The sequence below is a fragment of the Ranitomeya imitator genome, chromosome 1 (genome assembly GCF_032444005.1).
Source record: "Ranitomeya imitator isolate aRanImi1 chromosome 1, aRanImi1.pri, whole genome shotgun sequence".
In the NCBI taxonomy this organism is placed as follows: Eukaryota; Metazoa; Chordata; class Amphibia; order Anura; family Dendrobatidae; genus Ranitomeya; species Ranitomeya imitator.
This window is the reverse complement of record NC_091282.1, coordinates 192,838,283-192,982,461: the sequence shown is the minus strand read 5'-3', so window position 1 is coordinate 192,982,461 and position 144,179 is coordinate 192,838,283. Positions and strand designations below refer to the sequence as shown.

The window sequence follows — 144,179 nt, the reverse complement described above, 5'->3', positions numbered from 1 at the left end:
GGAGACCCTTTGGCAGATTTCTGGACACATTGAGGCAATGCTGGAGACCCTGGGGCAGACTTCTGGACACACTGGGGCAATGCTGGACACTGGGGCAGATTGCTGGACACACTGGGGGTAATATGCTGGACACACTGGGGCAATGCTGGACACGGGGGGTAATATGCTGGACACACTGGGGCAGATTGCTGGACAACATGGGGGTAATATGCTGGACACACTGGGGGCAGGACTTGAGGCATGGGCAGAATGTAGATACGGGGCATGATTGGAGACACGGGGCAGGATTGGATCATGGGGCAGGACGGATACGATGGAGGCTGGTGGGGCAGGATGGGGAGATCATATGGAGTAGAATGGATACTCATGAGGGCAGGATGCGAGAACATATGGCTGGAGCCAGGAATGAGATAAACGGGGCCAGGGTGGGGAATAGTGTTACCATAGGCATAATAGGGGATAATTAAGGGATATTATTACTGCAGTGATGTATTTATTTTATTTTTTGAGTATACTGTTTTAAATGGGGGGGCGGTCCTGTTACTGTGCAGAGTGACACTATATCACCTTTTTATCTTCATGTGGTGTAATGTAGAAGTTGTGAAAAATTAAGTAATGTGTTCTACAAGCGGAGCTCTAGATAACTGTGTTATTTCCTGCAGAAACGAGTCCTGGCTGGAAGGAATGATGGCGGTCTGTGCTGGATGAAAGATGAAGGACTTCACCTAGAGACGTCACTGGTGAGTCAGTGTTACCTATACACTGACACTATACACTGTATACTATATAGAGGTCCTGTGTATAATGTCACCAGTGATCTCTGTATTACCTCTATACATAATGCATATCAGATATTTACATTCTGAATCATAACTAATAAAATTACAGTTTTAAAGTAGCCACCAAAATTATTTTTTGGGTTGGGGGTCACCGCAACATGAGGAACTGTATTGCGGGGTCACGGCATTAGAAAGGTTGAGAACCACTGCATTAGACAGTTGTTTTGAGGAGCCCATGATGCCACTCTTCAGAGGAGATTCAAACAGGAGAACAACTTGCAAGTGGCCACTTTACGTAGCTTTTCTCATAAGTGCATACACCTGGCTATGAAGTTCAAAGCTCAATGAGGTTAGAAAACCAAAAAAAGTGCTTTAGTAAGTCAGTAAAAAGTAGGTAGGAGTATTTAAAACAAGAAAATAATAAGGGTGCCCATACTTATGCACCTGTCAAATTTTGTTTGAATGCAGATTGCACATTTTCTGTTAGTACAATAAACCTCATTTCAAGGCAGAAACATTACTGTGTCCAACAGTTATTAGATATATGAAACTGAAATAGCTGTTGCACAAAAAAAACAATTTTTATAAAACATTAAGCTTAATATTAATAGGGGTGCCCAAACTTTAACTTTAACTGTACATGTACTGCTCTGCAGGACCTGTGCTCCCGCAAACAGCATTACAGGTACGGCGCAACGATCACGATGCCTCATGCTGAGCAGCAATGCTCACGATTGGTGCTACCACTGCTCGCGGGCATTTAACCCATCTGATGCCGCTGTCAGTAGTGACAGTGACAAAAAGAAGCATCCCGCATGAATGGGTTGCGATCGCGTTGTCCTCATGGTCTCCATGGAGACCCCCGACTGCAAGATTATGGCGGGGTCCTTCGTGGTCATGCAAGGAAGGTGGCTTGTGAGCACCTGCCTCCTTCCTTGCCTGTCAGATGCTGATGTGATACTCTGCAGTGATCTGACACCATAGAGTGATGTCCCAGGATGGAACAATGTAATAAAGTAAAAAAAAAAATTAAAAAGTGTAAATTATTTTTTTTTTAAATCCCCAAAGAAAAAAAATCAAATAATTTTCAAATATATACATTTATGTAAAAATAAATAAATAAAAGTACACATATTTGCTATCGCCGCGTTCGTAACAACCTGCTTCATAAAATTATCCCACTAGTTAACCATTTCAGTGAACAACTTAGAAAAAAATAAAAAATTAGGCAAAATACAATGCTTTATCATCATACCGCCGAACAAAAAGTGCAATAAAGCGCGATAAAAAAACCAATGTAAGCAAAAATGGTCAGCTGAAAAAGTCATTTTGCCTATATTGAGGCAGATGGAGGCACTGTGGAGGCCATAGGACCTACGATCCAGGGGTATCAGTCTTTTTAGGATTGCATAAAAGTACCGTCGGTCACAGTTTTGTGCACTTCTAAAAAGAAGGACACCACTGAACAGAGGCCAGACGGAGTCCAAAGTAACTCTGCTACCTCATTATAGTGAATGGATCCATCGGGGGTTTGATCTGTCACATCACTCAGAGATTTAGATGGAAACCCCGATGTAAGTGCTCAATGTAGAGCACCAGATAAATGTGATCATAAATGTTATGTAAAATGTTCCCAATAAAATCTTCAGCTCAATCCACAAAAAACCAAGTCCCCACTCAGGTCCATCGTCTGTTAACGGAAATATAGGGTCTTCCACGTTACTGGTAGCACAAAGGCTCTGGAAAAGCGAAATGGCTCCTCGCTCCCCCAAAAGAAATTTAGCAAATTTTACGCTCCCAAATCCAAATGACCCCCTCCCCCCCCCCCCCGCCTTCTGAGCACCAATGTGCATAAATCACATCTAGCGCCCACATGTTTGGCATTTTTTTACTGATGAGAGCCCACCTAATTCACAGGTGCGTGTCTCCAGAAGAAGCATGGGCTAGGCATAACATACTGATCACTTGAGGGCGGATTCTGCTTTTCTAGCACTTAAGGGCTCTGTATATGGAGTCCACAAACTATTCTAGGAAAATTTTCGCTACAGGAGGCAAATAGCGCTCCATCCTTCCCGAGTCTCGCCGTGTGGCTAAGCAGTACTGCACAGCCACTTATGGTGTATTTCTACATTCAGCAGAAATTGTAAGATAAATTTTGGTGCCATTTTTACAGTATGAAAATGTAAAATCTGGGGCTAACACAATTTTGGTGGTAAAAATGTAAATTATTTTTTCTTCACTGCCCAATGGTATAAAATTCTGTGACACACCTGTGGTGCAAATATAATCACTGCACCCCTATATGAATTCATTGAGAGGTTTAGTTTGTAACATGCGGTCACTTATGGGGGGGTCTGCTGTTCTGTCACCTCAGGGGCTCTGCCAATATAACATGGTACCCTCAAAAAAGTTCAGCAAAATCTGCCCTATAATGTAGTGCTACTTCCATTCTGAGCTTTGCATTGTGCCTCAAAAGTAGTTTTCCACCACATATGGTGTATCGGTGAACTCAGGAGAAACTGCAAAACAATTTTTGGGGTCCATTTTCTCCTCTTACTCTTGTTAAAATACAAAATTTGTAGCTAAAAAAGATTTTTGTGGGAAAAAATGTGATGTTTTTATTTTCACGGCTCTATGTTCTAAACTTCTGGGAAGCACCTGGGGGTTTAAAGGTGTTTAATACACATGTAGATAAGTTCCCAAAGAGGTCTTAGTTTCCAAAATGGTGTCACTTGTGGGGGGGGGGGGGTTTCCACTGTTTAGGCACATCAGGGGCTCTCCAAACGCGACGTGGTGTCCGCTAATTATTCCAGCAAATTTTACATTCAAAAAATCAAATGGCGCTCCTTCCCTTCCAAGCCCTACTGTGTGCCCAAACAGTTGTTTTCCTTCACTTATTTGGTGTCTGCGCACTCAGGATAAATTGCGCAACAATTTGTATGGAGCAATTTCTCCTTTTACTCTTATGAAAATGCTAAACGGCTTTACGTTATGAACTTCTGTGAAGCACCTGTCGGTTCAAGGTGCTCAATACTCATTTAGATAAATTCCCTACGAGGTCTAATTTCCAAAATGATGTCACAGGTTCGGGGTTTCCAATGTTTAGGCACATCAGGGGCTCTCCAAACATGACATGGTGTCTGCTAATTATGGCAGCAAATTTTACATTCAAAAAGTGAAAAGGCACTACTTCCCTTCCGAGCCCTACCGTGCACCCAAACAGTAGATTTCCCCCACATATGGGGTATCGGCATGCTCAGGATAAATTGCACAACAAATTGTATCGTACAATTTCATCTGTTACCCTTGCAAAAGTAAAAAAAAATTAGGTCCAAAGGAAAAGTTTTGTAAAAGAAAAGTAAATGTTTATCTTTTCCTTCCACATTCCAAAAATTCCTGTGAAGCACCTGAAGGATTAATAAAGTTCTTGAATGTGGTTTTCAGTACCTTGAGGGGAGTAGTTTTTAGAATGGTGTCACTTTGGGGTATTTTGTGTCATATAGGCCCCTCAAAGTCACTTCAAATCTGTGGTGATCCCTAAAAAAATGATTTAGCAAATTTTGTTATGAAAATGAGAAATGGCTGGTTAAAACCCTTATAACATCCTAACAAAAAAATTATGCTTCAAAAATTGTGCTGATGTAAAGTAGACATGTGGGAAACGTTATTTATTAACTATGACCCTCTGATTTAAGGGCAAAAAACGTAAAAAGTTTTAAAATTGCCACATTTTCGACAAATTTCCATTTTTTTCACAAATAAACGCAAATCATATCAAATAAATTTTACCACTATCATGGAGTACAATATGTCATATTAAAACAGTCTCAGAATCACCGGGATCCATTGAAGAATTCGAGAGATATTACTGCATAAAGTGACAGTGGTCAGAATTGTAAAAATTGGCCTGGTTAGGGAGCTGAAAACAGGCTTTGGGGCAAAGGGGTTAAAAGCACCAACTATCATCTCATCATATCATTATGGAAAAACCTGAATACAGATTTTACCCATGAATTAAGACAGAATCTAGGAGGAGAAAAAAAATCTGATTTCTCTGATAAGATAGATTATAAAGTTTCTTATTTTCATGTGTAATACTTAACATATTTTTTGGACTATAAGAGGCACTTTTTCCCCAAAAAATTTGGGTGGAAAATGGGGGGTGCATCTTATACTGTGAATGCAGGCTTACCAGGGGGTTGCGGCAGAGGTGTGGCGATCCTGCAGCAGTGGACGGTGCAGAGTGCACCTGAACAGGTTCCCTTCTTCATGATGCTGGTGGCAGAAATGTGGCGGTGCCGCGGCCCGATCTCCATAGTGAGCAGAGTGCATCACCGGTTTCCCTGTGGCCATCTTCCTGAAGCCATGGGCCACTGGAGTCTTCAAGAAAATGGCTGCTGTAGGCCGCGCGTGTGCAAATTGAGATATCGGCGTCACTCGGCTTCAGCAAAATAGCCACCGAGATCTCAATCTGCACATCGCGGCATCCGGCGGCCATTTTCCTGAAGCCTCCGGCAGCCCACGGCTTCAGGATGATGGCCCCAGGGAAACCGGTTATGCACTAGGCTCTGAGCCATGGACACCGGGCCGCAGCGTCACATTTCTGCCGCCGGATTCTGAAGAAGGGACCCTGCTCCATGATCAGCAGCATCGCACCGCCAGACTGCAGCAATGCCCCACTTCTGCTGCCGCTGGCATCCTGAGAATGGCACCCTGCTCCAGCTCTGCCCCACCGCCAATACCAGACCCACAGAATCGCACCCCGGGACTGCATCACTGCCCCACTTCTGCCGCCGCCGGTTTCCTGAGGTAGGGACCCTGTCTTCTGGGACCCTGCTGTACCACCGCTGGCTCTCAGGTAAGATACCTTAAATTCAGACAATAAGACGGACCCCCATTTTATAAAAATCTTTTTTCTGCTATTTTTCACCCCAAAATTTGGGGTGTGTCTTATGGTCCGAAAAATACGTTATGAATTAAAACGACAGTTACTATTTAACTAGATTTGGACAGCCCATTGCCACCAACATCCAGGTGGGTATACTGTACTTACAGTAATAGGAAGCACTATCTGTGCTTCCTCTTTCAGGCCCAGTCATGTAATCTGAGGGTGCAGTGAGGGAGCACAAGCTGCTGGGTCCTAGTAGACCTCGTCACCTTTGTTATGTAGCCAGGAGCTTGAATAGTTCCTGTAAATGGGTCTAATATACCAAACCAAGTTAAAGGAGAAATCAGGTAAAAAAAAAAAAGAATTTATATTTTGAAATGCCCTTTAAAAGGTCTTTTATAATCTTATGGGAGGTACAATATGTGAAATAAAGGAAAAATAAATTCATAAATAAGTAAAAACAGGAAAAAAATAAATTAAAAAAGCTGCTTCCAACCCAAATCACAATTAGTAGATCTGACCCGTTGGAAAGAAAATGTTGCCGATACAATAAAAATATTAGTTATAGAAATGTATTTAATTTAATATGTATTTTAGAGGTTTTGTGGTTTATAAAAAAAAATTTGGAAAACAGATACATATTTTCATTATTTTTTCACTGATATTGCCAAAAAATAAAGAGTATGAAAACATTCCGTCCCACTGATTAGGAAAAAAGCAAAAATGATTTGACTATCAAAAGAGAGGCCCCGATCATGGTTGAAGAGACTTGTGTCAGTGCAGCACTGACAGTCATAAAATATTGCAATGCTTTATGCCGGCAATCAGAGCCATGAAAGTCCTATAGAGGGATTATGTAAAAAAGAAAAAAAAGTTCAAAAGAAAATGTAAATATATGGTAGAGCGGCTCATGCGGCTGCACACGGAGGTAGACACAGGTACACTGCGGCTTTAAGAACGTCCTTTGGTTTATTGTAGGCAGCAGAAACCAAGGTGTAGTAAAGAAAATACAGCCCACTGGGCAAAACAGGAAACAAAACAAAATGGTGGCAGAACAAACGCACTTCTTCCATGAGCGGGGATCCTCCCGCTCACGGCTGACAGAACACACACGGTTCAGGCTCACTAGTCCATGTAGCACTCCTTCTCCAGGTGCACAAACTGAACACTGAAAGGCTTTTTCCTTCAGCCATTTAAGCCCAGACCATGTGACTCCATCACCACGTGAGTGATCATGACTGTGACCTCACCAAGGTCCTGTCAGCACACAGTGGTGATAGCTCTGTAGGTGGAGATATGGGTGGACACTCTCCCACCCGCTCTATGAATGTCCCTCTAAAAACCAGCCCATAACATACGTTAACTTAACCCTCACAACACTTACTGTGCTGGCGGAAATAACACTCTGGATTTATATCACTGATGCCATTAGGTGTAGTGAAACATATCTCCCTTCAATTACATTAGCAGTAACTCTGTCAAATATTCCCCCCCCCCTTTGCCCAAAGCTGGGGGATTTGGCACCTTCACTGGCTAAGCAGGGGAGTCTGGACAGGGCATCTGCATTCCCATGCAGCTTCCCTGGCCTATGCTCAACATGAAAATTAAAATCCTGCAATTCTAAAACCATCTTGTCACTCAAGCATTCTTCCCCTTCCTTTCCCTCATCCATCTCAGGGGGATATGATCTGATACTATCCTGAAATTAAGGCCTAGCAGGTAGTACCTCAGGCTGTCAATCGTCCATTTGATGGCCAAACACTCTTTTTCAACGATGGCATAGTTCTTCTCACAGGAGGAGAGTTTCCTAATAAGGTTCAGAACCCGGGTGTTTGTCGCAATCTATTACCTGGGACAACACAGTTCCTAATCCACCTTTGGAGTCATCCGTCTGGAGAACAAACTCCTTAGTGAAATCTGATGCGACCGAGACTGACTGGCTGTCTGCACAGGATGAGCTTCAACTCCTGGAATGTCATCTCAGTGAAGTTTGGGATAAACTGGCGGTAATATCCCACAATGCCCAGGAATGCTCTGACATGCTTTTTGGAGACTGGCTGTGGCCACTTTTGGATTGCCTCCACTTTGTCTATTTGCGGCTTTATTTCTCCCATTCTGACAATGTAGCCCAAGTATTTTGCCCCTTCTTTGGGATTATGATAAACTCTGCCTTCCTTAGAGCATCTAGTACCGCCTGGACCTTCTGCAGGTGATTTCCCCACTCCGGGCTGAAAATCACGATGTCTTCCAAATAAGTGGCGGCGTACTTCTTGTGAGAAGCCAGGATCCGGTCCATAGCCCTCTGTAGACCGAACGGCATTCTGGTATAATAGAAGCATCCATCAGGTGTAGAGAAAGCCGTCTTCTCCTTGGCACTTGGGGACATGGGAATCTGCCAGTACCCCTTCGTTAGGTCTATCTGGCCGACCTTATCCTCTCAATGAGCTCATCAATCCGGGGCATTGGATACGCGTCAAACTTAAACACCTCATTCAGCTTCCTGTAATCGTTACAGAAGCACCACTTTCCATCGGGCTTCGGCACAAGGATAATAGGGCTGGACCAACCACTCCTTGAATCCTCGATAACGCCCAGGCTCAACATTCTGCTCACCTACTTGGCGATCACCTCGCGGTGGGTCTCAGGAATCCGATACAGCTTCTGATTCACCATCATATGTGGTTCAGTCAGGATTTTATGCTCCACAACTTGTGTACAACCTGGTAGCTCCGTAAACAGGTCCTGGTTCTGCTGAAGCAGCTCACGGAACTGTTGTTTCTGGGCCGGTGACAGTGTCTCTGTCACTGTAACATCCTCGACCCTGGCTTCAGGACTGGCCCCTAGGCATGGTGCTTCTACCAGATCCCTGTCTCGCCACGGTTTCAGCAGGTTAATGTGTCCCAAGTCCCATTACGGTAAATATTTTTAAATCAGCAGAATTTGATATAAAATACAAATATTTCTTTATTCCTTGAGCTTCTGCAATGTCAAGTGTTTGTAACATATGCCTGCTGCAACCAATTACTGGCAGAATAGTGAGGTGTTAAACTCAGTTCAGTTGGGTAAAAACACTTAACGGAAATCAATGGAAAGGCAATCTTAAAGTAAAACAAGTCAAGAATTGAAAAATGTTTCATATATACATGTCTGTAAGTGTTAATTTTGCACACCACCACCAACACGTTATGCATCTCCGTCACTATGCAGGTCCTGACCAGCCGTAATCAGTGATGGGTCTCTGGTCACTTTATGTAAAATTTTGAAGGTGCCATCAAATTTGCCACTTGCATTTTTACACATCATGCTTAATAAATGTCCCTTAATAACTGCCTCTGTACAAATCCCTAGTTAGACCGCACATGGAGTACTGTGTCCAGTTTTGGGCACCGGTGCTCAGGAAGGATATAATGGAACTAGAGAGAGTACAAAGGAGGGCAACAAAATTAATAAAGGGGATGGGAGAACTACAATACCCAGATAGATTAGCGAAATTAGGATTATTTAGTCTAGAAAAAAGACGACTGAGGGGCGATCTAATAACCATGTATAAGTATATAAGGGGACAATACAAATATCTCGCTGAGGATCTGTTTATACCAAGGAAGGTGACGGGCACAAGGGGGCATTCTTTGCGTCTGGAGGAGAGAAGGTTTTTCCACCAACATAGAAGAGGATTCTTTACTGTTAGGGCAGTGAGAATCTGGAATTCCTTGCCTGAGGAGGTGGTGATGGCGAACTCAGTCGAGGGGTTCAAGAGAGGCCTGGATGTCTTCCTGGAGCAGAACAATATTGTATCATACAATTATTAGGTTCTGTAGAAGGACGTAGATCTGGGTATTTATTATAATGGAATATAGGCTGAACTGGATGGACAAATGTCTTTTTTCGGCCTTACTAACTATGTTACTATGTTACTAACTATGTTAAATGCACATCTGCACTTATTCTTCCTTCTTCACTGTTCAAGAAAATAAACCCCTTTTTATCTATCATAGCTTAAAAAACCCTCTGATTATCAATGCTCAAACTTCCTATTTTTCAAAATAATGCAATACTTTTTTGTTCGTATTTTCAGCACTTCATCATTCTGAGGGGGTGGGAGATTGACTGGATGGTTTTCTTTTCACTTGCAGGAAAATCAATACTTTATAAATACATGTTTTTCTGCAAATACAGATGCAAATCTTTTGTTGTATGTCTGAAGTTAGTTTTGCATGTCTAGTGACTTGGATTTTTGCCCATTTTACCAGGCAAAACTGCTCCAACTTCTTCATGTCAGATGGGCTGGTGTACAGTAGTGTTCAAGTCATACTGTCACATAACGTGAAGGAAAGGCTAAGTGCAAAACAAAGGGATAAGGGAAAAGGAACTAAACACTAGAAAAGGAGGGACAGATCTAACATCACTCTGTCTGCCCTATCGTCCAAATATAGGTTGCGCACCTATCGTCGAGCAGGAAACCTAATCCCTGCATCACCCTGGTGATAAGCCCTCCACTGGGAAGGACAGGATGATGATCACTAGTCAATCCCCACTACCTCTAAAGACAACTGAGATAGACAAATGAAACAAGAGGAACACTTAGCTTGAGTAGTCTCAGAGAGCAACACCAATGTCCTCGAAACTCCAAAGAGGACAATAGCCGACTGCTACAACTCCAAGCCTCAAAGGATAATGCAAATGGGAATCTCACCTGCAACACCCAACACCAAGTTGGGAGTTATAAACACCCAGATCCAGGTGTGCTATTAGAGCCGTGGGAGGTGGCCACTGGGTCCTAGCAGCAGAAGGACCAGGCAGAAGTTTGCAAAGAAGGAATATAAACCTGTTCACCCGTGATGCATAAGCTGAGTTTCGGGAGCACAGACCCGCTGTGTCCAGGCGTGTAGAATCCAAAAGAAAAAAAATGTCCAACTTCACCGAATCCGTGAAAAAAAGTTTTCTTTATTCACAAACTTAAACATGGAGGATACAAACTTCAGCACAAACCATATGGGTAAGAATCTCAATGCGTTTCTGGAGACTAAGCTCCCTTAAGTTTGTATCCTCCATGTTTAAGTTTGTGAATAAAGAAAATATTTTTTCATGGATTCGGTGAAGCTGGACATTTTTTTCTTTTAGAAGTTTGCAAAGCAAACTGCTGAGACCTTCTGCAGACACATGAAGTGCAACGGTCTGCAGCCTCTGACACATCCGTGACACATACCACTGATGGTTAAATAGTTTATTAATAGGCCATTCTAAAGGTACCATCACACTAAGCGACGCTACAGCAATCCCGACAACGATCCGGATCGCTGCAGCGTTGCTGTTTGGTCGCTGGAGAGCTGTCACACAGACAGCTCTCCAGCGACCAACGATGCCGGTAACCAGGGTAAACATCGGGTTACTAAGCGCAGGGCAGCGCTTAGTAACCCGATGTTTACCCTGGTTACCATTGTTAAAATAAAAAAAACAACCACTACATACTTACCTACCGCTGTCTGTCCCCGGCGCTGTGCTTCTCTGCCCTGTGTAAGCACAGCGGCCGGAAAGCACAGCGGTGACGTCACCGCTCACAGCCAGACCAGAGAAGCACAGCGCCGAGGACAGACAGCGGTAGGTAAGTATGTAGTGGTTTTTTTTTTTTACTTTAACGATAGTAACCAGGGTAAACATCGGGTTACTAAGCGCGGCCCTGCGCTTAGTAACCCGATGTTTACCCTGGTTACCAGCGAAGACATCGCTGAATCGGCGTCACACACGCCGATTCAGCGATGTCAGCGGGAGAGCCAGCGACGAAACAAAGTGCTGGACTTTCTGCCCCGACCAACGACATCACAGCAGGGGCCTGATCGCTGCTGCCTGTCACACTGGACAATATCGCTAGCCAGGATGCTGCAACGTCACGGATCGCTAGCGATATCGTCCAGTGTGATGGTACCTTTAAACAAATGAAGGGATTGAAGGACTACATGTAGAATTGTTCATCAATATTAGATCAGTGAGGTTCTAACACCTAGCACCTGCACCGATCAGCTGTTATCAGCTTCAGCGCTGGACAGAGGTAAGCATTGAAAAAAGCCGAAACAGCATGACTCCGTTCACTGTGTAGTACATGTTATCAAGTACTGTAGGGGGCACAGCCACTACACAGTGAATGGAGCTGTGCTGTTCCAGCTGTGTTCATTGTTTAGGCTAGGTTCACATTGCGCTAGGTGAGTCCGTCTAACGGACACGTTTTTAAGTACTGAAAATGCAATATAACGCACATACTAACGCGCCCATAGACTTGCATTGTCTGACGCATCGTGACGCATGCCAAAATTGGCATGCGTTTGTCACATAACATTTTTTTCTGACAGACCTTGGAACACGGCTTGCAGCGTTTTCGGGTCCGGCCAAGCTAACGCACTACTAACAGAAGCGTTCATTCTGCCATAGAAGGCTATGGCAAACGCAGCCAGACGCAAATCATGAAAAATTTCCATATAGAACCACACGTTTATTAGTGTTTGAGGGTGGTCCATGTGGTCATGTGACAGGAAATCTGATTTCGGCCATTAAAGGAGGACTATCCCACCCACACATTTCTCTTTAGGCCTACTGCACGTGACAGAGTCTTGCAAGAGATCACAGGAAATGTAAGTACATTTCTATATATTATATATCTCTGTATACATCATGGGAGTCTGTAATGTCCGTCGGATGTGTGTGTACTAAAAATGTATTGCTTTGTTGCACGCAGATGTCGGATACTGATGTCAGCAGCAGCAGCAGCAACGTGTCTGCGGTGATTTCATCGCAATCGGTAGGCTTGCACTTTAACCCCTTCATGACCATTGGATTTTTCATTTTTCCATGTTCGTTTTTCACTCCCCTCCTTCCCAGAGCCATAACTTTTTTATTTTTCCGTCAATTTGGCCACGTGAGGGCTTATTTTTTGCGGGACGAGTTGTACTTTTGAACGACATCATTGGTTTTAGCATGTCTTGTACTAGAAAATGGGAAAAAAATTCCAAGTGCGGTGAAATTGCAAAAAAAGTGCAATCCCACACTTTTGTTTGGCTTTTTTGCTAGGTTCACTACATGCTAAAACTGACTTGATATTATGATTCTCCAGGTCAGTACGAGTTCGTAGACACCTAACATGACTAGGTTATTTTTTATCTAAGTGGTGAAAAAAAATTCCAAACTTTGCTAAAAAAAAAAAAAAAAAATTGCGCCATTTTCCGATACTCGTAGCGTCTCCATTTTTCGTGATCTGGGGTCGGTTGAGGGCTTATTTTTTGTGTGCCGAGATGACGTTTTTAATGATAGCATTTCGGTGCAGATACGTTCTTTTGATCGCCCGTTATTGCATTTTAATGCAATGTCGCGGCGACCAAAAAAACGTAATTCTGGTGTTTCAAATTTTTTTCCCGCTACGCTGTTTAGCAATCAGGTTAATGCTTTTTTTTAATTGATAGATCGGGCGATTCTGAGCGCGGCGATACCAAATATGTGTAGATTTGATATTTTTTTTATTGATTTATTTTGATTGGGGCGAAAGGGGGATGATTTAAACTTTTATATTTTTTTTATTTTTTTAACATTTTTTTCAACTTTTTTTTTTAACTTTTGCCATGCTTCAATAGCCTCCATGGGAGGCTAGAAGCAGGCACAACGCGATCGCCTCTGCTACATAGCAGCGAGTGCGACCCGTGGAAGCGCTCGGTATTAGTGCGAAACAGCCGTCGTCGTCTTGCCTTTCGCACTCCCTCTCTCACTCCCTCCCTTGAACCACGAAGATGTTTTGCTATATGCTCCAATAAAGGACGCTTGAATTGCCACTGATTGGTGAGTGCTATTGCGTTTTTTCTACTTTTTTATCTATCTATCAATGTATCTAACTATCAATGTTTCTATCAATCTATGTATCTATCTATTTATCTATGTATCTATCTATCTCTGTATCTATGAATATGGCCATCAAGTGAAATTGAACCTTTCAACATAACGTTTTGTGTTTACATAGTCCAAGTCAGCGTCCAAAAAAATAGGATTGTCGTTGACGAAGAGCCATTGACTATTCACAACGAGACACTGATCAACCTTGTGGAAGCCAACCCCTCCATATGGGACCAAAGCGACAGCTCCCACCATGACATCGTGAAGAACCGCAAGTTGTGGGATCAAATTATCTGTCACTTCTGTCACTTGTCATGGAGAAGTTGACAACCTCAAAGAAAAAAATTGGTAAATATTGGTGACGTTACATTGCAAAATGAGAAGGATGCAAATAGTCAAACACCTTTTTTTTTTTTTTTTTTAAAAAGCTAAAAATTGTGAAAAAATATCTACAAAAAAAATTAAATTTTTCTATCCTATCTACCTATCCACTTGTTGTCTACTATCTATCTCTCAACTCTCAACTATCTATACACTATTTCTAAACTATTTATCTATCATCTATCTAATAACTACTATCTAACAACTATCTATCTACTATCTATATATTAACTATCTTAGCAAACTATCTATCAACAATTTTTCTACTATCAGTATATCTACAAACTATCTATCTACTATTTATATAACTTATTGTTTCTTTTTTTTTTTTTTTATTTAAAGCCGATGCTGTCCATACCCGTTGGAAGTCCATACGCGAGCGCTTTGTCTGTGACTACCGCAACAGTCAAAATGCACCAAGCGGATCAGGTGGCAAACGGGTGACCCCTATGTGCATTACGAGCAATTGCTCTTTCTGCAAAAAACATTGTCTCAGCGCTCGTAAGTACAAATAGGTCTGTGTGCGAGACAAAATTGTTGAAAGGAAAAAAATTAATACATTTTTTTTTTTGGGTTACAGCACGATATGCAGTACCGCTGCGCCTAGACCGGGTGAGGAACTGGAGCCATCTCCAGTGGAACCAACCCAACCTGAAGATGTGTCTGGCATCAGCGAGCCACGACCTGTGGAGAGAAGCACTGTTGCTGCTGGTGTGAGTGCCCGGTTGCAATCACAGCGTGGACGCAAGCGAGCATCACAAAAAGATGAAGCTGATGCCATTATCGTCGATGGACTCCAACGGGTAGAGGACATGTGTCGCAGTGAACTCAAAGACCTGAGGCGGGAAATTACAGACCTGCAATCCCGCGAGTCTGTATACTCTGCTAATGAGTGGAAGCTACTTTTTTTGTCCTATGTGCCTGTAGCACAAAATATCCCGGCACATAGAAACCTTCTGTTTAGGCAAAGACTGAGCGACCTTCTTGAGGAATTTGTTGGCCCCCAGGAACCCGCTCCATCGGGAACAAGAAGAATGGACATGCCGGCCTACAACCCTCAATATAGAGGCCGGGGTGAAACGAGCATGGAACCTCATAGACAATGTAGCAGTCCATCATACAGTTGGGCAGACAATACGCCCGCGCAGTACCAAAGTCTATAGTACTGTTCACTGTCCCCAGCCAGGTGCAATTACTGCGTTTCAGGTTTTGTTGGTTACATTTTTTTTTTAACACCCAATTTCTTTTTTTTTTTGTTTTTTTTTCATCGCTATGGGATATCATATGTTAAACCTGTCTACCAACAGTTTGTTTGAAAAATTTCCTAAACATTTAGTAAACTGTTTAAAATTTAAGATTCTTGTATGACTTTAACTTTTAACACAACATAATAACATGAAGGTAACTTTTTACACGACATAAGGTTGTGGGAAATAAAACAAACAATAAAAGCCCCACATATTACTGCAAAATATCATGAAACAACTTCAGACTTTAAATTATTTTCACACGTGTCTGTCTTGCCATGGAACATAGCCTTCATGCGTGAAGTAACGTGCAAATTGATCATGAATCCTCATTATTTGAGCTGTAGACCGAACAGCAGTCGCTTCAATGCTAATGAGGTTCGACTCACAATCATCGGGGTCAACCACCTGGGGTTCATGTCTGGCCACAAAATTATGCAGACTGATGCACGCCTTCACAACACGGTCCACATTTTCAGGTTGCAGTTGCATGCAGGTTAGTAAAATCCGCCATTTTAATGTGAAAATCCCAAAGGCACACTCCACATAACGTCTTGCCCGGCTCAAGCGACAATTAAAAATGTGCCTGGTGAAGTTTAGACTACGGCTTGAGTACGGCTTGAGGAGATTTTGTCCGAGTTGGAATGCCTCATCACCAACTAAAACAAAGGGCAAACTTGGGTCTTCGGTCCCCGGTAGAGGTCGTGATGAGGGTATGTTAAAATTTTGGCTGTACAAACATTGGCCCATGTTGGAGTCTCTGAAGACTCTGGAATCATTAGTCCGGCCATAAGCACCAATATCCACAGCAACAAAACGGTACCTTGCATCCGCAATAGCCATCAAAACAATAGAAAAGTATTTTTTATAGTTGTAGTATAGCGACCCACTGTGCGCTGGTTTCTGAATCCTAATGTGCTTGCCGTCCACGGCACCAATACAATTGGGGAAATTAGCCACATCCTCGAACTGTTGGGAAATCACTAGCCACATTTCTGATGTCGGTGTTGGTAGCACAAGTGGTTGCAAGTTGTTCCAAATGGCATCACAAGTTTCCCGAACCAGTTGGCAAATTGTTGACTTCCCAAGTCTAAATTGATAATGCAGTGACGCAAAAGATTCTCCGGTAGCCAGATATCTGTCGGCATTCAAAAAGAAAAAAAAAATTTGTTTAGGATTTTTAAGGTCAACTAAAAGGCTAGTTACAATAGAATATACAATTGCTAAATGAACATTATGCCCCATGATACCGAGATCTACTCTTTGTCAATAGAATGATAAAAAAATGTATAATTACCTCACAGTCACTACTAAACGATGCTCCGCACAGATGCTTTCATGGAAAGTGCTGCGATGATGATGTATCTCATCCTTCACATGTGAGAGCAGAACATCAAAGGTCTCAATGGACATCCGTAGATAGCGTTGGTATTTGAAGGGATGATCCCGAAGCTGAACATACAGGGTGTGAAAGGCACCATATGTATTCAGCAAGAAATTCACTTCGTGGATCCAATATCTCCTTTGCGAACTACGCTTTCTCTGCCGAAGTCGAAACTGCATCAAGCGAAATCTAACTAGCTCAGACACAAACATCTTGCTAGCAGAAGTTCACTCAATGCTTTCAAAATGGAGAATGTGTATGCACCCACACCTGACGCTGACAAAAGGAAAAAAAAAAAAGAACAACTTTATTGACAGTGACAAACGCAGACAAACGGATACTTCGCTAACGGACATCCAAATGAGAAAAACGCGATCACATGCGTTAACGCAAGCGTTACCGTGACGACGATTTTTACACAAATTTGGCTCCTTTTCTGTACATGCGTTTAACGGATCCATTTAACGCCATGTATTTGACGCAATGTGAACCTAGCCTTACAGAGCTGAAAAAACAGCTGATGAGTCTGGGTACCAAGTGTCAGTCACTCAATAATCTGATAGTGATGACCTATCCTAGGATCAAAATGCATTTCAGGGCACACATAAAACTATATTCTGGGACTCAATCTGATTGTTCAGATAACACATTCTAAAGAAATGGTGACACACAAGAAAATTCCTGAAGTTGAGAGTGAAAGATCTGGTGTCGTGCTGTGACAGTCTTTGGTAAGGAAGGAGGTCTCAAACTGTGCCTGGAACTGGGATCGTAATCATCACTGTAGCAGGGGTACTGTTGAAGGTAGAGAGGCCCGAGTCTCCGACCTTACTATGCTCCTGTTAAATCCTGATCTGTCCCCTCCCCAACCCCCATGAGGCATGGGACAGAAATATAATGTAAACAAGACACAAAGACAAAACAGGGGTAACAGAAAACCTCTATCATATAAAAGCGCTAATCAACAATAGTAAGGAGGATAGGGATAGGGAGGAATAAATTAAATGGGAACAGGGAACAGAAGATAAACACACACGTACTACAGCAAACCACAGAACACTTCTACAACAACTCTACTCCAACCATCTAGCTTTAGCACACAACACAGGAAGATGAATCTTTCACCAGCAGGGACAAGAAGGTCTGACTAGTTTATATAGATAGATGTAATAATCAGATCAGAAGCAGGTGAAATGGAGCTGCATGTTTTCACCAGCATAGAAAGAGTTGTTAACCTCTTCGGCACCAGAAGAAACTAATTCCATTTAATATGGGACACAAATCACACCATCTTTAAATAAGACCTGCGATTCATTACCGGACGTGACCATCTATATCCAGATCTTCTAGGGGGACGTGACACTTTCGTGACATCTGGATTGTGGAGGATATTAGTCTAAGATCACCTGCAAAACAAAGACACCAGTAGGGTAGTAGACAGAAATGAAGGCGAAGATGTGCAGTACTGTGAAAAGCTTTGTGAGTCAGACTGATAACTTGAAATTGTAATTTTAAAGAAAACGCGCAACCAGTGCAACGACTGGAACAGTACAGCCAGGGATTTAATGTGGCAAGTTAACAACATGACTGACTAGTTATCATCAAGCACTTAGAGTAGAAGAAATCTGCTGACATATATTTAATTTTCTAGACGTTCGTCACTCCCAGATTGCTACTTCATTGAGGGCAATTTTGAGTGTTTCATTGTAATGTTTAGGAGCCAGTTCAGGACAGGGCAGGAAGAAATGAGTGAAGATGATAACTGTAGTGTCTACAAGATGCTGTGTGTTGATGGCATGTAGACTTCTTTATAGTGGTAAGTAGGAGTATCCTGAGAAGGCTGAATAGACTAAAACTTAATAAGAGCAGTGTAAACTCATTGATTTGTTCATTATGGAAAATGTAACCTGCCATGTCAGTAGAGTCTTGGCAATATCAACCCTAGTTAATCTGCTATGTTTATCACTGCTCCAAACGTTCAGCTCATGTTCATCTGGTTGCTTGGCAGTTAGTGTTTTGTTTTTCTGCTTTGCTCACCACGCTTGCACTAGGTGTACCCAGCCCGAGCTGGAGCCTAGGACTATTTCTGGACTGCTAAAAATATTGTACAGCTTCCCTCTTCAATAGTATCTGGACCAGCCTTATAGCAACCTTAAAACTTCTGCATTTTACATATCATCCACAAAGTCCTTTATCACACATCTTTGGAAAGGCACAAAAACGCTAGATATATATTTATTTTTACATATATATATATATATATATATATATATATATATATATACATATACAAGTGCTTCTCACTAAATTAGAATATCATCAAATACTCATCAAATAATCATACTCATCAAATAATCATCAAATATAAATAAAATTATTATTATTATTACTTAATTTATTTCAGTTCTTCAATACAAAGAGTGAAACTCATATTATATAGAGTTATTACAAAGAGAGTGATCCATTTCAAATGTTTATTTCTGCTAATGATGATGGTTATGGCTTACAGTCAATGAAAACCCAAAAGTCATTATCTAAGTAAATTAGAATATTTTATAACACCAGCTTGAAAAATTATTTTAAAATCGGAAATGTTGTCCTACTGAAATGTATGTTCAGTAAATGCACTCAATACTTGGTCGGGGCTCCTTTTACATCAATTACTGAATCAATGCTGCGTGGCATCGAGGCGATGAGCCTGTGGCGCTGCTGAGGTGTTATGGAAGCCCAGGTTCCTTTTATAGCAGCCTTCAGCTCGTCTGCATTGTTGGGTTTGGTGTCTCATCTTCCTCTTGACAATGCCCCACAATTCTCTGTGGTGTCAAGGTCAGGCGAGATTGGTGGCCAATCAAGCACAGTGATATTGTTGTTTTTTAACCAGGTATTGATACTTTTGGCAGTGTGGACAGGTGCCAAGTCCTGCTGGAGAATGAAATATCCATCTCCAAAAAGCTTGTCGGCAGAGGGAAACATGAAGTGCTCTAAAATTACCTTGTAGATGGCTGTGCTGACTTTGAGTTTGATAAAACACAGTGGATCTACACCAGCAGATGACATGGCTCCCCAAACCATCACTGATTGTTGAAACCTCACACGAGACCTCAAGCAGCTTGTAGTGACTCTGTATAATAAATGAGTTTCACTTTTTGTATTGAAAAACAAATAAATGTACTTTTTGATGATATTCTAATTTTGTGAGAAGCACTTGTATGTATCAAGGCTGGTTTTGTTACGTCTTTTTTTGTAATCTATTACATTAATCATGATCCACCCTATTATTTAAGAATTAAGTCACAAGCATAGGTAACACAAGCAAAGTAGCTTATTTTGCAATGCAGTACTGGATGACTTAACAAGAAAGGTGGAGCCAGGAGCCATATATAATAAACTAGTTAAATTAAGTGTGTGCTATTAAATATCATCCTTCAATAAGACATAATTATAGTATAGTTACATTCCACAGTTACGTGTGAAAATTTGTGCATAGCTCGCAGAGAATCGAAAATACTACCTATTGTAGAGTAATGAGTGTTAGATCACTTGGCGCGTCACTGCAGAACCTGCACCACTTACTTATTTGGGAAGCCCAGCCTTTCCTACCATAGTGTTCATGGAGATGAGGAGTAGTTGAGGAGGGGGCTATGCATGTGTGTGAATCGTTTTATAACTGGAGGTTTTTGTGGATTCTGATCTCCTACAAATATTTATCAAGTTTTGGATCTGGGCCCCCACTACTGAAAGGATATTGCTCAGATTTAAGGACACCAAAAGCAGTGCTAGGGAGTACAACGTTATGCTCACCATTCTAAAAATGTATAATAATAAACCTATAAAAGTTTATTACTTATAGGTATATTATTATACATTTACAAAAAAACAAAAACAACGATTTTATGGTTACTATCCAAAACCTAGTAAACTAACACCAATAATATCACATAACCAAATAATACCGCCATGCTATGACCACATATTACTAGCATATACAGCAGTGACTGAATAATCCCTCCATTCTGCTACTTAAAAAAACACTACCCAAATTTTTTTTGTATTAAAATATTTGCGTGCATGTACAATAGTGTGAGTGTAGCAATATAGTCCCCTAACACCGCTGTCTCTGGTGTCCAGCTCCGTTCTCTACAGCCGGCCTCACACTCAGCGTTGAAAAATACGGTCCGTATATTACGGCCGTAATACGCTGAAAAGTCCCCAAAATAGTGATCCGTAGCTCCTCCGTAGGCAGGGTGTTTCAGCGTTTTTTGCGCATGGCATCCTCCGTATGTAATCCGTATGGCATCCGTACTGCGTGTTTTTCTCGCAGGCTTGCAAAACCAACATACGGCTATACAAGGGATCCATGTGTAAAAAAAAAAAAAACATATATACTGTCTATATATATATAGATATGTCAGTAGACACATATATGTATATATATTCTTACTTCATACAGCGCTAGATAGCTTTAAAGCCGGTAATTCAATTGCCGGCTTTTGCTATCTCCTTCCTAAAACCCGACATCATATGAGACATGGTTTACATACAGTAAACCATCTCATATCACCTTTTTTTGCATATTCCACACTACTAATGTTAGTAATGTGTATATGCAAAATTTGGCCGTTCTAGCTATTAAATTAAAGGGTTAAATGGCGGAAAAAATTGGCGTGGGCTCCCGCGCAATTTTCTCTGCCAGAGTAGTAAAGCCAGTGACTGAGGGCAGATATTAATAGCCTGGAGAGGGTCCACGGTTATTGGCCCCCCCTGGCTAAAAACATCTGCCCCCAGCCACCCCAGAAAAGGCACATCTGGAAGATGCGCCTATTCTGGCACTTGGCCACTCTCTTCCCATTCCCGTGTAGCGGTGGGATATGGGGTAATGAAGGGTTAATGCCACCTTGCTATTGTAAGGTGACATTAAGCCAAATTAATAATGGAGAGGCGTCAATTATGACACCTATCCATTATTAATCCAATAGTAGTAAAGGGTTAAAAAATACACAAACACATTATTAAAAATTATTTTAATGAAATCAAAACAAAGGTTGTTGCAATAATTTATTCTACGCTCAATCCAATCACTCCCAGGCTCGAGTTCATAAGAGACGCCTTCTGCTGGTTGTCCTCATATGAACTCGAGCCTGGGAGCTTTCGAGGAAAGTTCCCACGATCTAGGAACAACCAGAGGGCGCCTCACCGCAAATGAAGGTAAATATAGGTCATTGACCTACTTTACCTTCATTCCCCGGGGTTTTGCAGCAAGGAGCAGCGCTGCATTAGCAGAGCTCCTTGCTGCAAAATATTTTAACCCCTTCAGATGGATTTACATCGTTGGACGTTACAGATCTTCGGAAGGTATGGATATTGTTGTTTTTTGGTTTTTTTTGTTACAGATCGAGGGTCTTCAGTGATTGGATTGAGCGTAGAATAAATTATTACAACAACCTTTGTTTTTATTTCATTAAAATAATAAATAATAATGGATAGGTGTCATAATTGACGCCTCTCCATTATTAATTTGGCTTAATGTCACCTTACAATAGCAAGGTGGCATTAACCCTTCATTACCCCATATCCCACCGCTACACGGGAATGGGAAGAGAGTGGCCAAGTGCCAGAATAGGCGCATCTTCCAGATGTGCCTTTTCTGGGGTGGCTGGGGGCAGATGTTTTTAGCCAGGGGGGGAAGCAATAACCATGGACCCTCTCCAGGCTATTAATATCTGCCCTCAGTCACTGGCTTTACTACTCTGGCGGAGAAAATTGCGCGGGAGCCCACGCCAATTGTTTCCGCCATTTAACCCTTTAATTTAATAGCTAGAATGGCCAAATTTTGCATATACACACTACTAACATTAGTAGTGTGGAATATGCAAAAAAAAGGTGATATGAGATGGTTTACTGTATGTAAACAATGTCTCATATCATGTCGGGTTTTAGGAAGGAGATAGCAAAAGCCGGCAATTGAATTACCGGCTTTAAAGCTATCTAGCGCTGTATGAAGTAATAATATATATATACATATATGTGTCTCACTGACATATATATATATATATATACCTATACTATGTGTAGACATTTATTCTACCTATTCTAATGTAAGCTGTCAGTGTGATTTTACTGTACACCGCACTGAATTGCCGGCTTTTCTCTCTAACACCGCTGCGTATTTCTCGCAAGTCACACTGCTAGTCCGTGTGTAATCCGCATTTTTGGGGCTTCCATAGACTTTCATTGGCGTTTTTTTTGCGCAATACGGTGACAAACGCAGCATGCTGCGATTTTCTACGGCCGTAGAAAGCCGTATAATACTGATCAGTAAAATACGGCAGATAGGAGCAGGGGCATAGAGAATAATTGTGCCGTTTGTTTTGCGAGTTTTACGGACGTATTTTCTGCGCTCTTACGTCCATAAAACTCGCTAGTGTGAGGCCGGCCTACTGCTGACTGACATCAACAATCTTGAGACTATCTGAGGTCACGTTGCGCTTTGTGTGAACTCTCTTTTACAATGAAAGTCTATGGAGAGTTAGAACGAGGCTCCATAGACTTTCACTGTAAATTTGACTTCCGACTTCTGCATAGTGCATAGAAAGAGCCGGCTAGCCAGGATTACAGTGATGTCAGTGAGCAGCTGAGAACGGCACTGGATACCGGAGACAGCGGCAGATACGTGATTATATTACTACACTCACACTACATGCACACACACTTAATATATAAAACATTTTATGGGAGTGCTTCTTTAATAAACGCCATACAAAGACCAATATTACCACTAGGGAGCATATAGAGGCTACCAGACGTGCGTGCTCTGCATACCTTTCAAATGACTACAACACAAGTAAAACTCATCTCTGCAGAATGTAGCACACAAACATATTTGGCTCATCACTTTTCCAGCACCTCTACACAAACACCATAGTACTTCCATGGTGCTCTACACAGTAATCGTTCAACTTTTTGTATGTTTGAATAAGATTTAACATCTTTCTGACATCGGGCGTAATAATACGCCGATGTCGGACTCCCTCCCTTTGATTTTGGCTCCGGCGGTGAGCCCACATCTTTCCTGGCACATGTCAGCTGTTTCGAACAGCTGACATGTGCCCGGAACAACCGTGGGTGACATTGCGATCCACCCGTGGCTATGACCCGTTAAAAGTCGCTGTCAAATGCTGACAGTGGCATTTAACATGCACTTCCGGCAATCGCGCCGGAAATCTGCCCATCAGTGACCCCTGGTAAAGGGTCACCAATGGGTCGGCCGACAACCAAAGGTCTCCTGCAGACCTCTATGGTTGTCACTGCCGGATTGCTATGAGCGCAGCCTGGTGGTCAGCGCTCATAGCAAGTGAGTAATTCTGCTACATACAGGCGATCTGATCATCGCCTGTATGTAGCAGAGCCGATCGGGTTATGGCAGCTTCTAGTCTCCCATGGAGACTATTGTAGCATGCCAAAAGGGGAAAAAATGTTTTTAAAAACATTAAAAAAATAAAATATCTATAAAAGTTCAAATCATCCCCCATTCACCCCATCTAAAATAAAACAATAAAAAAAATCAAACCTACACATATTTGGTATCGCCGGGTTCAGAATCGGCCGATCTATCAATAAAAAAAGGATTAACCTGATCGCTAAACGGTGTAGCGAGAAAAAAAGTCAAAACGCCAGAATTACGTTTTTTTGGTCGCCGCAACATTGCATTAAAATGCAATAACGGGAGATCAAATGATCGTATCTGCACCAAAATGGTATCATTAAAAACGTCAACTCTGTGTACAAAAAATAAGCCCTCACCTGACCCCAGATCACGAAAAATGGAGACCCTACGGGTATTGGAAAATGGAGAAATTTATTTATTTTTTAACAAACTTTGTTTTTTTTTCACTCCTTAAATAAAAAAGAACCTAAACATGTTTGTCGTCTATGAACTCGTAATGACCTGGAGAATCATAATGGCAGGTCAGTTTTAGCATTTAGTGAACATGGTAAAAAAAAGCAAAACAAAAAAACAAGATTGCACTTTTTTTGCAATTTCACCTCACTTGGAATTTTTTTCCATTTTGTATTACACGACATAGTAAAACCAATGGTGTTGTTCAAAAGTACAACTCGCCCCGAAAAAAACAAGCCCTCACATGGCCATTTTGACAAAAAAATAAAGTTATGACTCTGGAAAGGAGGGGAGCAAAAAATGAAAATACAAAACCAAAAATACCTCTGGCCGTTAAGGCTGTGTGCACACGTTGCTGATTTTTCGTGGTTTTTTCACTATAAAAATGCTATAAAACCGCAAAAAAACAGCATACATAATGCATCCCATCATTTAGAATGCATTCCGCAATTTTTGTGCACATGATGCGTTTTTCCACGAAAAAAAAACGCAATGCGGTAAAAAAACGCAGCATGTTCATTAATTTTGCGGATTTTTAGCGGATGTCCCACTATATAATGCATTGGGAAATGTCCGGAAAGATCTGCACCAAAAAGTGCGGTAAAAATGCGCAAAAAAAACAACGCGCAAAAGACGCATGCAGATTTCTTGCAGAAAATTTCCGGTTTTTCTCAGGAAATTTCTGCAAGAAATCCTGAACGTGTGCACATAGCCTAAGGGTTAAAGAGCGTTTGCCATCCCTGAAATGCAAATTAAATAAAAAAAAAAAAAAACAAACAGTCATATGGAAGACTTGGTTCCTATAAAAATCATATTAGCAGTATACATTTAATTGTTGCAGTTAGTTTGAAAATACTTTATATTTCATATGCAAATTAAGTGGCTTTGATGCACCCCTTGGCATGGCCATAAGCCTGGAGCACCAAAACGCCCCCCTCAATTTGCATACTGGACAGTTCTCTGACTCTAAGGGTATGGGTATGTTTCCACGTGCAGGAAACGCTGCGTGTTTGACGCTGCATAGAGACGCAGCGTCAAACACACAGCATCCAGATGTTACAGCATAGTGGAGGGGATTTAATGAAATCCTGTCTCCACTATGCGTGGTAACACGCATGCGACGGCCCTGCGACTCCGGACATGCGGCGCGTCTTTTAAGATCGCAGCATGTCCGTATACCTTGCGGTGACGCTGCGTCGCTGCAAGGTAAAACACAGGGCCCTATGGTGGGGTGCGATGATCCCGGATGTGTGCTATGAACACATCCGGCATCATCGCGTCCCAGATAGGGGGCGGAGCTTAGCGCAGAGCGGGTTTGCCGCTCCGACGAAACCGCCGGCCATCCTGATCGTGGACACATAGGGCATCCACGATCAGGATGGCCGGCGGTTTCGTCGGAGCGGCAAACCCGCCTGTGCTAAGCTCCGCCCCCTTTCTGGGACGCGATGATGCCGGATGTGTTCATAGCACACATCCGGGATCATCGCACCCCACCATAGGGCCCTGTGTTATACCTTGCGGTGACGCAGCGTAGCCGCAAGGTATACGGACATGCTGTGATCTTAAAAGACGCGCCGCATGTCCGCAGTCGCAGGGCCGCCACGTGCGTGTTGCCACGCATAGTGGAGACGGGATTTCATTAAATCCCCTCCACTATGCTGTAACATCTGGACGCTGCGTGTTTGACGCTGCGTCTCTATGCAGCGTCAAACACGCAGCGTTTCCTGCACGTGGAAACATACCCTAAGGGTATGTGTCCACGTTCAGGATTGCATCAGGATTTGGTCAGGATTTTATGCAGGTAAAATCCTGACCAAATCTGCACCTGAGGTCACTGGCAGGTCACCTGCGCTGTCCTTGCGTTTTTTTCTGCAATATAAGGACATGCTGCATTCTTAAAAGACGTGCCGCATGTGCATTTTCGTGGGTATGCCGCATGCATCTTTTACTGCATAGTGGAGACAGGATTTCATTAAATCCCCTCCACTATGCTGTAACATCTGGACGCTGCGTTTTTGACGCTGCGGCTCAACGCTGAGTCAAAAACGCAGCGTTTCCTGAATGTGGAAACATACCCTGAGGCTATGTGCACATGTATTTTTGAGCGCTGCGGATTTTTCTGCAGTGGATTTCATAAATCCGCAGGTAAAAGGCACTGCATTTTACCTGTGGATTTACCGCGGTTTTTATATGGAATTTGTGCAGATTCCACCTGCGGTTTTACACATTCGGATTTCTATTATGGAGCAGGTGTAAACCGCTGAGGAATCCGCACAAAGAATTGACATGCTGCAGAATGTAAACCGCAGCGAATCCGCGCGTTTTTTCCCGCAGCATGCATGTTATCAGGCCAAAATCACCAGGGTTTGTGAACTTTTGATCAGGGTCATTTGGATGTTTTGGTTGTCATTATGATTTAAAAAGAGAAAACACAGTAGTTTGACAATAAATGGCTTCACCCAACCAATAACCATGAGTGGAGAAAAAGTTTTGGTGTTATCATTCATATTTAGTGATGAGAGAGTGTACTCATTGCTCAGGTTTTCCCAAGCATGCTTGGGTGACCTCCAAGTATTTATGACTGCTCGGAGACTTAGTTTTCATCCCGGCAGCTGAATGATTTACAGCTACTAGCCAGGCTAAGTACATGTGGGGGTTGCCTGGTTGCTAGGGAATCCCCACATATAATCAAGCAGGCTAGAATTTAAAATATTCAGCTGCCGTGATGAAAACTATATCTCCGAGCAGTCATAAATACCCGGAGGTCACCCGAGCGTGCTCGGAAAACCCGAGCAACGAGTACACTTGCTCATCACTATTCATATTCTCTGAAAAAAGGCCAAGAAAGCAAAAATTATGCCAGGGTATGTAAACTTTTGAGCACAACTTTATATAGACGTCAGTGACACACACATATACAGTATATGTATATATATTTTATAGATATATAGAAGAAAAGCCAGCAATTCAGCAGCCACTTACTGTAAAATCACAGGAGGAGCTGACAGGATAGAATAGATGGATGACATACAGTAAATATGCATAGAATAGACAGATATGTAGATGTCAGTGACAAATACAATTAGTACAGTGTGTGTGCAACTTACTGTACATGTATTTAATTATAAGATTATTTTTCTGAAAAAAATGGTGTGAGTTCCCGCATAATTTTCTTAACTAGGAGAGGGAAAGCCAACGGCTTGGGGCAGATGTTTATAGCCTGGGACGGATGGAGAAAATACCCATGGAGCTTCCCGGGCTATTAATATTAGCTCACAGCTGTATATAGTGGGGCAAAAAAGTATTTAGTCAGTCAGCAATAGTGCAAGTTCCACCACTTAAAAATATGAGAGGCGTCTGTAATTTACATCATAGGTAGACCTCAACTATGGGAGACAAACTGAGAAAAAAAAATCCAGAAAAACACATTGTCTGTTTTTTTTATCATTTTTTTGCATATTATGGTGGAAAATAAGTATTTGGTCAGAAACAAACAATCAAGATTTCTGGCTCTCACAGACCTGTAACTTCTTCATTAAGAGTCTCCTCTTTCCTCCACTCATTACCTGTAGTAATGGCACCTGTTTAAACTTGTTATCAGTATAAAAAGACACCTGTGCACACCCTCAAACAGTCTGACTCCAAACTCCACTATGGTGAAGACCAAAGAGCTGTCAAAGGACGCCAGAAACAAAATTGTAGCCCTGCACCAGGCTGGGAAGACTGAATCTGCAATAGCCAACCAGCTTGGAGTGAAGAAATCAACAGTGGGAGCAATAATTAGAAAATGGAAGACATACAAGACCACTGATAATCTCCCTCGATCTGGGGCTCCACGCAAAATCCCACCCCGTGGGGTCAGAATGATCACAAGAACGGTGAGCAAAAATCCCAGAACCACGCGGGGGGACCTAGTGAATGAACTGCAGAGAGCTGAGACCAATGTAACAAGGCCTACCATAAGTAACACACTACGCCACCATGGACTCAGATCCTGCAGTGCCAGACGTGTCCCACTGCTTAAGCCAGTACATGTCCGGGCCCGTCTGAAGTTTGCTAGAGAGCATTTGGATGATCCAGAGGAGTTTTGGGAGAATGTCCTATGGTCTGATGAAACCAAACTGGAACTGTTTGGTAGAAACACAACTTGTCGTGTTTGGAGGAAAAAGAATACTGAGTTGCATCCATCAAACACGATACCTACTGTAAACCATGGTGGTGGAAACATCATGCTTTGGGGCTGTTTCTCTGCAAAGGGGCCAGGACGACTGATCCGGGTACATGAAAGAATGAATGGGGCCATGTATCGTGAGATTTTGAGTGCATACCTCCTTCCATCAGCAAGGGCATTGAAGATGAAACGTGGCTGGGTCTTTCAACATGACAATGATCCAAAGCACACCGCCAGGGCAACGAAGGAGTGGCTTCGTAAGAAGCATTTCAAGGTCCTGGAGTGGCCTAGCCAGTCTCCAGATCTCAACCCTATAGAAAACCTTTGGAGGGAGTTGAAAGTCCGTGTTGCCAAGCGAAAAGCCAAAAACATCACTGCTCTAGAGGAGATCTGCATGGAGGAATAGGCCAACATACCAACAACAGTGTGTGGCAACCTTGTGAAGACTTACAGAAAACGTTTGATCTCTGTCATTGCCAACAAAGGATATATTACAAAGTATTGAGATGAAATTTTGTTTCTGACCAAATACTTATTTTCCACCATAATATGCAAATAAAATGTTAAAAAAACAGACAATGTGATTTTCTGGATTTTTTTTTCTCAGTTTGTCTCCCATAGTTGAGGTCTACCTATGATGTAAATTACAGACGCCTCTCATCTTTTTAAGTGGTGGAACTTGCACTATTGCTGACTGACTAAATACTTTTTTGCCCCACTGTACTTAGCCCTTACTGGCAATTAAAATGGGGGACCCCCCAAAAAATGACATAGGGTCCCCCTATAATAACCAGCAAAGGCTATGCAGACAGCTGTAGGCTGATATTAATAGCCCGGGAAGGGGCCATGGATACTGCCCCCCCAGGGCTAAAAACATAAGATTTTAGCTGCCCCAGAAAAGACAGCTGACATCAGAGAGGTGAAGTGAGTTCACTGGGTGTGAACTCCCAGGACCTGCCTGACAGGACCGTGAGAAGGAGAACTTTCTCAAACTGGCAGTGCCGTCAGACAGGGAATGGGAGAGTTCACAGGAAGACACTGCGCAGACACTGCTCAGTATATCTGCTGGATGACAGGTTGTATGGTCACATCATGCAACCATGCAGCCTGCCATCTAGATGTAGCAGAGCTAGACCCGTTGTTGGACAAATGGATTATGATCATCTCTGCGGAAAGGTGAGGAATATTGTTGTTTATTATTTTAACTCTTTTGCAAGAGACAATGGTGTCTGTGGAATGGGCGATGTCGTAAACGGTGGTGTGAAAACGCCTACATTTTGTGACTTTTCAAAGAGTTTATGCCAGAATTCTGGCGTGAAAGCTTTGCTGAATTGGACCGGTAGATTTTTCTTGGCTAGGTCAACTATATATCAGGACCCCCATATGTACTTTGTAATCATGGTGGAGGAGCAATGTAACATTTGGGTTGGCGGAGCCCGAATTTAAAGCTCATCTCATTCTATACAGTTGTACATTTGAGCAATGAACTTTGTGTATGCTGATGGATTATTACTTTATATTTATGAATCAACAGAAATCTTTTAAGCAAGAAGTAGTGCATCAAGTACACAATTATGCGGAGAGCAGACATTGTAGCTATGACAACGGTAAAATAAAAATGTCCTCAAAGAAAAGGTTGGAAAAATTGACAATGAAAAAAGGTTTATGTATGAAAGCAGAACTGCAGGCACCGAAGCAGAACAGCACCTAGTTGTCGGCTTTACTTTTTTTATATCCTCTTCATTCAATGAATAGTAAACCCCCACATTTTTACAGTAGAACTACATTTTATTTTATTTCATCCAATTAGGGCTTGGTATGAACTGGATAGAACTTAAGGGCTACCCATATTACATGAGGACATGAAGATCTGCACATTGGAGTATGCCAACTATGAATATTCCTAAACCTTTATTTCTGTATTTATTATCACACAATGAAAGAAACCCACAGCATTTACTTCTAATGTATCCTATAACTACAGTATTTAAAGGGAACCTCAAGCCTGATAACACTATTAACCTGAAAATATAGGGTTAATCTGCAGGATAATAGTGTTATGGAGGTGCCCAGCCTCTGTACTGAAAGTGCAGAACCCAGGAAAAAATTAACTTAATTTCTCCCAGGAGCTGCTGGCTGTCAGTCATGCAGGTGTGCCTGAAGTAATTACAGTAACCGATTACAGCACTGAGAGCAGCAGCAGTAATCACCCCCTGACATTGGTACACCAGTACAGAGCTGGATGTCAGTCATGCAGGTGTGCACAGAACAATTACTCACCGCTCAGTCACAGCACTGAGAGCAGCAGCAGAAATCACCCCCTGACATTGGTAGCACCAGTACAGAGCTGGCTGTCAGTCATGCAGGTGTGCACAGAACAAGTAGTCACCGCTCAGTCAGTACTGAGTGCAGCAGCAGTAATCATCCCCTGGCATTGGTAGCACCAGTACAGAGCTGGCAGTCAGTCAGTCATGCAGGTGTGCACAGAACAACTGCAGTCACCGCTCGGTCACAGCACTGAGAGCAGCAGCAGTAATCACCCCCTTGACATTGGTAGCACCAGTACAGAGCTGGCAGTCAGTCATGCAGGTGTGCACCGAACAACTGCAGTCACCGCTCGGTCACAGCACTAAGAGCAGCAGCAGTAATCACCCCATGACATTGGTAGCACCAGTACAGAGCTGGCTGTCAGTCATGCAGGTGTGAACAGAACAACTGCAGTCACCGCTCATTCACAGCACTGAGAGCAGCAGCAGTAATCACCCCCTGACATTGTTAGCACCAGTACAGAGCTGGCTGTCAGTCATGCAGGTGTGCACAGAACAAGTAGTCACCGCTCAGTCAGCACTGAGAGCAGCAGCAGTAATCATCCCCTGACATTGGTAGCACCAGTACAGAGCTGGCAGTCAGTCATGCAGGTGTGCACAGAACTGCAGTCACCGCTCAGTCACAGCACTGAGAGCAGCAGCAGTAATCACCCCCTGACATTGGTAGCAACATTGCGGAGCTGGCTGTCAGTCATGCAGGTGTGCACAGAACAAGTAGTCACCGCTCAGTCAGCACTGAGAGCAGCAGCAGTAATCATCCCCTGACATTGGTAGCACCAGTACAGAGCTGGCAGTCAGTCATGCAGGTGTGCACAGAACAACTGCAGTCACCGCTCAGTCACAGCACTGAGAGCAGCAGCAGTAGTAATCACCCCCTGACATTGGTACACCAGTACAGAGCTGGATGTCAGTCATGCAGGTGTGCACAGAACAAATAGTCACCGCTCAGTCAGTACTGAGTGCAGCAGCAGTAATCATCCCCTGGCATTGGTAGCACCAGTACAGAGCTGGCAGTCAGTCATGCAGGTGTGCACAGAACAACTGCAGTCACCGCTCGGTCACAGCACTGAGAGCAGCAGCAGTAATCACCCCATGACATTGGTGGCACCAGTACAGAGCTGGCAGTCAGTCATGCAGGTGTGCACAGAACTGCAGTCAACGCTCAGTCACAGCACTGAGAGCAGCAGCAGTAATCACCCCCTGACATTGGTAGAACCAGTACAGAGCTGGCTGTCAGTCATGCAGGTGTGCACAGAACAACTGCAGTCACCGCTCGGTCACAGCACTGAGAGCAGCAGCAGTAATCACCCCATGACATTGGTACACCAGTACAGAGCTGGATGTCAGTCATGCAGGTGTGCACAGAACAAGTAGTCACCGCTCAGTCAGCACTGAGTGCAGCAGCAGTAATCACCCCCTGACATTGGTAGCACCAGTACAGAGCTGGCTGTCAGTCATGCAGGTGTGCACAGAACAACTGCAGTCACCGCTCGGTCACAGCACTGAGAGCAGCAGCAGTAATCACCCCATGACATTGGTAGCACCAGTACAGAGCTGGCTGACAGTCATGCAGGTGTGCACAGAACAAGTAGTCACCGCTCAGTCAGCACTGAGTGCAGCAGCAGTAATCATCCCCTGACATTGGTAGCACCAGTACTGAGCTGGCTGACTGTCATACAGGCATGCCTGGAGCAATTACAGTCACCAATCATAGCACTGAGAGAAGTGAATATTTACATTTTTTAAATAATTTTAATTTAGACCTCAATTTTTTTATTTTCGCAAGGGTAACAGGAGAAAATGGACCCAAAATTGTTGAGCAATTTCTCCTGAGTACGCAGATATCCCATATGTGGGGGAAATCCACTGTTTGGGCGCACACTGGGGCTCAAAAGTGAAAGAGTGATGTTTTGGATTGCAGACTTTGATGGAATGGACTGCGGGCGTCATGTTGCATTTGCAGAGCCCCTGATTTGCCTAAACAGTGGAAATAGACTCACACTAGGAATTTATTTAGATTTGTGGTGAGCACCGTGAACCTGCAGGTGCCTCACAGAAAATTATAAAGTTGAGTCATGAAAATTAAAAAAAAAAAAATCAAATTTTTTTACAAAAATTATCTTTTAGCACAATTTTTTTTTATTTTTACAAGGGTAACAGGAGAAAATGGACCCCAAAATGTGTTGATCAATTTCTCATACGCTGATATCTCGTGTGCGAGAAAACCACTGTTTCGGCGCATATCAAGGCTCAGAAGTGAAGGAGTGAATTGGAATGTAGATTTTGATGGAATGGTCTACGGGGTCATGTTGCGTTTAGAGAGTACCTGATGTGCCAAAAGTCAAAACCCCCCCAAAGTGACCGTATATTGGAATTGAACTAGCGTGTCCTGGTATGTGAATTTTACAATGTGGTGGCATATGTAAATTGTGTAGAGCACATCAAGTTGGCATTCATGAGTTGTGCAAGTCAGAAATGAGAAGAAATTGTGCAACTCAGACAGAGTGGGATGCTGGTATCAAACTTACTTACATAAAGGTGATAACCTTGATCCAGCAGTGGGTGCACCAGATCCAACACAATTTTCCCGCTCACTCTCAGGATAGGGGAGCAGTCAGAGGGCTCAATCTGGGTGTCTTTCCTTAATAAACTCTAAGGGTACGTTCCCACGTTCAGGAATTGCTGCAGTTTTGATGCTGCGCATTTATGCAGCGCCAAAACCGCAGAGGCCAGATGTTACAGCATACTGGATGGGATTTCTAGAAATCACATGTCCTCTATGCGCATATGTGCTCTTGTGGATCACCCGTGGAAACTAACATGTGGCGAGCCTTTCAGGACCACAGCATGGCAATTTCTCTTGCGGAGACACTAGTCTCCACAACAGAAATGTAATCAATAGAATGTATTGAACGTGGTAAGGCTACGTTCACATTTGCGGTGCGTCGGGCGCAACCGCAGCAACGCATACGCCATGTGCCCCTATATTTAACATGGGGGGCGAATGGACATGCGTTTTGTTGCGTTTTGTGACACATGTGTTTTTTGGGCGCAAGCGTCAGGGCGCAGAGGATGCTGCTTGCTGCATTTTTTTGCGCTATAGAAATGAACGCATGCGTCACAAAACGCAGCGTTTTGCTGCATTTTGCATGCGATTTTGCGTGCGTTGCCGACGCAGCACACAACGCAAATGTGAACGTAGCCTAAATCCACACGGTTCAGTGAACACAAGCACATTTACCTGTGTTCAATAGAAGGCAGTGAAAATACGCTGCTTCCAAAGCGCTGCTAATTGCGGATTGTGGGAACGTAGCCTAAGCCTGTAGGTGCACCCTTACACACTTTGTAAAGCTTAATTCTGTACCCGTATCCTCATGAGGATTGTATAGGTCATGTGACGCTCAGCTCCCTCTTCCAGTGATATACTTGGTCACCTCGCGTTCATCATGTCTGTAAATTCCATCTCCATAAGGCCTCTTTCACACGTCCATGTCTCCAGTACATGTGGTGACAGTTTTCACACTTACCGGAGACACGTACACGCGTAGACCCATTCCAATGAATGGGTCTGTGCACATGTCAGTGGGTTTCCATGGACCGTGTATCCGTGGGCAAAACACGCTGACATTTCCATTTTTTACCGTCAGCATGGATAGCAAAACGCCCTGCACACGGAGACCACACATTGATGTCCTCTGTGTGACATGCAGGGCTGCCACTAGAAATTTCGGGGCCCCATACTGGCAAAATTTTCGGGGCCCCCTTGAGACTCCGCCCAGGCTCCACCCCAGCCCCGCCTCCACGCGCCACCCCTTGAACTGTCCACAGTCCCACCGCTCTCTCTTGGAAAATCTCCACTTCTCACCTATCACACATTGACAGTTCCCATCACCAGATCACATACATAGCCGGCAGCTTTTGTTTTGGCCAAAAGATTTTTTAAGCCGCCACCATAACACGGTAGACACGTTTGGCCGGGCCCTACTGTACTGTAACCTATTAAATATTTGTTAAAATATGCAATACAATTTAGGTATATTTTTATTTATTTTTCAATTTTTAAAATGACCAATAATATCACATACAAAGAACAAATACCACAGCACTATGACCAGATGACATATTACCACCACAGTGATCTAATAATATCACATACGATACGATACAATACACTTTATTGATCCCGTGGGAAATTATGGTATCACAGCAGCACAACTTAAATCATAAAAATCATAAAGGAATTACATAGTTGACATGACAGTGGAGTTGACAGAAGAACATTACACATTATACATTAGAATAGGACATACACAACGAGTGAACTGAAATGTAGAGAAATAAGTAGACATTCACCTTGGTGGTTTAACCCTAATGTTATTGTTGTACATTCCCATGGCAGTTGGCACAAACGATTTCCTATATTTTTCCTTCTTAGACCTCAGAAGTATTAGCCGGTTACTGAAGGTGCTCTTCTGTCTCATGAATAGCTCATATAATGGATGTGCATTATTGTTCATAATTGCCATACACTTTCTCAGAGTTCTTTTCTCCACTACCTCCCCAAAAGAGTTCAGCTTGCAGCCCACAGCAGAGCTTGCCTTTTTGATAAGCTTATTCAGCTTATTAGCATCAGAGGCCCGCACACTATTACCCCAGCATGTGATTGCAAAAAAGATGGCACTTGCCACTACAGACTGGTAGAACATTTCTAACATTTTGCTACACACATTAAAAGACCTCAGTTTCCTTAGGAAATACAGTCTGCTCATCCCCTTCTTGTAGACAGTCTCTGAGTGGCATCTCCAGTCCAGTTTGCTATCCAAATGGACCCCCAAATATTTGTAACTCTCCACCTGCTCTACCTCCTGACCAGCAATAGTGATCGGTAAGCATTCCATCTACAATACAAAGAACAAATCCACATACAAAGAACAAATACCGCTACACCATGACCAGACCGCATATTACCACCACAGTGATCGAATAATATCACATACAAGGAACAAATACCGCAACACCATGTCCAGACCACATATTACCACCACATAGTGACTGAATACTACAATTCTGATCAGTAATTAAAAAAAATCACCATACTATTACCATAAGTGCCATTATACACAGGAGATCTGTACTTAGTATGCAGTGTCTGTGTATAGATAATACAGTGATCACTAGTGAAATTATACACAGGAGCTCTGTATACAGTATACAGTGTATAGTGTCAGTGTATAGGTAACACTGACTCACCAGTGACGTCTCTAGGTGAAGTCCTTCATCTTTCATCATCCAGCACAGACCGCCATCATTTCATCCAGCCAGGACTTCTCTCTGCAGGAAATAACACAGTTATCTCGAGCTCCACTTGTAGAATACATTACTTAATTTTTCCCAACTTCTACATTACACCACATGAAGAAAAAAGGCGACATAGTGTCACTCTACACAGTAACAGGACCGCCCCCCCATTTAAAACCGTGTTCTCAAAAAATAAAATAAATACATCACTGCAGTAACAATATCCCTAAATTAGCCCCTAGGGTAATAATATTCCCCATCCTGGCCACCGTGTGTCTCATTCCTGGCGTCAGCCATATGTTCTCCCATCCTGCCCTCATGAGTATCCATTCTGCGCCATATGATCTCCCCATCCTGCCCCATATGATCGCCCCATGTGATCTCTCCATCCTGCCCCATCTGTCTCCATCATATTCATCCTGCCCCATGATCCTGCACGATCTGTCTCCAATTCTGCCCCTAGTGTCTCCAATCATGCCCCATGTCTCCATTCTGCCCCTATGTCTCCAACCATGCCCCCATGTCTGCAATCCTGCCACTTGTCTCCAATCATGCCCCCTGTGTCTCCATTCTGCCCCATCTGTTTCCAATCCTCCCCCATCTTTCATCCTGCCCCGTGTCTCCAATCATGCCCCGTATCTCCATTCTGCCCCGTGTCTCGCATTCTGCCCCAATGTCCAGCATTCTGCCCCAATGTCCAGCATTCTGCCCCCGGGTCTCACAGTCTGCCCCTGTGTCCAGCATACTGCCCCTGTCACTGTGTCCAGCATACTGCCCCTGTCACTGTGTCCAGCATTCTGCCCCTGTCACTGTGTCCAGCATTCTGCCCCTGTCACTGTGTCCAGCATTCTGTCCCTGTCACTGTGTCCAGCATTCTGCCCCTGTCACTGTGTCCAGCATTCTGCCCCTGTCACTGTGTCCAGCATTCTGCCCCAGTGTGTCCAGCATTCTGCCCGTGTGTCCAGCATTCTGCCCCAGTGTGTCCAGCATTCTGCCCCAGTGGGTCCAGCATTCTGCCCCAGTGGGTCCAGCATTCTGCCCCTGTGTGTCCAGCATTCTGCCCCTGTGTGTCCAGCATTCTGCCCCAGTGTGTCCAGCATTCTGCCCGTGTGTCCAGCATTCTGCCCCTGTGTGTCCAGCATTCTGCCCCAGTGTGTCCAGCATTCTGCCCGTGTGTCCAGCATTCTGCCCCTATGTGTCCTGCATTCTGCCCCCCGGGCCCCCTGGATCGCCGCTCTCAAAGAAAAAAAAAAAACACACGAGTTCTTACCTGGCCATGCTCCTGCGCCGGGCGAAGCTCCCTCCAGGCTCCACGCAGACGCACTCGCCAGGCCCGGCGGCTGAGAATGACGCCTCAGACTGGCTGGCGGCTGTTAACTATTGACGTGCGGGCGCGGGCCCGCACGTCAATAGTGTGCCGCAGCGCCTGCAGGGGGGGCCCGGTGAGCAGATAAGACGGGGCCCGATGCGGGCCCCCTCTGCTCACCGGGGCCCATACGCCAGTCACGGCTGTAATGCCCTGATGGCGGCCCTGGTGACATGCATCGGCTCTCAGCAGCTCATTCACCAGTAGTTCTCAGCCTGGACGGTCGCATCTCGGCACTGTCCAGGTTCAAAACTAATTATCCCCCAGACATGGATTACGGCGTGGGACACAACGACGGACAGGTATGGTATATTGTTGTTTTTTTAATTTATTTTTATGACAGGAGACTGAGGGCTTCAGTGGAATAACGAGTTGCAGTATGGTTTAATTGAGAATAAAAGGAGTCTGTGTCATGTTTTCAATTAATATCGTAGTTCCTTACCGATAATGGTATTTCTCTGATCCCATGACGGCACCACAGAGAGAGAGGGATCCGCCCTCAGGGACAGAAAATCTACAGGTGACAAAGGCGGTACCTCTCTCCCACATCAGTTGGTTTACAGAGCCTTAACAGAACTTCAGCTGTAACTTTAAATGGTTATCCAAACAAAAAATTTAAATTTTAGGCTTATTAGAGGCACCGCGTGACTAAATATTAATGACTAAACTTAGTGTGTACACCCACACGTGAAGGGAGGGAATATACGGGTGCTGTCATGGGATCAGAGAAATACCATAATCGGTAAGTAACTACGATATTCTCTTACCCCCATGACGGCACCACGGAGATAATTTCATAGAATGTATATTAGGGGGGACCATTGCCTCCAAGACCCTTCTGCCAAAGGTGAGGTCTGAAGAAGAAGTTAGGTCTAGTTGGAAAAGTTTAAAAAATGTAGAGGGAGAAGACCAAGTGGCTGCTCTACATACCTGTTCAATTGATGCTCCTGCTCTCTCTGGCCAGGAGGTCGACACCGATCTGGTCGAATGAGCTCTGACCCTCTCTGGAATGGCTTCATTGCACGAAGAATATGACAGGATGATGGCATCCCTTACCCATCTCGCCAGCGTGGCCTTCGATGCTTTATGTCCTTTGGACACTGAAAGCACACAGAGACCTATCCTTCCTACACTCCCTTGTGGCTGCTAGATATTGGGTTAAGCATCTTTTAACATATAGTGTGTGTAGGAGTCTAGAAGTTGCTTGTTTTCTACTTAATAAGAGAGTAGAAACTAAGTTTGAAGAGAATCCTCTCTTGGTTAAAAGTTCCCTTTCAAATTCCAGGCCGTCATATGCAAGTTTTTCCCTTGCGGATGGTTTACCGGCTCCTGACACAGAAGGTTCGGGATATCTGGGAGAACACAAGGGTCTGTTATAGACATTATCCGCAGCCACAGAAACCTAGCTCTTTTGAGCCAAAAGGGAGCTATCATGATTACCCTTGCTCTGTCCTTACAAAGGGAATTAGTGCTATTGGGGGAAAGGCATAGGCTAGCTGAAAGTTCCAAGGAATTAAAAAGACGTCTAGGGTTACTGGACTCCCCCGTGGGTCGATCGAACAGAAGACATGTGTCTTCCGGTTTAGACTGTTTGCAAACAAGTCTATCTCCGGGAGACCCCAAAGCTCAACTATGTGGTTGAATACCGCCTGGTTTAATTCCCACTCCCCTTGCTTCAGCTGTGTTCGGCTTAAAAAATCTGCGGCTTGATTTTCTCTCCCTTTGATATGAAGGGCTGACAGTGAGGACAGATTGGTCTCTGCTAACAAGAGGATAGATTTTGCTACCTCCATCAGCGCTCGAGATCTCGTTCCCCCCTGGTGATTCAAGTATGCTACCACCACCCTGTTGTCCGAGAGCACCCTCACGAGGTGGGAACGGAGGAAGACTAGGAAGTGGTTGAGCGCACATTTCACTGCCAGTTCTTTCATGTTTGAGGAAACTAGTTTTTCCTCCTCCGACCAGGGACCTTGAGCAATTTGATTGTCTAAGTGAGCCCCCCCATCCCCAAGGACTCGCGTCGGTGGTCAGTGTTATAGATATCGGCCATACCCACGGAACACCCCTGGTTAGGTTGTCTGGATCCACCCACCAAGCTAGGGAACGTATTGTTTGTGAGATTTCTAAGCGCTTTTCTAAATCCCCCTTTAAACGAGATTCTGCTTTTAGTATCTCCCACTGGAGATCTCTGGTGTGACTCAGAGCCCATTGGACCGCTGGAATACAGGCTGTCATTGATCCCAGTACGGACATTGCCTTGCGCAAAGTGACGACTGGGGATCCCTTCAATTGTGTTACCAGTTGAATCATGTTAGAAACTTTTCCCCCCGGAAGACGGCATTCTTGCTTTATTGAGTCTATTATTATCCCAAGGTACTGGGTACTGTTGTACTTGGGTTGGGATAATTCTGGACTTTGCTAGGTTCAACATCCAACCTAGATTTGTCAGGGATGTCATCACTTTGTCCGACTGTTGACTGCAATGGAGGGATGATTCGCCAACTACCAGGAGGTCGTCCAGATATGGGACTATTAGTATATTTTGCTCTCTTATGTGAGCCATGACCTCTGCCATTTTCCACTTGGGTATTAACTCCTTTAAAGGGGTTGTCCACTACTTTCAATTAACCCCCCAATGTATCCCCCCCGGGGCCCCTAATAAATTGTGCAAATACCTTATGTTGCCATTTTCACCTGTGAGCGGCGCTATTCCGGCGGCTGAGTCTGGGTCACGTGACCCCCAGGATGCAGCCGCCGCTCATTTCTGCCGACGTCACGTCAATTTCCAGACTCTGGAAACTCTGGAGACTGGACTCTGGACTCTCGAGACTCTGGAAATTGACGTGACGTCAGTAGCAGGCGTGACCAGCCCCCACAGACAGCGGTCACTCATCAAGAGTGACTGGGCTGTGGGCGGGGCTGGGGGTTGCCAGCAGGGCTGTGCTGGGGGCGGGCGGGGCTAGGCAGGGATGATCGTTGTGCGGACGCCGGGGGTCTGCGTGCCGGCGCCGGTATGTGCGTGCCGGCGGTCTGAGTGCCGGCGCCGGTATGTCTGTGACGGCGCCGGGGGTCTGCTGGGGGGGTTGTCATTGGGTGTGTGTGTGCGTAGGCATCGTCCGATGGGACTACAAGTCCCATCGGGCTCTGCCTGCTACACTGACAGTGAGTGACACATTAGCCAATGATGGGACATTAGTAGTCCCATCATCCGGCTAATGTGTTGAATGTAAAAAAAAAACAAAAAAAAACACATACACAGTACATACATACATACAACACACACCATGTGACATGCAACGACATGAGACATGCACCATGCGACGACATGCACCATGCGACGACATGCGACATCCAATAAACAAACAATATACTCCCTGATCCGCAGAAATCCAATTAAAACGAGTGTCCCACGACGATCTCCCGTGGAGAGCAGGAGCATCAGCTGATGCGACCGCTCTCCAGGGGCTCCAGGAACACAATGATGGAAGGTATCCTTCCACAATGTATTCCTCACAATGTATTCCTACGCCCCTGTGAGAAAATAGTCCCTAGTCTCACTTTTGGCATTGCTGGGTGAGACATTTTCCCACGCTGCAAATGCCATAAAGTGAGACTAGTGAACTAGAGTAACCTCAGTGATGCACTGCAGGAGCCATTGTCTCCTGTCAGTATGTCACTGAGGTTCCTATAGAGCAGTGACATCACCCGATGTCACTGTTCTATAGGGGTGATCGTCGTGGGAAACTCGTTATTAATTGGACTACGGTGGACAGGTAGTGTATGGTTTATTATTTTACGTTTTTTTGCAGGCGCTGAAGTATGGTAAGTATGGTTAAATGAAGAATATTAAAATACTTTTTTTCCGAATGTGCGTGTTTTATTAACCCTTTCTTACTATTGGATTAATAATGGATAGGCGTCTGTTGTGAATTCTGTGGCAGAGCTCCCTCCTGTGGTCACAAGTGGTACTTTGGCTGGTTCTCTCTGTGAGCTTCCGTTGGTGGAGGAAAGTGGTACTGCGGCTTCTGAGTTTCCTTCCTCAGGTGATGTGGTGAAGTCGTTGGGTGCTGCTCTATTTAACTCCACCTAGTGCTTTGATCCTGGCCTCCAGTCAATGTTCTAGTATTGGACCTGTTTCCTCCTGGATCATTCCTGTGGCCTGCTGCTCTGCATAGCTAAGTTCCTCTTTGCTATTTGTTTGCTGTTTTTTTCTGTCCAGCTTGTCAATTTGTTTTTACTGCTTGCTGGAAGCTCTGGGACGCAGAGGGTGTACCTCCGTGCCGTTAGTTCGGTATGGAGGGTCTTTTTGCCCCCTTTGCGTGGTGTTTGTAGGGTTTTGTGTTGACCGCAAAGTTACCTTTCCTATCCTCGCTCTGTTCAGAACGTTGGGCCTCACTTTGCTAAATCTATTTCATCTCTACGTTTGTCTTTTCATCTTAACTCACAGTCATTATATGTGGGGGCTGCCTTTTCCTTTGGGGTATTTCTCTGAGGCAAGGTAGGCTTATTTTCTATCTTCAGGCTAGCTAGTTTCTCAGGCCGTGCCGAGTTGCATAGGGAGCGTTAGGCGCAATCCACGGCTGCCTTTAGTGTGGTTTGAGAGGATTAGGGATTGCGGTCAACAGAGTTCCCACGTCTCAGAGCTCGTTCTTGTTTTTTGGGTTATTGCCAGGTCACTGTATGTGCGCTGACCTCTATGTCCATTGTGGTACTGAATTACCTTTCACAACAGTACTGGAGGCCTAAAGTACTATGATTCCCAATAGAGGGAAAAAAGAAGTTCTGAGACCATTTTTTTTTCTTTGCACTGTGTTTTGCCTTTTTTTTTCCCCTAGACATTTGGGTGGTTCAGGACACAGGTGTAGCAATGGACATTAAAGGTCTGTCTTCATGTGTGGATCAGCTCACGGCAAGAGTACAAAGTATTCAAGACTTTGTGGTTCAGAATTCTATGTTAGAACCCCACTCCGAGCCATGTCACCCCACCCTGTGCTGCCATGTCACCACACCCTGAGACGCTATGAGACCACACCCTGAGCCGCCCTGTCACCACACCCTAAGCTGTCATGTGACTACACCCTGTGCCATGTCACCACACCCTAAGCTGTCATGTGACTACACCCTGTGCCATGTCACCACACCCCGAGCCGCCATGTCACCACACCCCGAGCCGCCATGTCACCACACCCCGAGCCGCATGTCACCACACCCTGAGCCGCATGTCACCACACTGAGCTGCCATGAGACCACACCCTGAGCCGCCATGTCACCACACCGAACCGCCATATCACCATACCGAGTCGTCATGTCACCACACCCTAAGCTGTCATGTGACTACACCCTGTGCCATGTCACCACACCGAGCCGCCATGTCACCACACCCTGAGCCGCCATGAGACCACACCCTGAGCCATGTCACCACACCGAGCCGCCATGAGACCACACCCTGAGCCGCCCTGTCACCACACCCTAAGCTGTCATGTGACTACACCCTGTGCCATGTCACCACACCCTAAGCTGTCATGTGACTACACCGTGCCATGTCACCACACCCCGAGCCGCCATGTCACCACACCCCGAGCCGCCATGTCACCACACCCCGAGCCGCCATGTCACCACACCGAGCCGCATGTCACCACACTGAGCTGCCATGAGACCACACCCTGAGCCGCCATGTCACCACACCGAACCGCCATATCACCATACCGAGTCGTCATGTCACCACACCCTAAGCTGTCATGTGACTACACCCTGTGCCATGTCACCACACCCTGAGCCGCCATGAGACCACACCCTGAGCCATGTCACCACACTGAGCCGCCATGAGACCACACTGAGCTGCCATGAGACCACACCCTGTGCCACCATGTCACCACACCCTGAACCGCCATGAGACCACACCCTGAGCCATGTCACCACACCGAGCCGCCATGAAACCACACCCTGAGCCGCCATGTCACCACACCCTGAGCCGCCATGTCACCACACCCTGAGCCGCCATGTCACCACACCCCGAACCGCCATGTCACCACACTGAGCTGCCATGAGACCACACTGAGCTGCCATGAGGCCACACCCTGTGCCACCATGTCACCACACCCTGAGCCGCCATGAGACCACACCCTGAGCCGCCATGTCACCACACCCCGAACCGCCATGTCACCACACTGAGCCGCCATGAGACCACACTGAGCTGCCATGAGACCACACTCTGTGCCACCATGTCACCACACCCTGAGCCGCCATGAGACCACACCCTGAGCCGCCATGTCACCACACTCAGTGCGGGGCTCTCTGGTGGGCTCAGGACAGCAGCAATAGTGCGGGAGTGACAGCCCCTATAGGGCGGGCACTGTGAGCCCCTCATTACCCCTCCCCGGCCATTAGCTCTGATATAGCCCCAGGCGGCCGGAGCTGCTCTCCACAGCTGAAGCCTCCCTTCCATGGCTGATGTGCCATCTCCTATGCACTCAGCCCAGCACTAGCAGCCTGTGATTCCGCCTGCGGCCGGTCACGTAGGCGGCGGCCACCACTTCATGACTAGAAGTTTCTCACATTCCAGCACTATTGTGTCACTCACTCTCCGTTACGTCACGCACAATGGGCCACGCCCACTCGTGCCTCCGTTCCCCCCACACCATTGTCCTCTCCCTCCACGCAGAGGCTCGACGACGTTGTTAGCTCAACCTAACGCCAGAACGTCACGGTGCGAAGGATGAGCCCGTGTGTGCATGTTACGCCCCGCCCCTTACTTGTGATTGGCTGAGCTTTGTCCTGTTGATGACTAACGAGCTCTAGCAGGTTAGGTGGAGTTCCTATCAGACGGAGGAGAGCCCCGCCTGCCCCGTCACACCGGCAGCTCGGCTGCGGCGGCTTCAACAAGGCGCATAACGTCCCGGGAGGAGAGCAGGGACAGACCGCTGTAACCATGGCCGTGGTAAACACTCCCTGTCCTCAGACCATGTGGTGAAAAGCGGCGCCATGGCTGCGCTGCCCACTTCCGTCCGTTTACATAGTGACTATTTACGGCGTGAATGTGTGTGTCACCGCGAGTGTGTGCGGGCTGCCTGGTGCGACACTCGTGGACGTGACCTTCCGCATTGTGAGCGGCTTCCTGGTCCGGGGCTCCCGTGTCCTGTGCCCGTGTGGTGCTGTCAGGGCAATGTCCGGCGCCGCCATTACCCCTGTAGGCGTGTGGGTGTAATATTGTATATTGTGTGTGTGTGTGTGTGATGTATGTGGGTGCAATATTGTATATAGTGTGTGTGTGTGTGTGTGTGTGTGATGTATGTGGGTGTAATATTGTATATAGTGTGTGTGTGATGTGTGTGTGTGTGTGATGTATGTGGGTGTAATATTGTATATAGTGTGTGTGTGATGTATGTGGGTGTAATATTGTATATTGTGTGTGTGTGTGTGTGATGTATGTGGGTGCAATATTGTATATAGTGTGTGTGTGTGTGTGTGTGTGTGTGATGTATGTGGGTGTAATATTGTATATAGTGTGTGTGTGATGTATGTGGGTGTAATATTGTATATAGTGTGTGTGTGATGTATGTGGGTGTAATATTGTATATAGTGTGTGTGTGTGTGATGTATGTGGGTGTAATATTGTATATAGTGTGTGTAATATTGTATATAGTGTGTGTGTAATATTGTATATAGTGTGTGTGTGATGTATGTGGGTGTAATATTGTATATAGTGTGTGTGTAATATTGTATATAGTGTGTGTGTAATATTGTATATAGTGTGTGTGTGATGTATGTGGGTGTAATATTGTATATAGTGTGTGTGTGATGTATGTGGGTGTAATATTGTATATAGTGTGTGTGTGTGTGTGATGTATGTGGGTGTAATATTGTATATAGTGTGTGTGTGTGTGTGATGTATGTGGGTGTAATATTGTATATAGTGTGTGTGTAATATTGTATATAGTGTGTGTGTAATATTGTATATAGTGTGTGTGTGATGTATGTGGGTGTAATATTGTATATAGTGTGTGTGTGATGTATGTGGGTGTAATATTGTATATTGTGTGTGTGTGATGTATGTGGGTGTAATATTGTATATAGTGTGTGTGTGTGTGTGATGTATGTGGGTGTAATATTGTATATAGTGTGTGTATATAATATTGTGTGTATAATGTATGCGGGTAATATTGTATATTCTGTGTAGTTTGTGTGTATAATGTGTGTGTGTGCATATATATATATATATATATATATAATGTGGTGGGAGTATATATAATATTATATATGTGTAGTAATGTATCCATTGCTATGACATCACACCTCTACATCTGACATCACGTTTCTACTTCTCAACACCCCAAATAGTCGCAGCAGTGATATTATTGGCTGTTGAGTCCTGTCCTGGTGATGGGAGACCTTGAAAAGGCGGCATAGGCACTTTAAAATGTGAATCTGGTATACTTGTATTATTAAATAATTTTAAGTAATCTGCTGGGGTTCCCTTAGTTAAGTAACATGTAGACTATTGCACTTAATAGCGCTGTTTTAACGCTGCCCTTTAAGGCCTCCTTCAGTCATCTGTTTTTCACGTACATGTTCGATCTGTACTCCACGAACAATTACCCATTATAATTTATGGAGCTGTTCTTGTGTCTTTAGTTTATTTTCTTGGACTGTGTGTACTTATAAATATCAGAGACTTGTCATGTGAGAAAGTTACTGATGGTAAAACTAGAAGAAGAGCTTAGCCATACATTTTTCCTTTACATACAAGAAAAAACCGAGCGATAAATGTGGCCTTAGGGTGGGTTCACGTAATGTGTGCTTGTCGAGGAATCTGCACTGACATTCCAGAACATGTGCAGTATACCAAGCAGCACCATCTGAGGAACTGAGAATTAGGAAATGGTTGACGACTGCTCGGTAACGTTGGTGACATGTTTGTTGTTCTAGCCTTTTTCACCTATTGTCCATTCACACAAAGGTAGGAAGATTCCTGTAGTTAGATCTGCAGGTCCAGTGTGTTCTCAGAATAGTCCGTGTGTTTTCCACCCATGCAATCTCATAAAAGACAGTTCTAGAGAATCTGTGGCAGGTTAGCATGAAATACTGAATACAGGAGTTGGAGAATCCAGCCTTTTGGTTAAGGGGACTGTCCTCCCGAAGGTCTGTCCAGCAGCTCTCTACTGTGGGTGACAGGTGTTCTGAGCTGAAATCCCGTGACATTTCTATACCCAACCCTTATTGGTTGCCCTTGGCAGCCCCATATAATTTGTTGAGTTTATGCCTTGGACCATTGGAACTGATGCCTCCGTGCATATAATGGCACATGATCCTAGTCTTATAATACAACATTTCCTCCAATATAAATACTTATATACCCATCGCCTAGATCCAATCCAAATCTGTGGTGGGTACAATATTAATGGCTAATACCTCCAATTAGAAATGTCTAGTTTTTCTCATTCGCTCTGTCTCTTTCCTCATGTGCAGGCATTGCTGGACCTTAGGTATCCATGGTTACGACCACTGATATAGTGACAGTTAACTAGTTGCTAGTGGTCGTAACCATGGATACCTAAGGTCCGGCAATGCCGCGCATGAGGAAAGAGACATGACCAATTAGAAAAACTATATTACATTTCTAATTGGAGGTATTTGGGAATATTACTATTGCTCCTATTACATATTGGCGTAGGGTCTTGGACACGAGAATACCCCTGTAAACAGGAATATCTTTTTGGTGGGTTTCGCATGATATTGCTCCGTTTTGTCATTATTGAGGGTTGATCTTTGACATTGGTATATTGAGAAGATTACACTCACAAAGCTCACCAGTAAAACATATTCCTGAAAATTAGTCATTGGGGTACATTGATGTTGTCTTTCATCATGGTATTTGTAGTGCTTTCACGTGGACTGTGAGTGTTTAGTACTATGAGGAGTCTGATGGTTGGCTGTTATATAACTACCTGCAATGAATGTTAGTGGCATTCCACTAAGCACACTAATTCATAATTTTTTTTTTTTCTTTTCAGCTTTATGCGTCTGTGCGTCCCTATTTATGCTTCTCCTGAGCCAACAGGCAGGATCTTGTAAATTTTTGTGTGCCTTTTTCTGGAAAATACTGGCTGTCATTGAGACAGATTTTGGTTTCTTCTAACACAAACAAGTCTTTTACATCAGAGCGACCATGGATCTCAAGACGGCAGTATTTAATGCGGCTCGTGATGGCAAGCTGCGTCTTCTTTCCAAGTTACTGGAAAGCAAGGCCAAAGACGAAGTCGTTTTGTTGATGTCTGAGAAAACCAATGGAGCTACACCACTTTTAATGGCAGCGCGATACGGCCACCTGGATATGGTGGATTACCTGCTGGATCAGTGCAGTGCCTCAGTGGAAATCGGGGGATCTGTCAATTTTGATGGAGAAACGATAGAAGGGGCACCACCTCTCTGGGCAGCCTCTGCAGCGGGTCACCTGAAAGTTGTCCAGTCACTTCTGGATCACGGCGCCTCTGTGAACAACACAACCCTTACAAATTCTACTCCTTTAAGGGCAGCCTGCTTTGACGGGCATCTGGAGATTGTGAAGTATTTGGTAGAGCACAAAGCTGACTTGGAAGTCGCCAACCGGCACGGTCACACTTGTCTGATGATCTCCTGCTACAAAGGTCATAAAGAGATAGCTCAATTCCTACTCGAAAAAGGAGCGGATGTTAATAGGAAGAGTGTGAAAGGTAATTATTTCACGACCCAGCCGTGTATGTCATCTGTGCATTGCATAGGGGGATGTGTCTTATACAAGTTCTTACACTTTGTTAGGTGAATGAATTGTTTCTGATTTATTCACAGCCATATAGAATTTCTTTGCTCTCTTACCAGGTTGCTATAATGTGCATGTCTCCTGCTGTTACATTTATGGCATCAGTTTCTTTTTTTTCTCATATGCTGCATATGTTGATATTTATAATACTTTTTCTGTATTTGGAAAAGACACAACCTTACACTCTCTCATGGCTTATAACTGGTGAATTCATGAACAAGAAAATCACTTGGTACATATTAGAAGAAAAACTTAGCCTAATATATGTACATATAAGCTTTTTTGTATTTTGCCCTTGTATTCACACCTTGATCCCAGACTCCTCCATAAGGCCTTCCCTGGTGTATTACCCTGTAGGCACAATCATCCATTGTTCAGTTCCCTTAATTACTGGGTTGGCAGAAGTGGCACTGTGCTGAATCTAGAAGCTGTGCCGCTTATGTGCCCAGAATGTTATTTTTCTTCTTGACATTTCCATGAAATAAAAAAAATTCAATATTCTTTTATAACGCAAAAGAATCACATCAGATTTATAACGGTCCTGTAAAGCCCACTAATGACTTGTAGACAAAGGTGTAATTCCGGTATGTGGCTTCATCGGTCAGTGTGGCAGAACAGGTCGCATAGCTGTGGTGTTACTATCGGCTTCTCCTCCTCCTGACAGATGGGAACTTGCAGACTCTTGTAGAACTAAAAGCTTGGCGGCAATAGAGACTAAATATGGCCTTAGTCAGTGGGCCTAGAAGCCAGCATGTCATGTTCATGGGGAGGGGTTTCTATTGTGGGTCAGTAGGTAAAATAACTGACTTCAGTTAGTTTGACTGGCTCTTAAGATCCAAATGATCCTTATAATACTTTTGCTATAATGGATCACAATAAAATGCACATGCTGTGATGTTAGTTACTGGCTTCTGAGGATCTTGGATTGATGAACGTCTTTCATTGCTTCTTTTAAAGTAGTTCTTAGTTCTCGTGCCACTTTTTGTAGGCTGTGATAAGACACTTTTACTATCTCTCTCCTCAAACAACATTTTACAATTTTTTTTTTTTGGTCTTGAGCTTGAGAACTCCTCTAAGGCTATATGCACACGTTGCGGATTTTATGCGGATCCGCAGCATTTTTTGCGGTGCAGAAACGATGCAGATCCGCAATTGATTTACAGTACAATGTAAATCAATGAGGGGAAAAAAAAGCTGTGCACACGTTGCGGAAACGCTGCGGATTAAAAGAAGGAGCATGTCGCTTCTTTTTTGAGAATCTGCAGCGTTTTTGTACCCATTCCATTATAGAAATCCGCAGGGGTAAAAAACGCAGCAAATGCGCAAAAAAACCACAGCAAAAACGCGACAAATCCGCACCTGCGTTTTCTTCCAGGAGAGGCAGAATCCGCACCAGAAATTCCTAAGGCTAATCAGCAACGTGTGCACATAGCCTTAAGAGTTCAATTGATCTGATCACTGAATATGAAAAGGGTGGTTCAGGTAAAAAAAAGCTATGGCTTTTTATCCAAAAACCAGCGCCACGCTCATCCACAGGTTGTGTGTGGTATTGCAGCTTTAACCTAGAGTGTTTACTTCAATGGAGAACAGTTGCAATACCAGATACAACCTATACACAGACGTGGAGTTGTTTTTCTGAAGCAGATGTATTTTTTCCAATCTGATACACATAATTTTTAGGGGGTTGTATTACTCATTTTGTGGAATTTTCACACTTCTTATCCATTATCTTTATTATTTCTGTGAAGATTCCCATGTCAAACATGTTAATATAGCCAGTCAGTAGAGGAACATTTGTGTAAATGTAGGCAGATCAACTCTTCCCACAGTTTCCCCAGCTGCGGCCACAGTAACCTCTTAACCAGAGAGAGAGAATTGCGTGGTTCCATTTAAAGGAAACTTTTATAAAGTCCAGTTCTATAGAAAAAACAAATTTAGTTTTTGGTCACTAATAGGGTTTTCCCACTAAATTTAACGTTCATTTTAATCAATGGACCTTTGGAATAATACTTTCCACAACTGGATGTTTTAAATAAATGCTCCTGTCCTGAAATAATCTATAAAATGTGCTCTACTGTGTAATGGCTGTGTCTGATCGTGCAGGGACATGGTCTGATCAAACCACATCTGGGCAGGGAGGAAGTAAGAGTATACAGACACAACATCATTGGAACGTGCAGCAGGCCCTTTCTGTGAGAGAAAGCTTTTCACTACTTTTTTTTTTTTAATACATTTTCCTCCAAAGAGTTATTTGCGATCCCGTGCTGACCTGTCTGTATGCTCACTTATGCCTCCTTCCCTGCCCAGGAGATGTGGTATAATCAGACCATGTCCCTGTATGGTCAGACACAGCCATTACACAGTACGGGCACATTTATAAGGCTGCCGTCACACTAGCAGTATTTGGTCAGTATTTTACATCAGTATTTCTCAGCCAAAACCAGGAGTGGGAGATAAATGCAGAAGTGGTGCATATGTTTCTATTATACTTTTCCTCTAATTGTTCCACTCCTGGTTTTGGCTTACAAATACTGATGTAAAATACTGACCAAATACTGCTAATGTGACGGCAGCCTAAGATTATATCGCCACAGGAACATTATTATATTTTTTTGGTATTTATTTTAAACATCCTATAATGGCAATATTATTCCAAGATATATTGATTAAAATTAACTTTGTTTATGGGAAAAACTCCTCAAATATTATGTAATAAGAAATAAATGTGTATGTATGTATAAAAAAATGTAAGAAAAGGGGTAAATCGGAGATTTTAAACCATAATAAATTTCAATGAATTAAACACCAAAAGGCCGTTTCTGCTCATGGGCATCAGAACATGAGCATAATGCCTGGCAATGTAAAGACGACATTACTGTGCACACGTTCCGTCTTGTATCACTTCGGAAACCCTGAAGTGGTTAATAGAAGTTGCGGCTAAAGAGCAGCCGGAGCTCTGTACTTAAAGTATAGTGGAAAAGACTCCGGCTGCAGCACCGCGAGAATAATGGCAAAACCACTCGCTGGCGAAGCAGTTTTTGCCTGTAAAGCTTGGGGGTGCGTCGGCGTCTAAAATGTCGTGCAATTAACCAGATGGTGTGAAGGGAAACTTCATCTTGTAAGGTCAAAACTGCACCTTGTGCGCATAATGGTGATGTCAAAATAAGGTATTGGTCTGCATTGTATGAACGGGATCTTAGTGACATGTCTGCACAATGTACTTGTAGGCTTCCTTCATACTTTTTATATTTTATTTGTGCACCATGTAGCCAAGACATCTCACATTTAACGTGACCAATGAATAAATGATCCCCACTATGGTACTAGTGTAAAAACAGTATTTTATTTAGCAAAAATTCCATAAAAGATGTTGTTAAACACCAATTACTACATGTAAAGAAGGATACAGAATCCAGAAACAAGGGACTATACTGCCATAGGTAATTTCAAAACCAATCAGGCTGATTAATAGCAAGCATGAAAAATCATATACCACCACTGAACAAGCCAGAACATATATTCAAATACATATTCGTCTATCGTTTCAAAGCAATATAAATGGTGGAACAATAAATATAGTTACTCTAGGTGGATGGGTTGGCATATGTACCCCCAATGCTCTGACCACCAATACATTTTAACGAATATGGCATAAATTCAGTGAGTAGCGTGTGGCAAAAAGATAATTACCTTGCAGTCAACCATGTGAAAGTACCTCGGCGTCCCTCTGCCCCGACGCGCGTTTCGCAATGCTTCTTCGGGAGGCGTGACATATGTGCACACATTGCGGATTTTGCTGCGGATCTGCAGCTGCGGATCTGCAGCTGTTTCCCATGAGTTTACAGTACAGTGTAAACCTATGGGAAACGGAAAACGTTATGCCCATGCTGCAGAAAAAAACGAGCGGAAACGCAGCGGTTTATATTCCGCAGGATGTCAATTCTTTGTGCGGATTCCGCAGCAGTTTACACCTGCTCCACAATAGGAATCCGCAGGTGTAAAAGAATCCTCACAAAATCCGCATAAAAACCGCGGTATATCCGCAGGTAAAACACAGTGCCTTTTACCTGCGGATTTCTAAAATCCGCTGCTTAAAATTTTTTTTTTTTTGCAGAGGTCCATTCTACTTGTGCACATACCCATAACAAAAACGCATCGGTGAAGAACCATCCGTATTGTCCTACAACACACAGAAAGCTTTTTGTGTAATAAAAATTTGTGTGTAATGATGCAAGACTTGAGGCAAATTAGACACATTTCCTTGTGTCTCCCTTTACGGGTGTGCTGTGTGTATCCTTTGTGCCAAAAGCTCTCTAAACATTGTGTGTGGATTCAGCCTTAGAGAATACATAGAACCAGTCTGGGCAGGACTAGAAGTTTGTTTATTGCTGCAAGCACTTAGACAACATAGACCTTAGCACAGTGACATCACTCAGATTAATGAGCATTCACACAGTGCCAGGACTCATCCTGTGACAGTATTGAGAAATCTGCCCAGTGTGATCAGTCCTGCATTCCTATCCTGCATTGTTGGCTGTGGGATGTTTGCCCAACTCCACCCATCATCCAGGGTGAGATAGTTACAGCCTGTGAAGTCTCAGGGTATGTGCACACGTTGTGGATTTTACTGCGGATCCGCAGCGTATCTGCAGCTGCAAGTCCGCAGCAGTTTTCCATGCGTTTACAGTACCATGTAAACCTATGGAAAACCGAAACCGCTGTGCCCATGCTGCGGAAAAAAACACGCGGAAATGCTGCTGTTTACATTCCGCAGGTGGAAGCCACACTAAATCCGCAGGTAAAACCCTGCCTTTTACCTGCAGACTTATCAAATCCGCTGTGGAAAAATCTGCAGACCTCTAGAATACGTGTGCACATAGCCTCAGAACTCATCTGCTCCCTTAAGCTCTTACAATGGAACCCCACGCTCTCATGGCCAAAGGTTAACTGAACAAGGCCCCTTTCACACATCAGTTTTTTGCCATCCATCGAATTTTGCAAAAAAACTGATCCGGCGACTTATGCCGCCGGATCTGCGTTTTTTTTTTTTTTGTTTTTTTTTCCTCATAGACTTGTATTGGCGACAAACTGCCATGGATGGCCTCACGTTTCATCCATTGTTTGCCTGATTCGTCAAAATTTGTTTGTACAGTGGCCAGAGACAACAGACAAAGTAACTTTTTTTGTGTACGTTGAAAAAACTGACAGCGACGGATCCGTCGTTTGCTAGAATGGAAGCCTATGGCGCCGGATCCATCACATGACGGAATCCGGCAACAGATTCCTTTTTTTTTTTTTTAACGGAGCATGCTCCGATCCAATTAGCCAGATCAGCTAGTCGGATCCATCCCAAAAAACGTTTTTCACAATCTGCGACGATCCGTCAATCCGTTGAGCCAACGGATTGTGACTGACGGCAAAAATCTGATGTGTTTTTTGCAAAAATTGCTGCCAGAGTAGTTTCACAAACAGGTTGTGTGTTTTTTTTTTTTTTTTTTTTTGTTTGTTTGTATTTTTCCTTTTTAATCTTTGCAATATAAACCGTGACCTGATTTCCTTTTCTTCCAAACTCCACTCTGACTGTGTTGGTTCAGTTGCCGCCTTCAGGGCAGGTCTAGCAAATGTTTGCTCTTCTCTGCTCCCCTCCCCCAGACAAGGAGGCTACTAATTATAAACTCTTCTTGTCTGATCATGGGGAAAGGGAGCAGAGAAGCTCACAAAGGGGGTTTTCTGAGGGGGGGAGGATTGGATTGAGAACTGATTTGGCTTTCCATGTACCGTATATACTCGAGTATAAGCCGACCCGAGTATAAGCCGACCCCCCTAATTTTGCCACAAAAAACTGGGAAAACTTATTGACTCGAGTATAAGCCTAGGGTGGAAATGCAGCATTTACCGGTGAATTTCAAAAATAAAAATAGATCATTATTTCCCCATTGCTGTGCCATATAGTGCTCTGCACCGTTCATATTTCCCCATAGGTGTGAACCATATAGTGCTCTGCACCGTTCATTGTGCCCCCTAGCTGTGCCATATACGGTGCTCTGCACCGTTCATTGTGCCCCATAGATGTGCCATATACGGTGCTCTGCACCGTTCACTGTGCCCCATAGCTGTGCCATATACGGTGCTCTGCACCGTTCACTGTGCCCCATAGCTGTGCTGTGCCATATACGGTGCTCTGCACCGTTCACTGTGCCCCATAGCTGTGCCATATACGGTGCTCTGCACCGTTCACTGTGCCCCATAGCTGTGCTGTGCCATATACGGTGCTCTGCACCGTTCACTGTGCCCCATAGCTGTGCTGTGCCATATACGGTGCTCTGCACCGTTCACTGTGCCCCATACATAGCTGTGCTGTGCCATATACGGTGCTCTGCACCGTTCACTGTGCCCCATAGCTGTGCTGTGCCATATACGGTGCTCTGCACCGTTCACTGTGCCCCATAGCTGTGCTGTGCCATATACGGTGCTCTGCACCGTTCACTGTGCCCCATAGCTGTGCTGTGCCATATACGGTGCTCTGCACCGTTCACTGTGCCCCATAGCTGTGCTGTGCCATATACGGTGCTCTGCACCGTTCATTGTGCCCCATATATAGCTGTGCTGTGCCATATACGGTGCTCTGCACCGTTCACTGTGCCCCATAGATGTGCTGTGCCATATACGGTGCTCTGCACCGTTCACTGTGCCCCATAGCTGTGCTGTGCCATATACGGTGCTCTGCACCGTTCACTGTGCCCCATAGCTGTGCTGTGCCATATACGGTGCTCTGCACCGTTCACTGTGCCCCATAGCTGTGCTGTGCCATATACGGTGCTCTGCACCGTTCACTGTGCCCCATAGCTGTGCTGTGCCATATACGGTGCTCTGCACCGTTCACTGTGCCCCATAGCTGTGCTGTGCCATATACGGTGCTCTGCACCGTTCACTGTGCCCCATAGCTGTGCTGTGCCATATACGGTGCTCTGCACCGTTCACTGTGCCCCATAGATGTTCCACATAAATTTGTGCCGCCGCTGCCGCAATAAAGAAAAAAAACCACATACTCACCTCCCTTGATTGCAGCTCCCGGCGTCTCGTTCCGGCGCCTCCATCTTCCCGGCGTCTCTGCACTGACTGATCAGGCAGAGGGCGCCGCGCACACTGTATGCGTCATCGCGCCCTCTGCCTGAACAGTCAGAGAGCAGAGACGCCGGGAAGATGGAGGCGCCGGCCGGGAAGATGGATCGGCGCCCGGCGGCTGGAACGAGGACAGGTGAATATGACATACTCACCTAGTCCTGGCGATCCTCGCGCTGTCCCCTCCTGTCTTCGGTGCCGCAGCTTCTTTCTCTATCAGCGGTCACCGGCACCGCTGATTAGAGAAATGAATAAGCGGCTCCGCCCCTATGGGAGGTGGAGCCGCTTATTCATTTCTGTAATGAGCGGTCCCACGTGACCGCTGAAGAGAGGAAGAAACTGCAGCGCCGAAGCCCGTGGGACGGCAGGGACAGCGCGAGGATCGCTGGGACTAGGTAAGTATACCCCAGCGCCCTCACCCCCTCACCCGCCGACCCCACCGCTACCGTGACTCGAGTATAAGCCGAGGGGGGCACTTTCAGCCCAAAAATTTGGGCTGAAAATCTCGGCTTATACTCGAGTATATACGGTAATTGGTCCTTAGCTAGTGATGAGCGAGCGTGTTCTTTACTTGTGTTTTCAGAGCATGCTCGGGTGGTCTCCGAGTATCTTGGGCGTGCTCCTATATTATGTTTGTGTCTCCGCAGCTTCATGATTTGTGGCTACTAGACAGCCTGAATACATGTGGGGATTCCCTAACAAACAGGCAATCCCTGCGTGTGTTCAGGTTGTCTAACAGCCACAAATCATGCAGCTGTGGAGACAAACATAATATAGGAGTATGCCCAAGATACTTGCAGACCACCCGAGCATGGTCTGAAAACCCGAGTAACGAGCACACTCGCTCATCACTATCCCTAGCTACTTGATCTTGATAACTTTTTTTGCATCCTGCAGCCATTTTGTTTTGCTCAGTTTACATCCTGAACTTCCTGCCAGCTATTCCTCTGTGCCCGTAGGCTACGTTTCCCATGAGGCTTCTTTGCTAGTGCCATCTCTGTTCACAGTTCATTCTTCTGCCGTCACTGCTCGCCCACTCCACCTGTAAAGTCCTGGCCAGCTTCACCAAAATGAGCGGAGCATGGATGGGGATTGGAGAGACCTTCCCGGATAATGAAAATTTACGACATTAGTGTAATCCAGCTTCTGACTGCAGTAATATTTTTGGCGGTGGCACATTGCATTTGTGAAATAAAAAAAAAAAATAAATAAAAAAAAATTTAAAATCCCCTTTTACAAGGAATGTGTCTGCAGGTTTTTGCTTCCTCCATCTGAGTGCAGCCTGATGTAGTCAGAGACCCTGAATCCAACAATGTATAACGATGTATCACTTAGATTACTGGGTGCAGCCATTCTGACACTCAGAGCTTTTAGATTTAGGCTGTGTTCACACGTTGCGGTTTTTTCGCGGTTTTTCCCGATAAAAACGCTATAAAACAGCATACAATAAGCATCCCATCATTTAGAATGATTTCCGGATGTTTTGTGCACATGATGCGGTTTTTTTCCGCAAAAAAAACGCATACCGCACAAAATCCGGACATGCTCTATCTTTTTGCGTTTTTTTTGCGGATTTCCCACTCCAAAATGCATTGGGAAGTGTCCGGAAAAAAACGCGGCAAAATCGCGGCAAAAACGCATGTGGTTTTCTTGTGGATTTCATGCAGAAAATGTCCGGAATTCTCAGGAATTTTCTGCATGAATTCCTGAACGTGTGCACATAGCCTTAGAATGAAGCAAAGCTAACCCCGCCCACACCACAGCTAAAGGTACCGTCACATTAAGCGACGCTGCAGCGATATAGACAACGATGCCGATCGCTGCAGCGTCGCTGTTTAATCGTTGTGTGGTCGATGGAGAGCTGTCTCACAGACAGCTCTCCAGCGACCAACGATGCCAAAGTTCCCGGGTAACCAGGGTAAGCTTCCCTGCACTGTGTAAGTGCCAGCTGTAAAGCAGAGCGGGGACATCACTGCTGTGCTCTGCTTTACGGCCGGCCGGCGCTGACACCGTGCAGGGAAGCTGACGCCGGGGGACGCGACAGACACCGGAATGTAAGTATGTAGTGTTGTTTTTTTTTTTTTTTTTTTACATTTACAATGGTAACCAGGGTAAATATTGGGTTACTAAGCGCGGCCCTGCGCTTAATAGCCCGATGTTTACCCTGGTTACAAGTGAACACATCGCTGGATCGGTGTCACACACGCCGATTCAGCGATGTCAGAGGGTGATCCAGCGACGAAATAAAGTTCTGGCCTTCTAGCTCCGACCAGCGATGTCACAGCAGGATCCTGATCGCTGCTGCGTTTCCAAACACAACGATATCTCTATCCAGGACGCTGCAACGTCACGGATCGCTATCGTTATCGTTCTAAAGTTGCTCAGTGTGAAGGTACCTTAACTCCACCCCCACCAGGCTCTGTATACACAATGTCCATAGACACTGAGCTTTTAAGCAAACAAAACCTGGAGACATTACTGAAATCTGTGTTTTAAAGGTACCGTCACACATAGCGACGCTGCAGCGATACCGACAACGATCCGGATCGCTGCAGCGTCGCTGTTTGGTCGCTCGAGAGCTGTCACACAGACCGCTCTCCAGCGACCAATGATCCCGAGGTCCCCGGTAACCAGGGTAAACATCGGGTAACTAAGCGCAGGGCCGCGCTTAGTAACCCGATGTTTACCCTGGTTACCATCCTAAAAAGTAAAAAAACAAACGCTACATACTTACCTTCCGCTGTCTGTCCTCGGCGCTCTGCTTCTCTGGTCTGGCTGTGAGCGCCGGGCAGCCAGAAAGCAGAGCGGTGACGTCACCGCTCTGCTTTCCGGCTGACCGACGCTCACAGCCAGAGCAGGAGGAGTGCAGAGCACAGCGCTGGAGGACAGAGAGCGGTAGGTAAGTATGTAGTGTTTGTTTTTTTACTTTTAGGATGGTAACCAGGGTAAACATCGGGTTACTAAGCGCGGCCCTGCGCTTAGTTACCCGATGTTTACCCTGGTTACCAGCAAAGACATCGCTGAATCGGTGTCACACACGCCGATTCAGCGATGTCTACGGGGAGTCCAGCGACGAAATAAAGTTCTGGACTTTCTTCCCCGACCAGCGATCTCCCAGCAGGGGCCTGATCGCTGCTGCCTGTCACACTGGACGATATCGCTAGCGAGGACGCTGCAACGTCACGGATCGCTAGCGATATCGTCTAGTGTGACAGTACCTTAAGCCATACAGCATGATGTCTTCAGATTACATAGCAAAAAAACCTGCTGACAGATTCCCTTTAATGTCTCAGCTAATCCGCATCCGAATTGCAAACCTGAAACTATAATTTTGGCTTCAGACTGAGCACACATGGATGACACCTCCGCCTCCTATTATAACTCACTGTCACTCAGATTTTTCTTTTGAGATGTTTGATTTGAGGTCTAAAATCTGCAGCGGAGCTGTGATAAATGGCTCTAGACAGGCAGATTAAGGCAGGGATTCTTGCGCTTAACGAACCCTGCCCTCTCCCCCCCCCCCCCCCCCTCCAAAAGGAAAAAGTTTAATTTTACACACATATATTTGAGGACTTGTCGGTTTTTTTTGCGAGGAGACTTTGTAGTTTTGAATGACACTATTTATTTTACCATATAATGTAAATGCCAATTGAGAAATGGTGAAAAATATGGAATTCCACTTCCATGGGTTTTTGTATCTTTTTGCAGTGTTCATTATATTTTAAGTGACCTGGTAGCATGGCTCTCCAGGTCAGTGTGATTACGGCAGTAGCAAACTTGCTGCTTTTATTTTAAGCGGTGACAAAAATGCATAAGTTTGGAACTAATATTTTTGTTTGTGCAGCCATTTTCAAGACCATAATTTTCATACCTTTCAGTCGATGGCACTGGTTTCTGCTTGGTGAGCTGATTTTTTTTTTTTTTTTTTTTTTTTTTTTTTTAAATTATTGATTTCCCTTTTTATTGTATTTTAGGGAAGTGTGGTGACTGAAGCAATTCTGTTTTTGTTACACCGTTTCCCAATCCTGTTAGTTACCTTTTATATTTTGATAGATCTGGATGAGCCGTTGCTGGATGTGTTTTTTTTTTTTTTTTTTTTTTTAATTTAACTTTTAATGGGGGTAAAAAAAAGTGATTATAGATAGCTAAGATCTATCTTTTAGTCATTTCATAATTCATTTTTCTTATCCTGATCAGGTCACTTATACTGAAATAATGGTATCGCAGTATATAATGTAAATTGCAGTGTAATTTTTGAAGGTCTGTTTCAAAGGAGTACCAAGATAGGGGTTTTAGCGGGCCCCCAGCTGTAATAGTAACCCATCAGTGCCCTGCAATTGTAGCACAGGGTGGCATTATGAGCCAACGTGCCACACCAGCTCTGATGTCATTTAAATGCCGCTGTTGGAGATTTACAGAAGCATTTAAATGGTTAATGGCCATGGATGGTACTGTGCTCTGTCCATGGCTGTTATAGAGCTGATTGTGTTGGGAGCGCAGCACCCGAGCCCCCTCCAGACATTGCACCCCCAGTGCAGGACAGATGTGTGAAGGATATTACAGGTTCACTTTACTCATAAAATGTTGCCCTGTGTTAAATTCACAGTACACCGTGACATCACAATTTGCCATGTTTTTCACAAAATGACACTTGGCAAAAAATTGTAATATCTCAACATGTGAGTTCACCCTCAGGCCACTTATACTTGGCAGTATTAGTCTTCAGTATTTCTAAGCCAAAACCATGAGTGGTCCGGAAACAGGGAGGAGCTGCAATGTCTTCCTTTATGTTCCACTTAGCCTGGGAGCTTTCTAGGTAAGTTCCCACGATCTATGAACATCCAGCAGAGGGCGCCTCACCGCAAATGAAGCTAAATATAGCTCATTGATCTATATTTAGCCTCATTCCCCGGGGTTTTGCAGCGAGGAGTAGCATTGCATTAGCAAAGCTCCTTGCTGCAAAATGTTTTAACCCCTTCAGAATGATTTACATCGTTGGACGTTACAGATCTGCGGAGGGTAAGTATATTGTTGGTTTATTATGTTTTTTCTTTCACAGAACGAGGGTCTTCAGTGACTGGATTGGGCGTAGAATAAAATACTCCAACAACCATTGTTTTTATTTCATTAAAATAATTTTAAATAATGTGTTTGTGTTTTATTTAACCCTTTACTACAATTGGATTAATAATGGATAGGTGTCATAATTGACGCCTCTCCATTATTAATTAGGCTTAATGTCACCTTACAATAGCAAGGTGGCATTAACCCTTCATTACCCCATATCCCACCGCTACACGGGAATGGGAAGAGAGTGGCCAAGTGCCAGAATAGGCGCATCTTCCAGATGTGCCTTTTCTGGGGTGGCTGGGGGCAGATATTTTTAGCCAGGGGGGGGGGCCAATAACCATGGACCCTCTCCAGGCTATTAATATCTGCCCTCAGTCACTGGCTTTACTACTCTGGCGGAGAAAATTGCGCGGGAGCCCACGCCAATTTTTTCCGCCATTTAACCCTTTATTTTAAGAGCTAGAACGGCCAAATTTTGCAGATACACTCTACTGACATTAGTAGTGTGGAATCTGCAAAAAAATTGGAGAGAAGACATGGTTTACTGTATGTAAACCATGTCTCAAATCATGTCGGGTTTTAGGAAGGAGAAAGAAAAAGCCGGTAATTGAATTACCGGCTTTCAAGCTGTATAGCGCTGGAAAAAATAGTAATATATATACATATGTGTCTCACTGACATAGAATAGATAGATATAGATATAGATATAGATATAGATATAGATATAGATATATATATATATATATATATATATATATATATATATATATATATATATATATATATATATACACATTTATTCTACCTATTCTACTGTAAGCTGTCAGTGTGATTTTACTGTACACCGAACTGAATTACCGGCTTTTCTCTCTAACAGCGCTGCGTATTTCTCGCAAGTCACACTGCTTGTCCGTGTGTAATCCGTATTTTTCACGCTTCCATAGACTTTCATTGGCGTATTTCTTGCGCAGTACGGTGACAAACGCAGCATGCTGCGATTTTGTACGGCCGTAGAAAGCCGTATAATACTGATCAGTAAAATACGGCAGATAGGAGCAGAGGCATAGAGAATAATTGTGCCGTATTTTTTGCGAGTTTTACGGACGTAGTTTCTGCACTCTTACGTCCGTAAAACTCGCAAGTGTGAAGCCGGCCTTACTTCTCATAGTCTGCGAGTCCTTCAAGTCCCTTTTTTTTTTTTTTTTTTTTTTTTTTTTTTTTTAAAGCAAACTGTCTGAACCGTCTGAGGAGAGGGTTCTGTTGGGCCCGACTGGCGGAGGGCTGCAGTGATAGTAGACTTTATGGAACTTTCTCCCATATCCTTACTGCATCTCTGGAGCTCAGCCACAGTGATCTTGGGGTACTTCTTTACCTCTCTCACCAAGGCTCTTCTCCCACGATTGCTCAGGTTGGCTGGACGGCCAAGTCTATGAAGACATCTGGTGGTTCCAGACTTCTTCCATTTAAGGATTAAGGCCACTATGCTCTAAGGAGCCTTGGCCAGATCTGTGCCTTGCCACAATTCTGTCTCTGAGCTCATTGGCCAGTTCCTTTGACCTCATGATTCTCATTTGGTCTGACATGCACTGTGAGCTGTGAGGTCCTATATAGACAGGTGTGTGCCTTTCCAAATCAAGTCCTATCAGTTTAATTAACCCCTTTACCCCCAAGGGTGGTTTGCACGTTAATGACCGGGCCAATTTTTACAATTCTGACCACTGTCCCTTTATGAGGTTATAACTCTGGAACGCTTCAACGGATCCCAGTGAATCTGACATTGTTTTCTCGTGACATATTGTACTTCATGACAATGGTAAAAATGCGTTTATTTGTGAAAAAAACGGAAATTTGGCGAAAACTATGAAAATTTCGCAATTTTCCAACTTTGAATTTTTATGCAATTAAATCACAGAGATATGTCACACAAAATACTTAATAAGTAACATTTCCCACATGTCTACTTTACATCAGCACAATTTTGGAACCAAAATTTTTTTTTGTTAGGGAGTTATAAGGGTGAAAAGTTGACCAGCAATTTCTCATTTTTACAACACCATTTTTTTTAGGGACCACATCTCATTTGAAGTCATTTTGAGGGGTCTATATGATAGAAAATACCCAAGTGTGACACCATTCTAAATACTACACCCCTCAAGGTGCTCAAAACCACATTCAAGAAGTTTATTAACCCTTCTGGTGCTTCACAGGAATTTTTGGAATGTTTAAATAAAAATGAACATTTAACTTTTTTTCACAAAAAATTTAATTCAGCTCCAATTTGTTTTATTTTACCAAGGGTAACAGGAGAAATTGGACCCCAAACATTGTTGTACAATTTGTCCTGAGTACGCCAATACCCCACATGTGGGGGTAAACCACTGTTTGGGCGCATGGCACAGCTCGGAAGCGAAGGAGCGCCATTTGACTTTTCAATGCAAAATTGACTGGAATTGAGATGGGACGCCATTGAAACCCCCCACAAGTGACACCATTTTGGAAAGTAGACCCCCTAAGGAACTTATCTAGAGGTGTGGTGAGCGCTTTGACCCACCAAGGGCTTCACAGAAGTTTATAATGGAGAGCCGTAAAAATAAAAAAATTAAAATTTTCCCACAAAAATTATTTTTTAGCCCCCGGTTTTGTATTTTCCCGAGGGTAACATGAGAAATTGGACCCCAAAATTTGTTGTCCAATTTGTCCTGAGTGCGCTGATACCCCATATGTGGGGGGGGGGGAAACCACTGTTTGGGTGCATGGGATCGCTCGGAAGGGAAGGAGCTCCATTTGGAATGCAGACTTAGATGGAATGGTCTGCAGGTGTCACATTGAATTTGCAGAGCCCCTAATGTACCTAAACAGTAGAAACCCCCCACAAGTGACACCATTTTGGAAACTAGACCCCCTAAGGAACTCATCTAGATGTGTTGAGAGCTTTGAACTCCCAAGTGTTTCACTACAGTTTAACGCAGAGCCGTAAAAATAAAAAATATTTTTTTCCCCACAAAAATTATTTTTTAGCCCCCAGTTTTGTATTTTCCCAAGGGTAACAGGAGAAAGTGGACGCCAACAGTTGTTGTCCTATTTGTCCTGAGTACGCTGATACGCCATATGTTGGGGTAAACCCCTGTTTGGGCACACGGGAGAGCTCGGCAGGGAAGAAGCACTGTTTTACTTTTTCAACGCAGAATTGGCTGGAATTGAGATCGGACGCCATGTCGCGTTTGGAGAGCCCCTGATGTGCCTAAACAGTGGAAACCCCCCAATTATAACTGAAACCCTAATCCAAACACACCCCTAACCCTAATCCCAACAGTAACCCTATCCACACCTCTAACCCAGACACACCCCTAACCCTAATCCCAACCCTATTCCCAACCGTAAATGTAATCTAAACCCTAACTGTAACTTTAGCCCCAACCCAAACTGTAGCCCTAACCCTAGCCCTAACCCTAATGGGAAAATGGAAATAAATACATTTTTTTAATTTTTCCCTAACTAAGGGGGTGATGAAGGGGGGTTTGATTTACTTTTATAGTGGGTTTTTTAGCGGATTTTTATGATTGGCAGCCGTCACACACTGAAAGACGCTTTTTATTGCAAAAAATAATTGTTGCGTTACCACATTTTGAGAGCTATAATTTTTCCATATTTTGGGCCACAGAGTCATGTGAGGTCTTGTTTTTTGCGGGACGAGTTGACGTTTTTATTGGTAACATTTTCAAGCATGTGACATTTTTTGATCGCTTTTTATTCCGATTTTTGTGAGGCAGAATGACCAAAAACCAGCTATTCATGAATTTCTTTTGGGGGAGGCGTTTATACCGTTCCGCGTTTGGTAAAATTGATAAAGCAGTTTTATTCTTCGGGTCAGTACGATTACAGTGATACCTCATTTATATCATTTTTTTATGTTTTGGCGCTTTTGTACGATAAAAACTATTTTATAGAAAAAATAATTATTTTTGCATCGCTTTATTCTCAGGACTATAACTTTTTTTATTTTTTGCTGATGATGCTGTATGGCGGCTCATTTTTGCAGGACAAGATGACGCTTTCAGCGGTACCATGGTTATTTATATCTGTCCTTTTGATCGCGTGTTATTCCACTTTTTGTTCGGCGGTTTGATAATAAAGCGTTGTTTTTTGCCTCGTGTTTTTTTTTTTTTTCTTATGGTGTTTACTGAAGGGGTTAACTAGTGGGCCAGTTTTATAGGTCGGGCCGTTACGGACGCGGCGATACTAAATATATGTACTTTTATTTATTTATTTTTTTTTTATTTATTTATTTTTATTTATTTAGATAAAGAAATGTATTTATGGGAATAATATTTTTTTTTTTTTTTCATTATTTAGGAATATTTTTTTTTATTTTTTTTTTACACATTTGGAAAATTTTTTTTTTTACTTTGTCCCAGGTGGGGACATCACAGGTCAGTGATCTGACAGTGTGCACAGCACTCTGTCAGATCACTGATCTGACATGCAGCGCTGTAGCCTTCACAGTGCCTGCTCTGAGCAGGCTCTGTGAAGCAACCTCCCTCCCTGCAGGACCCGGATCCGCAGCCATCTTGGATCCGGGTCTGGAGCAGGCAGGGAGGGAGGTAAGACCCTCGCAGCAACGTGATCACATCGCGTTGCTGCGGGGAGCTCAGGGAAGCCCGCAGGGAGCCCCCTCCCTGCGCGATGCTTCCCTGCACCGCCGGCACATCACGATCATCTTTGATCGCGGTGTGCCGGGGGCGGTCCGTGACCGCTCCTGGCACATAGTGCCGGATGTCAGCGATAGGCAGCTGACACCCGGCTGCGATTGGCCGCGCTCCCCCCGTGAGCGCCGCCGATCGCGCTGGACATACTATCTCGTACGTGGTCATAGGTGCCCACCCCACCTCGACGGGATAGTACGTCCGATGTCAGAAAGGGGTTAAACACAGCTGGACTCCAATGAAGGAGTAGAACCATCTCAAGGAGGATCACAAGGAAATGGACAGCATGTGGCCTAAATATGAGTGTCTAAATAAGGGTCTGAATACTTATGTTATGACCATGTGATATTTCAGTTTTTATTTTTTTATTAAATTTGAAAAAAACATGTAGAAATGTTTGCGGTCAAGATGGGGTGCAGTGTACATTAATGAGGAAAAAAAATAAACATTTTTTTTAATTTACCAAATGGCTGCAGTGAAACAGAGTGAAAAATTTAAAGGGGTCTGAATACTTTCCATAGCCACTGTATGTGATTGGTGCTGGGTTGGAGGTTTGGGGGACCTGGCAGGTTCCCATTTAAGGCTGATTTTGAGTATCTGAAATGAAAGATTGCTTCATCCAATATTCTGGTATTTTGCAGTATATTCATAAATCATTTGTTAATTTCTTTATAAGAACTATTTTAAAAATCTGAAATTTAGTATGAATACAATTGTTGATACCTTAGGAAATTCGTTTGTTCTTACCTCTGTTGAATAGTGGATTGGTGAGCGACTCACCTCTTAATCAGCCATTTTCTATGGCCTAAAAAGGTGTTGCACGGTTACCTACATTTGTCTATAAATCTCTTGGTATTATAGAGGTCTGCTCCCGCTTTCACTGTACCCACCTTTTCAGCTTTAGAACAGATTGTAGCGGTATCCGAAATTTTGTTGCAAATGTGTGTATACATGTATGTGGGGCTAAAAGTAGGTATTTTGACTGAGCTTGCTATGAATCATACAGAAGTGGTGTTAGTAAATGCCCAGTGTACTGTATGTGTGTGGTTTTGTTTTGAGGCCCAGCGGAATTTTGCTAAAGAATGTCAATTAATAGACAACTATTTTTCCTAGACGCTCATGTAAGCGGCAGGGTTTATGGACTGTAAAATGCTTGGCGAGATTATTCTGTCAATAGAGCAGGTCCTGTACATCGGGTTCTGGCTCTAGTGCAGCACATTCCTTCTCTGGGCGTGCCTGTGTACTAGGAACACCGAAAGCTTGTACTGTGGAAAAACGCAGCCTCCTCTACAGCATGAGGTGGTCAGGGATGGACACATTAAAGATTAAAGGGAATCTGTCACCTCATTTTTCGTATATATAAGCTGCAGCCACCGCCATTAGGGGCTTATCTACAGCATTCTGTAATGCTGTAAATAAGCCCCCGATGTAACCTGAAAGATAGGAAAAAAGTTGGATTATACTCACCCGGGGGCGGTCCGGACTGATGGGCATCGCAGGTCTGGGTTCCGCGCCTTCTATCTTCATGTGATGACATTCTCTTCCTTGATTCTGTCGCGGCTTATTTCTCTGACCTGTTGAGGGCAGAGTAAAGCACTGCAGTGCGCAGGTGCCGGAAAAGGTCAGAGAGGCCCGGCACCTGCGCACTGCAGTACTTTGCTCTGCTCTCAACAGGGCAAATCTGCGACATGAAGCAAGGAAGAGGACGTCATCGTATGAAGATGGGAGGCGCCGGACCTGGGTAAGTATAATCTAACTTGTTTTTCTTATCTTATGTTAGCTATACCATGATCCTATATAAACTTTGTTTTGAATGTAAAGATATAATGAACTCCGTCTAAAAAGGAGGCCCCTAGTTCTGCCTGGACGTACGTGCACATCTGACTCCAACTCGTCCCTTTGCCAAGACTGCGGCCTTTGTGTTCTCTCATCTCCTACAGTGTCAGTGTGGACATCCAAGCTGTGAATTTGATTCAGACACTTCTCGATTTGTGCAACCAATGTAGGGGGAGGGGCACTGAGTCCTTGGTTATGCTATGGCTGTGACCCCTTTACTTAACATATAAAATAAGTGTTTCTTTCCAACTAAAGTAGTAGTAAAATCTAGTGTGAACAAAGTACACTGTTCAAAAAAATAAAGGAAACGCTAAAATACCACATGCTAGATCAGGGGTGAGCAATTAATTTTCCCAATGGGCCACATTAGACCGTGACTGTTGTGGAGGGCCGAACCAATAGGCCGAAATTAATTCTACTCAATATTATCGATTATATTATAATTTATTAATATTGTGTCACTTAATATTGAGCAGAATTAAGTATGCTGACATCCCCCTATATATCGTTTGAACCCAAGTACAGCTCCTTCTGTGTATTGTATGAGCTTCCCACAGCCCCTTATATTCTGTAAAAGCCCCACACCTTGCTCCCCCATATGCTGCATGAGCCCCACACAACCTCCATATATAAAGCATGAGCCCCCCCAGCCTACCCATGTGCAGCATGGCGCCCTTCTAGCCTCCCCATGTGCGGCTTGGCGCCCCTCTAGCCTCCCCATACACGGCTTGGCGCCCCTCTAGCCTCCCCATGCCAACCCAAACATCCCATACACATGAAAGGGGACACAAAAAAACACCAGATACTCACCTCTGTCCTGTTCCCCAGCGTTCTGCTTCTTTCCCTGCCTCCGGTGCGCTGACTCTCCGCAGTACACAGCTGACGCGTTGAAATAACGTCATTGCGTCAGCTGTTTCACGCACTGATTGGTGGAGGAAGTGGCCGGAGGCCCCTCCTCCACCAAAGAAGTTAGCGCAGATGGAGACAGCAAGCGGGCAGGCACAGTGCGGCCAATGGACCTCTGGTTTCCAGGCCCACGGCTCTCTAGGTCCACGGGCCGCACTTTGCCCAGGTCTGTGGTAGATAGTATATGGACTTTCTCACAAAAGTGTTCTGGCATGTCTAACTTTTGTATGGATTGTGGATTAAACTTGCTCATTCAATTGAAGCACTACCATATCTTTCTCAGACTATAAGACGCACCCCAAATTTTCAGAAGGAAAATTTGGGGGGGGGGGGGAAAGCAAATGGGGGTCCGTCTTACAGTTCGAACTCCAGCTTACCGGGGGTGAATCGGTGCAGGTGGAGGAGTGATCACAGGGGAGTGTGGTCACAGGGGTTGGACGGTGGTCCAGACTGGTGCAGCGGCCTCCTGTAAATCCCAGGCTGGTGCGACGGAGCTCCTCTGGGATTTTGCGACAGGTGCAGCAGTGATGCTTTGTGCTGCGGCAGGGCTGCATCTATGCACCTAAGAGCAATGAAGGTCTGCGGCGCTCCTCAGGTGAAGTAATGTGGGAGAGGTGGTGCTCTTCCAATGGCCGCTCTTCTACGTGTATCCTCCTTGCTTTAGCTAGAAGCAATATGCAGAAATGCTTATAGTGGAAATAGAGCGGATCTCGCCATGGTTTTCATGTTTTATTACGATTGTATACAACGCATTACATAGAAATAGGGCAGGTAGGTGCCGGACAGAGTGTAGAGCAATAGCAATTTCGCATCAACGCACTCGCAACTTCATGGTGTAGGTGCGTTTAATGCTCTCCTAATTATTGCCATCGTAACCATAGTTAAAGACACAATAGTGCTGCTTTACTGTTATCTATAAAAATGCTCGGCATGAAGTTTGTCATGTCCACGATCCTGCACTCTTTAGTATAGCTGGTTTCCTGCAATAAAGCTCAACAGCGGAATAAATGGCTTGTCTGTGTGAAATTAAGTTTGCCCACATGACTGGACATTTAACCCCTTAGAGAGCAAGTAACCTTTCAAATCTGGCATGCCACTTTGTGCCAATACAAATTTAAAAAAAAAAATTCTGCAATTTTCAAACTTTTGTTTATACCTTGTTTAATCCCTTCGTGACATGCGCCGTACTAGTACTGCATTAGTGCCAGCAGCAGTACTAGTACGGCGCACCGATCACCGCGGTCTCGCGCTGAGCGCCGCAGTGATCGGGTGCGGGTGTCAGCTGTATGACAGCTGACACCCCGCAGCTGTATGACAGCTGACACCCCGCAGCAATGCCCACGATCGGCGCTATCGCCGATCGCGGGCATTTAACCCCTCTGATGCCGCTGTCAGTAGTGACAGCGGCATAGAGGGGGATCGCGCAGGGACGGGAGCTCCCTGCGCTCTCCCACCGGAGCAACGCAATGAGATCGCGTTGCTCCGGTGACCCGGAAGGAGTCCCCGGATCCAAGATGGCCGCCGGACTCCTTCCGGGTCATGAAGTGACCTGGCTAGCCGGCGCCTGCTAAGAGCAGGCGCTGGAGAGCCAGCTAAACTGCATGTCAAATCGTTGATCTGACAGTGTGCTATGCACAGTGTCAGATCAACGATCTGATCTAATACAGAGATGTCCCACCCTGGGACAATGTTAGAAAGTTAAAAAAAAATAAAAATAGAATGTGTAAAAAAAAAAAAATAAAAAAAAATCCCCAAATTAAAAAAAAAAAACATTTCCCAATAAATCCATTTATTTATGTAAAAAAAAAAAACAAAAACAAATGTACACATATTTGGTATCGCCGCGTCCGTAACGACCCGCTCTATAAAACTATCCCACTAGTTAACCCCTTCAGTGAACACCGCAAAAATAAAAAAAAAAAGACAAAAAACAACGCTTTATTATCATACAGGCGAACAAAAAGTGGAATAACACGCGATCAAAACGACGGATATAAATAACCATGGTACCGCTGAAAATGTCATCTTGTCCCGCAAAAAAAAAGCCACCATACAGCATCATCAGCAGAAAAATAAAAAAGTTATAGCTCTCAGAATAATGTGATGCAAAAACAATTATTTTTTATATAAAATAGTTTTTATTGTGTAAAAGCGCCAAAACATAAAAAAAATTACATAAATGAGGTATCGCTGTAATCGTACTGACCCGAAGAATAAAACTGCTTTATCCATTTTACCACACGTGGAACGGAATAAACGCCTCCCCCAAAAGAAATTCATGAATAGCTGGTTTTTGTTCATTCCGCCTCCCAAAATTCGGAATAAAAAGCGATCAAAAAATGTCATCTGCCCGAAAATGTTACCAATAAAAACGTCAACTCGTCCCGCAAAAAACAAGACCTCATATGACTCTGTGGGCCAAAATATGGATAAATTATAGCTCTCAAAATGTGGTGATGCAAAAACTATTTTTTGCAATAAAAAGCGTCTTTTAGTGTGTGACGGCTGCCAATCATAAAAATCCGCTAAAAAAACACGCTATGAAAGTAAATGAAACCCCCCCTTCATCACCCCCTTAGTTAGGGAAAAATAATAAAATGTAAAAAAATGTATTTATTTCCATTTTCCCGTTAGGGTTAGGGTTAGGGCTAGGGTTGGGGTTAGGGTTTCAGTTATAATTGGGGGTTTCCACTGTTCAGGCACATCAGGGGCTCTCCAAACGCGACATGGCGTCCGATCTCAATTCCAGCCAATTCTGCTTTGAAAAAGTAAAACAGGGCTCCTTCCCTTCCGAGTTCTCCTGTGTGCCCAAACAGTGGTTCCCCCCAACATATGGGGTATCAGCGTTCTCAGGACAAGTTGGACAACAACTTTTGGGGTCCAATTTGTCCTGTTACCCTTGGGAAAATAAAAACATAGGGGATAAAATATCATTTTCGTGGAAAAAAAAATATTTTTTATTTTCACGGCTCTGCGTTATAAACTGTAGTGAAACACTTGTTGGTTCAAAGCTCTCACAACACATCTAGATAAGTTCCTTGGGGGGTCTAGTTTCCAATATGGGGTCACTTGTGGTGGGTTTCTACTGTTTAGGTACATCAGGGGCTCTGCAAATGCAACATGACACCTGCAGTACATTCCATCTAAGTCTGCATTTCAAACGGTGCTCCTTCCCTTCCGAGCTCTGCCATGCACTCAAACGGTGGTTCCCCCCCACATGTGGGGTATCAGCGTACTCAGGACAAATTGGACAATAAGATTTGTGGTCCAATTTCTCCTGTTACCCTTGGGGAAAAAAAATATTGCGGGCTAAAACATCATTTTGTGGAAAGAAAAAAAGATTTTTTTAATTTTCACAATGCTACATTCTAAACTTTAGTGAAACAATTGGGGGTTAAAAGTGCTCACCACACATCTAGATAAGTTCCTTAGGGGGTCTTCTTTCCAAAATGGGGTCACTTGTGGGGGGTTTCCACTGTTGAGGCACGTCAGGGGCTCTCCAAATGCGACATGGTGCCCGATCTCAATTCCAGCCAATTTTGCATTGAAAAGTCAAATGGCACTCCTTCCCTTCCGAGCTCTGCCATGCGCTCAAACAGTGGTTTATCCCCATATATGAAGTATCGACGTACTCAGGACAAATTGCACAACAACTTTTGGGGTCCAATTTATCCTTTTACCCTTGGGAAAATAAAAAATTTGGGGCAAAAAGATCATTTTTTTTTTGTGAAAATTAATATAAATTTTTTTTTACGGCTCTACATTATAAACGTCTGTGAAGCACTTGGAGGTTCAAAGTGCTCACCACACATCTAGATTACGGTAGTTCCTTAGGGGGTCTACTTTCCAAAATGGTGTCACTTGTGGGGGTTTCCACTGTTTAGGCACATCAGGGGCTCTCCAATCGTGACATGGGCTCCGATCTCAATTCCAGCAAATCTTGCATTGAAAAGTCAAATGGCGCTCCTTCCCTTCCGAGCCCTGCCATGTGCCCAAACAGTGGTTTACCCCCACATATGGGGTATCGGCGTACTCGGGACAAATTGCACAACAACTTTTGTGGTCCAATTTCTCCTGTTACCCTTGGTAAAATGAAACAAATAGGACCTGAAGTAAAAATTTTGTGAAAAAAAAGTTAAATGTTCAATTTTTTTAAACATTCAAAAAATTCCTGTGAAGCACCTGAAGGGTTAATAAACTTTTTGAATGTGGTTTTGAGTACCTTGAGGGGTGCAGTTTTTAGAATGGTGTCACTTTTTGGCATTTTCTGTCATATAGACCCCTCAAAGTCACTTCAAGTGTGAGGTGGTCCGTAAAAAAAATGGTTTTGCAAATTTTGTTGCAAAAATGAGAAATCGCTGGTCAACTTTTAACCCTTATAACGTCCTAACAAAAAAAAAGTTTCCAAAATTGTGCTGATGTAAAGCAGACATATGGGAAATGTTGTTTATTAACTATATTATGTGATATAACTCTCTAATTTAAGGGCATAAAAACTAAGAGTTTGAAAATTGCTAAATTTTCATAATTTCCGACAAATTTTTGTTTTTTTCACAAATAAATGCAAGTCATATCGAAGAAGTTTTACCACTATCATGAAGTACAATATGTCACGAGAAAACAATGTCAGAATCACCAGGATCCGTTGAAGCGTTTCAGAGTTATGACCTCATAAAGTGACAGTGGTCAGAATTGTAAAAATTGGCCCTGTCACTTAGGTGAAAACGGGCTTTGGGGTGAAGGGGTTAATCCAGGTAGCCACACCACACAAAATGGTTCGAGATATATACCTTATGTCTGCCTCACAGTATCACAATTTCTTTTTAAATGTCATTTTCGTTAGGCAATTTTGTCGATTTAAAAAATTTTAGCAGAAAAAAATATACCGTATCTATCTATTTGTATATCTATATCTCTGCTAAATTTTTAAACAGTCAATATATAATATATTTTTCCCAAGGAACCTTATAAAACTTATTTTTTTACGTTCAGTTTTGAAGTGACTTTAAGAATTTTAAATATTGGAAAACCAACCCCCAAATTGTGTACCATTTTATAAACCATACTTGTATTCATTTTCAGAGCAGTTCTAGAATAACTAACATTTGTAGAAGGTGGGAGAAAGGATAAAGAGGACTAGCAATTTAGAGATATCATAAAGATTCTATCCCTCATTAGGTTTGTGGGCAACCCTGGAGTATTCAACCAAGGACTCCATATCTTTTCAAATTTGCGAATAGTTACGTTCATGCTAGATTCCTATTTACAACCAGATTATATTACGGTATTTATTCTTCATTATAGTTCCGCCATAGATGGAGGTTGTGTGTCTAACCAATGAACTGTAAGTTTACATGCTTGAAATAAGATATGAGATGCCTATGAATGGTTCACATTGCGTTAGTGCAGTCTGTTCAACGCATACGTTAAACGGACTGCGCTGACGCAAGTGCCGACTTTGCACAGCGCTAGCGCAGATGGAGCATCTTCTAGCTCCATCTGCGCTAGCGGTGACTGGCCCTAGCCTAAACGCTGCAGCCCACGTCTCTGGTCCGTCACTCAATGTCGGACGCATCGCTAGCGCACGCCCATTGTGGGCGTGCGCTAGCGATGCGTCCGACATTGCATTCAATGGCGCCGTTAACTGACTACGTTACACCGCGTTATGCCGCGGTGTAATGTAGTCCGTTAAACGGAGACACTGAACGCAATGTGAACCTAGCCTAAGGCCTACAGTTGCCTCCCATTTAGCTATAACTGTTAAGGTACCTTCACACTAAGCGACGCTGCAGCGATACCGACAACACAGACAGCTCTCCAGCGACCAACGATGTCGGTAACCAGGGTAAACATCGGGTTACTAAGCGCAGGGCCGCGCTTAGTAACCCGATGTTTACCATGGTTACCATCGTAAAAGTAAAAAAAAAAACAAACACTACATACCGTATATACTAGAGTATAAGCCCCCCCCCCTAATTTTGCCACAAAAAACTGGGAAAACTTATTGACTCGAGTATAAGCCTAGGGTGGAAAATGCAGCAGCTACTGGTAAATTTCAAAAATAAAAATAGATGCTCCATACCGTTCATTATTGCCCCATAGATGCTCCATATACAACTGTGCTATATAGAATGCTCTATACCGTTCATTATGGCCCCATAGATGCTCCTTATAAAGCTGTGCCCCATATATATTGCTCTGCACCGTTGATTATGGCCCCATAGGTGCTCCATATATAATGCTGTGCCCCATATAGAATGCTCTGCACCGCTGATTATGGCCCCATAGGTGCTCCATATATAATGCTGTGCCCCATATATATTGCTCTGCACCGTTTATTATGGCCCCATAGGTGCTCCATATATAATGCTGTGCCCCATATATATTGCTCTGCACCGTTGATTATGGCCCCATAGATGCTCCACATAAAGCTGTGCCATATAGAATGTTCTGCACCGTTGATTATGGCCCCATAGATGCTGCATATATAATGCTGTGCCCCATATATATTGCTCTGCACCGTTGATTATTGCCCCATAGTTGCTCCATATAATGCTGTGCCATATAGAATGCTGCTGCAATAAAAAAAAAAAAATCACATACTCACCTCTCTTGCTCAGGATGCCAGCGCTTTCAATATTTACCTGCTCCTCGTGCGGCTCCGTCTCCAGCACTGACGCTCAGCAGAGGGCGCGCACTGACTACGTCACAGCGCCCTCTAACCTGAGCGTCACTGCCAGAGGACGCTGGAGACGGAGCCGCACCGGAACGAGGAGCAGGTAAATATCGCGCAGCGCTGCGCTCCCCTTACCTGCTCCTGGCGCGGTCCCTGCAGTCCCTGGCTTCCCCGGCGCTGCAGCTTCTTCCTGTAATTGAGCGGTCACAGTTGCCGATCATTTACAGTAATGAATATGCGGCTCCTCCCCTATGGGAGGTGGAGCCGCCTATTCATTTCTGTAATGAGCGGTGCCATGTGACCACTCAGTACAGGAAGAATCTGCAGCGCCAGGGACTGCAGGGACCGCGCCGCAGCAGATAAGTATAACTACACAGCCCCCGCTCCCCCTCACCTGCCGACCTCCGGGTATATGACTCGAGTATAAGCCGAGAGGGGGACTTTCAGCCCAAAAATATGGGCTGAAAATCTCGGCTTATACTCAAGTATATACGGTACTTGCCTTCCGCTGTCTGTCCCTGGCGCTCTGCTTTCCTGCACTGACTGTGAGCACAGCGGCCGGAAAGCAGAGCGGTGACGTCACCGCTGTGCTTTCCTGCTGGCCGACGCTGACACAGGATGCAGGAGGAGTGCAGAGAAGCAGAGCGCCGGGGACAGACAGCTGAAGGTAAGTATGTAGTGTTTGTTTTTTTTACTTTTACGATGGTAACCAGGGTAAACATCGGGTTACTAAGCGCGGCCCTGCGCTTAGTACCCCGATGTTTACCCTGGTTACCAGTGAAGACATCGCTGAATCGGTGTCACACGCCGATTCAGCGATGTCTGCAGGGAGTCCAGCGACGAAATAAAGTTCTGGCCTTTCTGCTCTGACCAACGATATCACAGCAGGATCCTGATCGCTGCTGCGTGTCAAACACAACGATATCGCTATCCAGGACGCTGCAACGTCACGGATCACTAGCAATATCGTTGTGAAGTTGTTTAGTGTGAAGGTACCTTTAGAGGGTGATTATCCAGTAGGGATGACAATAGGCACTTATGGTAGAAATTAAACCCTTTGTATGGCCGATAAAAGCAATAATATCTATTAGGGGAGGATGTTGTATGCGAAGAGCCATCAAACCTGATTGAGCTGAAAGAGCATGTCTAATCTGTAGGTATTGTTAAAAAGTGTTACCCAATGAATTTAATTCCTCTTGGAGTTGTTGAAAACTTTTAGGCCATGTTCACACGTTCCTGATTTCCCTGCTGTTTTTTCTGCACTAAAAACCGCAGCTCTTGGCAGAAAACGCAGGTCCTTTTTTTGGTGCGTTTTTTAGTGCGTTTTTTATGCAGTTTTCTATGCAGAGTCTGTGTGTTTTCTAGGAAGTTTTTTTTAGGGTTAAAATGGCTGAAAATACCCTACCCCTACCCCTACCCCTAACCCTATTCTAACCTTAGTGGAAAAAAAAAAAAAATTCTCTATTTTTTTTATTGTCCCTACCTATGGGGGTGACAAAGGGGGGGGGGGGGGGGGGTGTCATTTACTATTTTTTTTTTTTTATTATTTTGATCACTGAGATAGATTATATCTCAGTGATCAAAATGCACTTTGGAACGAATCTGCCGGCCGGCAGATTCGGCGGACGCACTGAGCATGCACCTGCCATTTTGGAAGATGGCGGCGCCCAGGGAGAAGACGGACGGACGGACACCGGGAGGCCGGGTAAGTATAAGGGGGGGAGATGAGGGCACGGGGGGTGGCATCGGAGCATGGGGGGGTGGGATTGGGGCACAGGGGGGCAGCCACACTGCAGCGGTTCTGCACCACAAACCGCAGAAAACCCGCAGATATTTTCTTCATCTGCGAGTTTTACTGCGGGTTTGACCTCACAATGGAGGTCTATGGGTGCAGAACCGCTGCAGTTCCGCAAAAAGAAGTGACATGGTACTTCTTTTTTACCGCAGCTATTCAGCGCGGCTTTTTTAGTTAATTCCCGCATCATGTGCACAGTGGTTCCTGTTTTCCATAGGGTACAGTGTACTGTACCCTGCATGGAAAACAGCTGCGGAGCCGCAGCGGCAAAATCGCGGCGGTTCCGCAGTAAAAAACGCACTGTGTGAACATGGCCTTAAGGACAGAGTTTGTAAATAATTGTTCTATCGACCAGATTCTTTTTTTTTTTTTTTTTGCTCCTAATCAGAAAAACCCTTTATTACCAGGGCTGTGGAGTCGGTAAAGGTACCTTCACACTAAACGATATCGCTAGCAATCCGTGACATTGCAGCGTCCTCGCTAGCGATATCGTTTAGTTTGACACGCAGCAGCGATCAGAATCCTGCTGTGATGTCGTTGGTCGGGGCTAGAGGGCCAGACCTTTCTTTGGTCGCTGGCTCTCCCGCTGACATCGCTGAATCGGCGTGTGTGACACCGATTCAGCGATGTCTTCGCTGGTAACCAGGGTAAACATCAGGTTACTAAGCGCAGGGCCGTGCTTAGTAACCCGATGTTTACCCTGGTTACCATCCTAAAAGTAAAAAAAACAAACGCTACATACTTACCTACCGCTGTCTGTCCCCGGCGCTTTGCTTCTCTGCTCTGGCTGTGAGCACAGCGGCCGGAAAGCAGAGCGGTGACGTCACCGCTCTGCTTTCCGGCTGCCCGGCGCTCACAGCCAGAGCAGAGAAGCACAGCGCCGGGGACAGACAGCGGTAGGTAAGTATGTAGTGTTTGTTTTTTTACTTTAACGATGGTAACCAGGGTAAACATCGGGTTACTAAGCGCGGCCCTGCGCTTAGTAACCCGATGTTTACCCTGGTTACCGGCATCGTTGGTCGCTGGAGAGCGGTCTGTGTGACAGCTCTCCAGCGACCAAACAGCGACGCTGCAGCGATCCGGATCGTTGTCTGGATTGCTGCAGCGTCGTTTAGTGTGAAGGTACCTTAAGCCACAGTTGCGACTCCGACTCCTTCATAAATGGCCAATTCGTAACAATAAATTTACTGTTGTCAAATATTAACATCGTGCTTATTCAGTTTCTCACCATCATATAAGTAATCAGACCACTTAGGGCAAAAACTATATTTATTAGAATACAATTAGAATATAGCAAATAACTTTTATAAATTTTCCAAACTCTTGTATGTAAATATGCAATAAACACTGTTATGCAGTTAATAAGAAGAAATCTTTAAATTTGTCCTCAGAAAAAGTATTGCCTCTGTCAGATCCTCCTTCATGGATGCCCTCAAATCTGATCTAATTATTTTGAGAGCAGAGAACAACCTCTCTACACTAACTTGGGTTGGTGGCAAAGCAGTAACCACACGGGCAACATATCTGACAATGTCAGGATACAGAGGAATCGCTTGTTGCACTGTTATTTTTGATGAACGGTCAAATTTCTCAATTTCTTTTAGTGCATGTGAAAAATTCTGCTGAAATGTACTGGCTGTGTTCTTTGATTTTTTCATTTTCACTTTCAGTTTCATACATTGTAAGTAGGGGGGGTTGGGGCAGCATGAGGTTAACCAAGTATAAGATTAGATAAGGGCAGTGAAGAACAGTGACACACAAGAAGTAAGAAATGTCTATCTCCAGCAGAACTGCTTATCACTGTTCATAGTTTGATAGAACATATATATTTGAGTAACATTTATAAAATTCATATGAAAGTTCAATTATGAAATATTAATACATTTTTTTTAAAGCTGGAGTCGGTACATTTCTAGCGACTCCGACTCCAACCAAAACTAACTCCGACTCCACGACTCCGACTCCACAGCCCTGTTTGTTGCGTCACCCAAATTGGGATTACACCATAGTGGTGTTCATTTCGTGACTCCCTTAATACCCATACGTTTCTTTCCTCTGTCCCACACTTTATACACACTCTATGGGATTAAGCGCATTCACAGGGGCAAGGTTAATTTCAAATCTTGTAAGGCTATGTGCACACGTTGCAGATTTGGGTGCAGAATTTTCTGCACAATCTGCATCTCCTGGCAGAAAACGCAGGTGCGTTTTTCTTCCGAATTTGCTGCGGATTTCATGCGGATTTCTATAATGGAATGGGTGCAGAAACTCTGCAGAGTCACACAAAAGAAGTTCTTTCAATCCGCTGCGTTTTCCATGCGGAATTTTACGCACCATTAGCACAGCATTTTTTTTCCTATTGATTTACATTGTACTGTAAATCACTTTGCAGATTTGCAGCGTTTCTGCGTGGAAAAAACCGCTGCGGATCCGCAGTAAATCCGCATCGTGTGCACATAGCCTAAAATAGGAGCACCTGACTTGCACATGTCATCCCTACTTCCCATCCAGACAACCCCTCTATGCCACTAGGTGGTTTGCACGTAATTGATCAGGCCAATTTTTACCAGTGTCACTTTGAGGTAATAACTCTGGAACGCTTCAACATATTGCACGGATACTTAATTGTTTTTTTTGTTTTTTTGTTTTTCCGTGACCTATTGTACTTCATGATGGTGGTAAAATATCTTCCATGACTTGCGTTTTTGTGAGAGAAAAAATTTGGAAAATGTTGGTTTTTAATTCTTATGCCCTTAAATCAGAGAGTTGTCACACAAAGTTAATAAATAACATTTCCCACATGTCTACATTAGCACAATTTTTGAAACTTTTTTTTTTTTCGTTAGGAAGTTATAAGGGTTAAAAGTTGACCAGTGACTTCTCATTTTTCCAACAAAATTTTATTTTTATTTTTTTGAGACATCACATTTGAAATCACTTTTAAAGGGTCTATATGACAGAAAATACCCAAACGTGACACCATTATAAAAACTGCACCCATGAAGGCACTCAAAACCACATTCAAGAAGCTTATTAACCTTTCAGGTGCTTCACAGGTATTTATGGAATGTGGAAAAAAATTAAAATTTTTTTTTTCCACAATTTTACTTAACCCCTTCATGACCCAGCCTATTTTGACCTTAAAGACCTTGCCGTTTTTTGCAATTCTGACCAGTGTCCCTTTATGAGGTAATAACTCAGGAACGCTTCAACGGATCCTAGCGGTTCTGAGATTGTTTTTTCGTGACATATTGGGCTTCATGTTAGTGGTAAATTTAGGTCAATAAATTCTGTGTTTATTTGTGATAAAAACGGAAATTTGGCGAAAATTTCGCAATTTTCACATTTTGAATTTTTATTCTGTTAAACCAGAGAGATGTGACACAAAATAGTTAATAAATAACATTTCCCACATGTTTACTTTACATCAGCACAATTTTGGAAACAAAATTTTTTTTTTGTTAGGAAGTTATAAGGGTTAAAATTTGACCAGCGATTTCTCATTTTTACAACGAAATTTACAAAACCATTTTTTTAGGGACCACCTCACATTTGAAGTCAGTTTGAGGGGTCTATATGGCTGAAAATACCCAAAAGTGACACCATTCTAAAAACTGCACCCCTCAAGGTACTCAAAACCACATTCAAGAAGTTTATTAACCCTTCAGGTGCTTCACAGCAGCAGAAGCAACATGGAAGGAAAAAATGAACATTTAACTTTTTAGTCACAAAAATTATCTTTTAGCAACAATTTTTTTATTTTCCCAATGGTAAAAGGAGAAACTGAACCACGAAAGTTGTTGTCCAATTTGTCCTGAGTACGCTGATACCTCATATGTGGGGGTAAACCACTGTTTGGGCGCACGGCAGGGCTTGGAAGGGAAGGAGCGCCATTTGACTTTTTGAATCAAAAATTGGCTCCACTCTTTAGCGGACACCATGTCACGTTTGGAGAGCCCCCGTGTGCCTAAAAATTGGAGCTCCCCCACAAGTGACCCCATTTTGGAAACTATACGCCCCAAGGAACTTATCTAGATGCATAGTGAGCACTTTGAACCCCCAGGTGCTTCACAAATTGATCCGTAAAAATGAAAAAGTACTTTTTTTCACAAAAAAATTCTTTTCGCCTCAATTTTTTCATTTTCACATGGGCAGTAGGATAAAATGGATCATAAAATTTGTTGGGCAATTTCTCCCGAGTACGCCGATACCTCATATGTGGGGGTAAACCACTGTTTGGGCACACGGCAGGGCTCGGAAGGGAAGGCGCGCCATTTGACTTTTTGAATGGAAAATTAGCTCCAATTGTTAGCGGACACCATGTCGCGTTTGGAGAGCCCCTGTGTGCCTAAACATTGGAGCTCCCCCACAAGTGACCCCATTTTGGAAACTAGACCCCCCCAAGGAACTTATCTAGATGCATATTGAGCACTTTAAACCCCCAGGTGCTTCACAGAAGTTTATAACGCAGAGCCATGAAAATAAAAAATAATTTTTCTTTCCTCAAAAATGATTTTTTAGCCTGGAATTTCCTATTTTGCCAAGGATAATGGGAGAAATTGGACCCCAAATATTGTTGTCCAGTTTGTCCTGAGTACGCTGATACCCCATATGTGGGGGTAAACCACTGTTTGGGCGCACGGCAGGGCTCGGAAGGGATGGCACGCCATTTGGCTTTTTAAATGGAAAATTAGCTCCAATCATTAGCGGACACCATGTCACGTTTGGAGAGCCCCTGTGTGCTTAAACATTGGAGATCCCCCAGAAATGACACCATTTTGGAAACTAGACCCCCAAAGGAACTAATCTAGATGTGTGGTGAGGACTTTGAACCCCCAAGTGCTTCATAGAAGTTTATAATGCAGAGCCGTGAAAATAATAAATACGTTATCTTTCCTCAAAAATAATTATTTAGCCCAGAATTTTTTATTTTCCTAAGGGTTACAGGAGAAATTGGACCCCAAAAGTTGTCCAGTTTCTCCTGAGTACGCTGATACCCCATGAGTGGGGGTAAACCACTGTTTGGGCACACGTCTGGGCTCAGAAGAGAAGTAGTGACTTTTGAAATGCAGACTTTGATGGAATGGTCTGCGGGTGTCACGTTGCGTTTGCAGAGCCCCTGGTGTGCCTGAACAGTAGAAACCCCCACAAGTGACCCCATTTTAGAAACTAGACCCCCCAAGGAACTTATCTAGATATGTGGTGAGCACTTTGAACCCCCAAGTGCTAAACAGACGTTTACAACGCAGAGCCGTGAAAATAAAAAATCATTTTTCTTTCCTCAAAAATTATGTTTTAGCAAGCATTTTTTTAGATTCACAATGGTAACAGGAGAAATTGGACCCCAGTAATTGTTGCGCAGTTTGTCCTGAGTATGCTGGTACCCCATATGTGGGGGTAAACCACTGTTTGGGCACACGTCAGGGCTCGGAAGTGAGGGAGCACCATTTGACTTTTTGAATACGAGATTGGCTGGAATCAATGGTGGCGCCATGTTGCGTTTGGAGACCCCTGATGTGCCTAAACAGTGGTAACCCCTCAATTCTACCTCCAACACTAACCCCAACACACCCCTAACTCTAATCCCAACTGTAGCCATAACCCTAATCACAACCCTAACCGCAACACACTCCTAACCACAACCCTAATTCCAACCCTAACCCTAAGGCTATGTGCCAACGTTGCGGATTCGTGTGAGATATTTCCGCACCATTTTTGAAAAATCCACGGGTAAAAGGCACTGCGTTTTACCTGCGGATTTTCCACGGATTTCCAGTGTTTTTTGTGCGGATTTCACCTGCGGATTCCTATTGAGGAACAGGTGTAAAACGCTGCGGAATCCGCACAAAGAATTGACATGCTGCGGAAAATACAACGCAGCGTTTCCGCGCGGTATTTTCCGCACCATGGGCACAGCGGATTTGGTTTTTCATATGTTTACATGGTACTGTAAACCTGATGGAACACTGCTGCGGATCCGCAGCCAAATCCGCACCGTGTGCACATGGCCTAATTCTAAAGGTATGTGCACACGCTGCGGAAAACGCTGCGGATCCGCAGCAGTTTCCCATGAGTTTACAGTTCAATGTAAACCTACGGGAAACAAAAATCGCTGTACACATGCTGCGGAAAAACTGCACGGAAACGCAGCGGTTTACATTCCGCAGCATGTCACTTCTTTGTGCGGATTCCGCAGCGGTTTTACAACTGCTCCAATAGAAAATCGCAGTTGTAAAACCGCAGTGAAATGCGCAGAAAAAAACGCGGTAAATCCGCCATAAATCCGCAGCGGATTAGCACTGCGGATTTATCAAATCCGCAGCGGAAAAATCCGCAGAGGAACAGAATACGTGTGCACATACCGAAACCCTAGCCCTAACCCTAGCCCAAACCCTACCCCTAACCCTAACCCTATTCTAACATTAGTGGAAAAAAAAAAATTTCTTTATTTTTTTATTGTCCCTACCTATGGGGGTGACAAAGGGGGGGGTCATTTATTATTTTTTTTATTTTGATCACTGAGATAGATTATATCTCAGTGATCAAAATGCACTTTGGAACGAATCTGCCTGCCGGCAGATTCGGCGGGCGCAATGCGCATGCGCCCGCCATTTTGGAAGATGGCGGCGCCCAGGGAGAGGACGGACGGGACCCCGGCTGGATCGGTAAGTATGATGGGGTGGGGGGGACCACGGGGGGGGGGATCGGAGCACGGGGGGGGGGGGGGGGATCGGAGCGCGGGAGGGGTGGAACGGAGCACGGAGGGGCTGGAACGGAGCACGGGGGGGTGGAACGGAGCACCGGGGGGGGGTGGATCGGAGCACGGGGGGGTGATTGGAGCACGGGGGGAGCGGACAAGAGCACGGGGGGGGGAGCGGAGCACTGGACGGAGGGGAGCCGGAGCAGTGTACCGGCCAGATCGGGGGGCTGGGGGGGCGATCGGTGGGGTGGGGGCACATTAGTATTTCCAGCCATGGCCGATGATATTTCAGCATCGGCCATGGCTGGATTGTAATATTTCACCCGTTATAATAGGTGAAATATTACAAATCGCTCTGATTGGCAGTTTCACTTTCAACAGCCAATCAGAGCGATCGTAGCCACGAGGGGGTGAAGCCACCCCCCCTGGGCTAAACTACCACTCCCCCTGTCCCTGCAGATCGGGTGAAATGGGAGTTAACCCTTTCACCCGGCCTGCAGGGACGCGATCTTTCCATGACGCCACATAGGCGTCATGGGTCGGATTGGCACCGACTTTCATGACGCCTACGTGGCGTCATGGGTCGGGAAGGGGTTAAGACTCAAATGTTATTTCCTCAAGGGTAACAAAAAAAAATTAAACCCAAATTTGTCGTGCAGCTGCTCCTGAGCGTGCTGATACCCCATATGTAGGGGGAAAACAACTGTTTGGGTGCACAGCAGGGCTCGGAAGAAAAGGAGCGTCAATTGACTTTTTGAATGCAAAATTTGCTGGAATCATTAGCGGATGCCATGTCCCATTTGGAGAGCCCCTGATGCTGATGTGCCTAAACAGAGATAGCCCCCACAAATAACCCATTTTGGAAAACTTGACCCCTCAAGGAATGTATCTAGATGGGTGGTGAGCACCTTGAACCCCTCAGGTGCTTCACAAAAATTTATAACGTTGAGCCATGAAAATAAAAAATAACATGCTTGTCGCAAAAATGTTGTTTTAGCCCCATTTCTTTTTTTTTTTTTTTTTTTTTTCACAAGGGTAACAAGAGAAATTGCACCATAGAATTTGTTGTGCAATTTATCCAGAGTACGCTCATACCCCATACAGGTCCTTCTCAAAAAATTAGCATATAGTGTTAAATTTCATTATTTACCATAATGTAATGATTACAATTAAACTTTCATATATTATAGATTCATTATCCACCAACTGAAATTTGTCAGGTCTTTTATTGTTTTAATACTGATGATTTTGGCATACAACTCCTGATAACCCAAAAAACCTGTCTCAATAAATTAGCATATTTCACCCATCCAATCAAATAAAAGTGTTTTTTAATAACAAACAAAAAAACCAACAAATAATAATGTTCAGTTATGCACTCAATACTTGGTCGGGAATCCTTTGGCAGAAATGACTGCTTCAATGCGGCGTGGCATGGAGGCAATCAGCCTGTGACACTGCTGAGATGTTATGGAGGCCCAGGATGCTTCAATAGCGGCCTTAAGCTCATCCAGAGTGTTGGGTCTTGCGTCTCTTAACTTTCTCTTCACAATATCCCACAGATTCTCTATGGGGTTCAGGTCAGGAGAGTTGGCAGGCCAATTGAGCACAGTAATACCATGGTCAGTAAACCATTTACCAGTGGTTTTGGCACTGTGAGCAGGTGCCAGGTCGTGCTGAAAAATGAAATCTTCATCTCCATAAAGCATTTCAGCCGATGGAAGCTGCCCTTGATGAAACACAGTGGACCAACACCAGCAGCTGACATGGCACCCCACACCATCACTGACTGTCGGTACTTGACACTGGACTTCAGGCATTTTGGCATTTCCTTCTCCCCAGTCTTCCTCCAGACTCTGGCACCTTGATTTCCGAATGACATGCAAAATTTGCTTTCATCAGAAAAAAGTACTTGGGACCACTTAGCAACAGTCCAGTGCTGCTTCTCTGTAGCCCAGGTCAGGCGCCTCTGCCGCTGTTTATGGTTCAAAAGTGGCTTTACCTGGGGAATGCGGCACCTGTAGCCCATTTCCTGCACACGCCTGTGCACGGTGGCTCTGGATGTTTCCACACCAGACTCAGTCCACTGCTTCCTCAGGTTCCCCAAGGTCTGGAATCGGTCCTTCTCCACAATCTTCCTCAGGGTCCGGTCTCCTCTTCTCGTTGTACAGCGTTTTCTGCCACATTGTTTCCTTCCAACAGACTTACCATTGAGGTGCCTTGATACAGCACTCTGGGAACAGCCTATTTGTTGAGAAATTTCTTTCTGGGTCTTACCCTCTTGCTTGAGGGTGTCAATGATGGCCTTCTTGACATCTGTCAGGTCGCTAGTCTTACCCATGATGGGGGTTTTGAGTAATGAACCAGGCAGGGAGTTTATAAAAGCCTCAGGTATCTTTTGCATGTGTTTAGAGTTAATTAGTTGATTCAGAAGATTAGGGTAATAGGTCGTTTAGAGAACCTTTTCTTGATATGCTAATTTATTGAGACAGGTTTTTTGGGTTATCAGGAGTTGTATGCCAAAATCATCAGTATTAAAACAATAAAAGACCTGACAAATTTCAGTTGGTGGATAATGAATCTATAATATATGAAAGTTTAATTGTAATCATTACATTATGGTAAATAATGAAATTTAACACTATATGCTAATTTTTTGAGAAGGACCTGTATGAGGGGATAACTACTTTGTAGGCACAGTACAATGCTCAGAAGTGGAGAACGCCATTTTGGAGTTCAGATTTTGCTGGAATGGTTTGAGGGTGCCATGTCACATTGGCAGAGCCCCTGAGGTACCAGAAGAGCAGAAACTCCCCATAAGTGACCCCATTTTACAAATTATACCTCTCAACAAAATCATCTAGGGGTGCAGTGATCATATTGACACTGTGGGTGTGTCACAGAATTTTATATTGTGCAGTGACAAAAATTTTTTTTACATTTTTACCACCAAAATTTTACCCCAAATATTACATTTTCATAAGTGGGTAATAATGGCACCAAAACTTGTCCCACAATTTCATCTAAACATGGCAATACCCCATATGTGGCTGTACAGTACTGCTTTGCCATACTGAGAGACTCGGGAGGGACCGAGCAATATTTGCCTCCTGGAGCGCAGATTTTCCTAAAATAGTTTGTGAACTCCATAAACAGAACCTGTAAGAAAAGCCGATTCCTCCCCATCAAGTGACCCCATTTTGGAAATTATACCCCTTTGGGAACTTTATCACTTTATTTAGTGACGATTTGTGACTCCATGGATGTTTTCCAGAAACAAGTAGCAATCTATATTGCTGAGTGAAAACTGCAAACTGATGTTTTAGTGACCAGTACCTTATACATCATGCCCAGCTTATGGAGAAACGCACCCGTAAATTAGGCGGACTCTCATTGCTACAGAAATGAAAACATGTGGACGATGTATGTGGTTTAGGCACACTGAGGCTCAGAAGGCAGAGTGGGATTTGGGGGTGCTGAATTTCTTTTGGTGGGTGAGGAGCCATTGCACTTTTTCAGAGTCTTTTGTAGTACCAGTTACATGGAAATCCCCTATATTTCCAGTAATAGATGATGGACTTGAGTGGGGAGTTATTTTTTTTTTTTTTCTTCTGTGGATTGAGTTGACACTTTTATTGGAAGCATTTAACATTTGGGCTTATATTTATCCTGCACTCGCCGCTGAGCACTTCACATTGAGGTTTCCATCTAAATTTGAGTGAAGTGACTGAAACCCATCCACTATAATGATGCAGCAGAGTTACTCTGGACTCTCTGGCCTCTGTTCAGTGGTGTCCTTTTCAGTAGGGCACAAAACTGTGTCCGACTGCACTTTTATGCACGCCTAAAAGATAGGGACACCCCTGGATCATAGGCCAGACAACGTCCACGGTGCCTCCATCTGCCTCATTATAGGTAATCGTTCACCTGAGATTCCGTCTGAATCTCTTATTTCAGAGCTTTACATTGAAACCCCGGTGTAAGCGCCCAGCGTAGATCGCAGGTTAAATGTGCGCTGAGCCTTACTGCGAACTTTAGGAGGCAGAATGAAAAAATCAACAGCTGGTGAAAATTTTGTTTTATTTTTTTACGCTGTTCCTTGTGTGGTATAAGTAATTAGGCAAGTTTATTCTTTCGGTCTGTGCGAATTACAGCAATACCAGATTTATCGGGTTTTTGTTTGGCAGCTGTCACACACGAAAAGATGCTTTTCATTTTAAAAACAAATTTTGGCATCGCCATGTTTTGATGGCTATAAATATTCCATATATCGGCTGACAGTCATGTGAGGGCTTGTTTTTTGCAGGACGAGTTGACGTTTTTTATTGGTACCATTTTATGGCACATGACATTTCTTGATCACTTTCTATTCAGATTTTTGGGAGGCAGAATGAACAAAAAAACAGCAATTCAGGAATTGGTTTTTCGGTTTTCTTATGTCATTCTGTGTTTGGGAAAAATTCATAAAGCAGCTTTATTCTTCGAGTCAATACGACTACAGTGAAACCACATTTATTTATTTTTAACACTTACACAATAAAAACTATTTTATAGAAACAATTATTTTTGCATCGCTTTAATCTGAGAGCTTTATTTTTCCACTGATTGAGCTGTATGGTGCCTTGTTTTTTGCGGGACAAGATGACTTTTTCAGCGGTACCATGTTTATTTTATGTCTTTCTGACCGTGTTTTATTACACTGAGAATTTTTTAAAATATTTTTACAACTTTTTTTTCTTTTTTAACCTAGTTCCACACTATTGGACTTTAACTTTCTGCAGTCTGATTGCAATTATAAGGTATAGCTATGCAAGAGCATTGATGTAGCTTATAGCCAATCAGCCCTGCAGACACAAGTTACTGTAGTTCATGCACTGCACATGATCTAACGTCCTAGTGCCTGGTGACCCGGATGATGTCATGACTGCATCGGGGCACTATGGCAATGATCAGGGTCTCTGATCCAAGGGCAGAGGGACTTTATTCCCTCTGCCTGCTACCAAAATGCTGCTATTGAGTTCGATTGCAGCATTTAGGGGGTTAAAGTACCGGAGTGGTACAGGACCAATCCTGGCATGGAGTGTCAGTTGTCAGAATCAGTGTCTGTGTGCGCAAAATCGCCTTGACATATCCATATGTCCTAGGTCTGTAAGTACCAGGCTACAGAGACATATGGATACGTCTAAGGTTGGAAAGGGGTTTAAGAAACAAAAATAATGTACAAGTGCTTCTCACTAAATTAGAATATCATAAAGTGAATTTATTTCCGTTCTTGAATACAAAAAGTTAAACTCATATATTATATAGTCATTACAAACAGAGTGATCTATTTAAAGTGTTTATTTGTTAATGTTGATTTATTATGGCTTACAGCCAATGAAAACCCAAAAGTCATTATCTCAATAAATTGAAATACTTTACATAACACCAGCTTGGAAAATGATTTTAAAATCCGAAATGTTGGCCTACTGAAATGTATGTTCAGTAAATGCACTCAATACTTGGTCGGGGCTCCTTTTGTGTCAATTACTGCATCAATGCGGCGTGGCATGGAGGTGACCAGCCTGTGGCACTGCTGAGGTGTTACCTGCAGGTCATCTGCATTGTTGGTTCTGGTGTCAAGTTACCACAAGAAGTCATGGCTAACTTTATTGCAATGGGTATCATTGAGACACCATATAGTCCTGTTCTTCTAGAAAAAAAATCCTTAAACTTTTTTTAGCCTACATCCATCATTGTCTTAGGGTATGTGCCCATGATCAGGAATGGCTCAGGATTTGACGAAGGTGAAATCTGCACCAAATCTGCATCTGAGGTCACTGGCAGGTCACCTGCATTTTTTTTTTTTTTTTTTTTTTACATGCGTTTTTGATGCGTCTTTTCATTGCATGCGTTTTTTTTTTTTTCCACTTGAAATAAAGCTACCGTATATACTCGAGTATAAGCCGAGATTTTCAGCCCAAATTTTTGGGCTGAAAGTGCCCCCCTCGGCTTATACTCGAGTCACGGTAGTGGTGGGGTCGGCGGGTGAGGGGGAGAGGGCGCTGAGGTATACTTACCTAGTCCCAGCGATCCTCGCGCTGTCCCTGCCTTCCTCCCCGTCTTCTGTGCTGCAGCTTCTTCCCCTCTTCAGCGGTCACGTGGGACCGCTCATTAGAGATATGAATAAGCGGCTCCACCTCCCATAGGGGCGGAGCCGCCTATTCATTTCTCTAATCAGCGGTGCCGGTGACCGCTGACAGGAAGATGCTGCAGCACAGAAGACGGGGAGGAAGGCAGGGACAGCGCGAGGATCGCCAGGACTAGGTAAGTATGTTATATTCACCTGTCCGCGTTCCAGCCGCCGGGCGTCGCTCCATCTTCCCGGCGCCTCCATCTTCCCGGCGTCTGCGCTCTGACTGTTCAGGCAGAGGGCGCGATGACGCATATAGTGTGCGCGGCGCCCTCTGCCTGATCAGTCAGAGCAGAGACACCGGGAAGATGGAGGCGCCGGGACCGGACGCTGGGAGCTGCAATCAAGGGAGGTGAGTGTGTTTTTTTTTTTTTATTGCAGCAGCGGCAGCACAGATTTATGTGCAGCATCTATGGGGGCAGTATGAACGGCACACAGCACTATATGGGGGCAGTATGAACGGCACACAGCACTATATGGGGGCAGTATGAACGGCACACAGCACTATATGGGGGGCAGTATGAACGGCACACAGCACTATATGGGGGCAGTATGAACGGCACACAGCACTATATGGGGGCAGTATGAACGGCACACAGCACTATATGGGGGCAGTATGAACGGCACACAGCACTATATGGGGGCAGTATGAACGGCACACAGCACTATATGGGGGCAGTATGAACGGCACACAGCACTATATGGGGGCAGTATGAACGGCACACAGCACTATATGGGGGCAGTATGAACGGCACACAGCACTATATGGGGGCAGTATGAACGGCACACAGCACTATATGGGGGCAGTATGAACGGCACACAGCACTATATGGGGGCAGTATGAACGGCACACAGCACTATATGAGGCATCTGTGCAGCATCTATGGGGGCAGTATGAACGGCACACAGCACTATATGGGGGCAGTATGAACGGCACACAGCACTATATGGGGCATCTGTGCAGCATCTATGGGGGCAGTATGAACGGCACACAGCACTATATGGGGGCAGTATGAACGGCACACAGCACTATATGGGGCATCTGTGCAGCATCTATGGGGCAGTATGAACGGCACACAGCACTATATGGGGCATCTGTGCAGCATCTATGGGGCAGTATGAACGGCACACAGCACTATATGGGGCATCTGTGCAGCATCTATGGGGCAGTATGAACGGCACACAGCACTATATGGGGCATCTGTGCAGCATCTATGGGGCAATATGAACGGTGCAGAGCACTATATGGCACAGCTATGGGGAAATAATGATCTATTTTTATTTTTGAAATTCACCGGTAAATGCTACATTTCCACCCTAGGCTTATACTCGAGTCAATAAGTTTTCCCAGTTTTTTGTGGCAAAATTAGGGGGGGTCGGCTTATACTCGGGTCGGCTTATACTCGAGTATATACGGTAATTGAAAGTTGGCTTCTGGGAAGGGAAAAAAAATAATGATTTCCTGTTTGCAGATATATTGTGGTATGTTCCCACGGTCAGTAAACTCTGACATGTATGCAGCATCCAACCCGCAAACTGACAGTGGCATTTAACACGTGCTTCCAGCAAGCACGCCGGATATCCCACCCACCGGTGACCCCCTTCACATGAAGGTGGTACACCGATGGGTTGGCATGACAATTGGAGGTCTCCTGCAGACCTCTATGGTTGTCACTGCCGGATTGCTATGTGCGCCGCCTGGCGATCTGATCATTGCCTGTATGTAGCAGAGCCAATTGGGTTATGGCAGCTTCTAGTCTCCCATGAAAACTATTGAAGCATGCCAAAAGTTAAAAAAAAAAAAAAAAAAAATATTAAAGAATAGTTCAAATCACCCCCCCCCCCTTTTGCCCCATTCAAAATAAAACTATAAAAAAAATCAAGCATGCACATATTTATCGCTATATATATATATATATATATATATATTAACCCAATCGCTAAACGGCGTAAGGAAAAAAAAAAAAGTAAAAACTCCAGAATTACTAATGCTATTGCTATACTATTGCAAAATTTTTTTTTTTTTTTTTTTTTTTTTTTTTGGTCGCTGCAACATTGCAGTAAAATTCAATAATGGCTGATCAAAGGATCATATCTGCACCAAAATGGTATTTTTAAAAACGGCACGCAAAAAATAAGCCCCCACCCATCCCGAGATCATGAAAAATGGAAACGCTATGGGTATCAGAAAATGGCACCATTTTTTTTAAAACAAACTTTTTGGAATTTTTTTTTCACTACTTGGACAAAAAAATCTAGACGTGTTTGGTGTCTATGAACTTGTAATGACCTGGAGAATCATAGTGAGAGGTCAATTTTAGCATTAAGTGAGCATAGTAAAAAAGCAAAGCAAAAAACAATTTTGGAACTGCACTTTATTTGCCCCATTTTCCAGTACATGATGTATTAAAACCAATGGTGTTGTTCAAAAGTACAACTCGTCCCGCAAAAAAAAAAAACAAGCCCTCACATGGCCATATTAAAAACACAAAACTGAAGATACCTCTGGTCACGAAGGGGTTATTTTTATTTTTTTTATTTTTTTTGAAAAATCATTAACTCCATACTCTATTGAAAAATTTGACTCAAAGCACAATACAGCAAAAAAAGTCAATATAAAAATAAATGCAAGTGTTGAATGTGGGCCTTCTTGTCTCCCTACAAGGTGTGTGCGTTGTAGCGGGTTTGTGCCCTTGCAGAGCACTTGTTGGGTGTCTTATCGGTGATCGGAGCTGTGCTTTGCTTCTGGTCACAGTATTTATAGCCTTTCTGACAGTACAGACATGACATGTGCTGCCTTTGCTTGGAATAATTGTGCTTAGTATCGGCCTCTTAATTCTACTGAACAGTTCACTAGGATTCTCCTGCTTGGTTCTGATCTATTTTCAGCATTAGTGTTAACCCCTCGGTGACCAGGCCAAATTGTTGAAATCTGACAAGTGTCACTTTATTTGGTAATGACTCTGAAACGCTTCAACAGATCCCAGTGATTCTGAGATTTTTTTTTCATGGCACATTATAATTTATGATAATGGCAAATTTAGGTTGATAATGTTTTTGTTTATTTCCCCAAAAAAATCAGAAATTTGAGAAAGTTAAAAATAAATAAAAATGAGCAACTTTCAAACTTTGATTATTCCTTTAACCCCTTTCTGACCTTGGACGGGATAGTACGTACAAGGTCAGAACCCCTGCTTTGATGCAGGGCTCCGCGGTGAGCCCGCACCAAAGCCGGGACATGTCAGCTGTTTTGAACAGCTGACATGTGCCCGTAATAGGCGCGGGCAGAATCGCGATCTGCCCGCACCTATTAACTAGTTAAATGCCGCTATCAAACGCAGACAGCGGCATTTAACTACCGCTGGCGGCCGGAAATGACGTCATCGCCGACCCCCGTCACATGATTGGGGGTCGGTGATGCATCTCCATTGTAACCATAGAGGTCCTTGAGACCTCTATGGTTACTGATCGCCGGTGGCTGTGAGCGCCACCCTGTGGTCGGCGCTCACAGCACACCTGCATTTCTGCTACATAGCAGCGATCAGCAGATCGCTGCTATGTAGCAGAGGCAATCGAGTTGTGCCTGCTTCTAGCCTCCCATGGAGGCTATTGAAGCATGGCAAAAGTAAAAAAAAAAAAAAAAAGTTGAAAAAAATGTTAAAAAAATAAAAATATAAAAGTTTAAATCGCCCCCCTTTCGCCCCAATCAAAATAAATCAATAAAAAAAATATCAAATCTAACCTGTCCGCTAAACAGCGTAGCGGGGAAAAAATTCGAAACACCAGAATTACGTTTTTTTTGGTCGCCGCGACATTGCATTAAAATGCAATAACGGGCGATCAAAAGAACGTATCTGCACCGAAATGCTATCATTAAAAATGTCATCTCGGTACGCAAAAAATAAGCCCTCAACCGACCCCAGATCATGAAAAATGGAGACGCTACGAGTATCGGAAAATGGCGCAATTTTTTTTTTTTTTTTAGCAAAGTTTGGAATTTTTTTTCACCACTTAGATAAAAAATAACCTAGTCATGTTAGGTGTCTACAAACTCATACTGACCTGGAGAATCATAATATCAGGTTATTTTTAGCGTTTAGTGAACCTAGCAAAAAAGCCAAACAAAAAACAAGTGTGGGATTGCACTTTTTTTTGCAATTTCACCGCACTTGGAATTTTTTTCCCGTTTTCTAGTACACGACATGCTAAAACCAATGATGTCGTTCAAAAGTACAACTCGTCCCGCAAAAAATAAGCCCTCACATGGCCAAATTGACTGAAAAATAAAAAAGTTATGGCTCTGGGAAGGAGGGGAGTGAAAAACGAACACGGAAAAACGAAAAATCCCACGGTCATGAAGGGGTTAATCCCAAGTCATACCATAGAAAAACCTTAATAAATAACATTTCCCTTGTGTCTGCTTTAAATCGGCACAATTTGTGAAATGTTCTTTTATTTTGTTAGCATTTTAGGAGGTTTAAAAACGTAGCAGCAATTTTTTTTCAAGGAAACTTTACAAATTTTTTTTTTTTTTTTTAGGGACCTATCCATGTTTGAAGTGACTCTGGGGGTCCTATATATTGGGAGACCCTCAAAACCATTTTAAAAACAGCACCCCCTGACATATTGAAAACTGCTGTCAGGTAGTTTTATTTACCCATGAAGTCATTTTCAGGAATGAATTCAAAGCGACATGATGTGAATGGTAAAAGTCTGTTTTACCACCTAAATGTCCAGTAACTTCTGAACAGGCCGCTATTTGGCCCTGAATTGCCATGACAAATATCAGGACCACACAATCATGATCTCAGGGCACCGATGTGGTTAAAGAGGGAACCCCCCACACACACTGTTAACCATTTACATGATGTAGTCACTATTGGCAGCAGCATCTAAGGGGTTAAACAGATATGGACAGTGCAGACACTCACTGATCATGGCTGATGCAGCAAGTTGTCAGCTATAGTGTACAGCCGACAGCTGGATTGTCACCTGTATGGGGAGGATATTCTTATCTCAGGTCAGTAAAAAGACGTATTGGCGGTCACTAAGGGGTTACACATGGAGGGGGGGAAGGCTATCAACGAATCACTATAGAAATGTTAAAATTAGTATGTGTAATAGAATTTATGGGTGTTTGTTTTCCTTTTTAGCCATTTTGTAGTTATTCTGCTTGGTGTATGTAACAACGTGGACTAGATTCTTGTAGGTCGTTGGTGTAGATATTGGAGCATGTAAACTATAATTTGCTTTATCTCGTATGAAATATTGCAAGGCTCCTAACATTATCGCCCATTTGCCATTTTGAATTCTGGTGTATTAATGTCGAATTGCTGTAAAATTATTTTGTTTATTACTTCAGTTGATGTTCTCACACTCAATTTGTGACCCTCAACCTTTGATATTGTTTGATCCACACCTCCACCAGTGATGTTGATAGTGACTTTTCCCTAGGGAATGTTTGGTTGGTTCTCATTTTCTCATTAGAGGGGATATCATTTTTGGGAGGTGCCCGAATGTATCTGGGTGCTGTATATTAAGCTATTGGCTGTTGAATGGCTAATCTTAACGATAACCCTGTATTGCAACTAGTTTTGCAACCAAGTTCACCAACTGCGATCACATTAGCTCCAGCACAGGCTGCTCTTGTAGCCTTCGTCTGTAGTACTTAAAAGCGTCCCAGGGGATGACATTCTCTTTAAGCTATTAAAATGGGCATGCAGATGATAGGATTGTCAAATAGTCCCACTTGTATGCCTCAGAGCTGTGGTCTTGTTGCTTAGAAACTTTTAGGGTATGTGCACACGTCAGGATTTTCTAGCAGAAATTTCCTGACCAAAAATGGACATTTCTGCCAGAAATCCGCATGCGTTTTCGCGGGATTTTTTGCGTTTTTCCTGCTATTCTATGCATTTGGGAAAAAACGCACAAAAAAGCGTCAAACGCATGAAAAAACGCATGCGGATTTCTGGCAGAAATGTCCAGTTTTTGTCAGGAAAATTTCTGCAAGAAATCCTGACGTGTGCACATACCCGAAGAGTCTATTTCTCAGCAACAAAACCGCAGTTATGAGGCTGTATTCCCATAGTAAAGGCTTCTAAGAATCCCAGGAGATGTCCTTTTAGTCACCTGACCACTCAGGCCTGTGATTTCCTGCAGCGGTCAAGTGTCTGGAACGCAACCTCATCATTTCCTGGCCAGATTAAGTCCATCAGAACCACTTGTTTTCGAGTTGTAGGAGTTGCAGCTGGTGAGCATATTTAAAAATCAATAAATAGAAAAATAATGGAGGTGTTGGCTGATTTGCTGGGCTCTGGTCAGGTCCGTATTCTGTGGCTGCTGGGTGTGAGCAGTTCCCTACCTAGCATCCGTGTCAGGGGTAAGCTCCACCTCGCTCATAATGACGTGCTTTCTATCCTTGTAACGGACTACAAGTTTCCTATTTTTCGGCAGTGATGGGTAAAATTATTGAGCATTTCATAGCAGAATAGTGTGTGATCAATTTTTTGTTTGTGTCTTTGCCTCTCATGGGTTTTTCCTTTTCCATCTCTTGTTTCCCAGTTTAACTCGAGTTCCTTCTCTTTTCAGGTAATACCGCCTTGCATGATTGCGCTGAATCAGGAAGTTTGGAAATAATGAAAATGCTTCTGAAATATGGAGCTCGCATGGAAAAAGATGGTTATGGCATGACGCCACTGCTATCAGCCAGTGTGACCGGCCACACTAATATTGTTGATTTCCTTACTCAACACCCGCAGACCAGTAAACCTGAGCGCATCAATGCACTTGAACTTCTTGGAGCTACATTTGTTGACAAAAAGCGGGACCTTCTTGGTGCCTTAAAGTATTGGAAGAGAGCTATGGATATGAGATACAGCGACAGGACTAATGTCATCAGCAAGCCTGTGCCACAGGCCTTAATAATGGCTTATGACTATGCCAAGGAGGTTAATACGGCGGAAGAATTAGACAACCTTATTGCTGACCCTGATGAGATGAGGATGCAGGCGCTGTTGATAAGGGAGCGAATCTTGGGTCCATCGCATCCAGATACATCCTATTACATCCGGTACCGCGGTGCAGTTTACGCTGACTCTGGAAACTTCAAGCGTTGTATTAATTTATGGAAGTATGCCTTGGACATGCAGCAGAACAACCTGGATCCTTTAAGTCCTATGACTGCAAGTAGTTTACTGTCTTTTGCAGAGCTGTTTTCCTTCATGCTTCAGGACCGCGCAAAAGGCTTGTTTGACACCACAGTTACTTTTGATGACCTTATGGGTGTATTGTGTAAAAGTGTGTTAGAAATAGACAGGGCGGTCAGACATGCAACAACGCCGCCTGACCAAATCCAGTTAACCAAGGCCCTATCTATTATTTTGCACTTGATCTGTTTGCTGGAGAAGGTACCTTGCAGCTCAGAGCAAGAGCACTTCAAAAAACAGAATATCTATCGATTCCTTAAGCTGCATCCCAAAGGAAAAAACAACTTTAGTCCTCTGCACCTGGCTGTAGACAAAAACACCACTTGTGTTGGCCGCTACCCTGTTTGCAAGTTTCCCTCTCTTCAGGTGACCGCCATTTTATTGGAGTGTGGCGCAGATGTTAACGTCAGAGACTTTGAAGAGAACAGTCCGTTGCACATCGCAGCGCTCAACAATCATCCAGATATCATGAACCTGCTCATCAAATCTGGGGCACACTTTGACTCTACAAACGCGCACAACCAAACTGCCTGTGATTTGCTGGATGAGAAGGAAATGGCCAAGAACTTGATCCAGCCCATCAATCACACCACCCTGCAATGTCTCGCTGCACGCGTGATTGTCAAACACAATCTACAGTACAGGAAGGAAATCCCTGAGAAGCTGGAAAGTTTTGTGTTGCTTCATAGATGATGTTTTTATTGGACTTCTAGGACAACTGAAGGGTGCGTGCTTGGACTGTCAAGTTCTCACAAAAGCACTGTTAATGGGAAGCATCAGTAAGGCATCGGCTGGTAACGACTCCATCCGAATGGGTCTAATCTCACTCCATCAGCATTGAAAGGATTGGTTGCCCATATTTTAAATCTGCAAATTCTATGATAAATTTGGTTTTCTACGTCATCCTAAATTTGAAAAATCTGCACCCTAACCTGTAAAATCTGTTCCATTTGGTTTGTTTTCTTCCTGTTGGTATCGGGTGGGGATAGGGGAGAGCGGCAATTTGATTTTGTGTTCTTGTGTTTGTTTTTTTTGTTTTTTTGTTTGTTTTTTTTTTCTTCATCCCTGCTCTTGCTGATTTTGTGGATTTATTTTCCTATTTACATGTTTAAGGTTTCTCCCCCCCCCCCCCCTCCTCTTGCTCTAGTAATCTTCCAGTGTGTGGATGGGTATCTTTCTATGGACCATTTGCTAAGTTGTAAAAGCTTTATGAACATGTTAATGTTTGCAATTACCATAAGTGCTTTATCTCCTCTATGCACTGGCTTGGACATGACTGTTGTGTGTTAGCATACTTCTATGCAGCATTTTGCCAGCCCAATTAAAATCCAATTTGTAGTCAGTTGAAATTTCTTTTTCTATTCTGCACTAAGGCAGCATGGCTATTTTTTTTTTTTTTTCATTGGCATTCTTCTGTATTTCTGCAGGTAAACGGCTTCTTTCAATATTGCCTTTTCTTTAACCTACATTATAGGCGGAGAATATTCTGTCTTGTTAAGTCCTTAGGATGAAACGCGCTTGTGCAGAATGTCTTGCCCTTTTGCTTTCATCTCCTGTTTTGCTTTAAAGGGACTAATGACCATTTTCTTCTGTTATGCCATACCACAGTCTCGAGTCATTTGTATTATAAAAGCTGTGATTCACAGTGTCAAAATGGCGTGGAGACGGATTAGCAGCGAGACAGACCACAGGGAAGAAAAGATGAATTAACCATGCATTAAAAAATTGCTGTTGGATGGTAATGTTAAATATGAATTACTCTTAGGAATATCTTTTTTTTTTTTTTTTTTTTTTTGTGGGGTCCCTTTTTAAATGAAATTTGCAACAAATGCAGAGATAGTTGCCCATGTGGCATGCTGCATTTTCAGTGAGTACTAATACATATGTAGTGTGAATATAAAAGGGCGGCACATTGGTTTGCCAGGGCTTCTCATGTATTTTGCATTAATGTCCTCACTGTTTTCAAGTAATCAGTCCAGGTAACTCGCACCCCTTGGTACCGCTTTTCGGCCTCCTTTTTTTTTTTTTTTTTTTTTTCCCTTCCTCTCCTCTTTCTTCTCTTTTTGGGGAACTGAGCAGCCATAACCTACATCATTTTCTTATGCAGCTCATAAAGAAATTTAGATTTTTTTTTCCCTTTCTCTTTCTATCCCACCCCCCATCCTCTTTGGAAGGAAGGGCTTGATGTGGTTATAAGGAGTGTAGAGCGCACAAACAAGATTCAGGTGATTACGTTAACAGCACTTTATTGTTCTGTAATAACATTTATATTGGCCCTGCAATTGTCTTACAATAAAACTATTCAATGAAAACAAAAAAAATGTGAATTGCTTAAAGAAATACTAAACTGACTTTGTACTTTTTTGCGTTGATGGGTTGTTCATTTAATATGAATGTAGCATTGTAGTATTTTTTTCCAGTGCAGAATGGTTATTGTATTGAATTTTTGTGTATATTGGTTTTAGTTTATTTGCTGTATTTAGGCCCTAGACTTGTGTTCCCCTCTACTCTGGTTTTCCTAAGGGTAAGTTCACACAGGGCGTTTTTTTGCTGCTTTTTTTTTTTTTTGTTTAGCAAAACCTGATTTTCTTGGCAGGAAAGAAGGTGGGTTTTTTTGGTGCGTGTTTTGTTTTTTTTTTTTTCTCTTTATCCATGCTAATGTTCTTGAATTTTCAGCAGCAAATAATGATATATCTAGCAGCAGGTTAGAAATTACACATTAAAACTTAACTTTTACTTATATTTGTTAAAATCACAAACGTGACCATGAGTGAACAGGGTGCCAGTGTTTTTAAAACCAAAAAACCGTAACAAAGACCACAACACGACGAACAGGTAAGAGTTCAAATGGAACAATATTTGTAGAGCATTCATATGTTTCAAAACTTTCATACATATGACGCTACACAACAATGAGCAAGCTCAAAAACCATATAGGGTGGGCCAATCCCCAACCTATTAAATTTACACCACCAATAGCACTGGAATACATATATGCCTCACCACATTAATAATGCACACTAGCATATGTTCGATAAGTGTCTATGCGTGGATTCCTCTAGTAACAGCGTTTTCAATTTATACTCATCCTCTGGGACCGATGCTGCCAGCGGTGCCTCCTTAGAGTTTCCGGGGCTTAGGGGCGGATCATGCCGCACTAGCCATAGATCCCCGTTATATCCAATGTCTCCCGACGCGTTTCTTCTTTTAATTCATCAGGGGGGTAGTGACAAAGGTGCTCTCAAATACGCGAGCATTGCTAAACCATGCGCCCCCTTACCTGACTTAAATAGACTACATGTGTTCCTTCACGCGGCGCGTACCCGGCCGCCGGTGACTCATTTCCGGCTGCTCTCGCCCGCGCGCTGGCATAGTTTGTATTGACGCGCCCACCTTGTGCATCCTGAGGCCGCGTACTTCCGGCCACCGGAGAACTACTTCCGGACCCTCATGCACGCGCTGCTTGCCGCGCACCTTATAGTGCCGTGTAATGCTGCAGAGCTTGAGTGGGCAGACAAATGGGGATGCACCCGTCATTTCCAGTGGAGAATCAAAGACGGCGCATTAACCCATAAGCGTCACGTCCGGCTTACGATCAGGTGGCCGAGGTGTAAATTAAGCATGTGAGCCCCCGATTGGTCGGGCCAGCCCAATATGCTAAACATCCACCGAGGTGCATAACAATCCACGTGTGTGCATTGTTATGCACCTCGGTGGATGTTTAGCATATTGGGCTGGCCCGACCAATCGTGGGCTCACATGCTTAATGCGCGTGCATGAGGGGCCGGAAGTAGTTCTCCGGTGGCCGGAAGAACGCGGCCTCAGGATGCACAAGGTGGGCGCGTCAATACAAACTATGCCAGCGCGCGGGCGAGAGCAGCCGGAAATGAGTCACCGGCGGCCGGGTACGCGCCGCGTGAAGGAACACATGTAGTCTATTTAAGTCAGGTAAGGGGGTGCATGGTTTAGCAGTGCTCGCGTATTTGACAGCACCTTTGTCACTACCCCCCTGATGAATTAAAAGAAGAAACGCGTCGGGAGACATTGGATATAACGGGGATCTATGGCTAGTGCGGCATGATCCGCCCCTAAGCCCCGGAAACTCTAAGGAGGCACCGCTGGCAGCATCGGTCCCAGAGGATGAGTATAAATTGAAAACGCTGTTACTAGAGGAATCCACGCATAGACACTTATCGAACATATGCTAGTGTGCATTATTAATGTGGTGAGGCATATATGTATTCCAGTGCTATTGGTGATGTAAATTTAATAGGTTGGGGATTGGCCCACCCTATATGGTTTTTGAGCTTGCTCATTGTTGTGTAGCGTCATATGTATGAAAGTTTTGAAACATATGAATGCTCTACAAATTGTTCCATTTGAACTCTTACCTGTTCGTCGTGTTGTGGTCTGTTACGGTTTTTTGGTTTTAAAAACACTGGCACCCTGTTCACTCATGGTCACATTTGTGATTTTAACAAATATAAGTAAAAGTTAAGTTTTAATGTGTAATTTCTAACCTGCTGTTAGATATAGAAAATATTGGTTAGTGGTGACTTTTTGTCCTTGCTGAAATATTAGCAAATAATGATACCTGCGTTTTTTCAATACCCATTCAAGTCAATGGGTGAAAAATGCTGAAAAAAACTCAGCAAAAAAGCTGAAAAGTGACATGCTCTATGTCCAAAAAACGCAGCAAAGCACAAAATACCAATCACAACAAAAACCAGTGTGTGTGTGTGTGATTTCTGGTATCGCATAGGCTTTGCTGGTACTGTAAAAAGCAGCTGAAAATTAACATAAAAGCCGCAGCAAAAATGCCCTGTGTGAACTTACCCTAAGGCCAGTCTCGCACGTCCAGATAATTCCGATACCGGAAAAATCGGTACCGGAATTATCCGTGTCCGTGTGCTCACGTGGCACATCAGTGTGGCACACGTGCGGCATCCGTGTGCCGACTGGGTACCACACGCACCGTGCAGGAGACAGCGCTACAGTTAAGCGCTGTCCCCTGCATCTGGTGCTGAAGCCGCCATTCATTTCTTCTCTCCAGCAGCGTTCGCTGGAGAGAAGATATGAAAAATCTTTTTTTTTTTTTTTTTTTTCCACCCCCTGTGCGCCCCCCCCCCCCCCACTGTTAATAAAATACTTACCCGGCTCCCTCGCTGCTTCCTCTCCTCGCCGCAGCTTCTCCTGTATGAGCGGTCACGTGGTGCCGCCCATTACAGTGATGAATATGCGGCTTCACCCCTATGGAAGGTGGGAGGGGGTTGGGGATAGGGATCTTTTTTTTTAAACACCAAAAAGAGAAGAAATGAATGGCGGCTTCAGCTCCATGCTGGGGGGACAGCGCTTACTGTAGCGCTGTCTCCTGCACTGCACACGGACAACATCTGTGTGCGGTATGTGTTTTACGCGGACCCATTGACTTTAATGGGTCTGTGTAATACGTGCGCTCCGTGAAAACACGCTGACATGTGCAGAGACACATTGATTTTAATGTGTCTACGTGAGTCAGGGTCTCCGGTACGTGAGGAAACTGTCACCTCACGTACCGGAGCCACTGACGTGTGAAACCGGCCTAAGGTTGCTTTCACACATCAGGTTTTTGCCGTCAGGCACAATCTGGTGAATTTTGAAAAAAAAACTGATCTGGCAAAAGTTGCTGCCAGATCCGTTTTTTTCTCATAGACATCTATTAGCACCGGATTGCGAAGGATGGCCTCACGTTTCATCCATTATTTTCCTGAACCGTCGAAAATTAGTTTTCCGGCAGCCGGAGAAAACGTACATAGGAATGTTTTTTCTGTCTGTTGAAAAAATGGACAGTGACGGATCCAGCGAAAAACTGATGAAACAGGAGGTCAAATTATGGGGGGGGGGGGGGGTGGGTTTGTTTTTTGTCAAACAAATTATGCATTTTCCATTCTGGAGACACACACACACACACACACACACACACACACACACACACACACACTTACTTTTTCACAATTTCCGATGAATTCGTTTTTTCAAAATTTGCCGGATTATGCCTGACTGCAAAAACCTGATGTGTGAAAGCAGCCTATGGGAGTGGGTTCACGGTGTTGGTGGCTGTGCGCCAGTATCTAAATGAGTCTTCCCTGGCAGTGCCCTCAGTATAGAGCCATCGAAAGCCACGCTAAAGAATGAACATGTTACTACTTTTAACCACTTTAGGGTTTCCGAATCCTGAATCTGTTGAAAGCATTGACATAATGTGCAACATGTACACAATAATGCCGTTTTGACATTACTGTGCACCATGTTCATTTTATGGGGCACTTTTGCTGTATTTTTATTAAACGGATTGAAGGTGAAATTTACCTGAAAGATGCCATGTGCATATATGCTTCTGTAGGTTTATGTGCCAACAAGCAATTTATATTCCCTATTGTTCATCTGGCTTTTCAGGTATAGAAAAGGGACAAGACCTGAGTGGAGCAAATGATAAATCTTGGTGAAAGAGAACTTCTGTTCTTTAGTTATAAATCACCCTTCACTAAGCACTGTGCCGCTTCAGCCTGGGTCCCTTGCCTCCTGCTTGTGATACTTTATAGCTGCAGCCTGGGTCCCTTGCCTCCTGCTTGTGATACTTTATTACTAGTGATGAGTGAGCGTCCTCTGTTATCAGAGTATCTTGGGCGTGCTTGAATAATGATTACATCTGCGTGGCTGCATTTTTTTTTTTTTTTGCATCTGTAAGACAACTGCCGCAACACATGCAGCTGCAGGGACTCAAAGATATTCAAGCATGCCCCAGATACTTGGATAACACCCGCGCATGCTCTGAGAACACAGTAGCCGGGCACGTTCGCTCATAACTATTTACCTGTCAGAAGAGGAGAGCAATGTGAAGCTGTGTCTCATAGGAACACACTGGAGAATCTGTGCATGGTATACACAATATAGGGTACTTCTCGAATTCTGCACCTAGTCATTGCAGGGACTTGTTGCCTTTTACCATTGTTATCTTTATTTAAAACAGAATTTTATATCTTCAGCTGTATAGTGAACATGCAGCACATCAAGGAGGGCAGAACTTGGTGGAAAGGTATCTAAGAGCTGCCTGGAGGAAATTGATAATTACTAAAATATTATCAAAACAGGAGCCAAACTTCTGCCTATACAGAAAAATAAGCTCAGGACTGGTGATGGTATTCGACATAAATGGATGCAACCAAACTGGGATTTAAAAAAAAAAAATTGGGGCTAAGAGCACACTACTCCTGTGCACTTTGCTAAACAATATATATTCTGGTAAAGTATACCTTAACCTTGCCATTGGCCCTTAGACACGTTTTTGGCCTTTACCTGGTGAATATTTGGCCTTAATTAGTGATGAGCGAATATACTCGTTACTTGAGATTTCCCGAGCATGCTCGGGGGTCCTCAAAGTATGGTTTAGTGCTCGGAGATTTTGTTTTTCTTGCCGCAGCTGAATGATTTACATCTGTTAGCCAGCATAAGTAGATGTGGGGGTTGCCTGGGAATCCCCACATGTAATCAAGCTGGCTAACAGATGTAAATCATTTAGCTGCGGAAAGAAAAACTAAATCTCCGAGCACTAAAAAATAGTTGGAGGACACCCGAGCATGCTTGAGAAATCCCGAGTATATTCGCTCATCACTAGCCTTAATCTGTTGTTTGGGATGTGTGTGCATATGCACAATATAGGGAGAAAGTTGTCAATCAGTGGGAGAGCTGCATCTTCCAAATACCAGGACGCAGCCTGGGCTCTTAGACTGAAAGTGTGATTTTTATAAAACTACACTAAACTAGCACTGTAATTGATACACTGCAGGAATTGGGATCTGTAGTACTGCCAATACACGTTGAATGTAAAAACTTGTGCAGATAAAATGGTGGAATCTAATAGATACTTATGGTATACGAAAGGTTTACATCACGTCTGTACATTCTGTAGCTAATAAACTAGACTGAACATGGTTAAAGTGGGCACATAGCGTGGAATTAGGTGAGTCCTGATAGTCCAGCCTACCTTTCAAATGTCCAGGAGCAGTTGCTGTTCTGACCAGGTGTGTGAACACTACGGTTGTGGGCATTAGTGTTGATTGTAGCACTGAAGACCAATGCCAGCTGAGGTCAGTAACTGGCTGCAGCGGTCATGAGCGCGTGGTCAGGACCTAGTTACTGTTGAACACGTTCCAAAGACCATAGAGGCCCTTATTTGGTGAGTATATATTTTTACTTTGTGTCTTGTATTCTACACACTTTAACCCCTTAAGCCCCGAGGGTGGTTTGCACGTTAATGACCGGGCCAATTTTTACAATTCTGACCACTGTCCCTTTATGAGGTTATAACTCTGGAACGCTTCAACGGATCTTGGCGATTCTGACATTGTTTTCTCGTGACATATTGTACTTCATTTTAGTAGTAACATTTATTCGATATAACTTGCGTTTATTTGTGAAAAAAACGGAAATTTGGCGAAAATTTAGAAAGTTTCGCAATTTTCCAACTTTAAATTTTTATGCCCTTAAATCACAGAGATATCTCACGCAAAATACTTAATAAGTAACATTTCCCACATGTCTACTTTACATCAGCACAATTTTGGAACCAAAATTTTTTTTTGTTAGGGAGTTATAAGGGTTAAAAGTTGACCAGCAATTTCTCATTTTTACAACACCATTTTTTTTTAGGGACCACATCTCATTTGATGTCATTTTGAGGGGTCTATATGATAGAAAATACCCAAGTGTGAGACCATTCTAAAAACTGCACCCCTCAAGGTGCTCAAAACCACATTCAAGAAGTTTATTAACCCTTCAGGGGTTTCACAGGAATTTTTGGAATGTTTAAATAAGAATGAATATTTAACTTTTTTTCACACAAAATTTATTTCAGCTCCAATTTGTTTTATTTTACCAAGGGTAACAGGATAAAATGGATGCCAAACATTGTTGTACAATCTGTACTGAGTACGCTGATAGCCCATATGTGGGAGTAAACCACTGTTTGGGCGCATGGCAGAGCTAGGAAGGGAAGGAGCGCCATTTGACTTTTAAATGCAAAATTGACAGGAATTGAGATGGGACGCCATGTTGCGTTTGGAGAGCCACTGATGTGCCTAAACATTGAAACCCCCCACAAGTGACACCATTTTGGAAAGTAGACACCCTAAGGAACTTATCTAGATGTGTGGTGACCACTTTGACCCACCAATTGCTTCACAGAAGTTTATAATGCAGAGCCGTAAAAATAAAAAATCATATTTTTTCACAAAAATGATCTTTTCGCCCCCAATTTTTTATTTTCCCAAGAGTAAGAGAAGAAATTGGACCTCAAAAATTGTTGGCCAATTTGTCCTGAGTACGCTGATACCCCATATATGGGTGTAAACCACTGTTTGGGCGCATGGCAGAGCTCGGAAGCGAAGGAGCGCCATTTGACTTTTCAATGCAAAATTGACTGGAATTGAGATGGGACGCCATGTTGCGTTTGGAGAGCCCCTGATGTGCCTAAACATTGGAACCCCTCACAAGTGACACCATTTTGAAAAGTAGACCCCTTAAGGAACTTATCTAGATGTGTGGTGAGCACTTTGACCCAACAAGTGCTTCACAGAAGTTTATAATGCAGAGCCGTAAAAATAAAAAATCTTATTTTTTCACAAAAATGATCTTTTCGCCCCCAATTTTTTATTTTCCCAAGGGTAAGAGAAGAAATTAGACCACAAAAGTTGTTGTGCAATTTGTCCTGAGTGCGACGATACCCCATATGTGGGGGGTAAACCACTTTTTGGGTGCATAGCAGAGCTCGGAAGGGAAGGAGCGCCATTTGACTTTTCAATGCAAAATTGACTGGAATTAAGTTGGGACGCCATGTTGGTTTGGAGAGCCCCTGATGTGCCTAAACATTAAAACCCCCCACAAGTGACACCATTTTGGAAACTAGACCCCATAAGGAACTTATCTAGATGTGTTTTGAGAGCTTTGAACCCCCAAATGTTTCACTACAGTTTATAACGCAGAGCCGTTAAAATAATTTTTTTTTTTTTTTCGCAAAAATTATTTTTTAGCCCCCAGTTTTGTATTTTCACAAGGGTAACATAATAAATTGGACCCCAAAAGTTGTTGTCCAATTTGTCCTGAGTACGCTGATACCCCATATGTGGGGGGGAACCACTGTTTGGGCACATGGCAGAGCTCGGAAGGGAAGGAGCGCCATTTGGAATGCAGACTTAGATGGATTGGTCTGCAGGAGTCACGTTGCATTTGCAGAGCCCCTGATGTACCCAAACAGTACAAACCCCCCACAAGTGACCCCATATTAGAAACTAGACCTCCCAAGGAACTTATCTAGATGTGTTGTGAGAACTTTGAACCCCTAAGTGTTTCACTACAGTTTATAACGCAGAGCCGTGAAAATAAAAATTATTTTTTTTTTTCACAAAAATGATTTTTTAGCCCCCAGCTTTGTATTTTTACAAGGGTAACAGAATAAATTGGACCCCAAAAGTTGTTGTTCAATTTGTCCTGAGTACGCTGATACCCCATATGTGGGGGGGAACCACTGTTTGGGCGCATGGCAGAGCTCGGAAGGGAAGGAGCGCCATTTGGAATGCAGACTTAGATGGATTGGTCTGCAGGCGTCACGTTGCATTTGCAGAGCCCCTGATGTACCCAAACAGTAGAAACCACCCACAAGTGACCCCATATTGAAACTAGACCTCCCATGGAACTTATCTAGATGTGTTGTGAAAACTTTGAACCCCCAAGTGTTTCACTACAGTTTACAACGCAGAGCCGTGAAAATAAAAAATCCTTTTTTTTCCCACAAAAATGATTTTTAGCCCCCCAAATTTTTATTTTCCCAAGGATAACAAGAGAACTTGGACCCAAAAAGTTGTTGTCCAATTTGTCTCGAGTACGATGATACCCCATATGTTGGGGTAAACCCCTGTTTGGGCGCACGGGAGAGCTCGGAAGTGAAGGAGCACTGTTTTACTTTTTCAATGCAGAATTGGCTGGAATTGAGATCGGACGCCATGTCGCGTTTGGAGAGCCCCTGATGTGCCTAAACAGTGGAAACCCCCCAATTATAACTGAAACCCTAATCCAAACGCACCCCTAACCCTAATCCCAACTGTAACCCTAACCACACACCTAACCCTGACACACCCCTAATTCTAATCCCAACCCTAATCCCAACCGTAAATGTAATACAAACCCTAACCCTAGCCCTAACCCTAGCCCTAACCCTAACCCTAACCCTAACCCTAATGGGAAAATGGAAATAAATACATTTTTTTTAATTTTATTATTTTTCCCTAAGGCTAGGTTCACATTGCATTAGGGAAATCCGTTTAGCACTAGCGGATTGCGCTAACGCAATGTCTTTTTAGGTGTCGTGTTTAGTGGTCGCGTTAACGTCCCCGCTCTGGAAGATCGGGGATCGGACCTCGGGCGCGCCGCGGACGCTGCAAGCAGCGTCTGAGGCGCGCCACAAAAGAACGGCACCTTGCTAGCGCGAGCCGAAAATGGCACGCTCTAGCGATGCGCTACACCCGAAAATCACATTGCTGTCAATGGTTGTGCTAACGGACCCGTTGCACGGCGTTAATTGTGACATTTTCGCCGTGCAACGCTGTCCGTTAGCGTTAACCCATTAACGCAATGTGAACCTAGCCTAACTAAGGGGGTGATGAAGGGGGGTTTGATTTACTTTTATAGCGAGTTTTTTATATCGGATTTTTATGATTGGCAGCCGTCACACACTAAAAGACGCTTTTTATAGCAAAAAAGTTTTTGCGTCTCCACATTTTGAGACCTATAATTTTTCCATATTTTGGTCCACAGAGTCATGTGAGGTCTTGTTTTTTGCGGGACGAGTTGACGTTTTTATCGGTTACATTTTCGGACATGTGACAGTTTTTGATCGCTTTTTATTCCGATTTTTTGTGAGGCAGAATGACCAAAAACCAGCTATTCATGAATTTCTTTTGGGGGAGGCTTTTATACCGTTCCGCGTTTGGTAAAATTGATGAAGCAGTTTTATTCTTCGGGTGAGTACGATTACAGCGATACCTCATTTATATCATTTTTTTTATGTTTTGGCGCTTTTATACGATAAAAGCTATTTTATAGAAAAAATAATTATTTTGGCATCGCTTTATTCTCAGGACTATAACTTTTTTATTTTTTTGGTTATGATGCTATATGGCGGGTCGTTTTTTGCGGGACAAGATGACGTTTTCAGAGGTACCATGGTTATTTATATCCGTCTTTTTGATCGCGTGTTATTCCACTTTTTGTTCAGCGTTATGATAATAAAGCGTTGTTTTTTGGCTCGTTTTTTTTTTTTTTTTCTTACGGTGTTCACTGAAGGGGTTAACTAGTGGGCCAGTTTTATAGGTCGGGTCGTTACGGACGCGGCGATACTAAATATGTGTACTTTTATTGTTTTTTTTGTTTTTTTTTTATGTAAAGAAATGTATTTATGGGAATAATATTTTTTTTTTTCTGCTTTATTTAGGAATTTTTTTTTTATTTTTTTTTACAAGTGTGGAAATTTTTTTTTTTACTTTTTCACTTTGTCCCAGGGGGGGACATCACAGATCACCGATCTGACAGTGTGCACAGCACTCTATCAGATCGGTGATCTGACATACAGCCGGGCAGGGTTAGAGCTGCAGCTGCAGCCTGATCCTGACCCGGAAGTGCTCCCTGCAGGACCCGGATGCAGCCCGGCGGCCATTTTGGATCCGGGGACTGCAGGGAGAAGACGCTCGGTACACGGTGAGCACATCACCGTGTACCGATCGTCTCAGGGAAGCCCGCAGGGAGCCCTCTCCCTGCGCGATGCTTCCCTGCACCGCCGGCACACCGCGATCATCTTTGATCGCGGTGTGCCGGGGGTTAATGTGCCGGGAGCGGTCCGTGACCGCTCCTGGCACATAGTGCCGGATGTCAGCTGCGATAGGCAGCTGACACCCGGCCGCGATCGGCCGCGCTCCCCCCGTGAGCGCGGCCGATCGCATATGACGTACTATCCCGTCCATGGGAATTAAGTCCCAGGTCACCTGGACGGGATAGTACGTCATATGGGATTAAGGGGTTAAAGAGTTGTCTTAGATTTTTTTTTTATGCTACCTTTGGTTTTATGTACCCAGTTACCTTGTTAGACCTTGCAAAGAGTGCACTTATGATTGAATCTTTGAAAGATTAAAATATAATCTCACTATAGTTTTTGGATGTGTTTCTCTCCCAACAAACTGCACAAACACCATGATCTATGAAATGCACAAGCTGTAGCCTTAATTTTTTTGTTTGCTTTTGCATCTTCTGCATAATATTTATTTTTATATAACGCTAACATATTCTGCAGCGCTTTACAGTTTTGCACACATTTTCATCGCTGTCCCCAGATGGGGCTCACAATCTAAATTCCTTATCAGTATATCTTTGGAATGTGGGAGGAAACCGGAGAACCCAGAGGAAACCCATGCAAACACGGAGAGAACATACAAACTCCTTGCAGATATTGTCTTTGGTGGGATTTGAACCCAGGACTCAAGCGCTGCAAGGCTGCAGTGCTAACCACTGAGCTACCGTGCTCCCCTGTATCTATTATTAAGACACCTGACCATGAGAGTATGTGGTAATTTAAGAAATTTTAGAAGAAAAATGCACATTGTATGTTTCGGACACAGATACACCATATGTCAAAATGTAAAATCCACTCTACTCCTTGCACTGTTTGAGTAAAACACAAACAAACACAGAGGCACAACCCTCGAGCCGAATAAATAAAATGCAATGGAATGCGATTAGTAATAAGTAAACCCGTGAATGTTTGAGTGCAGATTTGGTACTTAAGGACTATGGTCATGAACATTCTTCCACCTCACCCCCCTTGAAAAACAGCCAAGCTATCTGATCCACAAGTTCTGCAGTCTCTTCTGTTTAAGATCTCTGCTGACTGTGGTTCTGTGGCCCATCCTCCTGGCCCTATTCCTGTCCCACAAGTGGAAGAGACTAAATGCACTGATGCCCAACACCTTGTATCGCAGGATGAGAATTTAGGAGGGCCAGTGCACATGGTCAGTGGACTACTGCGTCATATGTCAGAGGATAAGGAAAAACCAGTACCAACTGATGTGTATTTTTTCAGTGTGCTATTCGGCAAGGAAGATGGATGCAAAGTGGTTTGAATATGATGTGGGGGACAATGAGGTTCTAGATTCCACATGGCGCGAAAGCCATTATGGTGATGTGCTCTGTTTGAAGGAAGAGGAGGTCGTCTCACTGACCTAGCATCACAGCCAAAGAGGGAACAGGGTAGAAAAAGCACACCCGTAGCCGTTACGTCGCCTGTTTCTGCCACCCACCATGCCAAGGAAATGAGAAGACCTAAGCCAGCTCAAGGGAGCTCCCTGGAGTGGGATTTCTTCAGACAATGTCCTGACAACAAGACACGGGTGGTTTTCACGCTGTGCCATCAGCTTGAAGCAAGGCATAAATCTGCTGAACCTGAACACTACCTGCATGATCAGACATCTGAAATCTAAGCACGAGCTGCAGTGGGAGTACACACAAAGCATGACAGATCAGAGCCTACTTCTCCCTCTTCTGCTCCTGCCTCTTCCTTGCCTCCCCCCACTTAACTAGGGCCTCCCCTCAAACAGGATGTGACACTACCACCATTGACCGTTTCACCGAGGATCTCCACACTGTCCCATGAAACTGTTCAACTGTCCATCTGCAGACCCTTGAGAGACTAAATTTGCCCCTACTATCCACAAGCCATGCTCCTCAATTACAGCATTTAAAAAATTACTCGTTTTCAAGATGCTTCCATTCAGGCTGATGGAGATGAACAGTTTAGCCCCTTTCCGACATCAGGCGTAATAGTACGCCACTGAGCCCACATCTTTCCCGGAACATGTCCGCTGTTTTGAACAGCAAACATGCGGCTATTAACTAGTTAAATGCCGATGTCAAACGCTGACAGCGGCATTTAAATGGTGTTTCCGGCAATCATGCTGGAAATACGCACACCTGTGACCCGCGTCATGATCGCAGGTCACCGATGTGTCGGCATGACAACCCGAGGTCTCCTGGAGACCTCTATCGTCACTGCCGGATTGCTGTGAGCACCACTCAGTGGTCGACGCTCATAGCAAGTCAGCAATTCTACGTAGAGACGATCGAGTTGTGCCAGCTTCTAGTCTCCTATGGAGACTATTAAAGCATGGCAAAGGTAAAAAAAAATTTAAAAGTATAAAAAATATATAAAGTTCAAATTACTCCCCTTCCGCCCCATTCAAAATTGAACAACAAAAAAAAACAAACATACACATATTCAGTATCGCCACGTTTGGAATCGGCCGATCAATTAAAAAAAAAAAGATTAACCTGACTGCTAACGGCGCAGCGAGAAAAAAGTCAAAATTCCATCAATTATGTTTGAGACATTGCATTAAAATGCAATGACAGGCGATCAAAATAACGTATCTGCACCAAAATGGAATCATTAAAAATGACAGCTCGGCGTGCAAAAAATAAACCCTCACCCAACCTGGGATCACGAAAATTGGAGACGCTACGGGTATCGGAAAATGGCACAATTGTTTTTTTATTTTTTTAAGCAAAGTTTGGAATTTTTTTTTTTCACCACCTAGGTAAAAAAGAACCTAGACATGTTTGGTGTCTATGAACTTGTAATGACCTGGAGAATCCTAACAGCAGGTCAGTTTTAGCATTCATTGAACCTAGCAAAAACGCCAAACAAAAAACTAGGGTGGGATTCTACTTTATTTTTTGCAATTTCACCGCGCTTGGATTTGTTTTCCCATTTTCTAGTACACAACATGGTAAAACCAATGGTGTCGTTCAAAAGTACAACTCGTCCCACAAAAAATAAGCCCTCACATGGACATATTGACAGAAAAATAAAAGTTATGGCTCTGGGAAGGAGGGGAGCGAAAAACAAAAACATATCTGGTCATTAAGGGGTTAAAGGTGGATTGACATTGAAAATAATTCAGGTATATTTTTTATTGCGGTTTGTTTTACTACATTCTGTGGTAAAAATATCCTGGAAATATGACTATACCCAAGTTCCATAGATATTTAAGTAAAAAAATATATTTCAGAAGTTTGGAAAAAAAAAATACAAAGTTCAAATAATTGCATCTGTTTGTTGCAAAAATATCTTGATATTCCCTTTTGGAAAATCAGCGTGAAAAAAAAACCTTTTTTCTCAAGGCACAATTTTTTATCTGCAGGCAGACAGATTGCATCAGGCTGCCTGGATCCAGAGAGGTTTATAGTATGATATAAGGTGATGGACATAATAGAAAGCCATATCACTCAAACTTAATTTCTCCATCTTCTCCAATGTGTCCTCGTAAATCGGACTGCACTCGAAATTGACATGTTGTAGAAGTAGAAAAGAGCTTTCATATTGATGCTTTAGAGCAGGTAGTTCTTCTATTCAGGGTGTTTCCATTGGGATAGATGTTGGGTTGTGACTTTACACTTATCTTGGACGTTGAGAACAACTGCTATTCTTTTCCAAATAAATGGCACGATTCTCTGTAAGGTGGAGTAGTCAAGACACAGTGTAAAACCATTCACATTTCTTTTTTTCTTCTAAAATGGATCCCGAATGCTCCCAGAAAACCAGAATGGAGCATAGTATAGTGAACACAACAATATAATTCAATTTTGAAAATCAAAACCATATGGTCAACGTCCTTCCCAACCCAGGGTTTCGCCCTTTCGACTTCCTCAATGGGAATGTGAGTTAAGCATAACTTCTAATTAATTGCATCTGCACTAACCCATCCCCCTTAACAAGCACATATTTAAATAATTATTCTAGATGTTTTAATAGGATAAAAAAAAAAATCAGATCTTCTTTCAAATAATAGTTCACAACTCCAAAACAAAGGAAAGAAACATTTTTCATTATTGATTCTCGCAAAACTGACCCAACTTCTGGCACATTCAATTAACCTATTCCCCATGGAGCTGTGGTAGAGGTCTATATAAGTGTCTGTTCACATGAGGCAGACCTGCTGCAGAAACTCATGCTTAAACTCAGCAGAATAGTGTGACTGTAGATAAATTGATTAAATGGTAAACTCCAGCACTCAAATTTTATTGATGCCAAAATTAGAAAAATCCACAATTTTGGATAACAGACCAAAAAGAATACAGACGTATAGTTCATCAATGATTCGGCGTAATATTGCCAATTTCTAGATACATCTGTCAGGCTCGGGGTCCCCGGGTGGCAGAGTGCAGTATCCCCGTGTGTATTTTTGCTCCAGAGCACCTACTTTACAGTGAGCATCCCTTTTCTACTCTACAGATAAATTGAAGCGTGAAAACAACCTGGCATTTACAAACATGTAGCTACAATTTTGTGGTTTGAATGCTGCTCTTATGTGAACATGGCTTTAGAAACCATTCCGGGAGGAAACTCTACTTATCAGTACCGACATGCTTGTCATTAATCACACATTACCGCTCTTTTTCATACATGCACACAAACTGCATTGTTACAAATTAAATAAAAAAAAGTTATTTTGTAACAATCTATACAGACCGCTTATAATAGTCCAAAGAAAGAAAATTATAGAAGCACAAGAGGAAAAACCATATATAACCAAACTATGAAATATTTAGTTCCTGTCTGCATGCATAAAAAGTAACCCGGGAAACCTTGCAGGGAGGAAACATCACAACGAAAACATTCCAAATGGACCAAAGAATTCTGGGCAACTAGTGTAAAAAATATAAAGATTAGAAAAGGATGTAATAGATTTTAAAATAAGATACATTTGGTGATTTTATTCTGGTAAGTGCACATTATAAAGTACTGAATAAAGGCTTAAGATTTGCATCCGCTAAAGAATCACTGCATTTTAGACATACGGTATATAAATAGGCATAACCTTGTTATTCTAAAAAATAGAGAAAATGAGTTGATCAAATATGAAAGTAATGGGTTGAGAGAGAAATCTAATTTTATGCCAGTCATTTCAAACAATGACTGTGTGGAGTCACACAAAAGTATAGTGTAGAGACCTAGAGGGTATTACAAGGTCCATGAAAACCTCAAAAAGAGGGAAAAATTCTCCAATATTCAAGAAAAAAAAAACAGGCAGAAATGCTTGCCTGTCTAACTGGGCCTCAATACAATTGCACTACCAGGGTGCAGCGGACCCAAGTAAAATGGCAACTGCACAGGTGCGATAATACCAAATGAGACAGCCAGCCTTCAATCAGGGATTGGCCGTGTGGTACACCAGTGCAAAAAAATACTCTGTATGTGGCAATGTTCACACAAAGCATGCACGTTATATTTTTTTTCAGGGTGCAGTTGGGCCCAAATGGTTCTGTAAACTGTGGCCTCTGTTCACACAGGATGCATCATAGTTAGCATTGGGCAGCCCTCCATAGGGCGTCACTAATAGCCTGAGTATTGCACCTGTGCAGTTGCCATTTTACTTTGGTCTGCTGCACCCTGGTAGTGCAATTGTATTAAGGTCCATGTAGACAGGTAAGCATCTCTGCCTGTTTTTGGTTTTATTACAAGAACCAGCTACACTAACAAAAGAAGAAACGGTCACGTTGAGAAATCAAAAAGAAAGCATAATCAAGCCTGCAGACAAGGGGAAAATATTACAATCATGAATGCTGAAGACTACAGTAAATGTAATGATTACTTTCACATTCTGTATTTTAGAAGAAAAATAAAACTCTACCCAGTGAGAGCTAAAAAATATAAATTGGGTCATCCACCTGCTTCTCAAATGCCATAAAACTCCCACCTCCCAAGTAAACTTAATGGCACATTATTCTCACCTCCTGCACCAGCTCCATTCCAGCAATGTTGATGCTGTGTCTCCTGACATTCACGTAACATTGTCATGTGAGCGCTGCCACTAATCAGCAGCCCCTAATGGGCTGCTTCACCCACACCTGATTTTAAAAAACTCTGACGTCCAAGGGAAGCGTCACGGGTTTACTGCGACAGAGAGGATCCAGAAGACCGCAGTGTCTGATTTCTCCTACTCCTGCACTGATTAGAAGCACTTCACCTTCATATTAAATGGTCTAAGTTTCTTTTAGCAGTTCAGTTGTTAATCTGCTCAGTTGAGAGCTCCTGGAAGCTTTCCTGTGTTAATGCTCTCAGCTGTGCACTGTTAGCCTCTCCTATATAATCTGGGTCCTGGCTAGCACTCATTGTCAAAGTAGCTTATGCTGCATGGCTGGAGGTTGTTGGTGGTAGTTATTGGAGAAGGTGTTGGGTGGATTTATTATTTAGGTTTTGAGTGTGTGATAATTCCCTTCTCCTACTTTGGTTTAACCCCATCCTCCCTCTGTTAATTTTGTGTATATTTTTATGATTGGTATTTTCCCTTACCCCTGTTCGTATTACCTTGTAAGTCTGGTTGTTGTACTACGGTACACTACTACTCTCCTTCTCCCTGGGTGGGAGAAGGGTACAGACTGAGGGCAGATTCAGGATCTAAGGCAGGGTACGAGTCCTCGGCATCTTCACCGTCAGAAGTAATCCGGGGAACAGGGCGAGCTAAGGCACCCCTAGCGTTAGGGAAAGAGAAGGAGCACCTGGTCCTGTGACACCTGACAAAAGAGTCGTGGCAGGAGGTGTGAGCATTGCATCCCATTAAAGGCCACTGATTTGTGAGAGCTGGAAAATTGTCGTGGACATTGCTGGAACAGCACTAGTGCAGGTTGTGAGTATAAAGTTTATCAATTTTACTTGGAGGCCAGTCGTAGTAGCCATAGATTGTTACTTCTCATGCTTCACAGTGCACATTTTTACAAGGTTATGTAATAATAACAGATCATGAACACTTACCAGGCACTGAAGCATACTTGCTGCCATTTGCAGCAACACAGCTTTCAGCCTTTTTTTGGACGAATCAATAGTCTCCATTTGCTAACATTGTACTCAATTTTATTTTTTTCCATCAGCCCAGGAACATCACTGCAATACACTGTAGCACCGTCTTGAGAAAAGTATAAAAGGAATTAATTTTCTCTGCTTCTGTACCATGAAAAACAAGTAGTTGAAGGAAGCAGGTTCTTTTTCTTTATGGTATGTGGACACGTTGCAGCTCTGCAGCGGTTTTTTCCGCGCAGAAACGCTGCAGATCCGCAAGTGACTTACAGTACAATGTAAATCAATGGCAAAAAAAAATGTGATAATGGTGCAGAAAAATCTTCACAGAAAACGCAGCAGATTCAAAAAAAGGACCATGTCAATTCTTTTTCCAGATCTGCTGCGCTTTTACACCCATTCCATAATAGAAATCTGCAGGGGTAAAAAAAAAGAAGAAATCAGCACAAAAATCTGCAACGTGTGCACATACCAAAAAAAAAAAAAGGCGCAGATTCTGGCCTGAGTTTTTTTGCCAAGAAATGCAGAATCTGCACAGAAAATTCCACAGTCAATTCTGCAACGTGTGCATATAGCCTTAGCAGTAGCGTAGCTACCTGTGGGGGGGCAGAGGGGGCCCACCTGGAGCTCAGAGGGGGCCCACCTGGAGCTATGCTACTGTAACTGTATCAGCCGGCGGGCGCTCAGCGATACAGTTACATTCTGCGGCAGAGCAGGGAGAATCGATCTCCCAGCTCTGATGCTTGTCGCTCTGGGGCCCCTGAGCAGGCGGGGGGTGGCCCGGTGCCAGCAATGGACCCACCGCCTGTCATTGCAAGATCAGCTGTACCGGCATTGAGCCGATACAGCTGACCACAATGAGGAGCGCTGCGCTACGCTCCTCCCATCATCCCCCTGTCAGCATCTGATGTCTCCGACACTGACAGCGGGCGTGATGACTTCATTGCCCGGCGCCCGCTGTCTGTAGATAAGCGGGCGCTCAGAGCAGCGCAGGAACCAGGAAGAAGAGAGGTATTTATTTTTTTTATAGGGTGCTGCCTTATACTACAGGATCTGCCTATGCGGTGCTGCCTTATACTACAGAGTCTGTCTGGGTGCTGCCTTGTGCTGTAGAGTCTGCCTATGAGGAGTGAATTATACTATATTGAAGACTATCTGGTGCATTATACTATATGGAGGATATCTAGAGGGGCATCATTCAGTGTGGAGATTACAGTGTTGGAACCATCAAATAGTGAGGGGGCATTATACTGTGTATAGGGGAGCTGTAAGGGAGGGAGACCCGGGACTTTATTAAATGTAGAGTGGGCACTTATTGTTATAGGGGAACTCGGGTTACTGTGACTATCAAAGGGGCACACAGGGCAATATTACTTTCTAGAGGGCAAAATATGGGCACTGTTTTCTAGGGCACTTGCACCCGGCATTACTATGTTATACAGGGTTACTTTAGAATTTAGAATGCACAGAGAACCACTCAGCAGGTGCAGTAATGGGGACACATATGGCAGCAGCGGCTCAGTATTGGGGTATCAGGTGTACTAATAGGGACAGATAACAGCAGCGGCTCAGTATTGGGGCATCAGCAGGATGAGGAGTTTGTGCAGGTTGGGAATAGATGGTGATGGGGCTGGAATGTGAGAAGTGAAACGTGTGTAATCTCTGCTGGTGAGTCGTGGCTGGAAGAAGTTGTCATGTCGGTCTGGACCAGATGGAAAAGACGGGAAAAATGAACGATTCCATCATAAAGAACGTCAGCGGTAAGACATTATCTGTAACTGTGCTGTGATCTCTTATATGTTGTAGGGCTGGTATCTACCACTGACCATATGGCGGTAATATCCATGTTGGTCGTTATATAGAGATTATCTTCAGTAACAGCGCGGTCATCTGCTGAGGTTCTCCACTATTCGGGTGCGTCACCCAGTTGTAATCAAGGTTACCTGGTTAGGGACCCATTCAGAAGCTTCGCCCCCCCCTGAACCAAAACCCTAGCTACACCTCTGAGCCTAAGGCTGTGTGCACACGTTTAGGAATTTTCGCGGTTTTTCGCTATAAAACCGCTAAAAAAATGCAGACGTTAAGCATCCTATTTTTAGAATGCATTCTGCATTTTTTGTGCACATGTTGCGTTTTTTTCCACGGCGTTATCGCATTTCAGAAAAAAACGCAGCATGTTCATTAAAGTGTGGAATCGCAGCGATTCTGCACACATAGGAATACATTGATCCGCTTAATTCCCGCATGGAGCTATGCCCACCATGCGGGAAGTAAGTGGATCATGTGCGGTTGGTACCCAGGGTGGAGGAGAGGAGACTCTCCTCCAGGCCATGTGTACCATATAATTGTAATAAAAAAAGAATTAAAATAAAAAACCTTGATATTCTCACCTTCCGACGTCCCGCGCAGCTTTCCGGCTCCTTGCGACGCTCCGGTCCCAGTAATTCATTGCGAAAATGACCTGTGATGACGTAGCGGTCTCGCGAGACCGTACGTCATCTGGGGTCATGCTGCAAAGCATTACTGGGACCGGAGCATCGCGAGGAGCGGGAAGGCTGCTGGTGCTGCCAGAAGGTGAGAACATCATGATTTTTTATTTTTTTTTTAATTATTTTTTAACTCTATCTTTTACTATTGATGCTGCATAGGCAGCATCAATAGTAAAAAGTTGATCATACTTGTCAAACACTATGTTTGACAAGTGTGACCAACCTGTCAATCAGTTTTCCAAGCGATGCTACAGATCGCTAGGAAAACGCTAGTGTTTAGCGGGAAAACGCATGCCAATTCCACATGTGATATACCCGCGGCAGGAGTTGCAGAATTTCCGCTGCAATTCTGCAACGTGTGCACTTAGCCTTAGTCTATAGCCTAAAAGTTCTGCAGAATGTTTATGAAGGTCCCAGTCTCTGACTAAGGGATCCTTTCCACTTGCGAGATAAACGTCCATGTCTCGCATGTGAAAACCAAGCTCTGGCGCCGGCAATTGGGAACGGAGAGTGCAGCTGCATAGGAGCACATGGAGTTGCACGCTCCGCTCCCAAGTGCCGGCGCCAGAGCTTGGTTTTCACATGCGAGACAGACGTTTATCTCGCAAGTGGAAAGGATCCCTAAATCATTTAATTGAAGCTGTGAAAAAAGTTGTGGCTCTTTGGGACTATTTGTCAGAATCCTGCTCTTCATGTTCTGAATCTTCTGAACCAGGTGTATATTTAAGTTTCTCTAGAGGGGAAGGGGCAGGTATTCCTGGTCCATGATGCACAGTGTGAATCGCTGACAGGAGGTCCAGGTATATAATTTCCTTCTTATTTTTAAAGTTGACCAAATAATTGTTTTTTATCTTTACTTTTTTTCCTTCACTTTTTCCAAGAGCTTTATCTTTTTTTTTTTTTTTTCCATCGATATAGCTGTATGAGGGCTTATTTTTGCTGGGCAAGTTGGTCTTGAATGACATCATTCATTTTACAATATCATGTACTGAAAATGAGAAAAAAAAAAACCTTCCAAGTGGGGTGAAATTTTGAAACAAAAGCAATTCTGCCATTTTGTTTTTCTTGATTAGCTTTTACAAAATAAATGTAAGTCTGAGTTGGTCCTCTATAGTAACAAGTTTGGAAAATTTTCTTGGACAAAAAAATATATATACAGTTATATGAAAAAGTTTGGGCACCCCTATTAATCTTAAGCTTAATGTTTTATAAAAATTGTTTTTTTTGCAACAGCTATTTCAGTTTCATATATCTAATAACCATTCCTCTTTACAAAACAATTCCAGTTTAGTTAAGTAAGATGGTCGGCGAGCATGGACAGCCCTCTTGAAATGATCCCACAGATGTTCAATGATATTCAGGTCTGGGGACTGGGATGGCCATTCCAGAACAGTGTAATTGTTCCTCTGCATGAATGCCGGAGTAGATTTGGAGCGGTGTTTTGGACCATTGTCTTGCTGAAAGATCCATCCCCTGCGTAACTTCAACTTTGTCACTGATTCATGAACATTATTGTCAAGAATCTGCTGATACTGAGAGGAATCCATGCGTCCCTCAACTTTAACAAGATTCCCGGTGCCGGCATTGGCCACACAGCCCCAAAGCATGATGGAACCTCCACCAAATTTTACTGTGGGTAGCAAGTGTTTTTCTTGGAATGCTGTGTTTTTTGGCCGCCATGCATAACACCTTTTTGTATGACCAAACAACTCAATCTTGGTTCCATCAGTCCACAGGACCTTTTTCCAAAAAGAAATTGGCTTCTCCAAATGTGCTTTTGCATACCTCAGCCGACTGTTTGTGACGTGCTTGCAGAAACGGCTTCTTTCGCATCACTCTCCCATACAGCTTCTCCTTGTGCAAAGTGCGTTATATAGTTGACCGATACACAGTGACACCATCTGCAGCAAGTTGATGCTGCAGCTCTCTGGAGGTGGTCTGAGGATTGTCCTTGACTGATCTCACCATTCTTCTTCTCTGCCTTTCTGATGTTTTTCTTGGCCTGCCACTTCTGGCCTTAACAAGAACTGTACCTGTCTTCTTCCATTTCCTTACTATGTTCCTCACAGTGGAAATTGACAGGTTAAATCTCTGAGACAGCTTTTTGTATCCTTCCCCTGAACAACTATGTTGAATAATCTTTGTTTTCCATTCGCCACGACAGCACCCACGAGAGAGGGGATCCGCCCCTAGGAACAGGAAACCTACAGAGAGATAAAAGGGGCGGCCCCCCCTCGCTCCTCAGTTGGTTTCCTGTTCCTAGAAGGGAACCCACAGCGAAAAACTCTATGGAGTACAGATGAAGAGGAAGGTCCGCCTGGATGCCGCCTGTCCGTCTCTGATGAGAGACAGGGGCTCCAGGACGGATGGACAGAGTCGGGGGTTCCTGCTGGCTCCCCCCTCATCTGCTATGGCGTGGAGCAACAATGTCCCTGCTGGGACATCGTTGTGAAGTATGACCGAGGAGGGGAAATGTACCTCAGGTAAGCGGTGCTGCCTTGTGTAGAAGCCGGCGTCGCTGTTTCCGATCCTGGATGGTGGTGAGAGCGGCCGGCAAGCGGCAGGGACGCCGGCGCTGAGCAGTGCAGCGGCGCTCCCTGGACTCAGAGGTCGTGTTACCACTTCCGGGGGCGGCGGTGCGGCCTAGCGCTGGCGCCGGCGTGTGGAAGGAACGCCGGCGCATGCGCAGTGTGGCGACGCTCCCTGCACTCAGAGGTCGAGTTGCTACTTCCGGGGGCCCCGCCATATTGGATTTTATGAGCGATCCTCCCCCCTGGGCTGCACTACGGCGCTGGTAAGAGAAAAAAAAAAAAATGGGAAAGGGGTGTGTGAGACCGGCGCTATAAATTGCAGCTCAGCTGTGTAGAAGGTGCGTTAACATGTCGTCTCATGAGGAGATTTGTGAGCGCCCTATGGAGGTATTGGTTGTACCCAGTGAAAAGGTCAGGAAGAGAGATGGTGCAAAAGTGAGCGACTCCACTGACAAGTCAGGAAGGAGGTCGTCCCGTGGCACACCCCAGGCCGAACAAAAGAGCCGAGACCCGGTATATAGAGATACTTCGGGGTGAGTGTTCATTTAACTTCATGAAAGCTTATGTTAGGTCTCCTCTCCTTATGTGTTTGTAGGGGAAAAGGACGGGGAAGACCAAGCACGTGCAGTGTGCAATATGTACTGAGCCCTTACCTGATGCTTATAGCAAAAAATTGTGCCCAGCTTGTATAGATAACACCCTGCGGCAGGAAGAGTCCGTTAAAATGGATGAAATCCGCCTTATGATTCGGGAGGAGCTTCAAAGTTTGCGTAGCAGTCCGTCCGTAAATATTGAGAGGAGAGTTAGCAGAGCATCCTCGCCTAAAGCTGACACGTCGGCAGAAAGTGGGGAGGTCGAGTCAGATGTCTCTCAGTTATCAGATTCACCAGATGAAGAGGACTATGTCTGCTTTCCCACAGATGGCATAAATTACTTGGTTAAATCCGTAAGAAGTACTATGGGGGTTTCTGAATTAAAAGAACCTCAGACTCAGCAGGAGGTGATGTTCGCGGGTCTTTCTCAGCGAAAGGGCCATGTATTTCCGGTGAACCAGGCTATAAAGGACCTGGTCAAGAAAGAATGGAGTAAGGGTCAAAAGGGGTTTGTGCCAGTGTCCTGTAAGAGACGCTACCCCTTTGATGATGAGGACTTGGCCACTTGGGCTAAAGTACCGAAAGTTGATGCGGCTGTAGCATCTACTGCTCGCCGTTCCTCTTTACCGGTAGAGGATGCGGGTTCTTTGTCCGATCCAATGGACAGAAAATCTGATGCGCTTCTCTAAAAATCATGGGAAGCCTGTGTGACTGCATTTAAACCTGCAATCTCCGCTACATGTACCAGTAGATCCATGTTGGTCTGGCTGGATCAGCTAGATCAGAACATCAGAAGTGGCGTTTCCAGAGAAAAGTTGCGAGCCTCCACTCCATTAATCAAGGGGGCTGCGGCATTTATATCTGATGCCTCAATAGACTCTCTCCGCCTGGCGGCTAGATCAGCAAATCTCTCAAATACGGCTCGTCGAGCGTTATGGCTAAAGAATTGGAAGGGAGACGCCCAGTCCAGGGCTAAATTGTGTGCCATACCCTGCCAGGGTGAGTACCTCTTTGGATCTGTCCTGGATGACATACTCACTAAGGCGGGCGAAAGGAAAAAAGGGTTTCCTAATCCCTTTATTCCTTCCTACAGAAGAGCGTTCAGAAAGCCACCATTTGGAAGGAAAGGAGGCTTTAAAGACCTCTGGAGTAACAGGGAGTTCAGGCAGAAGGGCAATCTGTTCAATAAGCGTCCCTTCAGACCAGCGGATAAATTCCGTGAACCCTATTCCACCAGTGGGCGGTAGACTACTACAATTTGTGGAACAATGGAGAGAGATAACGGCTAATACATGGGCCTTAAATTTAATTTCATCAGGTCTCACTTTAGACCTCATCCGGACACCTCCGGATTCTTTTCTTCTTACATCCCTGAAATCCAGGCTGCAGCAAGAAGCACTGGAAACTGAAATCAAGTCTCTTTTGTCTAAACAAGTATTAATAAAAGTTCCACCATCTGAAATAGGAAAGGGCTTTTATTCTCCCTTATTTCTAATAACTAAGCCGGATGGGTCCTTTAGGACTATATTTAATTTAAGAAAGTTAAACACCTTCATAAGACCTAAAGCCTTTAAAATGGAGTCCATTCGATCAGCCATTAAAAATCTATTTCCCAACTGTTACATGGTGGTGCTGGATCTTAAGGATGCTTACTACCATCTGCCTATACACCAGTTACACCAGCAGTTTCTCAGGGTAGCAGTTGTGTTAGATGGTCAGGTTTGTCATCTGCAATATAGGGCAATGCCCTTTGGCCTATCTTTGGCTCCGAGGGTCTTCACTAAATTATTGTTAGAGGTAATGTCTTTTCTGAGGTTAAAGGACACACTAATCATCCCGTATTTAGATGATCTTCTAATAGTGGGTAGAGACTCCCTACAGTCTGAACAGAGATTGGAAGAGGTAGCTGTTTCATTACAATCTCTTGGTTGGATTATTAATTGGGAGAAATCCAGACTCCGGCCTGTTACATGTCAGAAGTTCCTTGGCCTCCTTTTAGATTCGGTTGATCAAGTATGTTGCCTGCCAGATAGTAAAAAGACCTCCATAATTGATAAAGTGAACTTAGCAATCAATAGGCGTAGTATGACTTTGAGAAGCGCCATGTCATTGCTGGGGTCTTTAACTTCTTGTATTCCTGCAGTTGAGTGGGCACAGTTTCATACCAGGCAGCTGCAGAGATTTATATTACAGGAGAATATTGAGAATCAGGGTCGTTTAGATCAGATAGTTTTTCTTCCAACAGAAGTGGTACACTCCCTCACATGGTGGTTAGATTGGGGAAATCTGTCAAAAGGAGTCCTGTGGGTAATCACTCCTTCAAATATAGTTACCACAGATGCTAGTCCTGAAGGTTGGGGTGCACATTTTCGAGATCAGATGGTCCAGGGACTCTGGTCCAGATCAGAGTATAGTGATTCTTCTAACGTTAAAGAGTTGAGAGCTGTATATTATTCCCTGCTCCACTTTCTTCCTCAGCTGCGAGGCTCTCACACAATTGTCCTCTCCGACAACACCTCTGCGGTGGCCTATCTAAACCGTCAAGGAGGTACACGGTCGGACACTCTCATGGAGGTGACATCAGACATCATAATGTTAGCCGAAGGTCATCTGTTGTCCTTATCAGCGGTACACATAAGAGGGGTAGACAACTTTCAGGCCGATTTTCTCAGTCGTCATACTCTTCATCAAGGGGAATGGATGCTCAACAGGAAGATTTTCAAAATGATAACAGCCCGATGGGGCATGCCTCAAATAGACTTGTTCTCAACAAGATCCAATCGACAGGTCAGGATGTTTGCCTCCCTATGCAGGCTAGACAATCCAGACATATTAGATGCCCTTCAGGTACCATGGACATTCGACCTGGCATACGCTTTTCCCCCATGGAATCTATTGCCCATGGTGATAAGGAAGATAAGAGAGGAAGGGGCAAGAGTTGTGTTAATAGTCCCCTTTTGGCCCAATAGGCCATTGTTTTCATGGCTCAGAGCCATGTCAGTGACAGACCCGTGGATTCTGCCTCTGGCCGACAACATGCTGTCTCAAGGTCCGTTTTTCCATCCTCAAGTGAAGGGCATGAACTTAACTGCCTGGAATTTGAGAGGCAATTACTAAGTAGAAAAGGGTTTTCTAGTGGATTGATAGATACCCTTATGAAGAGTATAAAGCCTTCTACCACCAAAATTTATGTTAGAATCTGGAAAAAATTTCTTCAATTTCACACTACACAAATTTCTTCAGAGGTGCCTATATTTTCAATACTGGAGTTTTTGCAAAAAGGACTAGAATTGGGACTTTCGGTTAATACTTTGAAAGTTCAGGTTTCAGCGTTAGGGGCCCTCTTCAGTTATGATATCGCAGGTGATAGATGGATATCCCGTTTTATATCTGCATGTGAACGGTCGAAACCAATAAATATTCCACAGGTGCCCCAGTGGGATCTATCTTTGGTCCTGGATGCATTGACACAAAGCCCGTTTGAGCCTATTCATGCAGCCTCATTAAAGAACATCTCGTTAAAAGCGATATTGTTAGTAGCATTGTTATCAGCTAGAAGAGTAAGTGATCTGCAGGCATTGTCAATCGATCCTCCATACCTATCTATAACACCTGATAGAATAATTTTGAAAACAGACCCATGTTACCTGCCTAAGGTGGCCACTAGTTTTCATAGGTCCCAGGAGATCCTATTACCTACCTTTTATAAAGACCACTCATCTCCAGAGGAAGTAAGACTTCATACCCTAGATGTTAAGAGGACTATTCTAGCCTATTTAGAGAGAACTAGGGACTGGAGGAAGAGTAGGGCCCTGTTTGTGTCTTTTCAGGGTAAAACCAAAGGATCCAGAGTCACGAAGGGGACGTTATCTCGTTGGATCAGAGAAACCATAACCTTGGCTTACAGAGCCAAAGGAAGAGATCCTCCGATGCATGTGGGGGCTCATTCCACAAGGGCCGTATCAACTTCCTGGGCAGAAAGGGCGAACGTGCCAATAGAACTCATATGTAAGGCCGCAACTTGGGCTTCACCGGGCACCTTTTATAAGCACTATAGATTAGACCTATCTGCTGCTTCTGATCTAACCTTTGGGGTTTCGGTTCTTGACTCAGTTAACCCACCCAATCTATAGTCTCTGAAAATCTTTCGTGGGTGCTGTCGTGGCGAATGGAAAATACCGGATTACTCACCGGCAATGCTCTTTTATAGAGCCCACGACAGCACCCATTCACATCCCTCCCTTTTCTTTGTATAGTTGCACGTGGTGCTTTTTTGGTGAGGTGTAAATATTAGAAAGATGAAGTATAAGGTTGTAAATATGTATATATGTATATATACCTGGACCTATTAACTAAAACCTGGCGGCGGTTCCTCCTATTCTCTGTAAAACAACTGAGGAGCGAGGGGGGGCCGCCCCTTTTATCTCTCTGTAGGTTTCCTGTTCCTAGGGGCGGATCCCCTCTCTCGTGGGTGCTGTCGTGGGCTCTATAAAAGAGCATTACCGGTGAGTAATCCGGTATTTTCAGATCATTAGACAGATGTTTTGAGGAGCTCATGATGCCACTCTTCAGAGGAGATTCAAATAGGAGAACAACTTGCAAGTGGCCACTTTAAGTAGCTTTTCTCATGATTGCATACACCTGGCTATGAAGTTCAAAGCTCAAAGCTCAATGAGGTTAGAAAACCAAAAAAGTGCTTTAGTAAGTCAGTAAAAAGTAGGTAGGAGTATTTAAAACAAGAAAATGATAAGGGTGCCCATACTTATGCACCTGTCAAATTTTGTTTTAATGCAGATTGCACATTTTCTGTTAGTACAATAAACCTCATTTCAAGGCAGAAACATTACTGTGCCCAACAGTTATTAGATATATGAAACTGAAATAGCTGTTGAAAAAATTTGTTTTTATAAAACATTCAGCTTAAGATTAATAGGGGTGCCCAAACTTTTTCATATAACTGTATATATCTTCCCTTTTTTATGAAATAAAAATACAGGAAATTAAAAAATTCTGCCAACATAAGGTAGACAGAAAATAAATGTTACTTATTAACTATATTGTGTGCTATATCTATGTGTTAAAACCTCAGCAAAATTAAATTTTAGAAATTGCAAACATTTTCCAAATTTAGTAAATTTCAGATTTTTTTTTTGACCGTCTTTTCACCTAATGCAGTGATTTTTTTTTTTTACATTATTTCTACATGAGGCCTTCTTCACCAAGATTTTTTTTTTTTTTTTTTTTTTTGGTGCATTATGAAGCAAATGTAGAAAACCTAGGGCAGCACGGTGGCTCAGTGGTTAGCACAGCAGCCTTGCAGCGCTGGAATCCTGGGTTCAAATCCCACCAAGGACAACATCTGCAAGGATTGTGTATGGTCTCCCCGTGTTTGCGTGGGTTTCCTCCCACATTCCAAAGACATGCTGATAGGGAATCTGGATTGCGAGCCCCATTGGGGACAGCAATGATAATGTGTGCAAACTGTAAAGCGCAGCAGAATATGTGAGCATTCTAAAAATAAAGATTATTATTATTATTACAACCGCCTAGGCTTAAAAATATAAAAATGAGAAAGCTATGTATGAAACTTTTAATATTTTTACTTGCTAGAATTATGTGGCTCTAGTGTTTTAGTCGCTTCCCACCCACCAAGCCAAATAAAACCTATGAAGGTGGCCTTAAAATTCTTTTGATATTGAGTTTTTTAATTTGGTTATATAATATTCACTGCATGATAGTAACAGGTGAAAACACAGTAATGATGAAAGACGAGACTGATTATTTATAGGGTTAGAAATTACATCACTAGATCAGCGAGAGACTATCTTTCATTGACATTATGCATGACAGGTGATTAGACTGGACCTTGATATTCCCTTAAGTAATGTCCCTTCATCTCTCATCACTAGGCTCTCGGCACTTAGTCACTCCATCGCATTAAAATAAAATGACTAGTTAGAGTAGATATCACATTTCTAGATTTAGTCTCCATTCAGTTCTTCTTTAGACAACGAATATGTAATATTTTAGCTAAAAAAAAAAAATAGCTACTGCAAAATTGAGTGTGAACCCATCTTTAAAAGTGTAGCAATTAGTTCTGTTTTGTTGTAAAGTAGACACGTGGTAAATGTTATTTATTAACTATTTTGTGTGACATAATGCTCTGATTTAAGAACATAAAAATTAAAAGTTTGAAAGTTGCTTAATTTTCGAATTTTTTGCCACATTTCTGATATTTTCACAAATAAATGCTGGTCATATCGAACAAATTTTACCACTGTCATGAAATACAATATGTCATGAGAAGGCAAGCTCAGAATCACCGGGATATGTTGAAGTTTAGGTCAGTATATTATGCTAATTCTTTACAGTTCAAGAGAACAGACTTTGTTCAAGGTAACAAAAGCATTCAAATTATTAGCACAACTACATAATAAAATGAAGGTTGTACGCCCTTTAATAATCAATTACCATCACTTATCGGGATAGACTGTTGCTTGGATACATCATTTCCAGTATGTTACACATGCAGTCAACAAATCTGTCCATTCAAATGTTTTCCTTCCATTTATTTTAATATATTATAGAACCAAGTCATCTCCCATTTTAGAGGTACACAAATTCCTGTAGTTTAGGTGAACTGAAGATTCTGTACATATACCATGTATAATAAATAATGTTAAATATAAGGTCATTGTATGTCCATAGCCAAGAAGAAAAACAACAATCTGATTTAACAGAGAATTGTGACCACTGCCTCCTCCATTTGTAATTAAACGAGGATTAACTGACTTGGTTTTTGAATGCAGAATGAGCCAGACCTATGCAAAAGGAATATTCGTGTTCCTATCCAAAATGGAAAGTTCCATTCTTGGTACAGACACTGTGAAACCTTTACACAAACCCAATAGAATACAAGAATGTGTTGTTTTTCTTCCTTTTTCCATAGCCGCAGCCTGTATTTTTTTTGGGTCAGTATTTTATGGTCAAAGCAAAAAAAGGAGTGTATCCAGCAAGCGTAAGAAAGTACAGTGATAGATGTTTTTGCAAATAACTTCTCTTGTGCGACTAGCGTAAAGCCTACAGAGATATGCAAACATGACTATTTAACTCTAATTTACGTCAGTCTGCTGTTGCTGTGTGTAATCAAGCTGCGTTCTAAAAAAAAATTGCCACACATTTCTAGATACAGTGAATTTGTACATAACATCTCTGTGAGGGTACTTATTAAAAATAAAGCCAGTATTTTTTGGTTTCATAAGCATAATGCATTTAATATGAGAAAGGGTGACATTAAGGGACGTGGATGTGGTGGTGCCTGCCAAGGCCGTGTGACAAATCTGAAGGTGACTGTATCTCGTTCTAGATTCCTGTCAAAATTTGGTCAGCGCGCTACACCACCAGAAAAATGCAAGTATGTTGTGGGTTGGATGGCAGACAAAGGTTCCAGTGTGTTGACAAGTAGCACCTTGAAGTCTTCCACACTGTCCAGCCTCAGTAGCCAACTGGTCCTTCCTCCCACCATCAAGAGTTCCAGTGACCAGGGATGGATTATTAAGTCTGTGCGGTCACCCGCGCACACGGGTGGTGTGTTGGTAATCGCCACCGGGTGTCAGCTCATTCTGACAGCTGACACCCGTCACTAACCGCTCCTGGCACTTTACCCCCAAAATGGTTGTCCCATAGTGGGACAAAGTAAAAAAAAGTTAGATAAAAGTAAAAAAAAAGTTTTTCAATAATTGTAAAAATATTATAAACAATATTATAAGCGTCCGTGAAGCACCTGGGGGTTCAATGTGCTCATGACACATCTAGATCAGTTCCCTGAGGGGTCTAGTTTCCAAAATGGTGTCACTTGTGGGGGATCTTCACTGTTTAGGTACATCAAAGGCTCTCTAAACACGACATGGCGTCCGCCAATTGTTCCAGTAAATTTTGCATTCAAAAAGTCAAATGGCCATTTTCCCTTCCAAGCTCTGCCGTGGTTTGCTTTCTCATATGGGGTACTGGCATGCTCAGGAGAAATTACACAACAAATTTTGGGGTCCATTTTTTCCTGTTACCCTAGTCAAAATAAAAAAAATTGGATCTGAAGAAAACTTTTTGTGAAAAAAAGTTCATTTTTTTTCCACATTCCAAAAATTCCTGTGAAGCACTTGAAGTGTTGATAAATTTCTTGAATGTGGCTTTGAGCACCATGAGGGGTGCAGTTTTTAGAATGGTGTCACTCTTGGGTATCTTCTATCATATAGACCCCACAAAGTGACTTCAAATGTGATGTGGTCCCTAAAAAAATGGTGTTGTAAAAATGAGAAATTGCTGGGCAACTTTTAACCCTTATAACTTCCTAATAAAAAAATTTGATTCCAAAATTGTGCTGATGTAAAGTAGACATATGGGAAATGTTACTTATTAATAAGTATTTTGTGTGACATATCTCTGTGATTTAAGGGCATAAAAATTCAAATTTGGAAAATTGGCAAATTTTCGCCAAATTTTCATTTTTTTTTCACAAATAAACACAAGTCATATCAAAGACATTTTACCACTATCATGAAGTGAATATAGCAGTTCACTGCTTATAAAGGGAAATTCAGCATAATACTTCTGTAAGCATACACCATATACTCCTCATATACGCAGCACCCCAGTAGGTGGGCGGAAGGCCTGGGTACAAAATCTGTGTCTGACGGTGAAACAACTGGCCCTTCCCCTGTGTTACGCCCTTCCCAATCTGCTGTCCAGGAAGGAGACGCTGAGGCCTCCTGTCCACAACCTGCAGTTGCACATCAGTCAGCAACCACATCCAGTTTGTTGTCCCAGAGCAGCATTCAGTTGTCCCTGGTCAGCATATATGTCTGTTTACAACTTGTTAGTTAGGTAGGGCATACATATTTGTTAGCAATTTACATTGTCCGGTGCTGGACAAAGACCATTGCTGAGTGTTTCAGGATCCTTAATGAGACTTCTGTCTCTTTATTAAACTGTTAATTCCCTTAAATTTTCTAAATTTGAGTCCTTACGAAAAAATTGTGGTGGAGTATTGGCCAATTTCTGTACACTTTAAGCATGTCTAAAGGTACCGTCACACATAACGATATCGTTAACGATATAGTTGCTTTTTGTGACGTAGCAACGATATCGTTAACGAAATCATTATGTGTGACAGCGACCAACGATCAGGCCCCTGCTGGGAGATCGTTGGTCACTGCGGAAAGTCCAGAACTTTATTTAGTCGCTGGATCTCCCGCAGACATCGCTGAATCGGCGTGTGTGACGCCGATTCAGCGATGTCTTCACTGGTAACCAGGGTAAACATCGGGTTACTAAGCGCAGGGTGTCTGATCACGTCCCTCGCCTTCAGCTTCCCGCACTGACTGAGCGCTGGCCGTAAAGCACAGTGGTGATGTCACTGTTGTGCTCTGCTTTACGGCTGGCCGGCGCTCACAGTCAGTGCGGGAAGCTGAAGGCGAGGGATGTGACCAGACACCGGAATGTAAGTATGTAGTGTTTGTTTTTTTACATTTACACTGGTAACCAGGGTAAACATCGGGTTACTAAGCGCGGCCCTGCGCTTAGTAACCCGATGTTTACCCTGGTTACCCGTGGACTTCGGGATCGTTGGTCGCCGGAGAGCTGTCTGTGTGACAGCTCTCCAGTGACCAAACAGCGACGCTGCAGCGATCGGCATCGTTGTCTAGATCGCTGCAGCGTCGCTAAATGTGACGGTACCTTTAGAGACTGGGTTAATACACTCCACCGACCTATTCGGGCCGCATTCTTACACATATTGAAATATGGTAATTGCCACGCAATGGCCTGTAGCACTGACTGTCACCTGAGTAATATATTCCACGGACTTCGACACTCTCTGGGACATATCCTGTAATTACTCCATTGTTGCTCAAAACCATGCAAAAGATACAATCTGAGTAGTTGTGTAGTTTCCAGAAGAAGTGTGTAGGCTTGTGCAGATTGGTCAATGGCACTCCTGTCTCTTTCCCTTGAGGAGGCTCCTTCCAAGTAAAATGAGGCTTGTACATTTTCACGACATGGGTTTCAGGCCTTACAGACTGACAATAGAGGACCTCACTTGCATACACTGTATTCAGAATTTAATTCTAATGCTTTTGGTGTCTGGTAGAATAAAATTTGCTGACATTGATCATACAGCTCCCCCAACTCCTGTATTATCTTCACCTTACAGCAGCTTAACCTGCTATGACAGTGGCTCCATTGGGACCCGGTGGCCAAAATGAACTGCGAAGCTCAGAAAACGCAGATTTTACAGCACCTGCTGGCCCTCTGAAAATGTGAAGTGAGAGCTGCATAATGAGATGGCGGTGGACGTGGTGGTGGTGGCGGGCGAAACCCAAAATATGTATTTCACTATCTTGCTAACTATTTGGCACGAGGGAGGGTCTTCCCAAGTGTAGGAGTGAGAGCCCTCACAAATTTTAAAGGAAAAACTAAAACCAAAACGTTCTGTGTGAACATATGCTAAAGGGGAGGTATAAATTTTTTTTATTTTTATTTAGCATTATATACATGTAATTATGAAGGAAAAATTATTCTTAGCATTTTTTCCCTTTAAAAAATGTTTTTGGTTTGATTTGGTGGGTCTTTTTAAAAATCCGTAAAACTAGTGCAATAGTCTGAAAACATTATTCCCAGATACCACATGTGAGTCAGAAAGGCATGCAGGCAGCTTCTCCATGCTGTTCCCATTTAGTTTTAGCTCTTTCCCATCCATTTCAGCTTTTTTCTCATGTCCCCAGACCTGTTTGTTGGGTCCAGCAGAAAAATATTCTGCTTTCCCATTGACTTGCATTGGATTCGTTATTCGGTACAAATACACGGATATTAGAAATTATTTGTGCCGATTTTCCCGAATCCGAATATTTCACTATTCGCTCATCACTAATGATGACTCAATGTGTTGTATTCTCATTTTAACACTTGGATTAAGTTTGAACAGTGTACAAGGAGGCATCAAAAAGAAGATGTATAAATTTATCGTCTGCCCTCTGGTCAAGAGGCAAATCATTTAAAGAGTACGGTACTTTATTTCCGTCTTGGTAAACGTTAAAGTGGCCCACAAAGTAAATCATGATAATTGAGATGCTGTGTCTCAAGTCTTTAATAAGAAAGCTCGCAAGCTTCAAGTGCACCGTATGAGAAATGCACATCATCCCTTGATTTAACAACACGAATTCCTAATTCTCCTAAGAAGCAGCTACATTGTCTTCGACTTTTGTTCTAAGTGTGAAGGATGTTGCTAAGAAACTGATTGCTAAGTGTGATCCAGAATTGCTTGCAAGGTTTTTTTTTCTATGGTGGACACTAAAGATGAGATAAATGATCTCAAACAAAGCAATTTCTAAGTCAAGGTGAAAATCCATTTTGGAAGCAGCACAAATGATTTGAAAGCCACTAGAGAGTGAAGAGGACTCACGCAGCATATTCTATTTAAAACTAGTGTGCAAACAGGTTTTCCCACCTCCTCCTGCTGGCAACCTTTGACATTTATTGCAGCTGAAATAGAATACGGACCTCATGTATGCTTGAATAAGATGAGTGACAGCAGCCATTGAGACATCTTTCAAAATGATTTTGCCAGGGCTACCAACCTTACCTTGTCTGTTTTGCAATTCGAAAAATGGAAATGTATGATGCTGCCTGCGATCTACCTTATTCTAGGTTTAACTCCAATCTAAGACTGGATGCAATGTACAGGCAACCGCAGCATAGCCAGTTTTCAGCTTTCAGAGATATCAGTTTCTATTAACATTTTTTACCCCTTACCTTGAGGGTCTATTCAACAGTAAAAAACAGTAAAAGCTTAGATTGTAAATAAGAAAAATATTACATTTTAACTAAGATTCTTAGTGACACCACAGCTCTTTTATCTACTTCACTTCTCCACTTCACGTATTTAAAGGGAACCCGTTACCAGTTTTGTCCTGTGTCAACTAAAACTATGTCCTTAATCAGCGCCTGTGCTGCAGTCCATCACTGGTTATATAACCCCTTGACTCCCCCTGTTTATCCCCCCCCCCAAAAAAAATTGACGTTTTCCCACACTGTCTGTTAATCCTATCGGTCCAGTCCGATGAACGTGGTTTCTGTGGTCTCCATCCCTCATCCCGGCTTCTCTATCCCTCCTCCTGGCTGCTGCTCACCGTCCTCCTGCTCTAATTGACGTGGATGATGCCATGTGCATCATCCACACAGCCAGGCGAAATCTTGTGCCTGTGGAGAGCAATCGCCGGTTCTGGCCTGAGCACTGTGCTCTGCCATAGTGCGGGCGGAGACTAAATCATAGTGGGGCATGCTCACTTATGTTTTCAGCTCTGACCACAATAGAACAGAGCATAGTGCGCAGGCGCGATATTTCACCCGGCTATGTGGATGATGCAGAAGGCATCATTCATGTCAATTACAGCAGGAGGACGGCTATCAGCAGCTGGGAGAAAGGATAGAGAAGCCAGGAAGAGGGATGGAGACAGTGTCGGACTGGGGTGCCAAGGGCCCACCAGTAACCAACTTTACAACTACATGCAAAAACCTTTATGTTAGAGTATTAAACGGAATCTGTTAGCAGGATAAACCCTTCTAAGCCGTCTATATGGGCATGTAAGTCATAGAAAGCTGAATAAAATCTTACCTTGGTATCTGTGATCCAATGTCTTATTCCAGACAAATCCATAATTTTCTTATATGTAAATAAGCTGTTAAGATCTATGGGTGGGACACTGATCTCCCTGAGAATTTGCCTTCATAAGTTATTTTAAATGAAAGGGGATGTTAGCAGTGTGAGACATGTAATGACTGATGGTTTTCTCTCCTGATCTACATTCTCTTTAATATTCTAAAAGAGCGCTTTTTCAGAGATGGACCCTCTTTTTCAGATAAAAAAAAGCCAAGAATTCATCTTCTCTAAAGAAGAGGAACCATTTTTCAAATAATGCTTTCTCACTTCCAAAATAGTGCTAGTGCGTGAATTTCTTATTTTTTTCAAGGAAGATATTACACCCTAACACTTTTTTTTTAAATGATGACCAGGTTCCAACCAATCATATCAGAATGATTTTACATGTATGCATCATCCATCGGCACAACCATTATTTATACAATATCCTAACTGTAGGAATAGAGAAAAGGAACATGTCAAATTTGTTGGCATTCACATTATGGCCCTGCCTCATTGAATTACATTGGTCTGAGTGCAATACCTTTTCTTATTTGCACTCATCTGATTTATACGGTGGTGTGCGTGAGCCCTTAGTCTGTGAAATGTGATTTTATTTTAAATTTAATTAAAGGTTATATTTTTAACTTCTCAAATTCTGTTTCATATTAGAGTTGATCAAGCCCCGAATTGCTCGAATGCTTGGTACTGAAATCGAGCAGGTTGGACGCTTGGACGTGCTCAACTCAAGTAGCGAGCATAATGGAAGTGAATGGCCAACTAGAGCTTTTTTCCCAGATCTACCTCTTTCTCTCTCTCTGGAGATTCAAATGAGGTTCTTAGGGAGGCCCAAGCACTCGAGAACCATGCGATACTCAGCACTGCTCGATACTCGATCGAGCACCCGATGCATCGAGCAGTGCCGCGCACGCTCACCCATCACTATTTGATATACATGTTTTTCTCCCGATTAACTTCATAAGTAAAACTAAAGTATGTAAAATTGTGGTTTTCCATGGAATCCATTCTTATAACAGCTTTTGTGCTTGGGTAACTTGAAAAGAGTAATACAATTTCACAGGTTTGCAAATTAAAGAGAAGTAGCAAAGGAAGCCCTAATCTCAAGCAATGCGCACCAGCTACAATAATACATGTTGGAGGACCTCAAATGGACAATTGTTACCCGTTCCCAGTTCCAGTCTCCTTCTCTTGGCCGAATACATATTGGTACTGAAACATATAATCTAAAAACTGAATGTGAACTTTTTATTCGGTGTGTTTGATATAGATCAGCCCCTGCCTGAAAAGCTCTTTAAAGAAAGGAATATATCCTCACGAACATCACGAGTTTAAAACAATTCTGCTTAAAAAATGACAAAAAATGAAACATATTGTACTTAGTTAGAAGAAATATTTTACAGACCCAATTTAGAAGGAGCGCTTTGTTTAAAAGAATTGTTCTGGACTGATATAATGATGACTTGTCCATAGGGAAGATCAATGATCATAAATATCAGTCCAGTTGTGTTTTTTTTATTTACCCATTAGATGATACCTGTCGAAGTGGTTGGTGGAAGTAAACAGTATACAGAGCTGAAACACCACAGCTCCCTACACTGTGGACTGGCTGTTCTCAAGTACTGCAATAGTGCATTGTACCCATTCTTAAAGGGATTGTCCTGGACTGAGATAATGATGACGTATCCATAGGGTTGGTCATCGAAATCAGTTCAGTTGTGGTTCTCCACCCATTAGTTGATACACTGTGAAGTGGCTGTTCTCAGATACTGCATCTCAGCTCCCATTGGATTGCCAAAGCTGCTGAAACCCCCAGTGATGTGCTGGCATCATTAGGGTAATCTGCAAATGCAACAGTATGGTCAAAATGTATTTTAACTAATGATCACTCAAATAAATAGATGACAATATAATACCTGACTGCATTTGTCCCACAGAGAGACAGCACTCCTGTCTGACATCCCATCCTGGTTATTAGAGAGGAATGGCGGACCCACTGCCCACACCCTCTGTCCATATATCAAGGCTTTGCCATAACTCCTGCCAGTGACCTGCAGTACTGATCGACACAAAAACACATATTACTCTCTTTTACACCACTTGCTGTAAATGTGAAACTATTCTCATAAAATCTAAATATTTTACGTTGTTTCATCTTTGAAATATTAATATTATCTACATACATTACTGTATAACACAAGGACCCTTCCTCTATAAACTAACTACCGTAACAGATGTCATCTGCAAGATAAAGTAGAACACCTGCCCTCACTGGATTAAATTGTGAATTTTAAATCACACAAAAGCATTAAAATTCCATCTTGATGCTCTATAAAGTGGCACGGATTAACATATAGAAACTACAGCAAAGTAAATTGGCTTAGGAGGATTACCTTCATATTCTTGATAGTAATCTGTACTGTAATGACAGAACAAGCTTTACAATAGCATTTGACAAGTTTATCTCACTAGCTCATGATAATGTAATGCTAGAATGATTTACAGAAGATTATTATATTATTATTATATAGTAAGATTTCAGCAGTGGGAAGAATATTTCATCTAAACAAATGAAATCCCCTGTTCCCTTCCAATTTTTTACTTTTTTTTTTAATATTTAAAGGTGTTTTCCAGGACTAAGTTTTCGATTTTTTTAAATCACTTTTATACTAATGTTTTACATTTTTGTGCTGTACCTTTTTAATCATTTTGTGTTGTTCTGTTGTTGCGTTTTTTTATATGCTTTTGTTGCACTTTTTTTTTCCATTTTTGTGCAGGATGCAGTGTTGGCTGGGGTAACCGGGTGCCTTTCACTGTGGGGTGCACATGCATAGTGATCCAATAGTTAATATTAATATTGGTTAATATTAATCATTAATAGTGTGACCTGGTGTTGGTAAATACGTTTAACCTTTTTATGCCTGCATTTTTTTGATAAGTCTTTTGAATTTTATGCATTTTCTGCTGATTTGCTTCTAATTAAGTCACATAATACTCAGTCTAACGATGTGGCCGATCACATGCCTTCCATCACTCATTTGATTTTCCTTTGTTTAGGGCAGGGGTGGGGAACCTCAGACCCACGGGCCATTTACAGCCCACAATGACCCTTTCTCCAGTGACCAGGCAGACGCCCAGGGACAACAGTGCTGAGTTTTGATAGCCACCGGCCTTTCAATTTCTTCTCGCTCTATGAGCACGCGCCACGGTGTTCTCTACAGAATGCTGACATACGTGCCATGAAAGATTACGTCCTGACACCAGTGCCAGCATCTAGATGTACTCTGTAGACAGAGTAAGTGCACAATTTGTACGGCCCCCAAAGGATGGAGTAAATATCCAAATGGGCCTTGGCACAAAAAAGTTCTCCCACCCCTGGTTTAGGGCTTTTCCCAATGTACATGTCATATGTCAAGTACATGGGCATTCCAAAGCACAGTTGCTGATATCGCATGTGTGATTCAAAACCACGACTCTCCTCACTCCAGAACTCTAAGTATTCGCTTGTTGTGGCAATAAAGATGAATCTTGGATCAGCTATATCAGAAATGATACTTTATTCTGCTAGTGCCCTGCACTAGCATGTTGGAGGATAATTGCTGACTCTCCCCTTGGAGTAATAGAGCAATGGACAACTTCTACCACATTCTACAGCTACTCTCCAAGTAATGATGAGCAGCTTGTATGAGTAATTTCGATCCATGTCTTGGATCAAAAACGGCCTTGTTGTAATGTTTTAGTGTTCTGCAAAAAACACGGACATTGTAACAGCCCCATAATGGGTACAAGTTCTATCCATGAAAACCAGAGATAAGAACGTACATGACTCACGGACGACTGAAACATTCCTCTGGTGCGCTGAAATAAGTGGCGGATCTGCGCGGTGACACACATACTGCTCAATTAGTCCGTGACCCCGATTATTCTTTCACAGAAGCAATGATCACCGTAGCATGATAAAAATACTATGTAAAATGAGAGCTGCACTGTAATGGTCCATAGACTCCTATAGGCTCTATATTCTGGACAAATGTGGCATCGATACAGTATACAGCTGTGTGCTGAAGGTTTTTACATAGAGCATTTTATTAAGCAAGTACCAAGAGGAACAATCCATTTAATTGTAACATCAGTACATTTCATTTGATAAAAAGATTTCTAACCCATTAGCTATTAGATTGCATTAAAATATATTAATATCTAAAAGTAAAAGGCCCCAAAAATTAGCTTTGTTAGTGTTTAATATGTGTAACCTCAATGAAGAGACGTATGGCTAGAATGAGATTTGTACAAGGATATCCATTACAGTTACCATGACAACAGTTTTCTCTTCATGATTGCGTTCCCCCATTATGGTAACAGATAAACAGGATAAATATCTTCCAATTGTTCCTATAATTGTTTTACCTGTTATTATTATTCATTACTATTACAAGTTTATTTTAAATATTGGAGAATTTTTGTCCTTATCTACACCACTTCTGGAGATCAGAAAGATGCCACAATGGCTCCATAATATTTAGGAAATGTCTTTTTACAGCTCTTGTGCTCTTTATTTATATGATAAAAGCAATAGTTACCCTTAGGGTTCATGCAGGTCCAATCATGGACCGCCATGGCTCTCCCTACCCGAGCGTCACAGCTTCATATATTTCTATGAGACTATCAGACTGGGGTCGGGAGATATGCAGCCGATCCACGCATTAGTGGTCCCTGTTCAGACTGTTTTGCATTGTTTTCTACATGAACCCTTCTAGGTCCATCAAGTTTAAATTTCCACCAATTGTAAATAGATGGGTTAGCTGGGTTGAAGGGGTAGTCCACTACTAACAAAATTCCTTCTCAATCCCTGTTTGCCTTCCCTGTAAAATAAGACTAATACTCACATCCAGCGCTGTTCCAGCATTGTCGGCACTGGCTTCACTCTCCTAGCTTTCGGACGTGTCACATACAGGTGCTTCTCACAAAATTAGAATATCATCAAAAAGTTAATTTATTTCAGTTCTTCAATGCAAAAAGTGAATCTCATATATTAGAGTCATTACAGAGTGATCTATTTCAAGTGTTTATTTCTGTTAATGTTGATGATTATGGCTTACAGCCAATGAAAACCCAAAGGAAATTATCTCAGTAAATTAGAATGCTTTATAACACCAGCTTAAAAATGCCTTTAAAATCTGAAATGTTGGCCTACTGAAATGTATGTTCAGTAAATGCACTTAGTACTTGTTCAGGTCTCCTTTTGCATCAATTACTGCATCAATGTGGCGTGGCATGGAGGTTATCAGCCTGTGGCAATGCTGAGGTGTTATGGAAGCCCAGGTTGCTTTGATAGCAGCTTTCAGCTCATCTGCATTGTTGGATCTGGTGTCTCTCATCTTCCTCTTGACAATACCCCATAAATTGTCTATTCGGTTAAGGTCAGGCAAGTTTGGTCAATCAAGCACAGTTATACTGTTGTTTTTAAACCAGGTATTGGTATTTTTGGCAGTGTGGACAGGTGCCAAGTCCTGCTGGAGAATGACATTTCCATCTGCAAAAAGCTTGTCGGCAGAGGGAAGCATGGAGTGCTCAAAAATTTCCTGATAGACAGCTGCGCTGACTTTGGTCTTGATAAAACACAGTGGACTTACATCAGCAGATGACTTGGCTCCCCAAACCATCACTAATTTTGGAAACTTCACACTAGACCTCAAGCAACTTGGATTGTGCGCCTCTTCACTCTTCTTCCAGACTCTGGGACCTTGATTTCCAAATGAAATGCTAAATTTACTTTCATCTGAAAACAACACCTTGGACCACTGAGCAACAGTCCAGTTCTTTTTCTCATTAGCCCAGGTAAGATGCTTCTGGCATTGTCTATTGGTCATGAGTGGCTTGACACAAGGAATGCAACACTTGTAGCCCATGTTCTGGATAAGTTTGTGTGTGGTGGCTCTTGAAGCAATGACTCCAGCAGCAGTCCACTCGTGAATCTCAGCCAAATTTTTGAATGTCCTTTTAATAAGGATTTAACAATCCTTTCAAGGCTGTGGTTATCCTGATTGCTGGTGCACATTTTCTACCACACTTTTTCCTTCCACACAACTTTCCATTAATGTGCTTGGATACAGCACTCTGTGAACAGCCAGTTTCTTTAGTAATGACCTTTTGTGTCTTTCCTTCCTTGTGGACTGTTTCAGTGACTACCTTCTAGACATCTGTCAAGTCAGCAGTCTTTCCCATGATTGTGGAGCCTACTGAAACAGACTAAGGGACCTTTTCAAACACTTAGGAAGCCTTTGCAGGTGTTTTTTGTTAATTATTCTAATTTACTGAGACAATGACTTTTGGGTTTTCATTGACCTTAAGCCATAATCATCAACATTAACAGAAATAAACACTTGAAATAGATCACCCTGTTTGTAATGACTTTAATATATGAGTTTCACTTTTTGTATAGAAGAACTGAAATAAACTTTTTGATGATATTCTAATTTTGTGAGAAGCACCTGTATATCTGGAGGAATAGAGAGAGCATCAGCAGCTCTTCTTTCCTCCAGATCTATGAGACATATGTGATTTGTCCGCAGTCTACCCTGTCTGTTCTCACTACTGGTGTCTAGTCCTGTCATCACCACTCACTGATGAACATTGTAAGTAGCGGTGAGCATTGAGAAAAATAAATTATAACTCAACATATACCGTGCCTTGAAAAAGTTGTCGCACAAAGACACGGTGGTTGGAACCAAAGATCTCAAATTTGGACTCATCAGACCAAAGCACAGATTTCCACTGGTCTTGTGTCCATTCCTTGTGTTCCTTAGCCCCAACAAGTCTCTTCTGCTTGTTGCCTGTCCTTAGCAGCGGTTTTCTAGCAGCTGTTTTACCATGAAGGCCTGCTGCACAAATTCTCCTCTTAACAGTTGTTGTAGAGATGTGTCTGCTGCTAGAACTCTGTGTGGCATTGACCTGGTCTCTAATCTGAGCTGCTTTTAACCTGCGATTTCTGAGGCTGGTGACTCGGATAAACTTATCATCAGAAGCAGAGGTGATTCTTGGTCTTCCTTTCCTGGGGCGGTCCTCATGTATGCCAGTTTCTTTATAGAACTTGATGGTTTTTGCAACTGCACTTGGGGACACTTTCAAAGTTTTCCCAATTTTCAGACTGACTGACCTTCATTTCTTAAAGTAATGATGGCCACTCGTTTTTCTTTACTTAGCTGCTTTTTTCTTGCCATAATTCAAATTCTAACAGTCTATTCAGTAGGACTATCAGCTGTGTATCCACCAGACTTCTGCACAACACAACTGATGGTCCCAAGACCATTTATAAGGCAAGAAATCCCACTTATTAAACCTAACAGGGCACACCTGTGAAGTGAAAACCATTCCCGGTGACTACCTCATGGAACTCATCAAGAGAATGCCAACAGTGTGCAAAGCAGTCATCAAAGCAAAAGGTGGCTACTTTGAAGAACCTAGAATATAAGACATATTTTCAGTTGTTTCACACTTTTTTGTTAAGTATATAATTCCACATGTGTTAATTCATAGTTTTGATGCCTTCAGTGTGAATTTACAATTTTCATAGTCATGAAAATACAGAAAAATCTTTAAATGAGAAGGTGTGTCCAAATTTTTGGTCTGTACTGTATATTTTTTAAATAATTAGAAAACCATGTATAATTTTCTTTACATTTCACAAATACTTGCTACTTTGTATTGATATTTCACATACAATCTCAATAAAAATGCTTTTAAGTTTGTGGGTGTAATGTGAAAAAATGTTGAAAAGTTCACAGAATAGCAATACATTTTCAAGGCACTGTAGGTCCGGGCTTTAATAAAATGGTAAAAAAAAAAACCTATGAAGAAAAAGAAGCTCAAGCCCATTACAAAAATAATGAAATCTTTATTCATAGAAAAAAAACAAAGATAAAATTATTTAAAACGGGGAAAACATATACATGGATAACTACACATTATAGGATAGTAACACTAGTAAGTACACTAGTGGAGTGTAGGAATGCCCAGCCAATGATAGCCTCTAGTGCAGTGTTCCCCAAGTCCGGTCCTCAAGAGACACCAACAGGTCATGTTTTCAGGATTTCCTTAGTATTGCCCCGGTGATAATTGCATCACCTGGACAGGCAAGTATTCAATCACCTGTGCAATACTAAGGAAATCCTGAAAACATGACCTGTTGGTGGCTCTTGGTGACCGGACTTAGGAAACACTGCTCTAGTGACTGCATCACCCAGCGCTCCTCCTATCTGCGGACGCCGGGTGGCTGTGGTGACGCATCCTCAGCGGTGCTTGTTCTGACGCAATGGGTGGGGGCGTTGACTTGTGGCATGTGACGCTGACTCGCACATCCTTGGCTTCTGGCTTAGACAGCTGGAGTGCCATTTTCAAACCTCTGCTATCGTTGGCCGGGCACTTGAATAAAAAGATCACTCCTACACTCCACTAGTGTACTTATCCCTCCGGGAAGAAGCTCTGGGTTTGCTCTGAAATTGTTTGAGACATATTAATGGTGACAAAATTTATACTCAATATGACATTTGTATAATTTTTTCTAAGAATTTAGTGCATGTTTGGACTTAGATCTGTATCCTCAGGTGCATTCCCACTTGGACAGTACCTGTTCGAGGGGCTGTCTGTTACTATCCTGTAATGTGTAGTTATCCATGCAAATGTTTTCTCTGTTTTTAAATAATTTTATATTTTGTGTTTTTTTTTTTCTATAAATAAAGATTTAATTATTTTTGTATTGGGCTTGAGCTTCTTTTTCTTCATAGGTTTTTTAAGCTAATTTGGAAATGCCCTGACTACATCATTGGGTCAATAATTTGGTTAATTTTAATAAAATGGTGCCTTGCTCCACCTACAACCAAGAACAGGGGACGTGTACAGATCAAAGCTGATGTGGCCACAGAATAAAAGAATGACCGACCCTATTCTATTATTGTCCATGTCTACTGAATTATTTGTGTGCAAAATGTTGTGCAGTGACGTATCGCATACAAGTGTATACAAATGGCAGCCCCAATAGCCGAATATAAAAAATATAAAATAAAAATACAAACAATTCCACTTGTTCATTTTATACCGTTATAAACATGACCATATACTAACAATAGATCGATACTAATAAGCAAACATAACTAGCAAATCATTCATATTTAAAAAGAGTTGTGAAGCATCCTCTTTAAGCGTAAAAGTTTTGTTATATGCTATGGAATATTGATAAAATGTGTCGCTGATCTTCTCTTGGGACCAGGCTGAGCTAAAGCCAATCAGTAGGGTAATTGATGCTACGTAGGCTGAAAAGGAACAATAGGATTCTCTCTTATCTGGA

General features: G+C 43.3%; 1 protein-coding gene across 1 annotated transcript; it reads left to right on the top strand.

The window, feature by feature from the left end:
- The first annotated feature begins 44,375 nt into the window (after positions 1-44,375).
- On the top strand, positions 44,376-97,926 carry FEM1C (fem-1 homolog C). The gene is made up of 3 exons (XM_069753130.1): positions 44,376-44,541; positions 47,615-48,313; positions 95,968-97,926. Exons 2-3 carry the CDS (start codon positions 47,770-47,772, stop codon positions 97,275-97,277), a joined length of 1,854 nt encoding a protein of 617 aa, XP_069609231.1. The 5' UTR covers positions 44,376-44,541; positions 47,615-47,769; the 3' UTR covers positions 97,278-97,926.
- Positions 97,927-144,179: the final 46,253 nt, after the last annotated feature.

Coding starts and splice junctions, on each gene's coding strand:
- FEM1C (XM_069753130.1), top strand. CDS start 47,770: ATGGATCTCAAGACGGCAGTATTTAATGCGGCTCGTGATGGCAAGCTG. Junction 48,314..95,967: donor TAATAGGAAGAGTGTGAAAG/GTAATTATTTCA, acceptor TTCTCTTTTCAG/GTAATACCGCCTTGCATGAT.